The sequence below is a fragment of the Anopheles bellator genome, chromosome 1, assembly GCF_943735745.2.
Source record: "Anopheles bellator chromosome 1, idAnoBellAS_SP24_06.2, whole genome shotgun sequence".
Classification (NCBI taxonomy): domain Eukaryota; kingdom Metazoa; phylum Arthropoda; class Insecta; order Diptera; family Culicidae; genus Anopheles; species Anopheles bellator.
The window spans coordinates 44,062,229-44,204,280 of record NC_071285.1 but is presented as its reverse complement, the minus strand read 5'-3'; the positions used below and the strand labels follow the sequence as shown (position 1 = coordinate 44,204,280).

The 142,052-nt window shown below is 48.2% G+C and overlaps 9 protein-coding genes across 10 annotated transcripts in view; 6 read left to right on the top strand and 3 right to left on the bottom strand.

Moving 5' to 3' along the window:
* LOC131216047 (F-box/LRR-repeat protein fbxl-1-like) overlaps positions 1-1,263 on the bottom strand; it is a 2,310-nt gene extending 1,047 nt beyond the window's left edge. Inside the window, exons 1-2 of the mRNA XM_058210446.1 lie at positions 1,154-1,263; positions 1-1,086 (exon numbers count right to left, since the gene is read on the bottom strand). The exon at positions 1-1,086 is cut by the window's left edge and continues 1,047 nt beyond it. Coding sequence (XP_058066429.1) covers positions 1-1,078 — 1,078 coding nt within the window. The 5' untranslated portion in view covers positions 1,079-1,086; positions 1,154-1,263. The remainder of the gene's footprint in view (positions 1,087-1,153) is intronic.
* A 322-nt stretch (positions 1,264-1,585) lies between these two features.
* LOC131212713 (small integral membrane protein 12-A) lies at positions 1,586-2,198 on the top strand. The gene is made up of 2 exons (XM_058206689.1): positions 1,586-1,872; positions 1,944-2,198. Exons 1-2 carry the CDS (start codon positions 1,743-1,745, stop codon positions 2,078-2,080), a joined length of 267 nt encoding a protein of 88 aa, XP_058062672.1. The 5' UTR covers positions 1,586-1,742; the 3' UTR covers positions 2,081-2,198.
* On the bottom strand, positions 2,164-3,415 carry LOC131212703 (probable RNA 3'-terminal phosphate cyclase-like protein). Its single transcript, XM_058206676.1, has 2 exons — positions 2,606-3,415; positions 2,164-2,541 (listed from the first exon to the last, which is right to left on the bottom strand). The coding sequence occupies exons 1-2, from the start codon at positions 3,413-3,415 to the stop codon at positions 2,200-2,202; spliced, it is 1,152 nt and encodes a 383-aa protein (XP_058062659.1). The 3' UTR covers positions 2,164-2,199.
* A 291-nt stretch (positions 3,416-3,706) lies between these two features.
* Positions 3,707-7,996, top strand: LOC131214869 (transcription initiation factor TFIID subunit 2). Its single transcript, XM_058209198.1, has 7 exons — positions 3,707-3,750; positions 3,840-5,660; positions 5,733-6,356; positions 6,419-6,811; positions 6,872-7,344; positions 7,375-7,655; positions 7,728-7,996. Exons 1-7 carry the CDS (start codon positions 3,707-3,709, stop codon positions 7,941-7,943), a joined length of 3,852 nt encoding a protein of 1,283 aa, XP_058065181.1. The 3' UTR covers positions 7,944-7,996.
* Positions 7,997-30,919: 22,923 nt separating this feature from the next.
* LOC131205634 (cyclin-dependent kinase 14) lies at positions 30,920-107,084 on the top strand. The gene is made up of 10 exons (XM_058197821.1): positions 30,920-31,037; positions 41,982-42,059; positions 71,986-72,180; positions 87,469-87,665; positions 95,424-95,515; positions 101,732-101,906; positions 104,407-104,668; positions 104,738-104,950; positions 105,012-105,191; positions 105,261-107,084. Exons 1-10 carry the CDS (start codon positions 31,007-31,009, stop codon positions 105,335-105,337), a joined length of 1,500 nt encoding a protein of 499 aa, XP_058053804.1. The 5' UTR covers positions 30,920-31,006; the 3' UTR covers positions 105,338-107,084.
* Positions 107,085-110,901: 3,817 nt separating this feature from the next.
* Positions 110,902-120,892, top strand: LOC131216754 (puromycin-sensitive aminopeptidase). 2 transcript variants are annotated; one of them, XM_058211325.1, is made up of 5 exons: positions 110,902-111,023; positions 111,483-111,916; positions 117,383-119,047; positions 119,125-119,402; positions 119,492-120,892. In XM_058211325.1, exons 1-5 carry the CDS (start codon positions 110,939-110,941, stop codon positions 120,045-120,047), a joined length of 3,018 nt encoding a protein of 1,005 aa, XP_058067308.1. In that variant the 5' UTR covers positions 110,902-110,938; the 3' UTR covers positions 120,048-120,892. The 2 variants fall into 2 exon arrangements, with proteins under 2 accessions (XP_058067308.1, XP_058067309.1); XM_058211326.1 differs by lacking the exon at positions 110,902-111,023 and having other exon boundaries at positions 111,318-111,916.
* A 487-nt stretch (positions 120,893-121,379) lies between these two features.
* On the top strand, positions 121,380-122,441 carry LOC131216755 (vacuolar-sorting protein SNF8). Its single transcript, XM_058211328.1, has 3 exons — positions 121,380-121,799; positions 121,866-122,139; positions 122,203-122,441. The coding sequence occupies exons 1-3, from the start codon at positions 121,460-121,462 to the stop codon at positions 122,336-122,338; spliced, it is 750 nt and encodes a 249-aa protein (XP_058067311.1). The 5' UTR covers positions 121,380-121,459; the 3' UTR covers positions 122,339-122,441.
* Positions 122,442-123,213: 772 nt separating this feature from the next.
* On the top strand, positions 123,214-133,476 carry LOC131216753 (GATOR complex protein Iml1). The gene is made up of 12 exons (XM_058211324.1): positions 123,214-123,262; positions 123,352-125,201; positions 125,273-125,480; positions 125,540-125,665; positions 126,919-126,936; positions 128,216-128,663; positions 128,722-128,896; positions 128,968-129,177; positions 129,819-129,893; positions 131,203-131,312; positions 131,599-132,027; positions 132,116-133,476. The coding sequence occupies exons 1-12, from the start codon at positions 123,214-123,216 to the stop codon at positions 133,302-133,304; spliced, it is 4,887 nt and encodes a 1,628-aa protein (XP_058067307.1). The 3' UTR covers positions 133,305-133,476.
* The window catches only part of LOC131215683 (homeotic protein female sterile), a 41,682-nt gene continuing 32,982 nt past the window's right edge, over positions 133,353-142,052 (bottom strand). Inside the window, exons 6-8 of the mRNA XM_058210075.1 lie at positions 140,728-141,203; positions 139,959-140,616; positions 133,353-135,675 (exon numbers count right to left, since the gene is read on the bottom strand). Coding sequence (XP_058066058.1) covers positions 134,144-135,675; positions 139,959-140,616; positions 140,728-141,203 — 2,666 coding nt within the window. The 3' untranslated portion in view covers positions 133,353-134,143. The remainder of the gene's footprint in view (positions 135,676-139,958; positions 140,617-140,727; positions 141,204-142,052) is intronic.

Here is a 142,052-nt window from a genome sequence, read left to right as displayed (position 1 = left end):
GCGAGAAGGTGGCAGCCGACACGTAGAGCTTCTCGAGTGAACCATTCTCGTACGCGCTCAGATCCCTCGAAAACAGATCCTTCTGGTGCGTCGTGTCGGTGATCTTGAGATAGTTTAACTGCGGCAGGTTGATGAGAAAAGCTTGGTGCAGATTGGAGACACGTGCAACGCGCAGCTTGATGCGTTTCATTTGCGGCAGAAAGGCACTGAGGGCGCGCAAAAACTGTTCGTCAGCCGAAAAGAGGTTGTCCAGGTTAAGGTGAACGATGGACGGCTGCAGGCGGGCCAGTTCGAGAATGTCGCGCTCTTTTAGCTCATAGCACGACTTTAGCGATACCTTCCGCAGACGGAGGTGGTCGATTCGCCCGAGCTGCTGCAACAGAACACTTCCGGCCTTGGTGTAGCTGAGGGTGATGGCATCGAGCGTGCTGCGTAGGGCGGACACAAATTCTACCAACTTTTCACCCCAGTGCTCGAAGGAGGAAAAGGTGAGCTTCAGTGCTTTCAGTATGGGGCAGATTTGTTTGAAAGCATGAAAGAACTCGTCATACACGAAGGTGGACCGGAGCGTAAGCGACGTTAATCGTTCCATGCTGAAGTCCAGCGGTACGTGGCCGATGCTGTGGTCATCGAATTTGGTCGATTTTAGCGTAAGAGATCGCAAATTGTTCCGGGTGCAGCGCAATAGGTCGAACAGTGTTTCCGCATTCATTGTGCAGTCGTTGAGAGTGAGCTCCACGACGTTGCCACCGATTGCTCGCCACAATTCCGTAGCCGGACCGATAGTGCACGATTTGAGACACACTTTCTCGAAAATGCTTCGGCTGATGATCAACACCGACCACTGCTCGCAGCCCTCGTGTATCCGACAGTTCCGAAGCGAGAGCACAAAACGGTTCATCAGCGTCCGATTGTTGATGACTATGTCGTACCAGTGCGTGCAAGTTTGCCGCACCGAGGCCAAATCGGGCATTCGCAGGTTCTGGAAGATTGCTATCAGCACCTCTGTGGGGAGTGAGGCGATACTGCTCACAGTGCCAGCACTGCTACTTTCGATGGATTCCTCGTCCATGTCCATCGTACTTCCTGCAAGGGACCAATGCAACCCGTCGGTATTCTGCTCTGCAACGTCCCTTATCCCGGCTTCACTTACCCCCGAGGCTGGGAAAGGAATCTTTGCGAAACGGAAACGAAATCGAAATCAAATTATTCGCACGATTGAATAATGTGAAACAAAGAGACGCAAAAGAACGCAAACCAAGTTGTTTTCCTAGGCTGCTTTTCACCACCCCATCTGTGTTTACGTGTGAGGTTTGCACTACAGGTTGAAGGGTTCAGTTCTCAGTTGCATCAGGAGCAGACCAGGTCCAAACGGTGTCAGTGTGTCAGTTTTTGTGACGATGGTTCTACGCCATCAGTTGCGAAGTATTAGAAAGTACCTAGAAAAGGCATACGATGTAACATTTGTTATCCTTCGACGTGATGTTCCAAACAACGTTCGACTGCTATCAGCTGATTGTCAAAACATGTTTTCATTTCGAAATTCACCACCTTCAACACTTTGGCTGTCAACGCGCACATCGGAATGTCACAAATCTCAGTGCGTAAATGCCGGATCGAAAACAAACCAATTGTCGAAAAACTTTTAGGCAAAACATTCTACGTTAACAAGGCCAGTGTGTGACTAGCCCACTTGCGTGTGTTGATACTTTGTTAAGCGCACGGTATCGAAAAGCATAAAAATGTGGCCATTGATTATGCAATTCCTTCGCTCCAATGCCGCCTACATCACGCTTCCAGTGGCTGCGGTTGTTGGTGTGATTGGATACAACATCGAAAGCCTGCTCTCGGACAAATACACACCGTACAGTCGTAAGTTCATCAGGAATTATCCACAACATTATTTTCTACAATCACTATATAATACGTTAAATGTGTTGCAGCATCTATTCAAGAAAAACGAGCAGAGCGCGTAACCGAAGACGACAAACTGAAAGATGCAACTCACGTGGAAAAGCTGGTGTACAAGGAGAATGTGCTAGGAAGGAATCTGTCCCCATCGTTGCAGAAAGAACCATAAGATCAGCGAGGGCTGTCGAGTACTTAAAAAAACGTTGAACCAAGGCAAACGGTTGTAAATAAAGCACGGGTTGTTGCTTTTAAACAAAAATTATATTGCTTAAATGTAGTCCTGTTCATTCAGTTAACACGTCGGCTAAAATTGTTGTATCCGATGCCAACACACGTCAGCAACACTTTGTTCGAGCCCGAAAGCTCATCACCGGTCGATTCGTCCTCATCGGTTGCGTTCTCTAGCTTGAATGTGATGCCGAAAAACTCGCGCAAATGCTGAAGAAAGTAAATTGTGTACTGCGACAGCGGACCGGTGAGAAACTTGGAAACATCCTTCTGCGACAGCGCCATGTAGAGGACCGCCAGCCACTGAAAGGTAGATTCTACACAACCGCCTCGATAAATCTCATCCAACAGCCGTAGCGCTGCGTCGCGCCCCACATCTTCCGGTATCGATGGGTTGCCTGGCTGTAAGGGAAAGAAAATTTGGGTCAGTTCAGAGCCAATCGTTTTAGTGCACGTGTTTCGGTACCTGATCCATGGTCTTGCAGAGCGCTTCCGCAGAAAAGACAGCACCGTCGGTAGTTTCGGCCATAAGATTGATACCATAACCGGGACTATTACCAGATCGTTTGCCTTTGTGCTGATCGGTGTTGATGTAGACATCGGGTAAAAATTGAAGCATCACGCCTTTGGCGTGATCGACTGCTCGATTAGCCATCGCTGGGCTTACTTTGCAGCAGTAGGCTGTTCCGCGTATCCGCTTAACCATCGCCTGCTTGGTGCATTGGATCGCTTTTATCGACTTGCGAACCGGACAGCGAAACACAATCTCACCGCCGCCATCGGGCATCATGCCACGTTTCAAAATGCTTAGCTCGAGTCCCTCATCGACCAGTAGAAATCGTTTCAATGTTGCCATCGCAGAAGCTTTAATGTGATCCACTGATGGGCTCTCGCGGCTGTTGGTCACTCCGGTTAGCGTGACCGCAAGCGGTTGCTTGCAGAACGGTCCCAGCGCTAGCAGAACATCCAGGTAGTAGCCGATTCCTCGCCCGGGGTCACAATCGTGCTGAAACGTGCCACCGTGCAGCAAGCCGGGTTGATAACGAAACGAACAACCGGTTCGGTCGATTGTGGTGCGCGAACCGTTTGCGACTTTGTCCAGCAACTGCAGCAAGCTCACTTCATAGCCCTGCATACCGGGATTGGCTTCATCCAAGGACCGTATTTCACGCACTTCTATCGGCTTCCCACTCAACGTCGAAAGAAGCAGACGTTGTTTTAGAAAATTGCTCCCTTTGTAAATGAAAACATTGTTTTCCTTTCCACAGCACGACATGATGTTGAGTACGCGAAAAGCACGCGGGATCTGCAGTTGGCTGTGATATTTCTATTCACCACGGGCTGTCAACATTTTCACCACTATGGCTGTGCCCCTCAATGATGCCTCCGCTACTGAGCGAAAACAATCAAAATGAACATCGAAAAAATGTTCATTCTGACAGGTCGATAGTCAATAGATTGCCAAAACAAACACCGCGTCTGTTGAGTGCATAAACGCCGCGTTTAAGAAATACAATGTGAAAATAGTATGCAAAAGAAGGAGTACGTAAATTCACCAAAGTCCAAAATGAAGAAAGAAGCTGAGGAAGTGCTGGCGCGGCCATTTAAATTATAAGTATCCGATGCACAACACACTTTCGTAGTTCCCCGCTACAACCCTTTGCCAGCATTTCATGATACCGTTCCTTTTGCCCTTATACAGCGCATCAAATACTGAGTCTTACCGGTATTAATTTCGAGCAAAAGAGCATCATTGGGTTCGTCGAGCTAACGATCGTACCTACGAGCGCTTGGTTGCCCATCGTCCGGCTAAACTGCCGCCAGTGCCGGATCTACAGAGTGATTCTCAACGATAGCTACGAGTGCGATACGCACTACTTTGATCCATTCCAGGACATTTGCCAGGGCGAAACAAAGAACAAGTCGTTGGAGCATTTTTCACGCTGCCATCTGGATGTGGCACGTAAAACGGATTCCGATCAGAATGGTGGTGAGCTAGTGGTGATCGTACCACCGGAAGCGAAACATTTGATCAGCGAAGGACGTGGGCTTCGGATTGGAATAGAGTTTTCACTGGAAAACCCACTGGGTGGGGTGCACTTTGTCATTCCGGAGGGAGAAGGTACTATGGAGGAACGCGGAGCGCACATGTTCACGTACGGGCACGAGAATTCGTCCCGTATGTGGTTTCCGTGTATCGACAGCTACTCGGAACCGTGCACCTGGAAGCTGGAGTTTACTGTGGACAAAAACATGACCGCCGTCTCATGTGGAGAGCTAGTCGAGACCGTCATGACACCGGATTTGCGCCGCAAAACGTTCCACTACACACTCTCGGTACCGGTTTGTGCTCCGAATATTGCGCTCGCCGTTGGTGCTTTCGAAATTCACGTCGATGCGCACATGCATGAAGTTACGCACTTCTGTCTGCCTCACCTGCTCCCACTGATGCGCAACACTGTCCGCTATCTGCACGAAGCGTTCGAGTTTTACGAGGAGGCCCTCTCGACACGTTACCCCTTCTCGTGCTACAAGCAGGTGTTTGTGGACGAGATCGATAGTGAGTGCAACGCGTACGCCACCATGACGATCCTGTCAACGCATCTGCTGCACTCGATCGCCATCATAGACCAGACCTTTCACTCGCGTAAGCTTATGTCGAAGGCGATCGCGGAACAGTTCTTTGGGTGTTTCATCACGATGGAGAATTGGTCCGACGCGTGGCTAGCTCGTGGTATGGCCGAGTATCTTTGTGGACTCCACTCGAAGAAGTGCTTCGGTAATAATGCGTACCGTGCCTGGATCCGTGACGAGTTGGCGGAAGTTGTTCGTTACGAAGAGCGCTACGGTGGCATCATACTGGACTGTAGTCAACCGCCAGCTCCACCGGCCGTCTCAAGCATTAACAATTCGCCGGCAGCTCCTCTCAAGGCGTACAACGACAATCCGTTCTACTTTCCGATAAAAAACCTTCACACGATGTCCCCGAAGTATATTCTGATGATGCGCAAAAAAGCCCATCTCGTGATACGCATGTTGGAGCATCGTATCGGATTGGAGCTACTGTTACAGGTATTTAACAAGCAGCTAGCACTGGCCTTGAATGCGGCGGGTACGAAGATTGGTGCCGGTCTCTGGGGCCACTTGCTCATCTCGACGAACGTCTTCACGAAGGCAATCTTCACCGTCACGGGAAAAGAAATGGCGGTGTTTATCGATCAGTGGGTGCGCACCGGCGGTCACGCCAAGTTCACCATGACATCCGTGTTCAACTCAAAGCGTAATACAATCGAGCTAGAAATACGACAGGATTGCGTAAATCAGCGGGGCGTCCGCAAATATGTTGGACCGTTGCTGATTCAGTTGCAGGAACTCGACGGTACGTTCAAGCATACGCTGCAAATCGAGAACATTATCGTCAAATCGGACATCACCTGCCATTCGAAGAGCCGGCGTAATAAGAAGAAGAAAATTCCACTCTGCACCGGAGAAGAAGTGGACATGGACCTTACCATAATGGCGTAAGAGTCAATTCTCTTTCTGGTGCGGTAACTTTTGTTCAGAGTCTAAACCATTACTTGTTTTCCTTTCAGGGAATCCCCGGTGCTGTGGATTCGACTAGATCCAGAAATGACACTGCTCCGATCGGTTAACATTGAGCAACCGGATTTTCAGTGGCAATTTCAACTGCGGCACGAGCGTGACGTTACCGCTCAGCTGGATGCAATTCAGGCTCTGGAAAAGTACGCAACACCTCAGGCCCGGCTAGCCCTGACCGATACAATCGAAAACGAGCGGATCTTCTATGAAGTCCGATGTCAGGCCGCACTCTGCCTCACGAAGGTGGCGAACGCGATGGTTACTTCGTGGCAGGGCCCACCAGCTATGCTGACGATTTTTAAGAAGTTTTTCGGCTCGTTCAGTGCACCGCACATCATACGGCAAAATAATTTCACCAACTTTCAGCACTACTTTCTACAGAAAACGATCCCCGTGGCGATGGCTGGTCTGCGGACCGCGCACGGTATCTGTCCCCCAGAAGTGATTCGTTTTCTGCTTGATCTTTTTAAGTACAACGACAACTCAAAGAACCATTACTCGGACAACTACTACCGGGCAGCGCTGGTGGAAGCACTCGGTCATACGATCACCCCGATCATTTCGGTCGTACACCAAGGTCGAGCACTTTCATCGGAGAATCTGTCTGCCGATGCCAAGTATGTTAAACGTGTGCCGTTTAAGTTCGCTATGACACTGAGCAATACGCCTTCTAATCTAGGTTGGTACTCGAAGAGGTCACAAGAATCTTGAACTTGGAGAAACATTTGCCATCGTATAAGTACACGGTATCGATCGCGTGTATAAAGGTTATCCGGAAGCTGCAGAAATGTGGTCATCTGCCGACGAATCCCAAAATATATCGAAGTTACGCCGCGTATGGTCAGTACATCGATGTACGGCTGGCGGCGATGGAGTGTTTGGTCGATTACGTAAAGATCGATGGTCGTTGGGAGGATCTGGTGCATCTGATTAACCTCCTAGAAACGGACCCGGATCCGATGGCTCGTCACCAGCTCGGGCGCTTTTTGATCGATGCATTGCCCTTCGATAAGGCCAACCGGCATCGCCTGGACCGTGAAGAGCTTGCGTTGCGCATTTTCGAGAACATGAAGTACGCCAACTGCCCGCTGCGCCCAATTTATGGTTCTAATCCGCTCTTTTGTCTTTGCAGTAGCAAACTGTCACACGACACAAAACTACGGTGCGATATGATTGATGTGTATTACTCGCTGTACGGCGTCCGAGTGCCACACTGTCTTGCGAACCAGGAGCTGGCAAACATTCTCCGACCGCAAAAGGTAGCCTCAAGTTTTGGTGGTTCGAGCGGTGACCGAGGAGGAAATCGCAAAACAACGAAATCTCCGGTGACGGACGAAATCGAACTTGGGCCTTACTTCGTGGCAAAACGGGAGACCGACTCCGTCAGTCCGGAACCGGCACGAGAGGCAAAAGCTTCGTTTGATTTGATCGAAATCGGAGACACGCAAGTCGTGATACCGACGAGCCCTCCATCGTATGACGAGGACGTTCGCCGAAAGGAGCGCGAGGAAAATGAACGTGTAGCGCGCGAGAACCAAATCATCATCGAAACAATGGAAGCGAGCATCAAGGCGGAAGCAAACGAAGCGGATAAGGCAGCGGACGGTGTTGCTGAGCGAAACAGTTCCGCTGCAGGTCCGGTGAAGGAGGAAGTGATCGACTTAGACGATACGGATACACCGACGAGTGCGATCGAGGGCAGTGGAGGCGACGGAACGGCACCGCCACCGACTAAGAAAATGAAATCGGAATTTTACTCCGATAATTCGATTTCACTCCCCGGAATCAATCCCGGCTCGGGCTCCCAAACGACCGGCCCAACCGGTTTCGAACCGGGAATGTTTGGCACAACTGCCAGCAGCAAAGTAACCGATTCCCCTGGTGACCCAAACAGCTCGAAGAACGATGGCAGCAAGGTAAGCATCAGTTATCAGTTATATTCGGTTCATGGACGCTATGTTAACATTCGAATTTGATGTTTGTTTTAGAAGAAGAAAAAGAAGGACAAGAAAAAACACAGGCACAAGCACAAGCATAAGCACAACAAGGAGAAGGAGCGCGACAAGGATCGTGAGCGGGACAGAAGCAAAGAGAAGGAAAAGAAGGACCCGAACATTGTGCGCGTTACCAGAGAGGACACGCAAGAGACCCTCAGTTCGGCCGACAGTTCGAGTCGCGACAGCAATATTGACTTGACGCTATAATTTTTCCTTCAAATCTATTCATTTTTATTATAATCAATATCAGTAATAAAGTTTTCAAGCCCAAGTTGATTTCAAACTCGACGCGTCGATGATGCCGTAACGTTCGCTGTGACGCGTCGCTTCTTTGGCTGACGTTACGCGTCAAACGGTCGAAATGTAACGCAACTCGTGGAAGGGGAATGTCCCGGTGAAGTGAGAAGAATTCTTTTGTGAGAAAACTGAAAGTGAGTACATTTGTCAAATTGGGTTAGAAAATGTTGTTGTTGGTTGGCAGAAGGAGGTCGTGATTCCGTGCGGAATCCGTGTCCGCATTACAAACGGTCATCATCGCCGAATGCAGAAAAAACAGAACGATTTGCACTCAGAATCAGAGTCATTTCACGGTAAAGTGTTTCGTCCTCGGCCTGTCATTTGCGAGCCGTTAGTTGCCAATATTTTCTACGACGTTGAGTTCGTAGCAAACGCCGGATCCGCTGGATATCTAAAAAGGTTCCATTCTCCATTCTGAGGGATAATAGGGACGTCGGAGTGGCACGTCTCTGTGTGGATTGCGGAACCGCCTGTAATAACTCTGGCGTCAGGTGATCCCGTCGATCAGAGTCGGTTTGCTTGCAGTGTCAGATACTCGTCGCAAAGCCATCCTTTGCATTCGGTGGCCAGTCTCGGTTGGATCTTGAATGTGCTACTTCCGATTAGGTCTTTGGTGGCCTATCATCGCGTGTGTGTTTGTGCGGTCATAGGGCGACAAATCGTGGCCAAGTTCCAGTCTAAAAGTGTCCGAGCGAATCCAACGGAAAAGGAAACGAAACGAGAATTGATGCCCTCTGTGCGTGTGGTTGTGTTTTGCGGCGAGTGCGAGTGAAAGGGGCGCAACCAGTAATCCTTGAGCAGGCCCCGGTGGTGCGAAAGGGAAGTCCGAGGCAGAGAAATAGCAAAGTGCACGCATCCCAGTGCACGGTACGAGAGACAGAGAGCGCGACGAGGCCAGCAAGAGCGACAGGGACGGGGCGAAGGTGAAAAGAAAAACAAAAACACTCACGTGAAGCAACGAGAGGTTGTACGTGTTTTTTTTGGAAGGATGCTGCGAGTGATGCCGTGACAAGTTACGAAAAGAAATCGTCGCAGAGCCACATCATTCAGGCTGCGCGTGTACAGTGGTGCATGTGTGCTTGTGTGTGCACGTGTACATGTGTTTCGAGTGTTTTTGTTTTGCCCACTGCATCGGTGAGTGAGCTGGGCACAGGTGAGCTGTGAGCAAGTGCTGTCAGTGTTACTCACTCCGGGTCATTTCGCCATCCGATAGTCACCATCTGCCCGCTGGAGCGAACCCGTGCTTTATGTGAATCCTTGTTGGCCACAGCGTGAATCACCGTGCCCGGTACCGGCGGGAGGTTCGGAGTCCAGTGCCTGTTGGATGTCGGGTAATTTTCGCGTAGTTCGCCGTTCCGTGTGGCGATCGTAGCGCTGCGCTTCGCGGGTGTCGTTTCGTCACGGTGCACACGGGTGTCACAGTTTTGGCGTGCGTGTTCTTCGCGGCCGTTGCGTAGGTGCTCGTGTGTGTGCATGTGTGTGTCGGAGTGCTTTTAGCAGTGAAAATGTATTGCAACGTAGATAAAAATCAGTCCTCGACCGGCGGTGGCAGTGGTGTGAATTCCGGTGGCGGCAATGGGCTGATGGGTGGAGTGGTGGGCTTAAGCGGCAGCATGGGGGGTGGCAGTACTGGTGGTGGCGGCGGAGGTCTCGTCGTCGGGCTTGGCAGTGGCAACGGAAACACCGTGCCCCCGAATAACACGAAGCATGCTAAAGAAGGTAAGTGACGACGGTTTCAGGTTGATCCCACGATGGCTGATTTCTATGACCCCAACATTTCGGCCTGTTCCGCATCACATTCGATCCGTGGGTGAACCACTTCCGAAATGTTGTCCATTTATTTCATTTCAAGGTTACACCTTTCGGCCCCATACCGTCGCAAGGAACTATTGCACCACGAGACGTCGATGGGCGCCGTCGCCTTGTGGCTTTCCGTTTTTGGAACGTTCACAACGATACAAATGGCATCATTGCAGAAGTAATTTCCAAACCATTTTTGTGTGGTTTATGGTCACAGGATAATTTCGCATTTGCCTCTAAGGAATTAAATGCATTGCAGTGTACCAGCTGATGCTCAATTGCCACACAGCCCACAATCGGAAATCGAAATCGTGTGTATCACACTTTCCTCGCGGCTTATCTCGTACGGCAGCCAACCGATGATAACGGTTTTGCTGTCCTCGCTCTGGTCTGCAAGAGTTGCGAAAGGAATTTTAGCCGCCTCGTTCGGAAGGGATTTGGTAGATTTGAAACGGAAAGATAACACAGCAAAGTGGACAACGAAAATAAGTTGTCATTTGTCGTGCATTGGGAAACTTTCTTTGGTGGTAGAAATATTTGTCGATCCCACAGCGAAATGGGGAAAAATTCTTCAAAGATTGATCACAGGAATTCACGGGAAGTTTTTTCCAGTTGGAGCCATTTCTTGTCTTCTTTTTTAGCGCGATCGCACCGCACCACGTCAAGCTACGGAGGTGGCAACGGAGAAGACAAACAATCCGGCCCACATCCAAGAAACGGGACGACCGATGAAATCTGCAGGCGTCCACAACAGTTTCAGTCATGTGAGCGGCCGGAATCTGGTTTCAGCGGGAATTCTACACGCCGGGACGATCACCAGACGGTATCGCTTCTTGGGTTGCGTGCTCTGTTGCAGTTGACGATCGCACATATTTTATGCTGGTCACTTGAGTTACAGAGTTTCGCTTCGCTTGCACCGGTTCCTTTTGGCGTCTGCTCTCTGTAGTGGCAACAAAAGCTCTGGTCTGGCTCGGATGCATCGCTTTGTTGTTTTTGAAGTTTAATATTTTCTTCGATTTCTTTATAGTTTGTCGTCCATTGAAAAATGTTTCTCATTGTTACGTTTTTGGGATAAATCTTTTCACAGTATTTTTAAACAACTCTTTATGATTAACACAACCGTCTTAAGCGGGAAATATCGGAAGCGGACCAACCATACCCACACAAACCCGAGTGCGATGTGTGGTGTAATGATCTCATGTTCTTGAGCCATGTTTGCAGTTGCTGTGTCGCTGCAGAAACCTGATCTTTCCCAGCCGTGTCCACCTCGGGGCGGGAGACACATAATATGCTCCTCACCGTGTGCGTTTGAGTGTGTTGGCGTGTAACCGCACCGAGGAGGGCCGTAGCAGCATCGAACGAGACTGTGCCAACGGTAGCCAGAATTGAAACGGACCGGAAATTTCTATAATTATTGCCAACCCGAAATTCGCCGGTTTGTCGCCGCTCCTGGGTTGTGGTGCAAATATGTTTGAGAGTTCTCCAATTTCCGTTTTGCTAATTTGTCTGCAGCGAGTCGCGCACGGTACCGATTGGTTATTTAAATTACTTTCCGGATCTGTTCAAAACCCTTTGCTTGTTTTTAAACAAATGTTTTTACTGTGAAAAGTTGCACGTTTTTCTCTCTAACCGGGAAAGTACTGTGCAATCTCACTTGACCTACTTTCCGTTTGAAAGAGAATCGATTCCGTTCTAGTTTCTCTTTTTTATAGTTCCTAACTGTCTCAAACCATTCGCTTTATCTTCTGTGCGATACAAAAGTATCGGCGTGCCGTGTCTGCATTCCGGTGCAGCCATAGTATCTCGCCAGGTTGTTGCTGCAGTCAGTGCAAAGACGGTGAATCAACATCTCTCCATTCGCATGGCGTGGGTTTTGCTGTTATCAAGGTCTACCTTTTTCCTCGTTTTGTTTTAACGTTTGCCTGCGTTCGAAGCAAATCGTGTGCAAACATTCGCAGCCACGAAACAGAGCACGGACAGCAGAGTTTCACACTTTTGTCGGAAAGGAAGTGACACGACTGTGCGACACGATATTGGCTGGCGGCCCGCGATCCGTAAGTGCGCCGCGGAATGTGTTCGTGTTTTATGGGAAACGGATTCATTCATACCGACCCCTAGAGAGAGGGGGAGCGGCAACAACCTACAGCTCACTCGGCCGTTGGAGTGCTTTCAATTTTTTCAATCAATTTATTCTCGCGCCATCAGCTTGGTCAGCGAGAATATTAATGCTGCGTGTGCAGCAGCGGCGGCGTGCTACATGGGAGCCCTTTTTTGATACGTTCGCAAACCGACGGGCACTAGCAAGCGACAGAACTGGCCCGGACGACGGAAATGAAATATAAATAAAAGTGCACGCCACATTTACTCAGCGCACCGGTTAAAGTGCTGTGAAAATGCATCGAGACGCGACCGTTACACATCCGGTAGCCGGATTTCAATGGGCGTTTTCAATGTAGGTTCTTTTGAGAAGCGGAACACTTTGGAGCATAAGAATACGCACATCGTCAATTTGCAGCGAAAGTTGGAGAGCTCTCTTCAGTTGCAGGGCTTAGGGTTGCGTTTTCCACTTTAGTTACGAAGGAAAGCCGTCTTTTTTCCCGGCATGAACACGTGTCCGTATCACGTTTTTGTTGGTTGGTTGGTGGATGGTTGAGAGAATGAACCCAAATGGGTTGCTTGCGGATTTGGGGCGTGTGGCTCGTTCCGTTTTGTTAAGTTTCGTTTCAAGTTGGCCGCTCTGTCGCATTGCTGCAGGCAGGTCGACCAATATGATTTTGATATACCAATATTCACATGCAGTGTTAATCCAACATTTGTATATTTCTTCTTTAAAACAGTTTTTACCAGCTCTCTAGCACCGATTGCTCCGTTTGCTATTGTTTTTTTCTGCATAAGAACGCAACATAAACGAAATGCGAAGCAAATCTTCTAATGGTTGTTTCATGCACTCTTAAACCCCCGATCCTAACGGAGCTCGCACACCGTTTATGCTTCTCTAATTGATTGTAACTGGAGCATTATGACCCCGGCACACCCGGCTCGTGATCGCTATCTGATGCATTCGGCGGAAAATTTGTGCTTCCCGCCGATTGAGTGGATGCATTTTTATGTTTTCTCTCTGCCCGGACCCGGCTGGCAGAGAGAACGGTTGGGCGAGTCTACCAGTATAAAGTCAAGTGGCCCCGATACTTGAGAGGACCGAGCACTGGTAAATGCAGCCACCCGGTTTTAGAGTGAGGCATCGGATAGATTGTGGTTGATTAATTGAAACTAACTGACCGCAAGTCAACCGCAACTGAATGGCTCACTTATGATGAGCGTAGTTCTGCGGCGTGCAGATGAATGACGGTTATGCGTTTGATTGCATCCATATTGGCATGTGTATGTGCGTGTGTGTTACATCCGATTCATGAAAGGATTTTCCGATAGCTGAGGTGATTAATTGATTGATATATCGATTGAATAAATTGCGAGTTACCAGAATATCTCAAGTTGCGCTGCAATCCTCCAGTCGCTTGTTTGATGCACTTCAAGTGAAATGGAGAATAGATGTAAAAATCCATTCGTAAACACAAACAAAACACTTCATCTTGTGGCCGTTCTCCCTCGCAGTCGACACACCGCCGAAACGTGATGCAACTGTTGGCGGTTGTGCATCGATGGCGAAATAATTGAGGAGTGTAATCAATTGCACACCGTATCAATTATCGTTTGCTCAAAGTGTCATGGTGGGCATAATTAAACACTCCCAATTTGCATACCGCACACCACAAGCCCTTTGGGGGCAGCCGTCGCGGGTTCGTAATGGGCTGCCTGATGATGGGTCGGATCGATGGTGCATCAATCGCACTAATGTCTGTCACTGTAGGTCGTCAGTTTTAGTCTTCCAAAAACAAAAAACAACTCACATTACGTCAGGATCCGGAAGATGATCTGTTTGAATTAAAAAATAAGTTTTCATTGGACTTTAAGTGATGGCATCATTGGAAAACATTTTAAATTTTGAACACTAACGCACCGGTACCGGCTAATGTGTGCGTTGGTTGGCGGCATCTAACTGTTAAGTCGTTTCACTAGTCACCTTCAGCACGTCGTTAGCTACGCAAGATTAAGTGTACGGAATTTGTGGCATTTACTGGCCGGCGACTGCCAGCCACTCGGTCAGATCCAAACATAGAAACCCACAGAGAGAGTCCACCGAGCGGACGTTCGATTGCTTTCCAGAGAGTGTATAGGTTTTCGTTTTTGAACAGCCATCAGATTTGAATGTGACATTTCAATAAAAAATATATATAAGTTTTGATTCGCTTTTGTGAAAACCGCGCACCTGTCTTTGAGAAAATTTCTCTCCACAGAAGCTTACTCACCAGTTTTCGGGAAACATTTCACGCGGCAATGACGCGATGCTTCCAAAGAAATGTCCCGACTTCCCCACGGTTTCGCCATCCGCCGCCCCTCGGAGAGGAAGAAAGGAAACCACGGCAGTATTTATAGGTGGCAATGTGTCCACCGGGTTTTCGTACTAATTTTGTGGCAGAATTAACAGCCCGTTTATTTTTGTCGTTCGAAACATTTTCACACATACGCACGCGCGGGCGCGATGCTGGATGTGTGCGCGAGCCAGGCGGTACCACCCATCGGGGGTGGCCACCGGCACCATTGTCAGTGTGTGGAGTAGCACTCAGGAAAATTCGGTGGCTCGGGAAAACAATCCAGGCGCCGATGGGGATGCTCCTCCGGCGGTCGGGAATACTCATTAATCACGCGAGACCACGTGACTGGGATTTAATTTAACTTAATGCAATCTCGCACCGATAAGTGATACTTTTTTAATTAACGAATCGCACGGAAAGGCACTTCTTACTCCGCCGCAGAACCACGGCGGCAGCGTTCGCAAGCGATCTTGGGTTCGGGGCCTCTAATAATAACACCAATCATAGTAGAAAAAAAACCCACAGCCGTACGCTCCACGTGATCACGGAATGACGTCGGTTGGTTGCCTTTTTCCGCTCGTTTTCACTGCGCTCTGGAGAAAATGGTGCTCCAAAATATTCATCTCTCACGTTTCGCGCGGCCGCGGCCCACCGTAAGTGGCCGGTCACGAACACCGAATTCAAGCGGTGGCCGTTTTTTTTTCGTTGCAATTTGTACGCTCGCACCTCCGAGAACGGTATGTGTGGGCTGTTGACGACACTCCCTCTCGATCTGTCAACGATGGCACCGGCGGGGGTTCCTCCGTGCTCCTCCGTTAAAAAAAGTTTTAAATGTCGAGACATTCATCGCGAAATCATTTATCATTATTTACCAATCTACTGTCAACCGCAGGATCTTGGCCCACCGCGGCACGGACGCCCGCGAAGGTACGCTTTCCGGGACTTTGATTTGCGTTCGCTACCCGGTTGGCAACAAAATTTGCAAATTAATCATCGCACACGAGCGCTCGGTCCTCTGCGCTGGGAAGCGAGGATTGGGCCGCGGTGTGATAATCATTGTGGCCAAACGGGCGATTGTTGAGACGAAGTTTACCGATAGGATAACACTAATCCCGCCTTGCTAGTTGTTCTGCTGGAGCGTTAAATGAAGTTCGGTACTTCAACGGGTCGTTTGTGGTTCGTGAAATTAGTTCGGTGTTTGTTTCTGTGATTGCGAACTAATTCGCAAAAGCACTTATTTTTAGTTACTCCAAGGCGCCGGCGATATTTATCTCATTTCGGAGCGATGGATATTTACACGTGGGCATTTGTTACCAAATTAATACTAACGCATACTGCTTCCATTGCATTTGGTTTGTGTACGGTATTCTTTGGAACCACATTCTTATTGGAAAGCTAATTTCACGGAACATAAAGATTTATTGCAGAAAACACGGGTCACCAAAACACTCTTCTTCTAGTCTTAACAAAGTTTTTTTTTCTGCCAAAAAGTATCAATTGATTGCGATGCATTGCGATGTTGATTTGCGATACAGAATTTTGCTGTGATGCTATTGTTCTTAAGTTCAACACAGTTCTACGCATGTTGCAGCTATGCTGGAAAGCGGGCCATCTATTGTCCTTCTCGCTATGCGATGCTGCCAGCCAAGCCAAGCCCTTATTGCCATTTAGATGTTGTACCATCGCGGGACGGCCGCAAGAGCACCCGGCGGCTCCAATAGACCATAAACCAGCCCGTTTCTGCCGAAATCGATTACCGAGCGGTAACCGAGTTTATGGAGCAGATCGGTTGTTCAATCACATTTGCTCCACATTTGCAACTTGACAAAATTGCTGTACTTTAGGCCGCGTTTGAGCATCGGGGTCTCTGGTCGTGGTCTCTGGCGCGTGGAATATAATTTGCGAAGCGTGTATTCAAATGAAGAGTTGAATGAAGAACACATGTTTGTAATTTCTGATTCGGATGCTGGCCCCTATTGGAGAGACGCAATTGAAAATTATTTTGACGTCATCAGATAATGCACGCTTTCGAACCGACTGACGACGATAGACTACGTGAAATTATGATACAATTTCGTAACACTTCGTTTCACGCTTTGTTTAATCAATGCAAAATTTTGGCGCTCAAAATAAAATCGTCCGGTTGAATAATTCACAGTCTCTTCGATTTTATTATAAATCACTTTAGCACAATTTTTACAGTTAGTTAACCATATCAATGTTTACGGCGCATCCCAGTTTGTTCATGAAACATTCACAGGAGTCACTCCGTTGGCCTCCGGCGAATGCGGATCCGTCGTCTATTTTCCGATCCATTTCACTGATCGCGCGCGAGCGCTGCTGCTTCACGAAAGCTCGGTGCGATGAACCAATTTCGGTGCTCTGATGAAGTTTTGAATTGGTTTTAACTTTGATTTTGCCTATCTTCCTGAGCATCGTGGCCCCCAAAAAAGGTGGTTAAAAGAAAGAGGAAAAATGGCTTTCGTAGAAAATGCCCAACACGACGTGACCCCAACATCTCTGTTCCTGCATTCCGGGGCGTGAGAAGCAAAACTTGCTGTAAAGACAAACTTTTCCATTTTGGTCCCTTAAATACCGAAAGCATTGTGCGCTGTTTTCTGTCTGTGTGCACAGTTTTCAAGTTTTGTACATTAAATGCGTGTCCGTAGGACGAGTAAAATGAGTTTACCTTCTATTATGCGATGCAAAATGAAGGTCTTATCTGGTTTCAAATTTTACACCGAAAGTAAACGATAGATAAGATCTAAGTACTTCTACGGAACTATTATAATATGTATAGGTTATTCGAAAGTCGCGGTGCGTGCGGAAAATGGAACTTTAATTTGACGGTGTGCTGTCGAAACCGAGTAACGGAAAGCCTCCCATGACGTCACTGCACGATCCTGAAATTCACATTTTAAGTTTCCTGTCGGAAAGTTCTTGCACTTTCCGGAAGGAGTCTAATTTTGGGCACAAGTACAGAATTTTATTGAAGCGAATCTGGATGGAATTTCTGTCGGTGGCTTCGGACACCCGACGGAGATTGGTAGCGATGTTATCCACCGGGATACGAATCCGCACAGCAAAATTATTTTCACCAACTCAATTATGTCATTAATTAAATTTTTTGTCCTACCGTCGGTCTGTTGCGCCCCAACAACAGAACGCGCTCTAGTCGACATCACGTCGCGAGTGTCCCATTAATGGCGACAAACATAAGCACTTCACGATTTTGGCATAAACATTTTAAATGGTTTTAGTTGCATTTTTACTCACTGCCGCAGCACCGCAAAATGTGTGAAAAACAAACAAACCACTTGAAATTACCACTTAATTAAGAAATGTCTTTATTCTGAACTTTAAGGAACCCAAATGAGATTGGTTGATTGTCGCCAGGAAAGCATTCCTGCGGTGAGTGGGAATCCACCGAGCGATCGTTATTTACGACGACGTAAGTGTACAGAAAACAATCATTTTGTGGGGAAGCGATTTTTCACGGTGACCAGGAAAAGCACCGAACGCGCGGCAACCTCCACGCATAAATCAAACAACCACACGGAGTTCGCCAGGTCGTGTTTATTTTTGAAACATTATTTCACTGTTCGTTTCGACACTCCCAACAGGTTTGGGTGGCCTGGCCTGGGACATACTAATCACTTCGCCAGAACCGCGCTTTGCACTTTCTCTAACGTTACGCGTTACATTCTTGGCCGGGACGATTATCCTCATTAGAAGTGACGTTTCCCAAATTCCCTGAAGAGAATCGAACTTCTTCGCGCCTATGCTACCGATGCTGACGTGGAATGTTTTCTGCTTCCGTGTGATTATGAGTCTCATGTTTGTGTGTTGTTTTCCGTGGAAAACGCCCCACGCATCCCATTGGTAGTCGGTCGGTGCTGTGTTAGAATGGGTTAAAACCATGTGGTCTCTCACCGACGGTGGTGCATCGGATTCAAGTTTTCCGAAACACATGGCGGCCCAGCATCATTTGTCTCGGGAGATGGGAACTGCACCGAACGAAGGAGCTTGTTGTGACGTTGGGAAATTTGTGTTGTTTTCCGAAAAAGAAATGATAGTGAAGTAGAAAATCTTCACTGGCCATTTGGCTTCACTCGTCACCCGACGTATGCACGCTGAAACGGACTCCGAGTGATCAAATACAATCCGCTTCGCCTGCGTGAGTCATGTTTGGCTTTAAAATTAATGGAATGGTCGATCATCTCCTTCATTTCAAATTCTAAAATATCTCAGTGTAGAATAAAAACACATCAATTGTATTGTAAAAATAGTCACATGTATGGTTCGTTTTAAATTCGGCAAACATCATTAATATAACAAAAAAACTCAAGTTATAAAAGTACACTGCCAAGATTTATTATCAAAATAAGGATAACACCCTACAATCCCGGAGCGACTTTTCAGCATTTATAGTTTTATGTTCAGTGCTCCTTCGCTGCACCAGAACCTATCCGTTCTACTCCACGGAAATGGTTCGCTTGGCCCCGATAGGAGCGCAGTACACCCGATGCAAAATTATGTTTGATGTCGCAAAGCGGAAGAAAATGCATCTGTCAGGGGTCTGGTCCGCCGTTTCCTTTCGGGACGCCGCGGTAGAAACATGCACGATTTTTGGTGCCTGTTTTTGCACACAAATTGGACCACCACTGCAGTCCGTCCGTGCGATGTTCATTTGCCCGATTATGTCGTTCGGTTGGTTCTCGCTTTTGAACTTGAGCCGTACCGGAGGACGACGGTGCCCGTTGTTTGGCCAACTTTTCAGGCGATTTTGGAATAGAGCACAGCGAAGTGTGGACTAATGAGAGTGGACATCGTTTGAACGGTTCAGTGGGTTCCTTATTGCTTGTGCGCCAGGCCAGTCTCTTGTGCACGTCTGTCTTTGCGCCTGTACATTTAAAAGAAACAAAGATTTTGTTATACGTACACTATATTAGTGAAGATTTCAACTACTTTAATCATCATTTAAATTTGCGTTAAATGTGCAGTTTGTAATGAAAAATTATTGAAGGCTAAAACCATATAAATTTATTCTTTCCTCGTTTCAGGTAAGCTGATTTTTTATTGTTCTACTGCAACGAATCCTATCGCATTGCTAAGGTATCGTATGATACATTACTTTTTTCTTTCTAACACCAATGGGGAATGGCTTGCGCCAGAAGTGCTTCGTGAAATGCTTTTGGCAATCGAAATTAGTCTCCTCACCTCTTCGGGGAAATTAAGTAAATTTATGCACCTCGCTGCGAGTATTACGTCGACGGTTATGACAGTGTCGTCTGATTAGAAACGTTGTAAAGAGAGTCTTCGACTCTTCGGTGAAGCGTCCGTCCTTATTGCCGAACCAGCAAACCGTCCGCGCATCGTCATAAATTTTCGGCACGCGTTTTCGTAGCGTCGGGTGCCGATGAGGTGTGTAGCATCATCCACGGCGGCTTTGGCTCGGTCGGCCGCGAGAGCATCGCCGGGAACCCTTTTCTTGAGACGACACTCTTTTCAGACGATGAATGCATGGCAGGTGCCGAGAAAAGTTCGCGTAACACCGTCAGGTGGGGCTATTGGGCCAAAAAGATGGGGCATTAGCGAACCCATGTAGCTAATCTTCCTCAAAACGTGCAACGTCATTGGCCTGTTAACGGTTATGATACGATTAGCTGATCGGAGGGACCGTTTGATGTGGCTCGGTTTAGCGCACTTTCGGTGAAAATATGACGCCGTTTGCGTGTTCATCCTACCGAACACCATCGTATTGGGATTTAAAATAAGTGATTGTTGGGCCATTTTCCCATCCAGCCAACATCCTCGTTTGGCTGTCCGATTGGTGCTTCCTTTTGCGTGCTTTAAAACTGACACGCGGCCGCCTGCTCGCAGCGTGTTATAACGAAGCATCTAATTTGGCACTCCGTTTTCCCCCGGGGCCAAAACGGATACTCGGTTGCCGGCCGGTCCGGCTGCTGCAGACTCCGCTTTTTTTAGGGTGGCTTATCCCGAATTATCCAGCCGGAAAAACCGAATCCGAGAAAGTGAAACACAGCATCAACACCACCTCGATGGCCACGTCCGTCTGATGAGCTATGTGCCGAGCACTGTGGAGGAAGTTTATGCTAAAAACCCTCGCTCGCAGCCTGGTTGGGGCCAATGGTTGGTGCTGTGGTTTAAATTGGGCGCTTTCGGGCACATTGGGCGTTGACATGAATATTTTATGGAAATTTGTAATCACATGAATACCAGCGATCAATGTAAATGGTTTGCCTCTTTCGCCGTTATTCGCCCGCTAGTAGTGGCGCTTCGGTCGATCGAGTTTTTTTTTCTGTTTCTCGTACGATTAGCAAAAACCCTCGGTACGGGCTGTGCTCCGTCGCCTGTGGCCTGTGAAATCGCTTGTTTAATCAATTCCGGTGTCCAGCACACGAAATACGGGAGCAATGGCGGCTCCCGAGGGCAGGTTACGGTCCGCAGGAACCCAAATGTGGTGCTCGTCCAGACAGTCGCGTGTGCAAAGCGACAGATGAAGGTAACTAAATTATTTTAACGAACCTCAAAAGGTGGGATGCGAAAGTAAGTGTCCGGCCAAACGATGCTGACCCCGGGCACCGATATGGTACAGGGTGGTGCATCCTTTTCGGCGGAACCCCTTTCAAAAAGAGTGCTCACGGTGCTAACGACCGGTAGGTTCGGCTTTTTGGTCCGAAAAAAGGACTTGAAGAAAATATATCACAGCGTGTGGAACTCCTTTTTGTGCTGCTGCTACCGACTAAGAGGCTGAAAATATGCTGCGGGAGGCAACGGCATCCCAAAACTCTCAAGTCCCGTCCCGAATCTTTCGTTGTAGACATGATGGATTAGGGAATAGGTGGAAATGTTTGAAGCGAGCCCATGACCCTGTGGTAGACAGAGAGTGGCTCCATTGCGGTGTGCCGAAGGAGTTGCCGCTGGGCCGTTACTCATCTCTGGGAACATCATCATATACCGGGTTAGATTGGAAAAGGTTAGTGCTTGGAAAAAGCCAAAAGAAAAAGATTGAATTTATTTCACTCTGATGGAGTGACCGGAGTGTCCTTTCACGCCTGGCGCCTGGCAACGGTCGTTTCGAACGAATTGGGTAGTAAAAAAGTGAACGGTAAGTGCAGCACCGGTGGTACTGCACACACCGCCGTTCCGTGCAAGATGTGCCCCCAAACGTTGTACAAATCTAATAAAAGGTTCAATGGCGGCTGCTCAAGGAGAAAATTATATATTTTCCATCGGCGCCATAAGGAACCGGGGTGTCGCCAGCGGTGCAGCGATATTATTGACCAACGTGCCGAAAGGCGGCGAACGAAACGATCATTTTACGAGCTGCGAAAATGAAGCTCCAATAAACCGTTTCGCGGGCGACGCGACGCTGAGACTGAGTGACAGAAGTTGCCAGGTTTTCGGGTGGGGAATCATTTCTAACACGTGGGGCGTTAAATAAAGCGCAAAAAGTAAGAGTTTTCCCAATGAATTTACAATGAGAAAGTTAAATAGGTACGGTACGGTGACAGGAGACCCCATAAAACGATCAAAAGCAGTTGTGCACCGGCACCGAAATTTAAATTTTCTCCACATCAAACATTTCGGGAACATAGCTAGTCACAGCCGAGTTTTACAATGTAGAGCACTGCTCTGCTGCACGACGAACGCGAAGCGAAGTGGTCGGAAAATGATGCCCGTTTTGCGACACGAACATGCAACGGTGACGCCATCGCGAGCACCATAATTATATCAATCACCAGCGGCAGTGTCTCGGAGCAACCCGCACGCTTATGCGCTCGGAACTAAGTGTATTGTCAAGGCGCCGGCGAACAACAAATTGTGCAACTTGTGTCTAGTTCGTTAGTGCCACTGGAGCCCTCCGGAACGTCATCTGGGCGCCTACAATATTGCGGAGATCTAGAAAGTGTGTGCTGTTCTGGGTTTAGTTTTTCGTCGTTTTTTAGTGCTGTTGCCAGCGTTGCCGTTTGCCTATTGTTATTGTGGACCACACCACCCGATTGATCCCGATCACGTGCCGCTGCCCCAGGCGTGCTGCAGCGGTCTGCCATTTCACCCGACGCGCTCGCTCGCGCATCACGTTTTCACGAGCATCACGAGCGCCACCGATGATAAGTACGTGATGGCGAAAATGGTTCAATAAGTGGCACTATTTGTTCTATGTTTCGTCGTTTTTCTCTCGATGGAAACACCGGACCGGGCCACGGAAAGCCGTCGTGGAGCGAAAATATTATATATCTATATTGAAATTCAATTCGCACCGCTTACAGTGTTGCAATATTCGTGGCGCAGCTAATCAAGAAGCGGTTGCAGAGAGAATGAACGCGAAGGAATCGAGACACCCCCCGGGGCCTCTATTTCTCCCTTGTCAGCTGGGTCCGATCGTTTTTGGCACGGGATCCTTTTTCAAAGGTGTTTAAGTTTCATAAAGCAGAAAAAGGATACGTGAGCTAACAACAGTCCAGACCGATGCTACGCGAAAAGCCACTACCGACGTCTGCCGTTCATTAGGTCGTAATTTTCTCGTTCTGACGACGCATTAGAGTCTCCCCGAGTGATACCGGTAGGCAATCAATTAGTTCGTATCAGCCCGTTACCAGCGAGAGGACCTACATCACAAGCCCGTGGTGGCCGGTGCCGCAAACTTAGCATTTTTATGCGAAATAGCATTAGCGCCGCCAACATTATTAGCGCTGTGGCCCTTTCGCTGTCTCCCCGGTGTTTCAGCTCGGCCATCGGACAGTCAGGGAGAAGGGTACCCATTGTGACGTTCGGTCGCGTCCTGTGTGCCTGTAATGCCTTAATTATTGGAGACATGTCGCTAATTGGATTCGTTTGCACCTCGCCGGCCGTATGAAGTGTGCCGTGATGTGTCAGATCGCTTTCGTTCCGTAGTTTCGCGCTCGCAGATTTGACGTGTGGGATAGCGTTACCCGTTACTATGTTTCGATACGATCAAGACGGAACGGACGAAGAACCGTTGCCACACTCTGTCTTGGACGAAAAGGGCGTGCTAGAGAGCTTTTGCTTTGCTTTGTAGGTCGCACACGATCCGCCCCGGTTGGTGGTGTTTTGAAAGTGTCTGTCGCGTGCAGTAATAACAAGCGCGGCGAAGAGACGAATCCTGCTCGATATTTATTTTCCTGAACCACGAGTTGTTTTGATGAGCGCCAATGAAGCGACCGGTCAAGCGGTGCGCGATGTTCTAAAAATACCGTGGAGGGCATGGAGAAATCGATACCTTGACCGGTGCGCAAGATCGATCTTTCAAAAAAGTTTCTTTTTCCAATTTTATCTTCAGTTAGGGGATGTTCCCCATTCGTCTTTTGCAATATTTGTAGGTTTGCTCCACGGCAATCAAGCATTGATTGGGTCCGAATGGTTGCCGTAAAAATAATTCGTGAAAAAAATTACATAAGCAAAACCTATCCATCGTTTCAAAACCGTGCACCCTAAACAGTTTAATTCCCTAAAGCTGATCTACTAGGCTTAGGTTAATTACCTAATAACCTAAGAAATCTTCAACCGTTTCAATTGTTGTGTAACTGGTTCAATAATTATGCAATCCAAATTTTTCGCATTGGAAAACTCATAAAAGACTGATTATGCATGAGCAACATACCACACAACACTTGCTTACGCTTATTAAACCACCTACCATCGGACCTAGCATTGGTTTAGTATAATGAAATAATCAAAGCCAATTGGCGGCCGCATGTTGGCGTCAAAATCGGCCGTCCCAGCACCAACCTTTGCATGGTCCCGCTGAACATTTTTAATTAAAAAAGCGCATCCTTGCTGCTGTTGTCTGCCTGATCGCTCCTGAGCGGCGCACCACGTGCACCTTTGGAACCGTTCCAATGTCGTGGTCTAGCAGAAAGATGAAAAGTCTGACGGGGTGTCTGCCTTCCTTGACGGTTTTCCGATTGTCACCTGCAGCCGATCATCGGCTGCGGACAGTATCTGGGACCGCGTGAGAGGGGTTTGCAATATGCGTCTTTATTTGCATCTTTCATCGCGCTTCCGCACTCCGAGTGATGGACAAATAAATGGAAGGAGTTTTTGGCATCTTACCCCCGTGGGGACTTGGCTCGCTTTTCTTAGACCTTGGCCAGGAAATCGACTTCCAGCTCTCGGGTCGGCTCCTCAACAATTACGGTCCTGACGAGCGCGCGCGCTTGGCTGCCGATATTTGCGCAAATGGATACCCGATCGATGGCGGTGCGGGGAGCGTGCTGTTGATGCGGACAGACGTTTTGAGCGACGGAATGGGAAATAAAGTCTGCCATGGTGCGGAGCTCAAAAAACGCACGCGCGGTCTGCCGGCGATGATTTGCATGCCGGCCGAGCATCGGTGGTGTGGAATCGGAAATGGTAAATATGTAGTATGTCGCATGCAAATGCGTTCGCGAACCACTCCAGCCAGCGTCAGTCGCAGCGGCCCGGATGACGTCGTCAAAGATAGGTTGTGTCAGGTTTGGCCACCCTCCGGTGGGTGTTGGAATTTTATATTTTTATTTCCCGATGGCCGACGCGCCCTGTTCCGGCCGAAGCACCATGAAATGAAAACGACTTCCGCTGTCGCACACGCCCCGCAGGTTAGTTGAGTGACAAAATGGCCCCGTTTGGGTATTTTTTTTGTGTGAATAGTGTGAAAAATGTAGTTATTTTTCCATCTGCGAATTGCATAAATTTTCGTCGCAGATTTTTGCATTCGATGGCCGCAGTTTTCACTTGGGAAGCTCACTGGGGAAGTGTACGGAAAAGAGTCCTTCGAATCGTCCAGCCGTACCGCCGGTCTGAATTGATGCAAATTTGGTTAACCTAACCCTCGGCACTTGAGCTGCGACGAGCCGCAAGTTGGCAGCATTATCTGGAAAAGTTCATTAGCTCGCCGACGGTCCCACTGGGACCACCCTGTCTGGTGGACCCTTCGGAATCGCAGGACGTAAATTCTGCGTCCAATTCAGTGCAGTAGTCTGTCTTGGCGTGCGTCTTTGATGCAAACCCAACTTGAAGGAGATCGAGCTAAGAAGAGGGAGCAGGTGCTGCCGCAGCGGTTCTGGCAATTTAATATGCAAACAGTATCAGCACCACCCGGGCTAGAGTTCGTGGAGGGACTTTGCTTATTTGCACCGGACTTCTCCATACTTGCAGCTTGATGATGTAAGGGTCACTGTACTAGAAAGAATGCTAACGCAAGCGACTTTAAGACAAGATAAGCATAGCTAGAAGTGGAAGATAACTTTGCAAAAATCGTACTAGACAAATACATGAGTTATGGCTCTACGTTACATTGGTCGATAGTACAAAATTGCGTGCTATAAACATATTTCATTCGGTTCGATTTTTTCTTTCGTGTTCGCCCGGACGACGACGGACGTGTATTGATCGTATGTGTCATGTGCGGCCGGCTTGGGGCATGTGCGGCAACATACGGCAAACAAACAAATTTTCTCATGTTCCAAACGTACGTTTTTATGTACTGCCTATGCCACCGCCCGCGTATACGCCACGCGGTTGTTTCTGTTCTCTGACAGTCGTAAATCGTGTGCCGCGATGCAACATGATAAATGACCCGCGATCGTGTAAAACAAAATAAACCACCGAATAATTTAAACCGCATGTTATGTCGGTTGTATGTGAACACCGAAGAGAACAGCATAATTCATTTTTCGATTACACGGCGGCCGCCGCTACGGGTTCGTTCTACGCACCCGCCGCCCCGGGAAGGAGCGATCGGGTTTTTATTGGGACCACATTTTACACGGCGTACTCAACATTATCGTCATCACTCATTCCTGGCGGCCCCTCTTTTTAGTATACAAGAGCGTAAGAAGGTGACTTCCGCCAAAGACACCCAAGTCCCAGAAGAATGCAAGCGATTGTGCCAAAGTTCTTGCCGCCTCCTATTGGTTGTTCACGTAAGCTCAGGGATGAAGGGGTTTTTTTCTGATTCACCTAGTGAGCAAAAGTGGTCCAAATTGCGCAGCTTTTCGTTTCTTTTCTAACCCGTTATGTTGCCTTAAGTACTGTTGCCAGTTTGATCAGTTCCTGAATTTATTTTGCTAGTGTTTTATTTATACTTTTTAATCAAAAGCAGTTACTAACATATTTTTATGATTGAACTTGAACAACGTGGCAAGAATGTTTCCGATCGGAACCTTTTATTCAGTAATCTGTAACGTAACCGGTTATTGGAATCACTTTTAAGCGATACTCACAACATTGTTAGATTCGAGTGATTCAAATGGATACTCTTTACACCGCGAAACATGCTTGCCACACCCTGCATTACAACTTTTTGAACCTGAATAATATTGTTTGCCATACGGTGGACAGACATTAAACAACCATAATACATTTAATGCTTCCAATTCGCCATAACTCGCCGAACGCGCAGAACTAAGCTCAGCTTGGCTCAGTCACGAGCCGTGTTTTTCGGTTTCATTAAATCAAGTACCGCACGCGTGGACTGTGACAAGTATGGCACACAGCGCAGCAGGTAGGGCCCTCGGAGACACATAATTCTGGCTTAATGGCGAACGGGTTGTGTGTGGTGTGCATAAAAGATCGCGCGTTCCGTATGTGTGTCCGTGGAACGTCCGGCGCAACGAAGGGGGGGTCTATAAACCGGTGCTTTTTTCGCCCAACTTATCAACACCCGTGTGCAGTTAATGAATGGTGATTGACGATGAGTATGTAGTGTTTGTTTTCGTTTTTAAATTTGTGGCTATTTTTAAAACACCGCCCAGAAGGAAGAGGAACCCCATGCCAATGTTCAATGAACGTGACAGCGTGAGCCATGTTTGACAAGCGAAATAATGAGTGATGTAAAAAAATAATCTGCCAAACATAAACAAACGCGCGCGCCCGCACTGCATGGGTGTCAGCTGTGTGATTCTTTGAATTTTTGCCAATTTAATGGGTCTGTAATGGTGGCCTGGGTGAATGTAGGTAGCACTTTTCGCTAATTTATTCGCCCAGCAGCAAGAGCCAGTCTTTGATGTTTGTTGTTACACATGGTGGGTGAACGAGAATGGTCTTAACTTTTGGCCCTTTTTATTTCTTAATTTTTTTAAATCCACTGTTAACTACTAGTTATATAAATATGAACCAAACTTTATTCATTGTGCGCCTTTCTATCCGACAACATTTTCCGACGGTGGTATTGATAACAATCGTCGCATCGTCGCATCCGACAAGACCTGTCAAGAAAACGGTTCAGATTTTCGATTGATATCAACTAACGTATCCCTCGCGTTGACTCTAGACCTGGTTCTTTCATCTATTTCTGCCATTACCATTTTCTCACCACGTTGTTATGTTTTGATTGACACTCGTCTCTTGTTGACAGCCGGTTTTAAATTTGTGTCCAAGAAGTGGATCAAAATATTCAACAAGGTGATTAATCACCACCCATAGTTTGACCGATATATCCTTTACTTGTTCCGCAAACTTAAAATGTAATATTTAAATAATACAGTTAGACAGTGTTATATGGATGTAACAAACTGGTAACAAACTCAATTTGACTGTCAAATGCTAAGACTACTTATTTTTGAATTAGCAAACCATTCCTCCTACGATTGACTTCTAGACACCGGATTGGTCTCCTTTCTCCACCGTTTCCTGGTCTGGGCGACTACATATCGGGACGCGAGGGATGCGCAAACAAAAAGTCAAAAACCCCACAGTCGAATTCCAGCAAACGCGACTCCCCCCGCGGCATATTATGCTACGGCAGGCACCCACTTTCCATAATTCATCACCGTTCGCGTCCTAATTTATGCACATTCAAATCAGTTTTGATGAGCCTCCCTGTGCTCCACCAGGCTAGGGATGCGCTCTACATCCTTCGGCGTTCCATTGTTTTCTACCGGGCATCGGGCGGAGTTCTCGGGTTCTTCTCTATATTTTTTCCCGTCTATCTGTGTGTGCCTGACTAATAGGTCACGCCGGAACGGGAAAGGATTCGACACAGAGAGACAACACAGTACGAAGCGAGAGGACGATTGCGACAGATATCGTTTAGTTACGGTGGGGTATCCCGCCTGTGTCCCCTTGCGACAGACGGCTGATGTAAAGGTTGACGGGAAAATTGTTTTCCCCATGTCGGAACGTCGGACGAGATCCTATCGGATGCGGCATCCCCCGATTGCCGGAGTTCCTCCTTGCTACACAGCGAGAAAAGGTACGCGAAGGACCAACTTGCTCGGCGTACGTCACACGTCCCTAGCTGGCCAGCCGACCGACCTCACCAATACGCGCGCACACCCAACCCTTAACGGCCGAGTGTGACGTCCGTTGACTGGCGGGCGACGACTCCCGGAACAGGAACACAGCGGCGGCGTGTGTTGTGGGGTGTCTGAGTCGCTCTGGGAATCTCGCGTCACGCTCTGTCGTCGTCGAGATGATTCATGCTGTGGCCCGTGTTCCCAGACATCGGCTACGACCACCACAAGCATGATGGCGCCACAATGTGAGAGAGATTGCGAGCGGATTAAACCGCTCTCTTCGAACCAATCTTGCTCCGTGGTTCCCCTAGTGTCGGTGCGTGGGCGAGAGTTAGGCCGCGAAAGCCGAGGACCTACTCGGTTCTCTTGTTGATAACATGTTTCGCTGGGGGATGTGGCATTCTCCAGAAAATGTCAGACACTAAAGCTACTCTCCTCAAAGTAGCAATAAATGTCAGGTAATGGTAACCTTAAAGGCTTGCCGACTGACCACTTTGCCAACAAAGACCCAATCATACCGCGCTTCGGAACGCGGACTCTTACTTTCAAAAGCAGCGTTTCTCTCGCGGTCCGGTTTCGGGCTCTCCGACTCGCTCTCCGGATTCCGCGCGCTAGTATGAGTGTGCTCTCGACGCGCGTCGGCGGACGTGGGCCGAACCGAAACTCGGCTCGCGGGTTCAGTCAGGTCTACACAACGCCGTGTCCCGGTCGACTCAGCCGAGCAGCAGAATCCCTACGAGTGTTCTGCGGTTCAAACGCAGTTTTTAGGTCGTGTCCCTTCTTATCACGAGAAGCTCCTCTGTAGGTCGTGTCCGTCAGTGTGCAGCGCGCGCGCGGAAGCACAGTCCCTGTCCCAGTTCCTCCGGTGATCGCAATCCTTCTGCGTACTTCGGCAATCCTCTAGGCGCCTACCCAGAGCTGGTGGGTGTGATCCTAGTGGAATCCGTCCATCCACCGCATCGCGAAACGCACAAAGTGGGGTCATCTTTTGCGCGGTGTTGTGCGTGTCTCAACAACAAAAAAGACAACAGAATCGGGCACCTGCAAAGCAACAGCGGAGGTGTTTCCAGTTCTCCAGAGCAGCTGCGCGCGGTCGTAGGACCAATCGAGACTAAGGTGTGCAGACGACGCCAGCTACCCACGCGAGCACCCCACCTGTGGTCGTTCCACCAGCGCACAGCTTGTTGAACATTCCGTTAGCGAAAATCGGTCGGTGGCGCCCGGTGGTGGTCCCTTTTCCCTACGTCGTGGTCCACGGCTCGGCGAGGCGTAGCGGACCATGTGTGTGGATCGCCGACGGTGCATTACGTAAACTGGGACACTGTGTGCAAGTGATTAGAAGCGATTGGGTTTAATTAATTGTTAAACCGCTCCAGACCAGACTGAGAGAGAGAGGCGCTGGGTACGCTGAAGTTGTGCAACTCTGAAGCAGAGTGTGCGGAGAACTCACCGAGTACTACATGAAGAAGACTCCAAATAGGACACTCTGCTAAGTACGCTCCCAGATGGGATGGTCGATTCTTCTGGAGGTGTTAACGCTTAGTGTATCTGGCTTCAATTTGGGCGATTTTAGTCACCCTGCCGTGTGCGCGGACCGTGGACTTTGCAGCGGCCCTTCCCCAATCGCTCTATACATCAAAAATTAAACCAACGCCTGGGCTGTCCGTATTTGGTTCCCGGGGAATTGATTGTGTAAAAAAGGCGCGCGCGTTCCCCTCGGCGGTGCCGAGATCAGGGAAATTCTTCGGCACTTCCAAAACGCGGGGTTGCTGCCTGAATGATATCGACATTCCGTGCGCGCGCGCGTGTGTTTGTGCATGTCTAATTCCTCGAGGGGAGTGCTGCAGGGGACCCAGCGCGTAATCTAGGCTGGCGGGGAGAGCTCAGGAAAAAAAACAAACCCGGAAAGCCCAAATCCGTTCGCTGGCTGGCTGGCTGGCTGGTAGGGGTCAGGTCCTTCGGCTCCCGTCCTGTGTGCTGTAATCCTTTGGTGTGCGCGAAAAGGGGTGTGTGGATAAAAGGATCGCTTTCTCCGGGGCGACTCCGGGTTCGCCGTGTCCCGCCGTTATCACATCCCTTCGCCGTGATTTCGTAATATCACCAAACGCGGTCCGCGGTCCCTTCGTAGCAGGGAGGGTTCGAAGGAGGCCGTCGCCGGACGTGAACGTTCTCCGTGTGCGGGGTTCCCCGTAGTGATTGTGTCCCTTTCCGGTTCTGGGTTTTGAGGCATTGTGCGCGTGGGTGTGCTTGGTGCAAGTGCTCCCTATCGTCACTGTGTGTGCGTGGTTGAGGTGAAAAATTTAGAGGTTTTCCCGGCGGCGCGACGGTGCTGTGAGTACGCGGATGACATAGGTGCGTCGCTATAAACGGGGGCCACCACGCAAAACGAAACGAATAAAAAAACGAGCGTCTAGTGAAACATCCGTCATCGACCGACCCCCGGACTGCTGCGTAATCCGCCAGAATTGAGCCGCCTATGTATATCAAGAAGGACTCGAAAAAGGAAGGTACGTCCACCGGGCCCGCGTAGAACACGGTCGTTTCATTTACCAAGCAGTACATTTATTCGTTTCATTCGAATGTCTGGCTGCGGAGATTGCTGTCCCGACAGGGGGGGAAGATAAAGTAACTAACTTCCGTTGTTCTGGAGAATCCCCACAAGGGCAGGGAATGGATTTGTTTACAATTTGTCCACGGATGATGTGCTCCAACGCCGGGTTCAGTCGCCGTATGTCTATCGATCTAACCCAACCAATGCATCGATTGTCTCTGCGTAGCGTTGAATCACCGAGCGACGTCCCGAGATCATGAACGCCATCGATTTGAATCATAACGTCTGGTCGCACGACGGCGATCCATGTTGGGAGCTGGTCTCTGCGGGGACCCAAACCCGGAGCCAATCTCCCTCGTGCACTGCTCTGCTCACTTGACGCGCGGTTACTTACAATAATTGAACTCTCCGCACAAACACATTTCTCTGGCCCAGAGCCAACAGATGTTTGTAATGCGTTTTCCTAGTCCCCGCGTGCACGGCTTTGCTGTGGGTTTTTTCGACCGGCTCCGACGGCTCGACATGATGTTATTTTGAGACAGAAGCGAGAGTGGAAAATCAGGCACGCAGAGACAGGCTTTTTACGGCAGTGAAACATATTTCATACATTTTTGAACATTTGAACACACAGCTAATGTTTGCAAATTGGAATCATATACTACACGATTGTCGTAGTTTCGAAATCACAGGTCTCGAATTTGACATGCCTGCTATTTTAGTAAGTGAATCGCTTAACAATTATGCGGATATCTACCCGATATTACAAACTACAAAGTACGAACTTTATTATAAAAAAAATCCATAAAACCCAAATTTCTCCTGCATTTTATAAAAGTTTATTTTCGTAACTACGAAACAGATGAGCCTGTTTGAATCCGTGGAAAGTGATGGATGATGTTGTCGGGAACCAAACCGTTTCAAACGGATAAGCCTAAGATGTGGTTGACTCTTTCTGCCCTCTGGCTGTTGGCCATCGATTTCCTGATCCGATCCACCGATCCACCTGAAGTCGATCGGCCGCCCAAGAGGAAGCCGCAGCTTAGCCCAGAGGCCCCAGCCTCCATTTTTGCTAATTCAATGCGCGCGCGCATGCTGCTTTATGGGGCCGAAGTCTTCCGGGTTCACGACCGCGCTCGTACGAGATGCTTCCTGTCAGATACGAGTCGGGTCCACCGCGGCTTCCCATAGCCACGGCCGCCCCGGCGCTGCTACAATCGATTAAACGAGATAATTTCCCTCCATTGTATCGCCGCTGCGCCGGGTTTTCGCGCAAATCTCGCGTAACCACTCTTTGCGCGGATGCGAACCGCGAAGAACCGCGCACAGATGGTTCGCGCACGGCCCAGTCGCATGATTCTTCGATGAGTCGACGACACGCGGTAGGAACTCGTGGAAGTGCATCGAAATGAATCCGGCGCTGGCCTAGCGAAGATTCGAAAGGTATGCAAGTCGCCGCTCGGTGTGGACCAAGGCAAACCCCAACCCGCCCGTCGGGTTCTGGGCTCCATTTTCTTCCGCCAGCCCCGGGGCTGAGCACGTCCCATTCGGGGCGTGCATGTATGTGTGTCTGTCCGTTACCCACACCGCGCCCCATCAGTCTCTAGCCCTGAGCGGGTCGTTGAACATTGAACTCAACCTTGCTCACCTTAGGCGGCCACCACCGGCAGCAGCAGCAGGCAACGGAGTAGTTCTTGTCCGCGCGACGTTGCGGCGATTTTTTGTTTATGCCTCTGGGCGGCGTGGTGTGGCCACTTCTTTCGCACCACAAGAAGGGGACTTTTTCACACATGGAAAACACACTCACAAACACCCGGCACGAAGTTTTTCTCTTTAAGACAGTCGTGGGTTTCTTCACACGAGTCACGCCGGGGCCGCGCCGGGTGGTGGCAAAAGCTCATCAGCATAATAAAAACGTTTGTGGGCAGTAAAAAGAGAACGCGCGGTCCGCGCGCGGTCTTCTTCGCGGCTCCAGACCCGGTGGGGGTCCGCAGAGGAAAAAGCGGTAGCGCGCCCGAGGTCGAGAAATGACAGTAAAAGAGCGACTCGCGGCCCCACCGTGGGCGGTGTGCGGTAAGGGGGCGGTACGAATCGCCACCGGTGGCGGGTACCGGAGTTTATGTTTTATTTTCGTCACCCGAACAAGGCAAGGCGTTTGTCTAAACACTTGAAAAAATATGGACCGCAGATCGCTGGTTCGCCAAACGGTGCACCGCGGATTCGCTAGCGGCCGGCCCCCTGTGAGCCGGTGTCAGTTGTTGATGTTTGTAAATTATGCTTTAATCCATTCCATTTTTCATCACCAATTTTGGAGCAACATACAATCGAATATATAGACAACCGAACGTAATTCGAACCAAGGTGACGCATCGAACGCCATCTGTTGAACTGACATTAAAGTGGGTCCGGTTGAAAATACGTGAGGCAAAAACGGACTTGAGGAATAATTTATCCATTTGCTTAGCCTATTCACCTTTAAAAGAACTATGTTTTCGTGGTCCACAAGTTCTAAAATATATATTCAAATTAGGATCATACATCAGATTATGCCTCTAACGCCAAATTATCACCTTTCAAAGTAAGCACATTTCCGAGTAAACGGTTTTCCAATTTCTATAGACTGCGCCTCTGCTACTAATTTTCGATAGTTTCGATAGTAATCGATTTGACAGTTTACGCCAAATTTCGGCAATTTTTTTTCAGAATCAGACAAAATCAGAATTTGAAAATTTACTTACCAGAACGTTCATCCTCAGGGGAAAATATCCTCTGTTTGCATTGTAAAGTACTTTTTAAAAGTAATAGTTTCGCTGCGGGTTGCCAGTGACCATATGCACTCCATGCATGCTCCATCAGTCGATGTACGCGTACGCGTCTCGCTTAGAAAGTGGCCGCTATTTTCCAACTGAGCAGACCCTCATTTTTTGCTTGGGCCAACCGCTTCAATATCCAACGGACCCTTGGTTTTTGCACCAATTTACAACGGGGATCATTATGCGCCCCACTGACGGACAAAAAATGATGACAAATTCAGCCCCTTTTTTGCGCAACCCGACACTCGATTAACGCATCTGCATAAGCACACACAAATAGTGGAAAAACGGGCGAACAGAACGGCAAAACGAAAGCGCATGCCGCGGGGTACCAGAGCGCGGCGATGGCTGCATCTCTTCTCGGTTTCATACCGATAACTACGGAACGATAGTATCCTGGGGGGTGTGGGGGGCGGACTCGGTCCCGTACGGTCCACCATCTTTTTGTGGCTCATATTTATCTAACATTGCTAATTGAACGGCTAATTAATGCTAATCATTTCTCAACGCCATGCAGCAGCAGAGGCAGCGCAGTTATGATCACTCGACAAGAACCGGAGAACGGTCGCGCACGCGTTTACAAGACAGGGCAATTATTTACCAGCTGTGTTAATGAGGCTGTGCGGCAGAGAGGATCGCGACACGATCGGGCGAACGAAATGATCCAACTGCTTAGCCTTCGGTTTTGTGGACTCTCCGTATCCAATAGCTCAGCTGTTTGCCTATTCCCCACGCGTTTGAATTAATAGAAACCGACCAGAAACCGGGGTTCGCGAAACTTGGCACCGTCGTCCATTGATGATTTACGTAATGGATTAGCCGGAGCGTGAAAACGGGAACATCGCCGGGCCGCCCATTCTCCCCCACCGATCTATACTACAATTCCGGGGCCCGTGGTGCGCTTCCGTGTGCACCACACGCCAGCGCGTCTCACTATCTGCCATCTTCGGCGAGTTTCTCTCCGACACCCCTTAGGAGGGGAGGCTCGCCGTGCCACATCTGCTGCTGCTGCTGCGGGTTTGGCCAGTCAGCGTGCGAAGCAGTTGATTAACTTTCCGTTAATTTCGCGTGCATTCGCCGGCTGCGCTCGTTTTTGGCTCTCCTCAGCCGTTCGCCGCCCAATGTCCAGCCCCGGGTTACTGGAGGGAGACTTTTCAAAATCTTTACATCGTGAAGCCCCTGGTTTTTTTTTCTTTTACTGTGGACCTAAGGAAGGCAAGCATTGAAACTGGGTTAGAACCGACACTCTGGATCGAACCGGCGACGATCGGGTGGGTAGTCCAGCGAACCACGGTCAATTACTGAGCTCCGGGCGGCTACTTCATCATCATCATCATCATCATCGTCACTATCAGTGGCAAGACCGAGAAAAGACCTGTTATTATTGGGTCGGTCTTTTGGAGGTTTCTCGTCCAGCGTGTCGGGGCTTCCGAATCTCACGTAATAGGGCTTTCGTGTCAGAGCCCCCTACCGGACATCATCTGCTGTCAACTGGCCGCTAGCTACGTCTTTTCTGATTTCGCTCGTTGCTTGTCTGGCGTATTAGATTTTTGATTTGCAATTTCACTTACAATAGCTCATTATCATCATCATCACCATCATTATTGCTAGAGCCTGCGGCTGCATGTCACGATTCGCTGGATTGCGGTCAAGCCAAGTGGCCCACTTTCCAAAACTTTGAGTACCGGTGATGTGCAAAATCCCTCTCCTGGAGTTGTCATCGGGGGGACCAGGCACATCATCGGTGTGGTCACCGAACGAAATTTGGACCATCAAATCCACCGCACGATGAGCCTAAAAAGCCTGACCCCCTTGAAGTCTAAACTAACGAAACCAAAGGTTGTTTTTGTTTTTCATTTTATTTGCTAAATTCTTGCAAACCATTCTTATGTAGAGAGCGAAAAATGTCCGGTACGGGGACTCCATTGCCATTGCCAATAGAGATTTGGGTGGTCGGCCCCCTCAGAGAGTTAACCACAGTTTGACCTCACAGTCTTTGCATTGCAAACAGGCAACGTACGGCTCGGCCGACACTCTTAAGCTAGGTATAATAATTCCCACTAGGACTAAGCCGCCTGTTCAGGGCCATCCTCCATCGGTATTAGCTGGAAACGGCTCTCGCCGCGATCGTCCGGCATCCGGATTACGCCGACGTGCTGGGTCTCCTGTGCCATACAATCGTCATGGCCGCCGGTGCGCTTCATCAATCGTACGACCGTTTCCTTCGGCTCGCAGACGTAGTACTTCTTCTCGACCAGCACGTAGCCACCGCAGCTACAGCCACCACACTCAGGTTCCGTCGGGTACGTATCATGAATGTTGCGCTTCTTGGGGTTCTGCCCAGCGGAGGACTCCAACTCCACTGCCTCCGGTACATCTTCCGGCCGCGGTGCCAAGCCGTCCACCAGCGATGTCATCTGGGGCGAAGAACTAGAAGCCGCCTGTGCACCTCCATCTTCACTGGTGGCCGGCGCGGTAAACCCAGCGTCCTTTTTGGCGATGCCCTTCGAGGGTGTTTGCTGTTGAAGTAGTGGCAACGGTACGGGCAGCGCCTGCGTTTGTGTCGCTGGAACCCGCTCGGTTTGTGTGGTGGTTAGAAAGGTGATCGCCGGTGACATGGCTGAACCGGATCGTTTCACAATCGTCATCTCTTCCGAACTGTCCAGATCTTGCATCCCGTAGGCGTACGGTGGTGCCGGAGGTAGATCGCGCTGGATAAAGACAGGATTCGTCGGGTTGGCCACAGCCCCATCGTACTGAACTCCGGCAATCTGTAGCAGGCACAGCAGCAACGCTAACCACCCGAGTGGATCTCTCCTCGACCTCCGGTGGACCTGCTGATTGACACTGTTCACCATCGTTTCGGTAACTCGAGCCTGCCGAGCGAGCCCTGCAGTTCCAACAGCGGTCCGGGATGTGTAGCACTTCACTTCAACGTCACTACAACAGTGTCAGTGAACCGACCCCAGGCTCGGATCTTTATATATTGAAGGCTTTCACGATGCGGTAACACCCGGTGCTGCTGATACTGATAGGTGTCTCTAGAACCCTTTCGCACCAACCAACCACATTGACGAGCGTCTCATTCAGCACTGTTTCGGAGCGTCTTGGAAGTCATTTTTTTAACGACAACCTCTTATCGAATTCAGGTCCGGTTCTGGTGCGTGGAGAACGTGTTGTTTTGGGTCCATTCAACCGCCGTTCCACTCGATCCGCGAACGGATGCGCGGACCTTTGCTTCTGTTTTTTAACAGTTCCGACATCCGACCGGTGGTCGGCCCGGCCATTTTGCCGCGTTCGCGACCGACCCGACCTCGCCATTTCGATAGCGAAGATGATATTGTGTGCGGTAAAAACGCTAATCAGTTGACTTGCGTTACGTAAGACTCTCCGTGGCCGCTCGTTGTTCTGGGATCCCGACGGAACGTGAGAAATTGGCCTTTTGCCGCGAAGCAGCGTGGGGTGAGCAGCAGTGCCCCGCGTTGCAGTGGTCACTTTTGTACCAACCGGCAACGACTTCAGGTGCTCGTGCTGTACGCGCTTCTTACTCGCCCGGGGTCCAGTGATATCTCCGACACTGTGTTCCTTTCCAGTTAGTGACACGTCAACCCAGAGGCGGGATGGGTTTACCGGTGAAAACGTGATAATTGAAGTGGCTGTGTACAGAGTTTTCCTTGCCAGACGTTGTGTTGTTGGAGCAATTCTTTGAAAAGTGTGCAAAAGTCGATAGAGTGATAGAGTGATGTGATGATTAGTCCTTTCACGGGTAACGGAAATCATTCTCTTATCGATTGACATTTTACCCTTTCGTTGGTAATGCTATCCTTGAACCTGAGCCCTGAGCTGTGTCCGTCAAGCCACCAACCAACCGGCGGTGCTGGTGACTCACGGCCACTGTTTCTAGTTTATCATGTGGATCCATACCAATCCTGGACAGTAATCGATGGGTGTCGTCTGGTCTAGCTTTACAATGAGTGTACAATTAGTGGTAGATCCAAAGGGCGAACTCTCATCGGTATGTGGCCTGGTGGGGTCACCATCTGCACCGGGTTTCACGCAGGTTGTTTCGTCAATCGTGGGCTGGTTTCATAATGACCGTGGAACAACGTGGTCAGTAATCACGTTTCACCGGTTTTGCGGGCAACGGAATGTGTTGATGGCCGCAGCACATGCCACTGACCAGAGCAGCAGTGCCCAACTCTCCCGGGCGAAGCTTATGATACTCATCAGGCAGTGCAGCAGCTATTGTTCTGTGGGGACACTTCTGTCATTTAGCGCTATGGACTGCAAAACATTCACAACTGTCAGCGCGGTGATAAAAATCTTCCCCAGGCACGGTGCGCGTCTCAGGGCTCTCAGGGCTGATTACTTCAGTTCTCGCTCGCGAAGACAACCGTCTCGTCACCGCCTCTGGGCCATGTTTAATTAAAGGCACTTAACTCTGTAGCGCGCGCACACGGACACGGTGGTCGCCAAGATATGAGTCAAAGCCGCTACTGTCTGGCCATCCCATGAACGCGCCACTCGAGGGACCAATTAAGTTGCGGGAGAGTTACTTCGTTTGCCGTTTTTTTCCCCGCATCTTCTTTGCCATCCCGGATGGTGGCGGTGCGCCATTGCATAAGCAGGGCTCTCCCCCAGCTCTGTCCCCAGAAGCTACTTAAACCGATCTCGGGCGGTTGAATGTCGCGCTAATCGGCCAGGAAGGCGAAATGATAACGAGCGACTCCCGAGAGCGGTGCACTCTCTGTGACGGGATTGATTCCGGGCCGAGAAGCTCCGTGGAGCTGAAAGTACGGAGTGTCCGGGGAGACTGGCTACTTATCATCACCTTCCCTCGAACTGGGGGACTGGGGGACGCTCCCGCCGGGTCCAGTCGGGACGTTGATGAAGACGAAAGACACTTTGCAGATATCGGTACCGGCGCGGGTTCGTTAAGTGGGTTTGACCTAGACCAGACTGTTTGACGTAGTTCGAGTGAGTTCAAGAACGCTGTTGGCGAACCCCGTCGGGCACGTCGGGCCGGATGTTTATACAGCGCACTCGGGGTGTTCGCGCCCCGATTGTACTTGATTGAAGTTTATGAACTTCTTCTGCTGGTGCTAGTGGCTGGCTGGCGCGTAGTTTCTTGCACTGACGAGTTGCCCGATAACGACCCTCGAGACGCTTAAAAAGGCTTCCGGTTGTGTGACGCTATGATTGCGTCCAAACTTTAATGCGGTCGGTCAGCCGTGCAGCAAGCGAGCCCCCTTGGTCCAATCGACGACTAATTAGTGAGCAAAGTGCTACGGCCACCACCGACTCGAGTCCATTAATTCGGTGAACCGATTGTCGGATTTTGTGATTATATTTATGGTCCGAGAAGGAACAGTGTATCGAATTCTGCGTCGACTCCGCTCGGCGCGATCAGCGATTAATGTTGTGATGCGGTGCCGTGCCATTCGATCTGTGATTTCCTCCCACTGCGCTTATGTTGCCGGGGGACCACAATGGCACGCGGAAGGCGACGGAGAGAGAGAGAGAGAAGTAGTGGTTGCTGTCGTCCCAGTGTTGACGATTTTGCGGTGTTCGCGCAAGTCAGTGTTTAGTTTTTGCGCTCCTCGTAAACATGATCGGAGATCAGATGCCGGAAAATATCGCATCGTAAACAAAATCGCGATTCGCCCGGCGTCGTTGTGTACTGTGTGAAGCTATACACCCTGCGGTGCCAGCGGCTAGTTTTTATGCAGAACCTCCGAGGGACCGAACGAGATGGGCACAATAAAATGCTGAAGTTCAATTTAAACGACCTCATTTGTGACGTCTTTATTTGTTTGAATACTTTTACCAGGCACACCGACTTGAAGATTCATCCCTTGGCACTATCGCTCATATGATGGTCAGTGTTTTCTTACACCACACTGTTCATCAAGATTATCATTATAGGTTATTGGGTTACGAATCTATTGGAATCAACAAAGAAGAATCACAGTTTTAAATAAACTCTAATGGATCCCAAACATCGGTAATCGAAAAGCCACAAACCTGTCTCACTGAGGAGAAACTAACTGTTGCAGTCCTGAACTGAGAAGGATTAATGAATTTTATAATAAACTAAATAAGCTTACAATCTTCGTTCCGTCCAACGCTAAATGTTGGAAACTGTTACTGCTATATTTTTTAGAGAATTCTTACTGTTGGATGTGACGAACGATGAACATTGAATGAACATTAAATATTTTAAAGGGAAATTTGATAAACTACTCCGTAGATGCCGCTTGGTTGATATATTCTACTGCGACTGTTCGAAATACGTTCGGCTGCTGACTAACTTTTTGAATATTCCATGGATTGTCATGTTGACGCAATTTGCCTTTTAACTAGGAGATGTTATAAAACATATTATCGTACAGTATAGGGGTTGTAGATTTAAGAGAAGCTTCATCCAGCTTCACAAGAAATGGGCAAAATCAGCAGACACGATCCACAGCTTTTCAGTGAACCTTCAACCCTTTTTTATAATCACAAGCTTCAGTCTGTTTGAAGCTTTGAAAATTCAATTGGGGCACCCTGGAAAAGTTCGCTAGCTTCAGATTCTCTCTTCCTGATTGCATGTGTTCCTTTTTTGTACACATAACCATTTACTAAGGGGCATGAAATTACTTTGTTTGCTCTAGTTCTTCGCGCCATGTTGACGATACGCGCCTCACCAGATGGCTCCACTGCTGACGGTGCTGCTATTCCGGCAGTATTTTTTCATTTCATTTGCAGTTCATTTTCGCTTTCGATGCCATTGGTTGGTGATTCGTTAACCGGCGGCCCCAACTTGTCGATCGCGACGGGTGGTGACGGGCGATAGTGTTTCACACCCGACCGTAAGCAGCTCCCGCAGTGAGCATGACTCTGCCGCCACCGGTGAGCTGTATTTCGAATTCCGAATCCAAATTGCTTCCGTTTCGCTTTTTGCGCTGCCGATCGCGGTTGCGATCGGTTTTAATTCAGTGCCGCCGCCGCGGCAATTATTGCGGATCGCGTAGACGCCGCGGTGACTGCATTAGGCGGCTGCGTGCTCAAAACGTCGGCAAGGTTGCAGTTGAGGTGCGTTTGTTAAGGTGTCGCCATGTCGGTTCCATTGAACCGCGGCAACAAATGGCGCGCGTGTGTTGCGAGTCGCGGATCGGTTTGTGCCGCATAAGTCACTCGTATCGTAAGCATTTTAAGGACGAGCTTGATAGCGACTTAAACCTGCTCTGCTCTTTTGGGGACAAACTTCGAGTTCCGCTTCTAGGTTAATCATTAATTGAATGCTCGATTTGCACGTTGAGCCGGGCTCTGGACTTCTCGGTCGATTTCTTCACCTACCGATTTCAATCGGCGCCTTCGAACACCACTCCCGATTGTGTTTTATTCAGTGTTTGTGTTTTTGAGCTGTTCCGTAACAATTAGCAGCCTTTAATGGCAAACGTGTGCGCGCGGGGTATTTAAAAAACTACCCGTGTATCCACCTTCACACCGGGGACACGCCAGTCGCGCCTGTTGAGTAATTGTTTCTGTCAACAATGAGCGATCGCATTTTGCCGTTGCTGCTTTTTACGGTGCACCGCACGGCGAGGTCGAACCGGGACGGAAAAGGAAGTGCCTTGGTGCAGGGTTGCCATTTTTGTTTGCGTTTTATTTTTGTAAGGAGTGCACGAACTGTGTGAACGGGGTAAACCAGTAGTGAATTTGTTGACGTGTGTACATATTTTTGATTAAAGCTAGTAGTTTGCTTGTGATGTACCGTAAACTTATTTCTTACAGCATTTCTCAACTTTCTTCGGATGTCTGGAGTTATGCTCACAATCAAGTGATTCATTATCCATTACCAAACATTCCAATTGCTCCTACTCATCTTATAATGATATCAATTGTGCAATTATATGTTGTCGGTGTTTTTGTGCGCTATTTCTTATTTCTTTTGGTGAAATTGTATCAATTATGATTGTGCTCAATTTTTCCGCCGTGGGACCAGTGTTGGCAACGTAATCACATCTATTTTCGTTAGTTTCTTCCGTCATTTTAAATAAATTATATTCTAAACGGTTGTGTGTTTCGTTTTTTCCCAACTTTAGGTGTAACCATGCGCGAGAAAAAAGGAGGTGCTTTGCAGAAGATAAAAAAGCGACTATCGCACAGCTTCGGCCGATTATGTAAGTAGTAATATTGGATATACAACATGTAAATTTCCCCATTTTGAGATCTTATATCCTCGAATATCTTTGCTGGAGACTGTCTGGCTTTATTTTGGGATATATTTTGGCGCTTTATTTGCGTCCGAATTGCGCTTTCCACTTGCGTAATCGAGTAATCGGAAAAATAGAATCCATTGCTAGACTTGCCCCAGCAGCCAGTCTCGCGTCTATCGGATTCAAAGTGAATCCTGTACGCCTTACCGGAACTCGTCTTGCGTTCGAATTAGGTAAATTACCAACCGTGCCTGCCATGAAATCATTCAACAGATATGCCCGGCAACGCAACGGAGATGCCCCGAAAACCACCCGCACTATCCCCAAAGTAGATCACCATTGCTACGTTTGGCCCAAGATTTGACTACCCCTTTCCAAACATATGCCACGTACCACGGATGAGACCTTCTGTTCATCTAAACATACGATTGGTTTTTTACGTTTCTTTACGGCGCACGGAAAATTCGATAGAAAAATCTCAGGGGCTCATCATCGTAACATTTACGCACTTCACGACCGACCAAAGTTTACCTTTTTCTGAAATCGACCAAAAGAGAGGGAAATCCGTTCCATAAAATAGCGGTTTTTGACGATTCCAGACGGGGCAGCTCGGTCAAAGCCGCCCCTCTGACTCTTCCCAAGCAGGCTGGGGTGGATTAGCTGGAAAAGTAAAAACTTTCGTAACCCATTCGATTCGAGGCTGGCCGCTCGAAAAAAGCATTTAGAGTGGCGTACACGATGCGGCGGTGCGCAGTTGAATTGAATCAATAAAAGTGTTTATTTATAAAATTGTTCGCCACCTTCCGGGGGGGAGGGTTGCCAACAGCGCTTACCACCTTCCCGGCCGCCCTAACCGCCTTGTAATCCGATCCGTTTCTATGGATTGCCCCACCGGACGGGCACAGTCCGCACTTCCAATCAACCGAAGGGCGGTGGAACACCCGGACCGGACCGCACGTTTGCATAGTGCCAGCGCCCGGGCCGGGGAGAATGGTCGCAATATTGACCAATGGTAAAGGTAAAAGTGGCCAGTTCCGGTATCACGCGGGACAGTTTCGTGTGGAAGCTTGGTGTGGCCAAGGTGCGACTCTAGCAGAGATCTGTTTACGCCAGAGTTTCTTAAACCTGCCGTACGTGCGATTTAGAAATTTGTAGCAGTACATTAGAAATTATGATCGTTATAATTTAAGAAAAATTATTTCTTTTTGTCTTATTCGCTAAGATGTTTTGTAGTCGGAATCCCCAGTTGATGTCAGCAAAAGATCATTTCAGTATTGGACAAACATTATCGCACTATTTGAAATGATTTCAAAATTGCCTCCACAAATTCCTGGCATTTTACGTCAACGGAGAAAATGCTAAATGGAAACCAAACTCGGGAAAACCGGCTGCAAGGTTAAGAACCACTGACTCACCGAGGCCGCCCTCTCTCTGTCGGGGAGGGTATCAATGGTTTGTGGCATGACAGCGAAAAATAGAGTTTAAAATGGGTGCCGGCTTAGTTTACGATCGGTCCTCTCACTTTACGAGAGGTCGAGCTGGTCGGGCGAAGTTCATTTTTTCGCAGTTTACAGCGCTCCCGATAGACTCGCGGGAAATCTGGTTGGGAAACGGTGTTTTGTTATTATCCGTACGCACGTCAGTGGCCGTTTGGTTTTGGGGCCGTCTGTCCGGAAAATGCGTTATTTTTTGCATTTTGGCTTCCGCTTTGGAACATTAGTTCGACCGGTTTCCTCTGGTGCATGATATTCTGATGTGCTTTTTTCCTGTTGCCATCATTTACCGTTTCTCGCACAATCCTTGCCAATGGTTAGACAAATTGCGTCGTATCTTTTAATCCTTTCGCGTAGTATTCACACGGTTGTCGGCTACCCGGCTCTGGTTTGTTTTACGCCCGGTAGCACGGCGTGGCGTTTCGGGCTTAATGCGGAGGACTCAATTAAAAACTTTATTCCAACGCACGGACCGCGTGTCGAATGGCCATCGTGCTCCCGGTAAAAGGCGTATAAAATTAAATTACACGCCGATATGACTTTCTAGCGGCGGCCGATGGGTTGGTTAATGATGATGAAACGATGAGCCTTTTGATGCAACTGCAGCCGGTTTGCCGATAGTTCTGGTTTTTTTCACATTTTACGAACCGCAGCAAAAACGCGCCACCTCGCCGTGATGCGCAATCGCCGAAACTCGTCAATGGAAAATAATTGGAGGCTTTATTTGTTGGCGAGCTCAGTACTTTATCCCTCGGATTAGGTCCTGTAAAATCATTAAAAAAAGTGTTAAAACAAAAGGGGTTTGCTCAATCCAATGGCAGTGCAGCCATGAGATGATGTTTGACTAATATCCGCCCAATAGGATAGTGATGATGAAAGAGTTCATTACCGTACCGTATCCACCTTCGCTTTACATTACCATAACCATATTTTCCGCCCTCTCTGACGGTCGGCCAACACGAAACATTGCGTTTTTTAATGATTCCGAAGCTCATCCTTTACGGTGCTCACTCACTGCCGGATGCGCCACTCCTCACCTGCCGCGCGACACTTTGTTGCAACCCGTGTTTAATCATTATCTGTTCGCAGAGCTTTGCCGGAGTTGGTAAATAACTTTTTAATTAGTTTTGCTGCGCAAGGTATTTTTTGTTTTATTTTGCGATGAGACTGGTAATTTCATTTTCCCGCACGAATTACAGGCGGCGCGCTAGGTGCACCTCAAAACGGGTGGAAAAGCGGAAATCGCAGTCCCCGTCGAGAGAAAGAGAGAGAGGGAGACTGAAGCCCACTCCGGACGCTGTGGGCTCTCTGAGCGTGGTGTTCCGATTCCGTTCCGTGCCCACGCTGGCAAAGTTAGACGTAGCCCACTCGGTGTATCACCTGCCAAGTGGTGGTGGAATAACTCATCCGAGGGAACGGATTTTGACTTGTACGTCGCGCATTTCCAATGTAGAAAGTGAACAAAAACCTTCCCCCCAAACGTTTGTGGCACACCTGCTAAATGCTGCGCATGGCGGGCGCATCATCGTCGAGTGCGTATAGCTCGCCACGACGACGCTGGTCAACGGACGGAGCCTGTCCATAAATCGCTGCTGTGGAGCACCACGCGTAGAGAGCGTGTGCGTCACGCTCATCCGGCGATTGTTGCAATCAAAATGATGGTCTGTGGGATGCATCCGATACCTGACCACCGGAAGGAAATGGGCTCAGCGTAATCCGAGCATAAACTGGCCGGAGATCCCGGTGGGAGATTTTGCGGTTCACAGCAGAGTTCATTCATCAACGTGTGTGTGCATTTAATTTGAATTCCATGGATTTTCGATTAATTTGCGGCCACCAGAAATGGAATGCCAGCTGGAATGGAATGGAATGCCGTTGGGTGGACTATTCTCCCGCCGCCAGGAGATCAATATCCAATCAGAAGGATACTCTAAATTGTCAATACTGCACAATTCATATTACGCTGAGACAAGTGTTTGACTTTTGGGGCCAATTTAATGCTAAGGGCATCCACCAAACAAACAAAGAGAGAAACATTTTGCCATTTGCATATCATTTCCAAGTACAATTTTTATTCGATTGCAACGCTCGCTGTACACGTCCGTCTTTAATAATAACTGAAACTTCTGCTCGGGAACAGGTGATCGATTGACAATGAGCCCGGGATTGGATATTTCCCTACCATTTGTGTGACCTTCTCACGATGCTACCAGCGTTCAACGGGCCAGTGTTTACAAACTACTAAATGGCCATTGCACGTGTGGCACGATTGTGGCCCGCCAGTCGCGCCAGCCGGTGGCAGATTCACCCCGATGGGGGCACGTGTATCGACCGCGTTGCAACGTGCACCGTGCACTTCTGTTGCAAGCCAGTCCTCTCGAAAATTATGCCACCAGCTTGTCGTGCCACAGCTGCTCACCGTTAACACTCGGTTTGCATGCGGTGGAGCTGTGGAGAAGTACCACGTTTCGAAATGTCCACTGCACTGCTGCAAACGCTGGGAAATGATGTGCGCGAAAGTGATAAAAAATATTCAGGAAAACAATTAATTGAAACGAGCTACATCTCTCTTTCCACAGAGAAACGAAAAATTATTTCTAAATTGTTGCCTTTTTCGCTCATATCGACCTCGCGCGTTTCGGCGACCACCGGCTGGAGCGTGAAACTTGTGTAACTTATGTCCCATTTCGTAATCACCAGCATCGCGTTCAAGTGTTTCTCGCGGTTCTCAGTCAAAGCCAAGAAAGTGCGACACCTGCGGCAAAGCAAGCTCTCCTAGTGAAATGTGTTGTTCGCGAAAAGCTGGAACGACGGCTGGGAAACAGCTGCTTGGTCCACTGTGTAGAAAAGGCGATCGATGGAACGTTGAAAATTTGTGGTACACAAAGTGCATACATAACGGTAACATATGGAGATGATTCACGTCACACGTGGCCAGTTTTCTCACCCTCCCCGAATATCGTCGGACTCTAGCAAACGTGCACCTGCACACCAAAGAGCCGGCCAAGTGCATAAAATGTGCAGCATACCATGCACCCCACGTGCCGCAGTCTGTTTGATCTGTGGGCTGTGGAGCGAATCGGGTTGAATTCCCCGCTTTTGGGGATGTAGCTTATACGGGGTCTGTTTCTTTGATGTCCACTCTACTCTGCCAGCCAGCTCAAGGTTGGCAAGTTGGGCGAGTAATTTAATTGTTAACTTTTTATCATAAACCCGCCTCGACTAAGTTAAAATTTCACCGTGCCGAATGAGACGACCATACTTATTATTACTTCAACGCTGGATTAATCAAATGATCAAATTCGTTAGAAAAAATTCGCAAAAATACTACTTTTAAAAAGCAAACACCTCTGTAACATTTGTGGTGCTCAAATAGAATATGTCGAAACACACTTTTAGCATTCATTTTTATGTTTCGCACAACATCGAAGCTCACTCTCAGGATGGGCTGTGCATCGTGAAACGATGATAAGTGCTATTTTCGCCCAAAACGTGCCCCAGAATAGTAATAAGCTCCCCCCCCGGGGGGGGGGAAGACCAAAACGAAGAAGCGCATCCGCCCCGAAATGTGCCTAAAATCGCAAACACCGACGTTGAGCACAGGAAAGCCGAGCAAACACCCACTGCTGCTGACTATACACGGACAGACAAACAATGCAGACAGTTTTGGACGTTGCTGCGAACAGGTTGCCCACACAGTGGCTCCAGTCTCTTGTTGGTAGCCTTGTTCTAGGCCTCCGTCCAGATTCCAGCGCCGGTTCTGAGAATGCCAAAACCGGCGTTCAACCTTTTATTTTCCACTAGGCAATTTTTAAGGTTTCGAGCAAAACATGTTTGTGTGGAGCCTCAAGTTATCCGCAGAACGCTAACATATCCTGGCGGTAGTCCAAAAAACGATGACGCACTGTGTAGACATTTCACCTCCAACGTGAAGCCCCCGCCGTAGCTTTTACGGTAGGTTCCGGAGTTTTTCGCGGAGAACCTGCGTAGTCTGTGACAGGTTTGCTCTTGAATGTAATATCGATGAAGTTTGTTGGTGGGGTTCCTCCGGTGATGATCAACGGTTCTCCGCGAGCTCCGTAAACGTCGAATGTTACCCTTCAAACTGGGGCCACAGTACTCGAGAACCCGCCCTGAAAGCAACCGTATGTGCGTGGATAGAGATCTCCACGAAAGGCCCGGGTGTGTGACATGTTTATTATCCTTGTCGCCGACGAATGAAGACACGTGATGCCGGCCGAGATTGTGGTTTTGGACGGGGCGGATCCACCCTGGGCCGCTCTGATAACGCACCCCGTGAAAACCGGATGCGTTGATTTGCGGTTGTATGCCGAACGTGTGGCTGTGCTTTACGGTAAATTTAACTAATTTAGTCTTCCGTAGTGGAAAAGGATCTACCACAAAGGCTGAGGAGACTCACCTGCAACGCCGGGCCGGGTGGACCTGCCTTCCTGGTTGATATGTGATCGTTATGGATCCCTTCAATCATGGTTCGGTGGTGCAAGTGTTCAATGTTTTAAATTCCGTGACGTTAGCAGGGCGAACTATGGATAAATAATTTAATTGAACGTCAGAAACTTGAACTCGACTTTTCGACAAAGTTTTAGTAACTTAGATAAATGATGTAGTTATTTTATTCCGTTTGTCCAATGTACGTATTTCGTTTTTCGTCATTTAACATATTTCTGTAAGTTCTTTTAAGTTATCTTTCAAATAAATTTTACTTCCATTGATGCAACAAAATATTAAATAATATTTTATACCCTAAAAAGATCCTTTTCTGTCGATGATTTCTTAAGTTTGCATTCAGAATGTTAAAGAATACATTTCACTAACCTTGCAATGCACTGACCGTTTAGCTTCCGATTTTGTTCGTTTATTTATAGTGCATGTCTTTTTTTCTAGTACGCAAACTTGAACTACGCGTTATACTACACCCGATAGTTTGTGTCGTACTCTACACGATTGGCAACGGGCCAGACTCACTAACTTTCCGGCATTTCTGTTTCCCGCAACGTGCACTCACGTATTTATGGCGTTAAATTCTATTACTGCCTGATCAACATATGAAGGCCTCCGGGCGCTCGGGTGGCCCTTGGTTGGAGAATAAAATATTCATAACCACGCGCGCACTCGCATGCATCCTTCCGGTTCCGTGCCAACATCCGGACGAGTACACAGACACGGTGCCACCGTGAGCCGGAAAGCGAGAATGCCTTTGATGTGTGCCTTCAAATTATGCCACATCATAAAATATTGATTGCGAAACACACCGAGTTCAGCATCTCGCGCACGGCCAATGACACGCTTTTAAACTGTTTTTAGTCAATCCAACGAATGGCAGAACGGCTTCATAGTCTCCTTTCTTTGGAGTTTCTTTTCTCTTCAGTGTGGTCGATGAATCGATTGAGCTGGACAGAGAGTTTTCCTACAGCTAAAGCCACCATTCACTGCGCTTAGGAAGGCATCAGCCAATGCAGCATTTTATCGAAAACCTTGCGTACTGTGCAATTGTTAAAAAATTTCATCATATTGTCTAGTAAAACTTTTTCTGTCGGCGAATTCACTCCCACTCACCTGTCATAATTGAATTTGTGACGCGGATAATGATGCAACAGCCAGCGGCCACCGTCAGCCACAAAGCAATTTAAAAATTAATGAAATTTGTCCGTTCAATCGATTCCCAACCAGGTGCCGTTTGGCACACCGAGGTTTTATGCCGGGTCAATTGGGACTGGGCATTGTACTATTTTCGTTTGCTATTTGTCCAACATAATTGCATCAATTTAATAACAGCAACGCGTGCAAACTGTTCACCCTTTGTATTTCCACAATCGATGTTAAAAGGTCGTCATTTGGCTCTTTTTTCTTTGTGTGCTGTAACTTATTGAAACAGTAAAACAACGGCTCATGTTTGAAATGTGTAAAAAATGGTTTGCAATTTGATTTGGCAATTATTTCTAGTTTATAAAAGTGTTGTTCCATCCACTCCTACGGCTGGTTTATGTTGCGCATGCAAATTTCCATGCCGCTGAGCAGAAGGTGCGTACACAGTTTGGAACATGTTGTGAATATTTTATTGCACCCGCGGAATCACTGCGGAGAACCGAGCTCTCCGGTGTAAAAACAGAAACCCTCTCTGGGTCCGGACAAACCGAATCGCCGGCGTTCGTTGGAAGGGTGAATGTCCAACATGCACATTAATGTTGTTGTGCCCGCCTGGAGTTCTTGGGTCGTGTGAGAATCATCAAAAATGGATTGCATTCGCACCGTTCGTCGTTTTTTTTTTGCAAGAAACGCTACTAAAAGTGTGTATGTAAAGTTTGGTAAAACAACCTCAGTCCCTCTTTCCGTACGTGTTGAGCGTAGGTCATTGGCCACTCCGTGGGAGAGTGGGTTGCTTTATGGTTTATCACGCGACATCATTGGAATGCAAAACGGCCATCGGGATGGTCGAGTAAAGTGCACAAACGGATGCGCAATCTTTCATGCAAACGATGAAGCAGCATCAATCACCACCAAACTAACCACCATTGCATTTTATGATGCGCTGCGCACCTGTCGCCAGTTGACATATCGATTATTAATTGATACATGCCCTTAGAGCTGCATATTCATCGAGTGTTGCCAGTTTTTGGTCAAGTGTTCAAACATTTTACTCTTTGCGGAACGTAATAGTTAATTATGCACATAAGTTCGTGAATTACACGTCTGATTCGTGCACTGGAAGAAAAAGGCCGTAATGATGATGGACGGCTCCGAAGGATGGGGACTACGGACTTACGGATTTTCTATCCTGTTTCCATTGAAAAAAGCGCTTGAGAATGATTCTCTATTATTTTTTCCGGTGCACTCAATGAGCATTTGCATTAAATGAAAGTTTTCAAAAGTGCCCCCATTGTCATTCTAGCGGATTGAAGTTTTTCTTTCCCAGTATGGCGTGCGAAAAATACCATTCTCTTCATCGAACATCCGCTGCATCCCGGTCCCGGGGCTACGTTGCGAACAAATTTCGGTTTTAATCACATCAACTTACGCGACCGGAAGTGTGTGGCGTTCGGGACAATCGCGAGAGAAAACATTATCGTGCAGACACCGTGCAAAAGACGGATACGACATCCGGATTTTTGCGTCTCATTCGAGCGCCTTCACCGAGCGTCAATTTCGTTGCGCGCGGCGCTGCTCCGATCGAGGAAAAACTTGCATTTTTTCGTTGGCCGGTGGTCTTCGGAAAAGTTCGAGTTCGCGTGAGCTTGAATTATTCATGACGGTTTGGCAAATGGTGGGTGTGTTTTTTTGTTTTCTTCCGCTCTCTACGGTGAGCGCATCTACTACGATCGTCAAAATGCTTCACATAAAAGCTCCTTTTTTCGTGGCGTGAGCTATACTAGGAGACGCACAACCAGAAGACAGCAAATTTTGTGGTCGTTCGATTTCCGTTTTGTTTTCCCCGCATTTTTCCGGGCGGCAGACAGTGATTGGTAGGTGGGCAGATAGTTTCTGACAAGACTCAACCACGGGCCGCACTTGTCCGTTACGGTTGAGAAGTTTCCGGGCAGTGGGAGCAAGAAGTGGCATGATGATCGCAAGAGGCAGGATCGGAAAAACAGTAGGAATTGTTTTATTGGATTAGTGTTGCTTGATGGGTTTCCATTGTTTTATTTTTGCTACTGGTTCCTTGTGTGCGTGGTTTGAGCAAAATTAATCGTTGTACGTCTGCGTTCTCGAAATTAAATCAGAACACAGACACAATTCGTTTGAATAACATTCTTCGTATCTTTTCTAGTGAAGGATTTGCCGTTTGGTCGATATATCACTGCATATATTTTACTTTCCTTGCGAATCATTATTTGATGAACTTCGCTATGTGTTTAATTTACAATTCCATTGAGTATTTTTAGTACTAAATCCAACATTTGTTGCATCAGTGTATACGCCTGTTAAGTCACTCAAAATTTGCAATTCAGTGCGGTGAAGCTTTTCGCCCTTTTTCGTCAACATTTGCCAGCCATCAATCACTCTCGAATCTCGGCGATCGAAAAATATGCTTTTCGCAGGAGGAGCTGTCAATATTAATTTCCGCTCCATGGAGGGCGATACCCGCAGCCAATCAAACTGTCAGTCGTGGTTTTTTGCTGGTAAGAAGTGTTTTTTGTGATATTTTGTGATACCACGTACCGGGCACAGCACTGTACATTTTGCGCCACCGCCACCGTCACTACCAGCATTATTTGATGTCGATGGTGACACACCAGTGCGGGGTCTTTTTCCCACCGGGCTTGAGTGTGATTTTCGGTCACATTTTATCATCTTCTCGAAACGCTGCGAGCGACGCGGAGAAGAGTAGCTACGAGATAAGTGTGATCATAATGCGATTTTAATGTTGAAAATACTTACAGACAAGCTGTCCAATCTATCGTGCTCAATGACCCGGTGTCAGTTGGAGTTATGCAATTGCAGTGCTCGGTTGCTGCAGTCCCCGGGTGCACTGCAAACAACTTGTTAGAAGACCATATCTACTGACAAGTATGTTTGACGTTCGATCCGCTCACTAAAACGGAACTGGAAGCTTTGAGATATCGCGTCTCAAGTTGAACGTAAAAGTGCCTTTTTTGCGTCAATAGCATTATGTCATATCTTTCCACACTATTCGTTCAAGGGTTTGGGATTTACAATCTATTAAGTGTATCTTTTGAAATGAGCCTTGTATTATTTGCCACCTTCGTTTCGATGTGTTAAATCTATTATAAGAAACTAAAGTTCTTACCTTGATTTCTTTATCGCTATTATTATAATGCTTATGTTTTGATAACTTTAATTTATTTCGCAGTATCTTAAAGCTCCCTTCGTTATTCAACATCTATTATAGCATGTTTTAAATTCAAAATAAATTATACGGTCTGTAAAAAGTTCTTAGCGAAACACTGAAGCACCAGTCTAAGAAATGAAGTCTCACTGTTTTCACCCGAAAAAGAAGACAATATTTTAAATGGTAGTTAGAGTCTACATCCTGCCGAGCATTCGTGTGTCCGCCAAGTGTCTGTTCCCCATGACCCGTTCGCTCTCGTTTGAGCCACTGTTCCATCCGTCCTCAGAGCGGGCGGTTCGGACGGCGAAACGAAAGAACTTTTGTAATTTTCGCAACTGAAAACTCGTCGAGTGACAATTGAAAAGTTTTCACCCAGCCAAGCAGGACCCCGAAGTGCTGCAGGATGCTACCGAAAGAGGAAAAGCCGGAAGGCGACCCATGGTCCACTCCAAAGATGATGCCGCGCGCAATGTCTTATTTTTCGCTACGGAGTCTCTATTGCGTCTGCTTTGTGTGAGACGCACTGATGCTGCTCTTATTGTTTGACGGGATATTGTTTACCGCTCGCTTTGAGAGGAAACGATTGCTACTTTTTGAAGTGAAATAAATTTAATTATTTGCTAAATTGACGAACGCACCAATGTAGGCGAAAAAGTTCGTCCATTTCGCATTCTTGGGAAGGTACCATAGTTCATGCTTTTTCTAGTAAGGTTTCACATTTAGGTGAAAGTGATTCGATTGTGATTTGTAGATTCCCTGCTGTGGTTTATGGGTGCAATCTGCAGGAAACTGTTTTAATAAATAATCTCTTGCAAAGTTATGTTTATGGCACTGATTTTTTATGCTCAGGAGCCACAGGAGAGCACCGTAGACGATGTGATTAGGACCATCGAGCATCGTGTAATAAAGATGTTTCCCAGAAGAGCCTTGGCTTCTTGAATTAAACGCGCGCCGTTCAGGTACACAGCGAAGAAGAGCACCATTTCAGGGCACCTTAAGCAACGGTAATAAACGGTTGCACCAAAGTCGTCTCCTTCAGCGAACGATGATATTTGTGCCGGTGCTTGGGATGAAAAATTTATGCTCACCACACAACACCCTCAACGCGTGTTTCCCAGTTGATGCTTGAGAAGCCGAACCCAAACCCAGCATCATGCGCGCATCATCATCGTCAGCATGCTGCTGCCGAGAGAGAACATTTTCCATGCTGATCTCTGTAGCCACCATTTTTCTGCAACATTTCCCTCTAGCGTTTCCGTCCGGGTCGGCGGAAACCCGAACGCGAAACTGAAAACAATTAACTTCCGCCATCTTGAGTTAATGGTTTCACGCTCATTTTCCTTCGCTGCACTGCCTCCTGCAAACACATGTGCCGATGGCAAATTGCGCGATACGGCCACCGCGGGCGGCGCGCGTAATCAAAAACCGTAATCCGTTTTTCCTGCCTTTTCCGGCGGGATGGTACGTTTCCGGTCGTGTTTTTGGCTAAGGGTCTTCGCGTTCGCTTCGTACTCTTGCAATAATAATACAGCCGACATCATTATTTATCTGCGAGATAAAATCGCTTCCAGCATGGTGTATGCATTGTTTTGTTTTATGGAAAAACGAATGGATTGCTGCATGCTTCTGTTTTGAAGTAACACGTAATGTGGATGGGATTACAATTTAAATTTGCTGTTATCAAACTGAGCTTTAATTTGTTCTCTTCGCCCCTTTGCTGCTTAGAACACTTTTTAATCTTTGCTTAATCCAATGGTAACATTTCCAACGAACTTCTTGGCGTTCTACGGCCGATGGTAGGGAACACTAAATGTGTGCCTGAAAACGCCCAAAATGATTGATGACAGCATATTCTCCTCCTGGGGCCATATTTAATCCTTGGTTTGCTTCATCGCCTCCGTATCAAATGTTATCCTTGCTCCCTTTCGCCATTTTTATGAGAAACATTATATTTCTCATGTCCCGCGTGCTTCTCGGGCTCGACTCGCCGCAGCGTATCCATCGATTGGTGAAAAAGTCATGGTAGTGTCCCTTTTTTCTCCGATCCCCCCCAAGCATGCCCGCTCGTCGTCGTGCATCCTGGGAAAAGTGGGAACATTTTCTTTGTCGCAACCGAATGTGTCACCCCGCTTTCGGTAGCAGCACATTGAAAACATCCAATGAAAATTGTGTAATAAATGGTTTTATCTCTTGTCGTGAAGTCGATGGATTTTCGGGAGCGATGAAACTGGCCAGCGCCAGCAGCGAAAATTGTTAACCAGAAACACCCCGGACTAGCTAGCTTGGGGTGGAAAAGTGGATTTTCCCTCCCGACCTGTGGATGGTTTATGAGCGCCAAGTATTCGGCCAATACACAGCCTCGTGGCCTACGGTGGTTGCCTATCTGAGAGAGGGTAGCAGCGAGAAATTACTGGGCCAGAAGTGGGTCGTTTCGTGAAGATTCCGGGCCTCCTCGCTGCGAAGGCCGAAGGGGCCTGCTGAAGAGATTTTCACTACCCTTCATTAAACGATAATCCTCGCGCATCATGGAGAAGCAATTTTTCTTTCCCGGCCCATGAAGGGGGCTCGCGCCCGCAGCCGTTGCGTTCTGTTTGGCTGGCACCAGCGACTCCTAAGGGGGCGAAATACATCTTTTCATTTCTTGTGCGAAAAGCGGCCGGTGGAGGTGGGGTGTCCCCCCTTACTGCGGTGAGGATTATTGGGAAAATGAAAATGGAAATCGGCTTGCTGCCGTTGCCCGCCGTCGCTGGTGGGGCCGATTTAAATCGATGCCAAAGCCGACCCGTGCTCCGATTCTTTCGGAATGGTGGGGAGTTTTCTTAAGATTGACTGTCAGCGGAGCGTTTAGTGATTGGAGATTCCATCATCGCGGGTTTTTTCAGTTTAGTTTACAACTTTGTTTATTCCTGGGTTCCCTTGGTGTGTTGGACGGTGATTTTCCTCGCGTCCACACGCAAAACCGTTTATCTTGCGCTGCAGCGCGGTGCAAAGCTTACGCGATTTATTATTTTCGACAAATATTTGCCCATTTACGACAAGGATCTGGCGGCGCCGGCAACAGCGGCACACACAGGGGTCGTTTGTGCGCCCTGCACTTGTGTCGTCTGCCTGTCGTTTGTTTTGAAATATGGTTTCTACAAGAATTGTAAATTGGAAATGGAAAGCAGTTGCTATTTATGGCTATCGACACAAATCGATTCGAAGCAGCATTTTTACATTTTGATTGAATAAAATTTGCATTCGAAACATTAGGTTGGGGAAATAGAAAACCATTATTTTTGCGTTTAATTCAAAACTTTATTGAGCTGAGTCAAAAATGCTCGGTTTTGTTAGTTGGTCCGTATCGGCGAAAACGTTATTCCACAAGCAACGTGGTCGAGTTCGTTGTTTGCAGTTTCACTTTACGGTCCTTTTTTAGCAATTTTATGAACGACATTATGGCATCCGGCGAGAAGGGATTAGATACCTTCTGTCACACACCGTAGGAAGAGGAAGATGCAAACGTTTGTCCGGTGGTGATTAGTGTAGGGCATAATTATCATAAAAAAGCCATTTTTCACTCCCCAAAAGCCCGAGCGCTTAGTGGAGGTGTTGAAATGAAACACTTTTCCAGGGTGACCTGCCGGCAGGATCACCATCCAAATTACGTCAGTATTTTTCGGCCCTCCTCGGCGAAAAGCGGACCGAAAAGGCTAAAGGATATTCGGGACCGAGCGAGCGCGCGAAGGCCGTTGGTAGGTGGCTGGGCTGCAATGGATAGCAATGGATTAAAAGTCGCTACGAAAATGTCTTTTGGGCGTATCAAAATACGGGGTAACCTCGTCGTAACGTATCGCACTTCCGGTGGAAGGATCCCCCGAGCCCCGGAGATCGGCCTCCGGCGAAACTGGGAAATGAAAAATGATCCAAATGATCCACGTAACGCATTTATCATGTTTGATTTACTCCATTCTCTGGACAAACTTCTCGGCCACCGCTCGGCCGGTTGTCCAGTTGTTTAATGGTTTCATTTTATCTTGCCAAAGGTTTTATCTCACTTTCCGCGCTCCTCCGGCGGTATCCAGTACGCGTCCGGTCCGACTCCAAACGGAATGTCCTTCAACCTAGCTGCCGAGGAGCGTTTTATCCTTCCGGAGGGCGCATCATGTTGAAATACGGACGGGTTGGCGAATTTGCGTCATGAATCGTGCGCCCTAGGGGTGAACAATATTTGCATTGTCCCACGTTGTTTGTCGTTCTCAAAATAAGAAAGATGTCACCGATGAGCACCTACATAAATATGTGACTTGTAACTAAGATCTTGCCCATTAAAGAGAACACATGTTGAAGTTTATGCACAACTTGAACGCCCTAAGTGAAAATGTATGCCTTGCGTTTTATCATTGCACAAGGTTCTTCCGTTGTTCACCATTTTCGATCATTTTCATAGTAGTAAAGGATTTGTTTAATATTTTAAATAACGTTAGTAAAACGGCCGTAAGCCAGCCAGCGGCAACTTCCTGAAGCGGATCATACCCCCTCATTGCATGGCGTTAAGCGAATGGAGACCGTAAAAGTCTTACAGCGATGCAAAAATCGATACAACCACCCTTAAAGAGGTGGCATCGCTTGATGTTGCTCCTAAAACGTAAAACAGTGACTCCCCATACATGTAGTTCCGAAGATGCTGTGCCGGTTCGTTCGGTAAGATCGAAGAGCATTTGCACGAGGGTTGAAATGTTCTCATCCATTAAAGACACAACCCCCTCGTGCAGCATCGTGTATTGCTCTACATTTGGAGGAAACGACGTTTACCACGGCGCTCGGCCGGGCACCACGAACATTGTGGTGGGAAGTTTTTATTTTTATAACTTGCTGCGAACGACGCCTAATGGGACATCATTTTTGTCTTTGCCAAACACACATGAACCACTTTACAAACGATTTTGGTATGGTTTTTTTTTTCTGGCCTCGCCCACTCCGCGTTCCGCGCCTGGTGAACGATGTTGCACCACATCCGGCGACGAAAGAACTCGGCTCTTTGCGCGGTTCAATACGACTCGGTGGTCGGTTGCGTGGAGGCGAAAGGTTTTCCGTGTATCTGATTGTGCCTCGGGGACACATTTTGGAAAACTAGTGTCCACGGGACGACGAAAAATGGGAAGAAATTTGTTGGAATGTTCAACAAGCGTGCGCCTCTGTTCGATCGCTGCTACTCTTTGTGTAGCATATCCTAGCGTTATGGATGTGTTTCCCGTTCTTCGTTACTAGCAACAACATTAACCTACCGGTTGAATGAAGGGCTGTTACTTTAGATGAATTTCATGTTTATTTCGTTCCGTTTTGGTTAATTTATAGCACCATTTATCGGAAAACGGTGTACATTCTACCAATGATGCCGACATTGTTTTACTCGCACTGCACTCTTCTCTAAGTGCTTAGTCTCGTCGATTCCAGTCATCGAGTCTGTCGAAATCTCTTGGCAAACAGCGTTTGTTTCATTTCCCGTCGACGATTACGAGCGCCGCGTGGTATTTGCATATTTAAACAGCGCCCAGAGATCCTTATCTATTTGCCAACTCCCAATGGTGGTGGTTTCTACGATTCGGAAGTACTTCGATTCATTCGGTTCCGAGTCTGGGGTACTCCCCGCGCACACAAGGGGAAGTTTATATTTTTTCACTTTATGCAGAGCCACAGGCATTTAAGGTAAGCGTGTTTTCCTTTTTCAACGTTCAACGGGCACCGCGAGTATATTATTTACCTTGGGGCGCTTCCAAAGCGTAACACGCCAAAGGGACTGTGGAACTGGGGATGGAAAAAACGGGAACGAAGCTTATCAAAATGTTGTTCCACTATCTAGATCCCAAGACCTAGAACAGCGGTAGCAACCGATGGCAGCAGCATGTTCGTTTGTTTGGTTTTAAAAGGCATAATTATCAGGTAATTAAAATTTTGTTGCCCAGGTCGCTCGCATAATCGGTAAATTCTCTTAGATTTGCCTCTGATGCTGTTGTTTGCCGAGGCTGTATGGGGCGAGGGCCTGGCCAGAGCCGGGTTGTAACCCTTTCAGCATCTTCACAAGAATGGTCTCAAGGGGCTATCGGGAACCAGTGGGGCGGCAAAGAGCAAGGGCATTTAGATTTCGTTGCTTTAAATGAATTGCATTGCTTCTTTCTGAATCTTTTTAATCTGTTAAATCGTTGCAGATCATCTTGTTGTAATTTGTATTGTTTTTAAAATACTCTTACGTTCAATTTCTTTTGGTTATGGACTTTGATAAGTCTGTTATGTGAATGTTTGTGAAATGTTTTACGTCGACTCCTATCTAAGGAAAAACAATAAATCTTAGGACTACATTTGACAATTTTACAAGAAAGTTCGAACTGACTAGAACGTTCGAACTGTGCCCAAATCGCGCCACAAGTACACCCAAACGTCGTTACTGATTTCGAATGTAACAACTCGCCTCAAGCTTTGCCATTTTTTGCTCCCAAATCACTATTACTGTCTCTCGTGTCGCAGCACGGGACGAACGATGCTCCATTTCGAAACGGCAGCATATTGTGTGGCAACAGCTCTGCTTTTGGGGCCACTTTTTGCATGCTCACCATGCTGGGGCTGGTACGAATTTCGTGCTTCAACTCATTCCCATTACGATCCCTTTACGAGCCCACAGCCGCCCGTAACACGTAGCTTGTTGTTTCCAGTGCCCGGCTCGGTTCGTTGTCGGTGTCGTCGTCGTTCTTCATTGGTGAATTTATGCTAAAACCACCTGTATGCCACCCACTGTCGTTGCAGTGCATCCGAGCGTTGTGGGCGGAATGCATAGATCTCGGCGTTGCATAGCGCACAGCGTCCATTTCTCGACCGTTCTCCCCGGTGACGATGCCGCGTTACGGTAGCATGTGGTGTGTAGCATAAATTTGAATGGAATCAATTTACGATCGATACCGCTGCTGCCGCTGCCGCAACGTGCGTGCGTGGGTCGAGAGCCTATCACATTCACCTGCCCGACTCGCGGATTTTATCATCGACATGGCAATTGTGTCGTTTGCTGAAGCATAAACCCTTCAATTCGAAATGGGTGATGCTGCAGCATTGGACCACCGCCAACATTCGTCTCCGAAACCGAAATGATAACTAACGGGTAACGTGCACAGCAGGATGTTGGTGGCCGTCTGTGGGTGTCTAATCCGTTGTAAAATTTATTAGAATTATGTCGCGCAAAATTGATTTATTTCTCGGTCTTGTTCCGGGTTTGCGATCAGCTTGGGTCGCCCCCGGGGGGGGCATTGTTTCGTGGGGCGGATTTTCGATGGATTGTCACATTCACCCTACGGACAGGCGCGGCTTAGTGTGCGCCGTAAAATCCTGACTCCAGGTGGCGAGTAAGCTCAATCCATGGCTAGGAACATTGTTGATTTGGGTGTATTAACGAGGTAACCGGCTGGATACGTGGCGATAGCAGACCACAAGACTGCCCGTAAAATTGAGTTCCACATGAAAGGGCCACAGCACCCTTCCGGAACACTCTGGTGGCTCTGTTGTTGTGGTTGAAATGGAAATTAGCAATTTCCATTGTGGGAGCTGTGGCTAGCCAGCCGGGATATTGCACTACCCTTGGCCCGTTTGCTAGATCCTGCAGAGTATCTGAAACACCGAAACCTGAACGAAAAGAGATGGATTAATGAACCCTCAGTAATTAAACCGTCAAAGAGTTCCGCAACGTCAGATAGTGGACATTTATGGAGTGGATGATGTCATTCGTTGTGAAATGAACTATTAGCAATTGAAAACCGTAAAAAACAAATAAACTTGAATGAAAAAGTTCAATATTTATTTGTAAATAATTGTCAAATTTTAGTAAATAATTTTAGATTTCTGTCAAGAGGTATAAAAAATGCTACTCTCCATAGTTACCTCACTAACAAATAGTTTGTTAGTTTGGCATATTTGACGAAATGTACGGACGAGAAGCCGTTCAGAAAACCAAACAATTTGGTATGACTAAAAAGGCAAAAAAGCTAAACAACTGGAGAAGTTTCCTCCGGGCGAGGTTTGGGTGGTGGCCAATGAAATGCACCGGCAGTCGGAGTAACTTTTAATGGTATTTTGATTGTTCACAATTAACTTTACGATATGCTCGTCCAATTGTGCATCCAACTCCGAAGTGCGACATAAATTTCGCTTTCGCCCTTCAACGGGATGAATCTATTTTTTGTCAAAAAACCTCCAGCACAAGTGTGACCTGAAACGGTTTGGATTACACACATTAAGTGGAAAAGATAACCTCTAAAAAATGATTTGATGGATTATCAAATAATTTCTCCAAATTCGGTGGTTTTCCGTCGCTGGATTAGTAGACACCCTAAGCCCTAATAAAGCAACTTTATTCTTTAAAGCCAATGCAATAAATGCTTAATAAAAACCGAAATAAAGCAATAAATGTTGAAGAATGTGAAGACATGCTGAATCAAAATATTGCAAAAATAAAATCAAACCGTAATGACATATTTTTCTTTAACTTTACATATTTTCCACATGGATTTAGCCTATTTCAACGCCCTTTGACAGCACGGTCCGTCGCGTAGGAGGGCTTGAGTTGTGTTTACGACGTACCCAACCCACCTACCCTATGCCCATTTGGCAGGTGGTTGTGTGCCTACAAGAGTTCATAAGCTCATGGCGGGCCACAAGTTGTTGGAGAAGCCCTCGTTATGAAAACACCCTCGCATATCCGCTCACGCACGTTGAACGTTGCCACGCAGGACAAAAACCAGACCCCGTCACTTCCAGAGACACCCCGCCGTACCAGCCCCGCCGTTCCTCAAGAGGGCTTATGGTGATTTTTCTCCCAAACAGCAGCGAGCGAATGACAATGAGCTCCCGCGCAGAAGAGGCCACTGCTCGGTACAACGATACATTACTTGAGTTCTTATGTTAAATTAGCATAATAGTAATAACCATAACCAGCCGCTAGCTCCTCTTTATCTCCCTCTCTCGGGCCGTTGACAACGTGAGCCTACGGTTTCCTCGAAGAAAGGATTCACGCGACACTTTCCAGCTCCGCTCCGCGGTCGCGTTCGGTTATGTCACAACCGTGACGCACACCGCCGTCTATTGAAAGCCCATCTTATGCAGCAAAGCAAAAAATGCGTCACGCGAAATGTGGTCGGTGTCCTGGCCCCCGTGTTGCCCGCTCCCGGTTTGCCTTGCCGTGTCCTGTCTTCTTCAAGGGAACCACCAGCCGGCCTCTTAATGACTTGTTTTCGTCGCGATGAAAGCGCGACTGTCTTCTTTTTTCTGTCCCACAAAAGCACCCAAGTGGCATTCCTCGTTAAAGCTGTGTGGGGGGCTTTTATTGGCCACTTTTTCCGGTAAAAGAAAACCAACAAAGCGAAACGGCGCGTAAGGTTGGTTGGTTGGTGTTCTGTGAACTTGATTACAGAATTAATGGGGCGTTTTTTCTGCCGTTTGTTGACGGCATGAGGCTCTGCACCCCCGGATGGCCCGTTTCGCGGCAATGGGGCTTACCCAGGAGGACACCCTCGTCTCCACGTGACTGATTAGGGGACGTTTGCTCGGCTCTGCCACTTTGCGAATCTGCGTTGTCTGCAGCAATATCTATTGCTTTTCGCGAACAAATTGATGAACGTTGCTTCCCGTAGCTTAGTTTAATAATTAAGCGCTGGTAATGTGCTATTCTTCAGATAATTTATGCACTTACTAATGAGCCTTTTTTTCGGTGTTCTTTTTCGCTTTTCCAGGTAAGTGATCCTTCCTCAAGAGCCACGGTTGAGGCCGTTACACGCGTGTGTAGAGTAAAGTTCCGGCAAGCGTGAGTAATACACGGAACTTCCAGCTACTTTCCAGGTCCGAAATTAACCTCATGAAAGATAAAATAGATCTACGATGTAGATGAAAGGCAATGTGTCCTTTTTCGACGCTGCCTTCATTCTTGCGCTTAAAGCTGGGCGCTCATCTCGCACCGAAAGACGCTCGGAGGCACCAAACGCTGCTGGAATCACATCAAAAGTCACCGCAAACAGCGATTGTGCAACAAATGGCCGCAGCTGTTCCAGTAAACATTGATTGATCTAATCAAACAATAGCGCTTCAACTAAACGGTTCCCGTTGGCCACCGGCTGGCAGCAACGCATAACTCTTCAGAGCCAAATGTGACTGCGTAACCACGACGGCAAACATCTGTTCGATTGCGGCCTCACATCGACTACATCTCGGAGTGAGCATCGGTCGAGGCCTGTTGCCAAAGTCCTTGCAAATCCTGTGAGATATTACGCCAACGGTTACGCTCACCCACGCAGCAGGGTACAGCAGCACCTACGCCCTGTTGACGAGAATGTTTGCTAACTCTGGGGTCTGGGTTGAAGAATCACTTCGCCTGGGCTAGGCGAGACTTATTACATAATAAATAGGGGATGAAAACGATCTAATGCTTGTTTCGTTCTGGCACGTGCGGGCGGCTCTGGGACAAGTGCAGAGTGCAGTATGACGAAGGATCTTTAGCATACGGTCGCGTGATTGATTGATTAGTTTGCTCCGGATCGATCCCCTTCTACGTTGCACGCCCTTCTGGAGCAATTTTTGTACTTGAACAACATCGCCACCGAGTTGCGCATATTTCTGTCGCCGCAACACCGCAGGCTGCTGTCTCCATGGGGGCGACGTCTGACGGTGACGTTATGATGCGTTTCATCGCTCTGTTAAGAAATCTCACTCCGGGGGTGGTCCGTAACCATAGGGGTCCAGAAAACAGGGTTCAGGGCAGAGGTTTCTGCTGTTCTGACGTAAAAAGGAAAAACTTGGCTCACAGTTTTCATGCTTTTTTTACTATGGAGAGCAGTTAGGGTATGCCCACAAATGATTTGCAACGAGAGTGTGCAGACTTCATTTGCTTTCCAGTGCACTCAATTGATGCGCTATATGTCTGTTGTGCTCCGGCGCCCGCATAAAACTGATAATCGGACTTCACTCTTAATTGGCGTTTTAGGTTGGTGTAGGGCTGTGACTGCAACAGATATTTGTTGGACACTCAACCATTTGATGCTACCCGCATTTCGCTCTTCTTCGATGATTGAGCGATGATTCACGCATTCCTTTGCATCTTCATGTTGATTTGTCGTGCTCTTAAATTGCATCTTAAGCTTGCGTTTAATTGAGAAACCACTCTTAAAGTTCTGTTTGATTGGCAGTCAGTCCTGTCCACCGGCGAAGAAATTCTGACGAAGGTCATGCCAAACGTTCGAAAGACATTTCCTTCGTTGGTTGACAAACCTCTTCGGCCTTCCGGTCTCAAGGACCCGACAAAATGAGCAAAATTAAGCACGCCCCAAAGGCACCAATGCGACGAGTGGCCCTCATAATTAAACGCGACCGGAATATTTGTGGGTTAAATTTAGCGTACCGTGTGCTGTCTATGGAAATACGTGCCCGGAATAGGGAAGCCGGCTCCGTCGGTATGTTTCGATTTTTTCCTTTATTTATATGTATTACCTCTAGTCGATTGGCGATATTTTGTTTGCCAAGTTGCAACCCTCCAATCCGATACAAATATTCAGACAAATAAAGCGTGCACTTCCTGCGTGCGCCGGGTGCTTTGGAGATTAATTCTTACGATTACCTCTGGTAGTTATCGGACGATTGGGCGGCTTCGTCCGATCAATGCAAGGGCGCCGTCGTGTACGTTGGTTCGGTTGCCCCCCAGGCTGCCAGTTGGGACGTGATTAATGAAATGCCGTCGCTAAAAGAAACACTTTCATAAATCATACAGGCAAAGAATGGCCGATCTCGGCCGTCTCCGTTGTCGGACGAAATGGAAAGTAAGAGCTTATGATTACAAAACAGACAGACAGCCATTTAAGCGCATTTTATTTATCACTCTCAGCGAACAGTTACGCCAACGGGCGACCTTCAAAACCCGTGCTCTAGATAGCTACTCGCCGTTAATCGGCACTGATACTCGGCGCACCTTTTTCTGCACTTCTGCGCGTTGAAATGTCGAATTGAATCTTAACGTCATAGCCGGATTCGCCATTCGTTCGCCAAATTATGTTGCGAACTAAGCAAACCGAAGCGAGCACCAAATGAAGCGTAGAAATATGATAAATGCCTTCCCTGTTCGGTTCACCATGGCCCCTAGCGGCCGGAGTACCGAAGTAATCGTAAAGACCAAGTGTCATCAGACGGCACAGGGATTCGGTGGATTCGTCACCGCTGTCGTCTGAGTGATGATGCGGTGAGTTTTCGGTGATGAGCCGCGTTAACCAAACGAATTCCTATGCTAAATTGCGTTTCCATTAGAATCCGTCTGCGACGCCGTTCATCCTGTCGGTCGGTCGGTTGGTTGGTTGGTGAAATTTGCATGCAGCATCACGTGCGCATACGTTGCCTGACGTATGGGAGTGTTTTAATTAAAACCGTTCACACCGCCAAACGTGAAGGATCCTCGGGCAAGTGCACTACTGCTGCCGGCAGACTAAAAATCACTGAGGAATGCCGGCTATCAATAGCGCGAAATCAACGCGCTCGTGAAATGAGAATTCCGTTTGCGGCGTCGTCATCGGGTGTCGTCCTCTGCTGCTACACGCAGCCATGCAATCAGCGGTGCTGTGGCTAGCATTCAGTATTCGGGATGTGAAATGCATTTCGAATGGCACACCTTTCGAATTGGAGGATTAAACCAACTATCGACTTTTAATTGGTGACTGACTTTTCTTTTTATAACGATTGAAAGTGCTGCTAATAGTGCGATCGCAGTGCTTGATAGGAAATTGGTTTTGACAACCACATCATACCTCTTTTCAACAAAAAGCTTATTTAAATATGGCTAGGCATGGCTTATCGCAGTGCTATTAATTTCTTAACGACATATATTTTTGATGCTGCGATTCCATACTTCGGTTAAACTGATGAAGCTGATTATCATATCTGATAATTGATTGTTATCAATCTGATTATCATAAAATTCTCTTGCGCATATTTACCTGTATCGGTTCAGTCCACGTTAATCGGATATTTTTAACCAGCATTATGTGAACGTTTCCGCCCAACGAAGCTGATCACTGTTCAGCAATGAAGAGCAAACGGTAAAAAGTTCTGTATAAAAATAATACCCTCTGGCCCCCCACTAATTTCTTAATCCGCCTTTTTACGCATGGAGAAATACGAGAGAACGCGCGAAATAATTCTTAAAAATGCTTGCCCTTTTTCCAACAACAAACTCAATTCGTTATCGCTTCTTTAATAATTTTCATGGAATAAACGAATAGGCGTAAATAAGTAAACGCCACGTAAAACCGCTTCAACAGGCTCTCTTGGTTCAGCTCGATTGATAATCGTGTGGAAGAGCGAACAGTACGCTTTCAATTAAATCCGATTTAATAAAACTGATGACTGATGATGTTCTCAAAAACTTATTTGTTTTATTCACTTAGAAACCAGTATTGATAAGTAATTTGCTGCCCAACGTCCTAAGCGCCCGGTACGATGGAAAGCTGAACAAATCTAGCCGAACATAACGATTTGCGGCACCAAATCGATTGCATTCAGTTGTTTCACAGTGCCATGATAGCTACACGGTGCTATGATAGGTCTTCTCGCCTTCTCGAACGGACCCTAACACCGTGCCGCACGCGGTGGGTTTTGGTGAAAGTTCATTAACTCGCGCCCTTCACGGATGCACTGTGCGGTGCTCCCTTCCGCACCCGATACGGCGGAACGGAAAATCGGAAAAGCATAAATTCGCTTTTCCAGTGCGGACGCGCGTGAACCCCTAAATGCCGTCGATTGAATCCGATTCCGGTGGCGGAAGGAAGGAGAAAACCCTGCCTCGAACCGGACACGGAACAATGTCGACGTGTGACATAAATAAATTGATTCACAGCAATTAGACTAATTGCAATTAGTTTAATTACTTTTCGCTATTTCGTTACAGCGCGAGCATGCTCCGTTGTAGCAGTGGCTTGTTGTTGTAGCTCGACAGAAAGATGTGTCCATTTGTGTGGCGGATAAATGAGTCAGCGAAAATGGTGCTCAGTCCTGGAAGGGATTTGCTGGAATTGGGATGACACTTTAAACGCCACTTGCGCTTGATTGGACCGCCGCCGCGACGACTTTGAAGTGGATACAGTTGGTTGGTCGTGAGGATGAAGATGTTCAGACTCTGACACTAGCTACTGTTTTGGCATACCATTGTGTAATGTTTCGTTTTTATTAGCACACAATTGCATCATTATTCGTAAAATTCTTTTTTTCCGATTAACTTATTCTCATTTTCAATCAAAACTGATAATTGTTTGTATTAGTTTTTAAAAACATCAGCAAGAATCATTCATCTGTCATCGACGAAAATCACCAAACCATGGCGGAAATCGCATTAAAATTAATGTTGAACAAATAATATTTCACCCACCATTGGGATTCTGTTGTACGCTTTTCCGGCGCTTTTCAGGCGCGACACAACGTGTAAAACACAATCGTGAACCGTAAGGTTCGCGGTGATGGGAATGTATTTGTTTGCCGCCTTTCCACCACTTCGGTTGGCGCCCGTAAACGCCAGTGACAAACTTTTCGATCTTACTGTTTCTCTTGGGCCAGCACTCGAAGAAGCGCTGGTGTGGAGTGGCTGTTGTATTGAGTTTTTCCTTCCCGGAAAACCATTTTCCTCTGGAGAGCGCTCATCACCTCCAAGTAAGACGGTTGGGCGATCCGGCACGGTGGGAAAGTTGCCGAGTCGGTCGTCGTGTAATAACTTTCCCATCTCGTGACTAACAGCAACCGGAGGGTCGCGCGCTACTTCCGTTACCACTAAGTGATCCCCAACAACTTTCGGCCGTTTTGGGGCACTACAGCGGCCGGCGTGGGACGCAGGGGCAGCATCTCCCGGTCACGGTCGTTACGTAGTCAACCATCACCAGCGCACCAAGACCAAGACCGCCGGTACCCCGATCCGTGGTGCGTTGTAATCGGCTGTCTAATGAAGGTTTCCAAAGCTCTCGTCGGGCGGGCACGCAGTCTGGTTGTCTATCATTTGGCTGGGACTTGGATTGGCTGCCAAAAAACTGTCCGCAAACCACAAAAGACCGCCCAATGGTTGCCGCTGATGACAGCCAATGATGGGCTGATGTGACGGGTGGCTTGTGCAGGGTAAGAGGCGTCTCCCGGACCCGTGCGCCGTCCCAGTTGCTGCCAAAAACGTTACGAGTGACTGGTTAATTAAAATACAATCGTTTGACAGCAGTTTGTGAAGTTAATTTTCCGCTTTTCAATTAAATATTTCGCTGGCTCTTGCGCCAAGGCGAATCGGAAGCGAAATTGACAAGTGGTAAAAATGACGACAAAGTAAAACAACAAACTCGTCATCGCCGCCGGCTCGGAAAATGAACAACTGCATTGCGTGATTTATGAAGATGTTTGCAGAGCGTCGTTTGTGGGAGCATCATAGCCAGCGGAGTGTTTCCATTCACACGAAACCACCCGCGCCCGGTTGCTCACAAGATTGCTGTCCGATCGACGGATTTCATCATCTTGGCACTTGCTCGGCACGTTTTGGGGCTGCGAAACGGAAGACGATAGCGTGTGCCCGTTGGCGTGCTCTGTAATGCTGCAGAGCACCCCGAGACCAATGTGGTTTTTATGTTGTGCCTCTTTATTGTGGTCGCTGAGCGAATGAATGATTCTTAAAGCATGATAATCGAACAAACTTTCGATTTGAGAGACGATCGATAAAAAGTCGATTTGAGAGACTTCATAAGTTGTATGATAAGTGTTGCCGTAAGGAGCAAGATGTGTTTCGCCTTTTCCCGAATCGTAAACTGCTCAAGCTGGAGTGCCGCTAGAGGCCAAATTTATCTAGGATCAATCGACAGATTTAAAGCTTTTGGGGTCCTGATAGATTTACAACAACGCTGGCCATTTTCTCCACTTGTTTTCAACGGCTTCACTGTGAAACATTTCGCTGTGGCTGTCGGTGACAAAGTTGAGTAAAGTCTATTATGAGAAACTACCAATACACAGCTCAATTTACAGTAGTACAGTAGTAAGAACCGCACGTGCCGATACTTTCCTTCGCTGTGCGAACCAGGCACACCGGATAAACGGCCCCCTCAAATTAGTGCTGCTCAAGAAACATCAATGGAAAACCGGGCCGGAGTAATTCAATAAAAGTTTACGCTTTGATTTCAGAGTCTAGAATCCCTCGGTCGGTCGACTGCTTCTATTGTTTGACCGTCGAAAGAAGCCACTCAAGCGGTGGCGGAAAGTTATTTACGACGTCCTCTGTGCACGATAAAATCGTCATCTCAGAATTTGATTTTCTCTTCAGGCAACGACCAATCATTGATCTTTGTGAACTTTTGAAACCCTCAGTAGTTTCTTGGGATACTCCGAGGTTAGTACGAGACTTCAAGCGCCAATAGAAAACGCCATAAAACAACAAAGTTAAACTGGGTGGGCCCTATCGGTCCCAGAGACTACCGGCGATTATTAGATCACATTGGTCCAAGCTAATAGAGGTGGATTTTATTGTGTTTGCCAGTCCTCGTTGACCGTGTTGGTCCGATGCCGTTTGCTTTGCGTTTCATAAATCGACGCTTACGTTGGACACCATGCCAACGCTGGTTTAACTCTGCCCCATCAGCCCGTTATGTTTGGGTCACCCTGAACCTTGGCGGATGAACCTGATAGCTCACAGCTATCGCTTTGGCTTGCAGGCAAAACGAGGGCCTTGCACCAATATCAGCCAGCCGAGTTTGTTTGGTCCATGCAAACAGACCATTCATCTGAATAAATTCATATATGCACAGGCAACGCCTTCACCCTTCCTTTACACCGTGGTCTCTGCGTCCCCGAATGGCGTTTTCCAGTGGGTCCCAAGGTTCGCTTGACCGACAAATGGGAGGACACTCGGTGCTGCGGTCGGTGTGGCACATCCTGGCGCTCTTGATATCACTCCCGGGACATATTTACTTTCGCTGGGCGATTATTTTGGTCGGTGTAACACACCGTCACACCCCTGGGCTACGAACGCTGCGGTGTTGTGCCCGTTTCTGCATCATCCGTCCGTATGTTGCCCATCTCGTCTATCGCTTCCGCCAACCTCGATACGCTGCTGCTGGCCGGTTTCTGTGTCAAGGACCAGTGAAGTGTTGAAAATGAACTTCATACACAGAGAACCAGAACCGCTTTTATCACCACACACCGTACCGAACCGGCTAATGGGCGACTTTGGCTAGAATCGGGTTACACTGCCCTGATAAACTTTGTATGTCACTCGCTCTCTCGCTCTCCCGTTTCCTCTGGTGGTTCTCGAAGCACCTGCAGAGCTTCCTGTGCACGGCTTCCAACGCCCACGTGTGTACGGCCGCAACATGGCGTAAATCCATTTAAATTTAAATTTCCATCAACCCAATACAGCCCTACCAAACAGCTGGCAACGTCGGTCGCAAGGGATCTCTCGTCCTCGACGGAAAGGGACATTACCGTACCGGCGCCGGAGTCTGTGGCCACCGGTAGAGGGCATTTGCTGATGACTCGGCAAAGCACACCCGAGTCTCTGGCACCCGTTCGCCGGGGTTGTTAGCCAGTAATTGACCTAGTTTTGGCTTCCGCCTGGTCACGCCCAAGGATTAACCTGACCCGGGGCCCGGAGTTGGGCCAGGCTTTTTGCAGAAGATCATGGACACACGGCACCGCAGATCATGACCGAGGGCGAAATGCTCCCTACGAAGGGCCAATTTATGGGCCTTTGGTCCTGCCATATCATACTGTGATCTGGGGAGTCGAGGACGAGGCCCTCCAATGTTGGCGGGCGTGTTTCTCCGTGTCGGCGGACTAAGACCGTGACCGTTTTTCTCTTCGTCGGATTTTTTTTTCCTGCGATTTCCAATTGGCCCGTGGAGACGATTATTCATTCATGCAGTGCACGGTGAAGGAGAAGCCTGGGCCATGATCCCTGAATGCCAAGCTTTATCTTGCCATTCGCTTTCCACTTGGTGCTTACCTGGAACCCGGTTGGGATCCCTGGGTCCCGTACTGCATGAGACGACAGTTTCGACCTTCGAATCGTAGGGCTTTCCCCGTTCCGGCGCAGATTGCATATTACACGGTGAATTGCAGCTCGTTAGCGGTGGAACTGTTGGCCCGTGGCCTCTTTGGGAGTAAACCGAATCCAACAAACGCTGTGGATCCGATCATGATTGTGACCTTTTCTCAGACTACGCGGAGAGCGTACATAGCAAATATACTGCCGTGAGCCATAACTATCGAGCATTCGCTTAAAACTCGATAAAACATTCCCAAACAAATCTCGAAAAATATTTTTCCCCTTATTTGTCGCCCACAGTAGTACATGTTTTTATACTTTCTGAGTCGCGAAAAATTTATACACTGCGTCTTTTTACATTCGCAAAAATGTGTGCTTCAAGCTTTCTTTTCAACAGCACTCTTAGCTAATCAAGTTTGCTATTCAGAACCCGCTTTTTTACTGTCAAACAAATGGCAGTAGTTCAGAAAAAGGGCACAAAGAAACCTTCTTCACGCATAACGAAGTGATAAACAGAGCGGCGGCCAACGCTACCGCTGGGCGTAAAAATGTTTGGCCCGTTCTCAGCATATAATGCAACGTACCCGTGGGCCACACGGCGGCACTGCGGTGGTACTTACTTTACTGCACCACCGCTCGGAGAGTGTCATTAATCAACGAAACTTCCCGGAGAGCGCGCGGTTCAGTGACGAGCTAAAGAGAGGGCGCAAAGGGCGTGGAAAACCCACGAAAAGTACAATGTGCGCCCCAAGTTTCCTGCCACGGCGTGAGTGTGTACGTGTGGCTCATCTTGTTGGCAGTCGTGAAAACCTCACTGGCTGGCTGGCGGCCATAATGATCAGCATGGGCCGCGTTTTTCGCACACCCTCGGGACACACGCGGCCATGGGGCTGGCGCTCGTGTTTTCTTTTGCTGTGTCTCTGGAAATGTTTTCCCACCACTCGCTAAATGACTAATCATGCACTTTTCGCAATGGCACTTCTTCGCTGTGCGCTGACAAACGGCAGGCAGGACGCGGAACGCAGGAACACAGGGGCCCTCAGGCATTCGTTCGCTAATTTGAGAAGCTTGTTAAAGTATTTTCAACCTCTCGTTCGTTGAAATGATGAAGTGTCTGGCTGCCAACAGCATTTGTTTATGACTTCCCGGAGTGGGCCTTGTTTCCTATTGTCTATTTGACCATTCATCCTTCCATAAGGATCCTTTCATGCACATGCCCTTAAACTAACTCTTATTTCTCTAAGTATCTTGCGGGATGTTGATGAAGAAATTTTATAGAAACTGAAGTGTTTAAACTTGAATAGCATCATTTATTCAACCTTTTAAAGAATCTCACAAATTGTGCTCAGCTCCATGGTGGTTTGAAAGCACGATTGTAAAAATCGTGACTTGTCGTTTGAAGTAATGAAGTGTATTCGTGATTTTCATTTTAGATTAATTATTATTTAAATTAATGGAGTGCGAACGTGACTTTGGTTCATACTTTTTGAGTGATCTGATACCATCTATTATTCTTTCCATTCTCTTCCTTCCACCTGAAAACAGCAATATCGCGCGAGGAAAGCGACGACGGTACGCAGCAAAACAACCATCATCACCTTCCCCATCATCATCACCATCACCATGGACATGGTCACAATCGTGGCGGTAAAGTGCCCTTCAACGGATACACATCCGAGGAGTACCTCGACCGACTGGAACCAAACGGCAACATCCCGGCCGATAAGTCCTACAGCAAACGTAAGTACTGACGCGCCCTGCCACTAAGACAAAGTCACGCAGCGCCACGCCACAGGCGAAGAGCTCGACTTTGCTTGGTGCGCTCCGACTGACAGCTCAGCTGACAGCGCTTTCCGCCGCTCCCAGGTCTCCGTTTAGGTAGGGTTCGCGAAAGCGCCCAAAAAAAGTGTAGAAAAACTTTCACTGTCAGGAATCTGGGATCGGCACTGCTTCCGGTTTGGCTTCGGTGACCCACCCGGGTGCCGGGATTACCGAAGATAATTTCCAAAGACGGTGCCCGTTGCTTCCTTTTTTCTGTGTGTGTGGAAAATAGGAAACTTGTCGCACGTTCGAAATGTTATCTATACATCGTCGTGGGGGCAAACTTCCTCCCCAGTTGGCCCCCTTCTAGAAAATAGCCTGTCACACTAATCTGTTTTCTTGGCTAAACACACTCCTTGGCGATGTCACTGTTTACAAAGCCATTTTTGGGTTCCGTCCCTAACACACAGTGCAACCCCGCGGCAGGCGCGTATCGTGACAGGACATTGTAGAACTTTTTCGTTCCACTCACCACAAAACAAAAACCCTTCGCAGGCTCCAGGGCAAACACCTTTAAATCGGATAACTGTACGTTGTTTCCTTACCGAAAGGAAGTAGGGAAAATGTTTTTCTCCCTTTCTCCACGCGACGAAGAAAGTGAGTGCTAATGGTTTTTACAGCTTTTGGTGTCCATGCCACCATCCTGGGGGTTTGGTCGGCCGGTGCCCGTTAGCCCAACTCCTTGGACTGTCTCCAAGTAAACAATGGACACAATCATTTCCCACATGCAGTAGTAAAACAATGCATTTTTGAAGACTGTCTGTTAAGTGTCTTGAAACATGTTTCTTTGGACTAAATGCTGATGAGGAGAATGATGGGCTATGCTTATGTTTGAGACAATGTTGCGAGACTGCACATGTCTTCGGTTCTGTTATTGATTTTGCTGCACAACAATAATTTCATTGTCATTGTTGTGTATAACAGTTGGGCCCTCTTTACCGCTGTCAACTCAACACAGACGGATAAACAGATGCGAGCGTTATCGATCGAGCGCCGAAGATCGAGTGTGTACCGATCGATCGAGCGCCGAAGGTCGAGTGTTGACCGGGAGAGCGGGTCGACGACCGAGGGAGCGATCGACGCGAAAAGCGAAGCGAAACCGAGCCAGTCGCGATTAGAGATTGGCCAAAGCTAGTAATGTTTTAGCAATCGGCTGAGGAAATAAAGAATTTAAATTTACCAAACCGTGCTGAAAACATTTTGGACCAAGCGATCGCGCTCAACAGTCATAGTTGTCAATGTTGCCCTTCGTTTTCCTGACGTTCGATTGACGGGCAGTGAGATCCGTTTGAATTATTTAGCTGGTTGTTTCGGCTTCTCGGAACCAGATTGAACCAGAATCGATTACCAGTGCGACCTCTGGGATATTTCATTTGCGTTTCATTTGGCGTAATTCTGAAGGACTCTACCCCCGGGCGACGATGTCAATCGATTTTCCCCTAAATGTAATACTGCCGCTGCCGGGACACTGGGTTCGATTTTTCATGTCCACAAAACCTTCGCCGCTCGCTGGCTGTGTGACCGGTGCCAACGAAAGTCATTCGATAGTCGGCCTGTGTTTCGTCCTCTGGCAGGCTCTCAGTCGATAATGGCCAAACGACGACGCCACCATCGCCGTCGTCGCCATCGTCGTGGGTTTGCCTCTTTGCTTTGGATATTTTTATCCGAGCAAATAAATTTATGATTATGGTCCGAGCCACATAACTTTATCGCGCCCCAGTCCGCGACCGTAAACAGCAATCTTCTGGTCACGACACTGCCCGCCCGCCCGGGCTGGTCGTTCGGAGAAGTTTGCCCTGGACTGTCGAGCTAAGAAATATGGCGAAAAAGGGGTGAGAAAGTGCTTCATCCTTGCTTCTTCGGTCGGTCGGTCCTGACAACGGGACGGCGGCCATGACGTAACTGAATCTAATGAAAGCGAATGGGTGACAATATTTCATTCCGATCGGCGTGCCCGATCCGTATGTGTGAGTCACAACAGACCCGCCATCGAGTAAGTAGTGCGGCCCACCAGGGCGTCTAGCAGTCCCGTCATCTGCGGTGTAGGATTTATCCATCGGTTCCTTGCTGTGCTTTGGCTGAAAAGCTTTGAAATTTTGCTTTGCTTCCCAACGAAGAAAACATAACCGAGAACATGCTTGGAGCGCGTGCTGGGTTTAAAGGCTTCCCGCACTTAACAATGTTAATGCGTGACAAAGTGTTTAGAAACGTAAACGAAACGGGTTTAGACAACTGTTCAAAACATAATTAAACAAGCAAAAAAAAATGGTTCAAAGTAAATTAATTACAGTCCGTTTATCGCGATTTTCCCTCGTCGTTAGCAATGTCTCGCCTCGGCGGATCCGGTTCCGTTGCGCAATCGAAGACACGGGTAACGAAAATGGCCGAAAGCAGCGATTCAAATTCGCAAGGTAATACCTTAGTAGAACCTTATTCCCTTTTTCCGGCATCTTTCCATTATTGTCCTTCAACGTTTTAACAGCATTGATAAAGCAGTTAAAAAGTGTCGTTAACCGTTAATGGGTGAATATTAGCATAAAGCGTTTAGTGGTTACTTATTTTTACCTGGCTGGCCCAAACATTTTCACTGCTCCAGTGGCCATCGGGAAACTTCGGTGTTTTGTGTTAAAATTCCCCTGTTTGGGCTCCCATTCGACTCCACTCTCGGTGCGTTACTGACCAAACGTTACATTTCGGTGTCCCAACACAGCTTTTTGAACCAGATTCTATCGTGCCGCGTAGCGTTAAGTTGACTATTGCGTCACTAAATGACCCACCTCTCTAACTTTTATTAGTTTAGTGTTGGGTCTGATACCATCTTGAGGCTCGCATCAGCATAAAACGGCAAGGTGGCCCAGCACCAGGGTATGCTTTTTCTGCGTGCCGATTTACGGTTAGTCGTTTTGGATGGAATTTTATTTATGGCTGTTTTGGAACAACTTTCTACCACGCCGAGCAGAGCCGAACGCTCAGGTTGGCTCGTACTGGCCGTGGACCAGTGGCCGGCTACTCAACAAGTAGACCGCAACCCGCACATTTTTATGGTCCCATTTTCCTTTGATGCCGATCCGCTTGATGCCGAGCTAGGCTAGAGGACAAGCGGAGTCTTCCTGGGCAGAGGACATCTTTTATCGTTTCGCGCGCAAAGTTTGCGCGATACGCTGCGAACCGTAGCGTAGTTGACCTGCGGCCCGGGAATGGAAGAGATTTCACTCAACAACCTTGAAAATCCGTCCTGATTTCGGCACGGTTTTGGGAAGCCACAATCGTGCGTCGGTGTTTTTCGTTCTATGCGGTGTGTAAGGCCAACCATGGCTTCAAACGGAGAGAGAGCGAAGTAGAGAGACATCGAGCGGGTAAGCAGTAAGTCAATGTCTGTTTGTTCCATAAATTTAAATTCATCACTTGGAGGGTTTTACAGCGTCGTGGTACGCCGTGGTCTACAGTCACGTCGCTGATTGATTATGTTTTAGCACAGGGAAAGCAAACCACCGTCGGTTTGGGAAAAAGACTCCTGACGATGGAGGCGCCTGGTTGTTCGAGATAATTGATTGGAACGAATTAGCGACTGTTTTACTTTATCGAAGATTCAAATCTGACTGATTTCTCATTTTCACCTAGTAAAATTTACCCGTATCCTTGCGTTTAGCTATAAACGAAAATCATAATTTAAAATATTATCCTAAAACGCACCCCAATGTTGAACTAACATTCGTAATTTCTTTAGATTAAAAACATATTTACATTCGTCTAATTGTCGCTAATGGACCGTAATCTGTGACGCTGCACTGGGTGATTCGGTTTAATGTTTTGCTCGTTAGCAAATGGTGTCCCGTCAGGGGCCCGTTCCATTAGTTGGCCATTTATTTCAGTTACCGATCGGCCATTAAAACTAACATTCACTTAGTAAATGAGACGCTGCAACTCCGTGTGCCATTATTGCTTATTGCCGCTGCCTGAAGCCGCTTCTGGATTGGAATTTTCTACCAATTCGTTCGTCCTCGTCCAAGAGCATGTCGCGTCGAGGTGGCGGTTTGGCGAGCATCCGCCTGCCCAAAAGTTTGGCCGCCTCCACAAAAGTCGCAGAGTCGCGGATCGGATAAAGTTTTCGCCGAAAAACACGTGCCAGCACGTGTACACTGCCTCCTCCCCATGGGGCCCATCGCGTCGTCTGGCGGGACAGAAAAATGCGCCACTTGCAGCACACTCGGTTGCCTTCTAATCGCATCGAAGGTCGGTTTCGCGAAAAGTTGGCAGAAAAATTCGCCCATTCGTCCCGGGAGCGCCACACGGCCGACCGAAAACTCCTCTCCGGCAATGCGGCAAAGGACACGCAATGGGCAGACTCGTTAAATAGACATTTCTCTTCCGTCTTCGGGGAAAGTGGACGAAATGAGCACAGAATCGGAAAATACCTTCGCGCGCACGGATGACGGCTCGGAGTGTGGCGCAAATTCGAGCACACGATGTTTACTGTCCCCAGTCCACATTCGACGGTGGGCGGCATAAAATCGGTCTAGACTGGTTTTATGTTTTCCGAAGATGTCTTCCATTTTTTCCCCGTCAACAAACGGGCCCATCTTAAGCTTTGTGGAACTTCAGATCGGCATGACAGAGCTCCGAATGTAATTTTCCAGCCGGCATGTAATGAATATCTGAAGCTGTTCGGGACACCATTCGGCGGCTCTCCCGAAGTACCCCATTTGCTCGTGCCTTGCTGAATAAAGGACCGGTTGATAGGGTCCTCTCTAAGGCCAGTGCCCCGTGGCCAGGGATCAAATTTTTCAATTATTTTCCTGCTTTTGCCACTTTTCTTTCTTCGGAACAGTCGCTTCCACAGACCGACACAATCACCTTTTCTGACTTCGTTTCAAGCGCACTTGAGAAGCTAACAAACCGTGTCGTTTGGCTACTAGTCCCTGCTGGTCTCAGCTTTTTGCCCGAAGAAAGTTGTTCCATAAGTAGTAAATAATCTCGCGCAATGCTATGGCCTAGGCGCTTCAGGCTCTCGGGCTCGGAAACATTGTGTAACATCATAAGTCAGTGCGCTGATGGTAAGTTAGTGCGACGGTACTAGGCTTCGGTTCGGCACGACCGTGTTTTGCTTTCATCTGACTGTAAGCGAAAAGTTACACCTTTTCATGTCGCGGGCACGGCGTCTTATGCTAATGGATTTAGCTTCGTCCGACTGCTAAACTTAATAGTCACACTTTCTTGAACGGGCCAACGGGGTAAGATTATATCAGAACTCCTACTCCCGGCTGGTGTCGCAAACTTTATCATTGCTGCTTTGCCAAGTGTTATTTCCCGGCTAGCATAAGGGCTTCAAAATGATGAAGTGCTCGTTTCAATTTTCTATCGTTGCTCTTCTGTTGCTGTTCTGTTGTGTTCCAACAGTTCTAGGCTGTTGTATTAATTAGGAACAACAGTGCCGAGTTAAAGTAGAATACAAAATTCACACAATTCCTATTTTCATTTAATAAGATTAACCCCTCGAAGCTTTATAAAAATATCAGATTTTGAAAATGTCTGTCACTGAAGAATTTCGCGGTATCTATTATTCATCGGATCAATGTTTATTAATACGCATAATGTTTGACACGTAATTTACGAAGAGCCAACAAAACAAGGTCGTGATTGGTTGTGACATGCGAAGCGAACGGCGCAAGTTTTGGGTCCCCGTAAAATATGCTACATCGTTGGTTCCATACATCAGCCACCCAGACGAACGCCCCGTTTTGGCCAATTCCGAATTTGGCACAACACGCGCCACGCCGGTGGAATGAAAATCGAATATTGGCAACCCCGGTGCCGGTGAATCGATTCGCATTGGGCCCAAGGGACATGCATACGCGGGAGGGATATGCCGGGCCGAGGTTTCGGCACGCGTGCGCTCACCTAACCGCTTGAGTGATGGGTTCGGTTTCTCAAATTCAATTTTATAGCAGTAATAGACAAAAGTCTTTTTTCTCATGTCGTGTTGTTAAATCCCCCTTGCATACAGTATTCGGGAAGAGCATCCATTCTATCCCCCGGTCCGTGACTTTACTGAACGGAATTTCGAGCAAGGCAAATACTTCTGCCCAGAAAACACCTTCCGCGCGGGTAAACCTTTGGGCCGTCGAATTTGTGGGTAACTTTCACTGGGGCCCAAGCTCCCACAGGAATCGATCACTCAATTGAATTGATTTCGGATTCCGATGCATGCGGAGGCCAAAGGTGTGTCTGAGTGTGGGGATTCTGCGGGTGTAGTGCTAAGTCGAGCATAATCTAATCAGTGAAATGTTTCCTACTGTACTGGTCCACAATCAAAACGAACCGGAGACAGAACCGGGTTGGGTTATGTATGGGAATGTATTCCCGTGAGAGTTGAATTTGGGGTCGATAAGAAGGCCCCGGAACGCCTTGCCGGGTGCGATTGGGAAGAGTTGCTCTTGAGCCAGGAGCGACATAAGCAAGTTATCTTCCAATTATCGATTTAGTTCGAGCTTTAGTTGATCCCCAACTTATCCCTGGTTTTGGACCACGCAGATCTGGCCAATATTCCGTTTCGCAAACTATAATTCTGTAAATTTTACGCATTCTAGACATTGTTTTAAATTACGCCTTTACGTTTACACATAGCCAACTTTACTGCGGAATTTGATAAATTAAACAAAATATAAAAATTTTCCGGTTACCGATTTTCCGAACTCGCTTGCTACATAGTACGTATCTAATCACGCTCGGTGGGAGCTGCAAGTCATCGGTCATTGACCTGGAAAGATGAGCAGCTTTGGGTCATTACTACTTAGAAGGATAAACGTGTACCGTTGCTTCGTCATTATTGGGCGCCTTCTCGCATCAACCCATCGTTATCGTTTGCTGAATTATAACGGATCAGTGGCCAATGTCGTGTCCGTAACAATGTAGAATTTTAGTTGGATTGCCGGCGGCGGGCTCCGGTCGAACCACATCATCTTGCCTCCCGTGCGCAGGGCTTTGGCTTTATGATGATGTCTCCATCAATTGGCCGAGACGTGATCATGGTTTACCGAACACCGAGCACCATCGTTAGCCACAAGGCAAGAGCGAACCGGTATTGTGAGCCTGCACGAGAGTCTCCTGAGACTTTGAGCGGCCACACCACGTCAGAACGACGTCGATGCTGGCAATGTACGCTCACACACAACTGCGAATTACAATAATATAAATTTTCATTTCTTTCAAATTACCCGGAGGAGCGGCCACTGGTGTACGGTGTGTGCCTAAGCTGTCATAAGCATCGTTAAGATTGAAGCGAACGATACGGATCCAATCGGTTCTCGACAGTTCTCGACCAAGGTAGTGGACGTGACCTCGCACGGTGGCCACAGGACACCGGCGGTCGACTGGGCGCCACCGTCAATCGATTTTCGTGTAACTCAGGGCCCTAATGTCTGGTAATTTTTGGGTGACGTGGCTCTCGGGGTGACCTCTGAGCGGTGGTTGTTAAATTTTATGCTTGTTGAGCTCGGTACGACACTTTTTTCGGCAGCCACCACTATCGCGGACGGCCACTAAAGTCTGTCGGCCGTTCGGTGTCGTGACTCGGTGTAGCTGTTTTAACGGTTCACCATTAGCGTGATGTGACCACCGTACTTTGGAAGATGTTTGGAGTGTAGATAGGCATGCAAATGTGATTACGCGTTTAATAAATTCAGTAACATCGAACTAAACATGTTTTTGGCATTAGGCGCAACAGCAGCGGTCAAGATTGTACACCGGGTGTTGTTGTATTTCGCCGTTTCGGTGTCGAAAATAGCCAGAAGGTCACACCTACCAACCTGCCACAAACGGTTTCCGATTGGGTAATTTGATTGATGGATACCGGGTACTAGCCAATGGCGGAATAATATATTCCAGCGTAGGATTATTAAGCAACTGATTGGTAGAATTGATTACCAACTTTGGCTAGTTGGCCACAATAATAGGTGGCAAATAGGTGCCAGTCAAACATTGGCATGCATGTTTATGATACTGAGCAATAAATTCTCACTGTTCTCGTTCGCTCTTTACTCCTAAAACACTAACCTCCATTTGGTCAGGATACGGGTCCACTGCTCCGGTCGGCCACACCAAACGAAACCGTTTTAGTTCCACTTTTTTCCACAAACACTGAAGCTGAGAAAAAAATCTCTACAGCTCCGAAAAAGCGTATGCAAAGAACCGTACATCAGGCTACTTTACGATCCACATCTTCATTCGAGATGTGCTCGTGCAAAATTAAAACCGGCGCCGCGTCATCCTGGTATAGGTTTTTTTTTTTTACGGCACTGGCAACGGAGATGCACGGCGAAGCAGATTTGCCAACCGACGATGTTCCTCGACGATTGATAAGCGCATTCCATGCTGCTTATCGCGAGTCTTTTGAATTTTATAGATTTTACCCACCAATGCGCAATGAAATAGTCCATGTTAATTGCAGGAAACATACCTTTCCTTTAGAACACAAAAGAGGATGGTTGAAATCTTTTTCTTTCCTTCGCCCGCTCCTGTGCACTTTTCAAGTCAGGCTGACATTTGTGCTCGTTGGCCACCACCGCAGCAGCGGCCCCTATCTTGGTTGGCAATAAAGCAACTCTTTTAGTATCAGCGCACCCGCGGCCACTGGGAAGGAGGAAAAAACGAAAAATGCTCTTGCTCTCTGCACCCGTTAAATCGTCCCGAGACGCAACCGCCCCGGGGCCATAACAACCGCGCGGAAAGCGCATATCGCGCACAGCTTCGTGGCCCTCCGGAGGTTGCTGATGGCTGTGGGGATAACCAGCGGTTGCCTCATTGTGCGCAAAGATTGTTACACACGCATTTGCATAAGCGCGCCCCGCAACCCGATTCGCCTTCCCACCGGAAATGGCCGACCCGGCAAGAGGATGCATTCGACTGAGCGCGCGTAATGGGAAAGGATAACAACTGCAGGCGAAACGAAAAAAGCGGAAAAACGAAACACAGAAACACTATCCAGCGTGCCGCGTCGCGCCTCAGTCAGACGTTTCCGCCACGTTGCTGCTTCCGGTGGTTGGCCCAGATGGCTCTGGGCCAACCGGGTCCCGTACCCGGTGAGGCTACCACGGTTGGTGGTCTGGAGTGCAATAAAGTGTCACAAAATTCGTGCCACGAGACGTTCCACTGACGCCGCCATCGGGAAAGTCTCCGCTAGTGTTATGCAAGCGCGCAAACGGTTCTTTTGCGCGAAGCGTGGATTGTAAAACACACTCCTCCGCACAATGGTGTTGGAAGTGGAGCACTTCGGGCAGGCACATTTTCAAAACAGGAACAAAAACTGTGCTATGGAAACAGCAGGAACAATCGACGCGTCGTAAGAGCACCTACACAGAGTCTGAAAACATTAGTGACCCACTTCTTGACGCAGAGATTCATCTCCGGTGGGCCACCCATTGCCGCCATGGATGAATTTTCCATGCAAATTAGGGGTCGGTGGGCAAACCTTTGGCCCCCCGGCCCGAGTGGTGTGTTTCGAAAAAATTAAATAAATCATGACTCGACGAACGCGTCACTTTGCCGATCTTACCGGAACCTCGGCTTTTCTGAAGCACCGCTGCCTCATATGGTAGCACGTTGGTTTAATACTCGGTTTTTAACTTACTCGTTCGTTTCTTTTCGTTACAAGATGGGAGAGAAAATTCCTCCTGCCCGTGGAAGGTGGCTTCCTGCGGAAAAAGCTCCGGGGTGTGCTGAAACAATTTGTATGAATAAATCATTCTCATTTCCGTTACGAGGCTGGAAAATTTCGCCTTTAACGACGACGCACCCGACCTGCAGTGAGCTTCAACCAGTCATCGTAACGTTATTACGTTTTAGAAGAAAATTTTATGTACGGGAACCCGGGACCCGAACAGAGCGCGTGAGGCCAAGTGGAGCGGAGTCGTTCCTTAAATAGAACAATGCGCTGGGCGCGTATGTGGGCTTCTTTTTTCGGCAAAGGGCGCGATTGTTGAGTTTCCTTTCACTTTGGGGAAGCTTTCGCTGCATGTCCGCCGAGTGGTGGCTTCCAATGTGGCGAACCAGCCAGCTGCTGCTGTCGATGATCCTGGCAGGTGATGGCGGTGGTTGGAAAGGTTGGTGCGAATGTTGGACCAAGTTTGGCCATCTTTTGCGTCATGTTTTAAAGCATTTCTGTTGGTTCTTAGCTGCTCACTAGGGCTAAGATTTGGTTAGCAGAAGAAGCTTACACTTCACGGAGAGATTGTTTTTTTCTGCCAGTCATTTACAAGAAAATGAATATTACAGCAACGATCCTTTTTTTGTGTGATCTTTTTCGGGCTCCTCGGTTCGATTTTAAACAACATCTACCATATCGTAAACTCTTGAAAATGTCGATTAAAATGAAGCAAAAAAGGAGATTGTATTAAACTGAAATTCGGCTTCATTATTCATGAAATTCATTAAACAAACTTTTAACGCCCAGCTTTTCCTGGCTAATTTACTGTACACCGTGGTTCAGCGTTGTTAGAATGGCCGGAAACCATGGACGAAAATTAAAATTCACTCGAGCACATAATTACGTCATGTTTCTGGTTACCCGTGGGAAACGGAACATCGTCGCTGGCCGTCACTTTCATACTACAGGAAGACTTTAAGCCGCCAGCAGTGCAGCCGCGTTTCTGCTCTGCAGGGAGCCAATAGTTTTGGCTCACACGAAATTAAACTACCTTTTTGGGGTGTGTAATCTACCAAATAGTAGCGCAAATTGAGGCACAAAACACCGAGCGAAAAAAACGTCCCTTTCCGTGCACGACGAACGACGAGGATAAGAAGGACTTCGCATGGCGGCAAATCATTCGCCCTTCGTTAGGCAACGCACCGAACTGTGAATCGTGTCTCGCCACTTTGCGGTCCGGTGGCCAATGGCGACGCCAAGGCAACGCCGTAGCCGAAAATTGTTGACGTTTTGCCAAAAAGCAACGAAAAAAAACAGCTACACTCCAAACAGGACTCTGACGTCGTCCATTCTGGGGCTCGGAAAAGGGATTCACTATCGTAGACGACTTTGTCTACTGCATGCTACCGGAGAGCGATTCCTCACATGCCCTCTATGACGGACCCAATGTTCCGGGGCCCTCCGACCGCGAAGTGTGTGCGTCTTGGTGTCCTTGTAGTGGAGGTGACAGGGATCTATTCGATCGTCGTTCACCACCACTCACGGACGGTGGATGAGTGAAATGAGTGAATGGTCAGCCATAGGGAATGCTCTATGGGCCGGAAACGAGCACTTGAACGGCGTCGGTGGGGTGGGGCGAGGCGCGAACCATTGAGAATGACGTGTGAAGATGATAGTCAGCTCATGCAACAGAGGCCAAGCGCCGGACGGACGGACCCGAAATGGAAAAACCACATAACGGCTTCAATCGTCAGACCGTGGCTGGCCGTGGCCCCAAATGTCCGGCCCAGTTTGGCCTCGGGACTCGGTGATGGGTCGCTCGTAGCCGAGGGACCGGAAGGATCATTTCGAATGACCATTACTTTTTACAGCACTTTACGGAACCCCTCACCGCACTCCGACCGGAGTGTGCCTGGCCGGCCGACGGTGGGACACCCTGTCATTAGAGAGAAAGACCGATTGGTTCATCCTGGGATTGGAAGGTTATAAAACAAAACAAAAACACAGCTGGCGAAAGAGCTGATATATCCGGGATCCAATCGTGGTGTGCCGCTGCCCTCGTGCCGTCGGCAAGCGGAGGTGATTTTACGGAATATGTTTTTCTCGGTCGTTTGTTTTTCTAAATTGTGGCATATTTCGCCCCGTTCAGGGGCAGGTGTGCAATATGCGCTGGATTTGATTGGTTTCTGCCCTTTATTTTGGGTGCGAAGAAATTAGTTTTTTGTGTATTTGGACCTTTGTGCTGAAAGGCAGTTCATTAGTAGAGCTTAACTTTTGTGTGATAAAGACAGGTTTACTTGCAATATTTTAATTACTTTAGTTTACCCTTCTATTTCATTTTCTATTGTTTTTCAAGAAATATAACACATGGGTTGTAAGGTCCTAACACATGGATGGCGCTAGTCTATTCGCATTCACCGGTTTTTCAGTAAGAAGTAACCGTCCAAAGAAGACTGTTAAATTTTCATATTATTCTTCTCATAAGTTTGTTATTTTAGCACTTCTCGCAAGTTTACTTATTTTATGTTGGTATGATAGTTTTAAGTTGAGCCAACCGCAGCGAACGATTTACGTTGATTTAAAGGTGAAAAAATGTTTTTTCCCAAAAACAAAACTAAAAAAACCGTTAGAAAGAAAATGCCCTGAAAATGGATTTAAAAATGATCGCCATATGGTAACAGATGCTGCTGTTGGGTGACGCCATGCCTCGTCCAGCGGATGTTTTTCATGGCCCGTGGTAAAATGGTCTGCAAACTTTTAAAATATAACAAAAAAAGGCCCCAATCTTCCAGGCGGTCCAGGGAGCTTTGGTCCTGTTTTTATTGGTATACTTAAAAGAGTCTTTTGCACTCTCCCACCCGGGCGCTACACTTTTATTTCCCGCCGGACACATTCGGGGGCGATTACCGAGAAAAGGCTCACTTCTTTGCCCGGGATAAAACGTTTCGCCACGGTCACGGGCTTTTCGGTCTTGCTTGCTTCCCTGTCCTGCCGCTTTGCCATTTCCTTGAAGACGGAAAAGTAGGTCAATTGGACCAGTTTCTGGCAGCACAATTAATACGCTTCTCCGTCACCGGAAAACAGAGAGCCAATCGAGGAATTTGCCATCCGACGGTTCTTCTTTGCATTTGCAGCTCATTAATTTTGCTGGTGGGAAGCGAGGAATGTCGGGTTCCATTCTCCATCTCGATAGCCAGCCGTTCGATTCTGCTTCCGGCGCACCAGAAGCCGGCCGCGTACACGTGCTAGCTTCTGCAATGGTCCCGGGACGCGGATTTCTATTGAATGGATCGTAATTTAATGTTTGGAACTTCACTTTTGCTCGGGCGCATGGCGGCGGCTTACATCCGTATCGGCTCGATCGGCATTTTATTGAACATTGACATTGAACGTTGTTGCTCCCCGGCAGTTCGCTTTCGCTAACGTCTTCCATCATACTTTGGAAAGCAATAGGATTGCAATATCAATAAAATTATCCCCGGCAAACGATGGCAAATTATTTCTGTCCAACTTCCTGTTAAAAGCAAGAATTACTTCACACGGCACCGCGCGCTTCGTGTACTCCCGGGAAACCATACCAGGCGCTCACGGTCCATTAGGAGGACACCATCGTTGGCCAGCGTTTGCCAGCGTGTTTTGCATAACGGAGCTCGGAAAGTGCCGGGGTGGCATTAAAAATTAATCAATAATCCACAGTAATGGAAATTTATTGAGGATGGGCGAATGGATCCTTTTGCGACACACACTCGGATCGGGAGATATTTGATGCTAAATGGGCAGTAAAATTGATTCCTGTTGAAAGTTTTTTTGTTGTGCGAAAGTTTCGGCTACACCGTCGGGGTTCACTGCCGCGAGGTGGTTCGTGCTGATGCTAAGCTGTGATTTATGGGTTTCGGTGGTTTTCGGTTGGTGCGGTTTATGGTGATTTCCTCAATGCGGGACTCCACTTGAACTTCAACCGTACTGCACCGAAACTTCCCAATCAAAGCTCTTTGGTTGGTTGGTTCGAAACATACCTTTCGTTTCATAATTTCATGGCCCATTTGCAAGTCAATTTATCACTAAGCCGATTTGGGGCGATTGAACTGATACTCTGCCTGAGACAAAATGTTGTTTGCTTATCACATCCCCTCGGGACGGGTGCGTATAATGTCTCTTTGATAGAATGATTGTAAATATGATATCTTGTTATTTGAAAACCGATCCGAAACCGAAAAACATTCTCGAAATCAATTTGAATTGAGCTAAGTCACCAAAAAGGTTGTCTTCGGGCTCAATTTCCCAACATGGGTTTATTTTTCGGCTCCCATCCAATGTTGGTTTCGAATAAGTATTTCCACAGTTCGTATAAAGATGAGCTGTTGCAAGGGCGCAACAAGAAAATTCACTTCCGCAGGGCTCGAAATGGAATTTAGCTCCTATTACAAGCTTCTGGCGGACTCGCGAGTGTCGCACCAGGAAATGTGGGAGCTTTTTGAAACGCCCACCACGAATCCGCGGTAGGTTGATTGAGGGAGGTGTTGGCGATAATCCCGCGTTCTCGTTACCATAACGGCGTGGTGGGGTTGAGGAAGAGACCGTACGCGGGGCATCCTATTTCGTGCTAACGGTAGTTGGAAGTGCAAACAAATTTGGTTAAGCAAGTTTCTTGCGAGATTGTAAGACAAATATTTGAACAGATGGAGTCCTCTCCTTGAGTGAGCCGACAACCGACTCCGGAGGAAACAGTGCTCCTCCGATACATCATATCTGCAGCGACGATATAGAAGAAGCATGCGTCCGTCCCCGTTTTCCACCAATCGGTCATGACGCAATACAGTATAACTTGTAGTTTGGTTAAGTTGGAGACTTGTGTTTAACTACGTGCAATTTGCACAACTCGACAAAGTCCTACCTACCTTCTCGTCCCCGGTGCACGACGCTTCTGCACACAGCAAGTAATTTGTCACATCGCAATCATCGTTATTTCGAGTTGATTACTACCGGAATCCGTTTGAATGCATTGCCACCGACGGAGCGTACATTACACTAACAGCGGTTTGGCAAATGAAAATTGATACTTCAATACTGCATGGCGCAGGCCCCGGGTCCGTCTGAACATACTTCTAGCATACTTTCGATAATTGCTTAAACACGCCAGCGCGCGGTTCTGCACCTCTTTTTAGTTCTGCACCTCTTTTTATGGTTTCACAATCATTCGGATACGTAGAATAAGGATATAAATGAACACATTTTTCTGCCCATTAGCATATACACTGCAAATATGTATCATCCGATCAGCCATTAGCATTAATCAATTGATTAAAAATATGTTAAAAAATGCAAATTAACTCAAAAATATTCCGGTCGGTCAGTCTGGTGGTTTTGCTACTCTGGTAGCAAGGTTTTTTAATTTTACCTGTATTGTATTAAAAATATTGTAGTTTTTGATTTCATAAATCATTTTATTCTTTTAATAAACTTCATAAATGAATTGATAATCAATAGTCATCAGTTTCCAACCATTATTGGTTTCGCTTAGTCACTACAAGGCATCTAATGATGTGTCTCCTTTTTGTCTTTTCCAGATTGGAACAGAGTAGGCGACCACGAGCGGGTCCATCGGCAGCTGTCGGTCTCGTCGGACAGCAAGCTGCTCGACGACGACATTCGGGAGGAAACACGTGTGATAATGCGACCTAAGAAGCCACCTCGGCCCAAGTCCGAAGTGTTCTTGAACAAACACGACCCGCACCCGAGAAGGAAACGGTTTAGCGCATTCGGGGTAAGTCTAATCACCATTTTTCATCGCCGCGTAATAGAGCGTGAAAAAGAGAGAGCCACCCATACCGAATCCAAATATTGTAGTTTGGTTTGAATAGAGGATTGCTTGGCAAAATAAGATAAATGATGACGAAACATGGGGCGTTTTGCAGCTGGATAACAGAACTGCTCCTGGGAAGAGCTGGGGCCGCCTGTCCGGTGGCGGCATAAAAGTTTCTCATTGTTGTTTTTCACTTTTCACAAACCTGTCACTCGTTTACCGGTTAGCTAACCACTGCAGTGGTGTACAATTAATCATGTGTTTTCGCAACTGTAGGCTGAACTTTTCGACAACTGGAGAAATAACAGCCCAACGGGCAGGGGCAGTCCGTCTTTGTCCTGTTAAAACATCCCCTATTGGGATGCAGCTGTGCTGTGGGGACATTTTCGCCCCGATCGGCTTTGGAATTTTGGTCAACCGTAGCACGCAGGGCTGCCAAGGAATAAAAATATATTGTAGCCTCCATTCGAGGGTCATATATTTTTTATATTTTAAAGCACTGGCCATGCCCACCCCGGGCCCTGTTGGAAGGGACGACTGGATGATGGACGAAAAATTATGATGGCGTCCCTTAACTTCGTCCTCTCGACAAAAAAACAAAAAAGGAATGTAGGGGCAGTGAAATGTGATGAAAAATATTTCCCATCCGTTACTCCTATCTTTCATTTGCATGCGCCAGAGAGGCTTCGGGCAGAGCAGCAGCGTTCGTGGGTCTGCAGCTGTCTGTCCGTTTGGAGTGTGATTTTTTATGCTAATGCTGCCGACAGCATAAGAGGGCGGTGGCTTCACAACTTCACCGGTGCAGGCATACGAAGTACGAAAATTCGTTAAAATCTCGTACAACATGGAGCATACATTGTACGCAAAGGGGAAGGCCCCAGCAGTACTAACGCAGACCCTTTCGGCCTGTACAGTACGGGCTGTGTACGCACATAAATATTATGTGTATCAAAAATGCAATTTCACGTAAAGAATATTAATTCCCTCCTCGTCTGAAGAGGACTTTTGCCTTCTTCCTTTTGTGATACAAACTGATTTTTCTTTCGATTTAATGAACGAATCTTTATGTGAAAAGGAAACCATCGTGTGCCCTGCGATGTGCGTGATTTATCCGGCCACATTCTTAGGTCGTCGATCCAAGTGTGGATAATAAATTCTTTCCTACCGTAAGGCATCATTTCTCATCCCTAAGCAGTACAGACATGAAGCTCAAGTAGATTATGTGGTTGGGTTTTGAGTTGGTTTACTAATGTTTGGGATTCTGTTTAGTAACTTGTTTTCTAAACGGTATTTCTATCGAGAACAATCACTCAACGTAGATTGAAGAGTGGCAGAAGTTATGTTGAATAATACAAGCATGGGTTTTGCTTTATGGCGTTTTTTGCATAAAAGTACAGGCAGATCGGCACAAGTTACTGCACTTTCAGTATACCAACCTCGGTTAGACGCTATTGTTGTTTGATTCCCCGCTTCTAAAATGTGAAATGCTTCATAAGATTCACATTCAAAGATGCACATTCAGCTCCATGATGGTTTATATCGCTGGCTCGAGAATACGCCTTCTTTTGCTGCACTCAAAAGACCCACACAGACACTTCACAACGTCACCGTCAAAACAGTCTTGGGCAAGTAAACAGCTCAATCAAGCACAATTGAATTTTTCCTCCTATTTGCAATAAAGCTTTCCTTTTGACGTGCTGATCCGTCCGTGCACGTCAGGGTCTAACTCTGTGGTTTCCCGTACTGTGGTCGGTTAAAAGTTGACGAACTTTCGACAGAGCTCGTTCGTCCCATAGCCGCCGAAGCTCTCGGTGGTACTTTTGGGTTTTCATGTGCTGCTGGCGGAGGCTTACAATCTCTGGCACAATGACGGGTCGCGTTGATCGACACGAACGAATCAACCAACTCAAAGTTGCTTGTCGCGTCGTTATCGTTCAGACGCAATGGATTCCGAAAATGACTTTTTTTTGTCGCTCGCTACTTTTGTAAATGTATAATGTAGACAGCGCCAAACCACTTCAGTTCCATCCATCGATCTGAGGTAAACGTTCCCCGAAACGCTCCGGTAAAGTGAAATGTATTGCTTAGCAGCGTATATGTGAATAGAGCGCAATTTCTGTAAGTATTTTGCAAGGTGGTTTATAAGGAAATCGATAACGTACAATCTATCAGCTTCAACAAGTTTCGTGTGTGCTTACTACGCTTAAGATAATGGTAAACATATTTTCTGACACGTTGCAGTAAAGCATTATTCCCTGTTGTAAGAAATAGAATAGTTTTTCATCGTTTAAAGTACGAAATGTCGTTGAAACGCGTTGTTACCCAGTTAAAAAGAATGTACTAGGTCTACCGAGTATGTATGTATGTATGCACCGAGAATCGGACTTTTTCGGATCGCACACACAAAAAATGTTTATACATTTTTTAGACAAATTTCTATTTTATTCAAAGTATGTGCCATCGCTAGCTATACATTTCTCCTATTTCTCTGCTAAATCATGGATTCCCAGACGAAAGAATTTTTCGAATTTTTAAATAAACTAATTAGTCACCCAATTTCGACTTCCTCGTAAAAAATGAAGTGCTGCTCAGCCATTACGTGTCCCATCGATGAAACATAATGATGTTCGGAAAGAGCTAAGTCTGGTGAATAACGCGGGGAGGCATAGCAGCTCCCATCCAAGAGATATGATAGCATCCTGACACAATTTTGCTTTTTGGGGTCATGGAAGCCTCAGACCAAGGGCCACCGGGCGTCTCCATTTAGATAAGAAAAACGACTTTTTGGTCTTTTTCCGATGGTTTGCAAACCAAAATAATTTTTGTTTCAGCCTAAAATCATTTAACTGATTTCAACACAAGGTACTGATGAATGAATCACTAAACTGGGAAGTCTCAATCGACAGGTACAGTCATCTTTTTAAAAGTCCGATTCTCGGTGCATAGACCTAAATAGAAATGAATGGAGGCGCCTAGTTGTTTATAGCTACAAGTTCATAACTGTTCATATTTCACCTGGAACGTTCCGAAAATTCATCTAAACCACCCCATTCAATAGTCAACTCAACGACACAACGCACATCCAACGGACGATAAAAGTAATTTGCAGTCTTCATAGAAGCTCTTCATGTTATTTGTGCGGAGTTTTGCTGCAAAGTTCTGATCGCGTTCCGCTGATAAATGGAAGTGCTTAGGGCGCCTGGTATTGTCCAACACACAGCGAACCCGTTATGACAGCCAGTTTAATGCTTATAGGAAACTTTGCCCTATGCCCTGCAAGCACCCGGGACGACGGAGGGTACCAATGTCTCAAGCCAGTCGTTTGGTTCAACACTTATCGAAACGGGAAACCCCCCGTCGAATAACGTTTACGGACGGACGCAGAGTAATTTGTGCTTGTATTATGCATAATTTTGCTCGCTCGTTATGCGGACGATGTGAAAACAATAATGAATCTCTGGCCTAAAGCTCTCAGTTTACCGTAAACGATGGGTTGTTCCCGTAAAGCGGCTTCCTTAAAGCGGTGGAAATGCGAATCCTTTTCAATCAAAACACCCTCGGGTGCGTGACGCGCTAGAATAAGGGCGGCCCCTATTGCTAGATTCCATGTTCGTGACCTACTTCACGGGCTCGCAAATGGGCGATATTTCCTTCAGAATTCTCATCAACGGAAATCAGTTCACACATCAAATTCTTCTGTCCAAACGCGGATGGCGGGTCCCGGCGCTGTTCGCATTCGCAGCCTGTGGTTACGGAAATAAGGAAATTAAATTCTTCTTCCGCTGTTCGCAGTTGCAGTTAGAATTTTTCGCATTTTTCTGGTGCAGTACGCTTCTACTCGTTTCCATTGTGATGCTCGATCCGTACAGTCGAACAGTGCTGCAGCCAACAGACATCGTACCGCTAAATGGTGACCTTTTCCGACGACTGCCTTCATCATTTGGCCCTGACGGAAGCTTAAATTCGTTCCCGCTAAATGGACCTTTCTCATTCGAGAGCACGTCGTCGGTTCGGTGCCACCGGGCACACTGTGCTGTCTTTTTGCAATTTGCAGAGACCCCAAATGAAGTTGCTGCACACTGCAATCTGGTGCAGTTGCGGTGCTTCAAACGCGGGGCGTGGCACGAGTCGTGACCGTGATGAGTGCTATTTCGAAATTGCTTTCTGCTGTTCTGCGTGATTGGCCCAAAATGGAGATATTTCTTCTGGTAGCGCTCCCGTTTCTGCCTGATGCTAGTTGTAAGAAATTTTTAATCAAACGCATAATTGAGGGTCGAGTTCTGTTCGTCGTCTCTTGGGATAGCAACAAAATAAGGTGATTCGAAGTTTTGTAAATTCAAACAGTTTAGATAAAAAGTTACATATTTCAACAAATTTAACAGACTGTTTCTATAATCACATAATGCATAAAATATCATGTAACGACACTGCCCCCTGCACTTCAGTGTACCCGTCACTGACCATATCAACGATTTTTTCAATCACTATCCGTCAACCGAAAGCCATTTTCAACAGCTACGAGTGAGAACATTACAGAGCCAGGGCGTGCACGATATTAGCATATTCATTACTGCTTCCATTTCTTTGCTAATAGGCTACCATTATTAGCACCCTAAACACTAAACCCGAAAGCACTTTCCCAAAGCACCACTCGAGTTCGAGTTGCGGACGGCATGAAAATGGAAAAATCATCTCCGAGCGACGGTGTTGCCGGCCATCGAGCCACAAACTGGCCACATTCCTGGATTTTGGGATCTGTTTTTTCTTCCTCTTTGCTCTGGTGGGTTATATCATTTTAGATCGTACGGAAAACTCTATCCGCCACCGTGTGAAAATGGCGTGATCCAGAATGACGCCACTTTACTAGGCAACTCGGGCTCGGGATGATGCCAGCTGTAGTCATATTCCCTCAATTCGCCACCCTTTTTTCCTGTTGGGCTTTTTGACCGGAGCCATAGTGGAAATCATTGTAATGCAAGGAAAATCGACCAAAAGTGTGGTGCCAGTGAGGGTGGGTCCACAAAAGTTAGCCCGGATGGGTTTTGGTTCCTATGCTTGGCCGGAGTAAATAATGGGCGCATAGTGGAGCAAAACAATTTACAGAAACTACTCAAATAACTATACGGTGAAGGATTTCAACTGTTATCGTGAAGCTGTTTTCAACGGCACTTCATAGTCGATTGCCTTTGGCTGTTGCAGAATACAAACAGAGCGAACCTTTATGAGCTTCATTTCGCATAGTTTTAGTTTTGTAAATCTCATGATGCATAAACATAAATATATTTATCTAACATTAAGTTCGTTAAACAATAAAACTCGTGATCATCACCGTCGGCATACAATTTCCTTGAAGAACATTAATACCATCATTTGTCTTCGTTTCGGGCACCGTAATGTAATAAAAGATCTCGCATCGTGATCTTGGTAATTGGACAATTTGGGATACAGAATAATTTTCAATTGACAATGTATTTTCGCCATCGAAATCAATCGCTGTTGTAAATAAAAAAGCATGTTCCCTACGGATATTTTAACGAACCGTCCTTGTTGGGAAAAGTGAGGAAAAAGTTTTTCAATTCACGCCAGTAATGAATGTCTTCTGGTCCAGTTTTGTTCGTTCCTATGTAAGAGATAAATTTTCGATAACGATGAAAGAAATAAATAAGACATCTATCTGTGGACACTTCGGTCGTGCTTCCATCGCAGCGCATGCCAAAGGATTGCAACGACGGCAATTCCGATGCACGAGCTTGTTTTCAACAACTCTGGCGATCCATCCTCTGTCTTTCGAGAGCTCCCCATGGACGCCAAGCGGTGCAATGGTCTGTAGAAAGGAGATGGGTTTTTATTTCTTGCGTTTCTTTGCTGGCGGCAGCGCAGTTCCGTTGGAAAGCTGTGTACTTTCCTGCACTTCAAGCTCGGCGGGGACTGTGACCGCCCTTTTTGTGCACGCAATAAGTTTCGTAAGTTAAATATTTACTGAAAAGACACACACGCGATTGTCACCGAGCACCCTGCACCGGTCGAGTTGTGCCGAGTCGAAGGAAATCCTTTCGGCAGTCGCGCTCTGTACCAAGGATCTCGAAACGTGACGATGCTGTTCCGCTTCCGGACCCAGAATCCTGGTGGGATCAACAAACGAAGTGATCGTGTACCTGAGGTGACGCAGCGACACCAGAAAGTGGCAACGGCAAATTTCGCCACCATCCATTTCCATCGGCCGGGAAACGGGGATGCTGGGGCGCACGGTAAACAGTCGGTGGATAGTGTCCTGCTCCTCCCGAGGCGATGGAAGACCGCACGACCGTTTGTGCATCCCAAGCACATTTCTTCTCGTAAATGCAGCTTTGATGTTTATTTTACATCGTGACATCTCTACCGCGATTCCTCTTTCTATTTTACAATTGCAGACATTCGCACTCTTGGCCAAGGGCCTTCGCTGATAGCTTTGGCTTAAGTGTATCCTTTCACCGAAAGGCTACGTAGAGTGCCGCCGTTCTTTCGGGCACTCTCTGGCTTGGGGTTTTCTCGAGAATTCCTTTCTGCACTGAAAATAGTTTTCCGTCTTTAGGTTTCCTTTTCCTGCGGCTCTCCCTGTTGGGCTGCCACTCGGAAACGGAAGTAATTCTGATGCAACAAAGTAACTGCAGTAGCGGAGCACCGGTTAGGGCAAAAATGGAAAGAACCGTATCGGAATGGTTCAAGAAAAAACCCGCTTTCTTCCCCATCCGGGACGACGGACCCCGTGGGTGCCCTGAGGTGGACGGTGATCTATGGTGGTTCCCGTTGGCGTAACGAACGATTGTTGTGGCAGGAAGGTGAAGAGAATTTATATAAGATCACTGTACACTTAACCTCGCCGTCCGAGTTTTCCTGGTGGAAAATAAAACCGAGACCTGCTGGATACAGAGAAAAAATGGATGAAAACAGCTCCCAACTTTAATTTACGGTATGAGAATGTTTCATGAAAAATATTCAACCGTTTTTGGATTAGGATTCTTGATGGCCACCTTATGGATATATTTAAATAGTTGCAATAAATTTACAACTTATCAGACCTATCCAACGATGAAATTTCCTTTTTTATCGAAAAGGAAGGAAGGAAATAAAGATTACGAAAAACATAAAACTTCTAATTAAAAAAAAAATCTTAAAATTTGATGCGCCGAAACATTCGCGAAATTCGTTTATGGGACTCAAAAATTGTTATCTCATCTATCACAACAGTAACTGCTTCTCTTTTATCATGACGGCATTCAATTTGTTGCGACACTGCGCTCCAAAATCCTTCTTCCGAACTCCGCCGTCGTCTTTGAACCGTTGGCCCGTGAACCGGAACCGTGCACCTGCCAAAGATTGCGAAGGGTTTGCAGAGAAATAAAAATCGATAAAATATTGCCAAATCGGTGAGCCTCGCCGAGAAACGTTAGGCTTTTTATTGTTTGACTCTTCATAAGATACCTAGTTTAAAACAAAGATAACGCTATCAATAAGATGCAAAACTTCGCCTATAATTAGATTTTACCAAACACCAGGCGCCTCCATTATGGCCGTAGCGATGCGCTAAGCCAGGGCGCGCTGTCACATTAATAAGCATTCTTAGCAGCTCGCTTCATCTTCTTGTAAATTTTACTAAACGGCTGTTTACAGATTTTCAATAGTCTTGTACGAAACCATATAAAAATTTAAATTTCTTGTTTTTGCTTCTTCATTTTGCAGGGTGATTCGCCGTTCGGCAAATCAGAAGCTTACATCAAACTAGAGCAACTCGGTGAAGGATCCTACGCAACGGTATTTAAGGGCTATAGCAAGTAAGTATAGCTACAAACTCTACCTCTATCCTTCTCTCTTTCTCTCTCTCGCTGTGTTCTTCAACCTCCGCTGCCCTCCGAAGGTCTAGTGCCAGTTCCGTGCTTTGATTCGATTTAATGGGAAATCAATTTCATCATAAAAACGAGTGTGCCCCCGGAAAGTAAACCCACCATAAGTGCGAGTGCGAGACACGGTCCATTTTGTCCTTCGGTTGTGGCAATAAAGAAAAAAAGGGATCTCCATTTTCACCACACACCACGACAGCGTTCAGTGCGTCGGGCCTACGGCCATCGAGTAGTGAGCACGTATCGCACAGCCTAATCCGGGACAATTTGCCAACGATATTTGTCCACCGGGACATCGGCCGGCCCGGGGGGTCGCGCTACGATGCTGGGCGCACTTGTGTGTCACATACACACACAAAAACAAAACCGCTGGCCAATAAAAAAAAAGCAGGACATCCCTCTGGCCATGGACACCAAACGGTGAAAGTAGCCATAAAGAAATTTAAATTTTATTACATTATTTATGAAAATCGACCTCCATAAAACGGGCAACAATGTAGCGTGATCACCCTTCTCGCGGGTGCGCCGTTGGCCCGGTCGTTCTTTCGTCGTTCTTGTTTGTTTTTTCGCATCGATATTTGTCGAAAACATGTCAATTGAAAGATCTCAGAACCTACGCTTGCCTGTTGGTGGCTGCCATGGTGCGTTTCGCAACGCACGTCAACTCAAACCGAGACAGGTCCGCTAACCGACGACGATAAGGGCACAATTTTTTTTCTGGACTCTTTCCGCCATTTTTCCACAAGAGCACCTCCGACAGAGACGGCCAAAAGTGGGTGTTTTTGTGTACCCGGAAGCCCTGTTTTGATTTACCGTTTTTTGCAGTGTGCTGCCTTCATAATATAGTTAGTGTAGCACATTTTCTGCCCCTTGCGGCTGCTTGTTTATGCTACTCGTTTAATTGTTGGTCGAGTGCGCAAGTTGTCCTGCTAAGGGCAACGTAAATTATGTTCCTACCTTTTATACCTCGCGCAAGCGAAGGAGAAGAAATTTTTCAAATGGAGGAAGCGAAAGAAAAACTTGCCACCATCACATTTTCCACTTCTTAAAAACGCACCGAATACGTATAGTTAATAGTTGGATAATAAGGTAAAAAGTGATTAAAAATGAACAGACGGTCCTTAAGCACCACGCACTAGGTTTCGGATTTCATAGATAAGCCTTTGAAGATTATTGTTGGCTAATCTGTTTTGAGAATTGTAAGGTAGTATTAGTACATTTAACTTGTTCTTTGAAAAAATATTGCAAAATTTGCTTAAATTATTTGGTTTGTAAACCCTTGTGAGTACGATAACTCGTTAAGAGTTTGCACAAACACGTTTTCTAAATAAAAGAACCATTTTATATTCGATCGAATACACAAATCGGGAACCTAAGAATAATGGATGGGAAAGTTTCACCGACACCGAACGATAAACTTCCCACCAGACGAGCAAAGTGCGACGTTCGTCAAATTCCGGTGACGTCCGTCCAATTTTATGGCTGAACTTAGCCTCCGTTTCGTGGGGGTTTGTCCCAATTGTTACCTTCGCACAGCGGCCACGCTGACCTGTTCCATCGCTTGGTGCTTCTTGGCATTTAACTTTTGCTCACCAGAACCTTGCACCGGACCAATGCGATGTGGCCGTGGGTTGACGTAGAAAGTCGAGAACGAGAAAAGCTCCATCCCGAATCGTGCCTGTTCTTTTCGTTGCTCTCTGCGGCTTATCACAATCAGCGACAAGGTGAAGCCCCCAGCACCACCTTAAACTTTTCTGCAACAAAGCCCGTATAATGTTGGAATTGGCTTCTTGTCGCGCGCCCGCGCACCCTTTAGTTTCTCGCGTGCGCCTGTGCCTCTTTTACGGATGATAAAGTTCATTTGTGGTTGAAAGTGATTGAAAATGGAAACTTTTCTGAGAATTTCCCATCAAGACGCCAGTGCGGAGAGCGTGGCATGTTCTTTTTTAGCCTTTTTTTTCCTTTGCTTGGGCATTTAAGCTGGCTATTTTCCGTGATTGGGTTTCGACTTCAGTTCGAAACGTTGGTTTGCTTACGTTTCGTCTTCCTGAGAAATTTTCTTGTTATTTACCATGGCCCTGGAACGTTTAAGATTTAAATCATTTGCTTCAATTTGGTAGTGATCAATAGTTAGATAGTTTAAAATAACTGTTAACAGAATTTATAATCTGATTTGTGTCAAACACACTTCATGGGCACAGAAATCAGCGTTTTGCTTCACTTACCAAATCGTTTAACATGATTAAACCAAGTTTCAGCCAGGGCCACATGTAACGTCGTAAGAATACTCACCCTGACGTTAATGGGGTTCACTGTTTCCTAAATTCTATTTCGCAACGCGAAGAAAATCCTTTTCCCTAACTTTTTATCACTCTGCGCTGTGCGAAAAATCCTTCCCAAAAGGAAGATCACATAACACGTTCGGTCGATGAGATTAATGGCGACGTCTCCTTCGTCGTCGTTCAACCAGAAAGACAATACGACGACGGCGACGAGTTGTATGCTTCTTCCGATGCGATGCTGTAATCATTAGCGGAAAGGACAAATCTTCTTTTCGGCACTCGTTTTTCGTCCGTCTACAATCGGCTCGCACTGCAAGGACCTTTCATCGGAGTAGACTGATTCCTGCCCACGTCGCGCGTACGGAAATTGATAAATGACCCACCATCGTTTTGGTGTGCGTGGATATCGAGACATCATCATTAGGAATGTATCATCGGCCGTTAATTAAGCATTTAAACAAAGGGCACCAGCGAGCTAGCGAGCATTGTTCATTCTTCAAGATATTCCCACCAGACAGCTTATGTCACTAGAATGGACGAAGACAGCGATCGGTGTCCATTACGGCCACCGATAATGGCGATTGTTCGTTCTCCAGAGTTTGGAATCGGTTTGGAGTTTCACAGCTCTACAGGCACCATAAGAAAGGTACCTAACAATGAACCCAGGACACTGGTGGTCCACGAAGTAACGAATCGTCTAGCTCACAGGAAGGGCTCAAATTATTAACTCTGTTTCCTTCGCTACCGGTCCAGGGTCTTGCCATTGCCGCAGGCGAAATTCCAATGGCAGCTCCAAGGCAACATAAGAATCGACGTCCAACCGGCGGCACTTCGGCTGCTGGTTTGGCTTCCAGATTTATGCCGCTAGCCATCGTGTTACGGTTGGTCGATAATGGCTCTGTTGACTCCTCGATTGTGCGGCGGCCTCTCGAAGCAATGCTCCAACGAGGAAAAGACACGTGCGTTGTGACTGCGCCTTAGTTGCGTTTGTTGATGGCCTCAAACGGCGTTCTCTCTCTCTCTCCTTTTCTCTTTCCGTTTTATCTCTGACTTCCGGATGGTGTCTCCTGTTGATTACATCCCTGCCGGGTCAGGTCGACTGGATGCTGCACAAGTTCCGATCGACAAGCTCTTAATCCTTCGGCGATGGTGATGGGCCGACCCCAGGATTAGGCAAGATGTCATAAACATTGGCCGGACCGGTGGCCAACTAGCTTTTGCTGTAGCACACTGAGCACACCGGCAGCCGCCAACCAGCCAGTCCGGGATTGGAAGTGGAAATGAAAGAAAAGTGGAATTAATTCACTTAATCTCAATCGACATCCACCGTCAGGATATCACGTCCTAGCCGAGAGAGAGAGAGAAAGAGAGACAGAGGGCATTACGATTGGTTGTTTGGCCACAATCTTTTTTTCTTCTTCGTCAGCTCCGTCCGCCTTTGGCAACAAAGCGTTTCGTCGTTGTTTCTACCATCAACGCGCCACGGGATGATTATTGGTCGATCGAAGTGGAAATGGGCTCCGAGCTTCTCCCTTCTGCTAACTGGCGCCCGACTCACGTTATTATTTTTATGCGTCTGAGGCGCCAGCGAACGAAGAGCAGATTATGAGATTAAGAAAGTAAATGAGATACATTCCCATCGGCAGGAGGCACCCCATGGGGCCTCGTCCTTGTTCGCTCACCTGTTGAGAAAGTTATCTCTCGTTTGTTATTACGTGTCAATAATAAGCCGAACCCCTGAGGACTCGCCTGAATGGGAAGAAGAATTTTCCCAGCAAAAGCGGTAGTGTTCAGGATAGCATATAATCGGGGAAAAAAACATTCAAATCAATGCTGTATGAGCTCTATTCTGCTTGTCGAACAGTACAACCTCGAAGCAGAAGCATTGGTTAAGTAGAACTGAAAGCAAAAAGGAAAGCACTGCAAAAATATTATGGTTTGTGACTTTATATTGTTTTTCCAATAGATCGCTCCAATATTTTGTTTAAATACAAACTCAAATATTGTTTGATAACTTTATTTGAAAGTATATAATTTCAATTTTTCCATTTATTATTCGTTCCTATTTCATTGACTAGTTCAATACGTTTTTTAAATACTCTGTTTGTTTCTATTAGTTTTCACCAATATACGATTTTGCGCCTCATCATTTATTCTGAACAATAATTTAAACCCAAAACTTTTATCTATCGAAATAATCAACCAAGAAATGTTGGCATCGATCGTGTTGATCAGAATAGGGTTCTGCTTTTCTATCAATTTTCCAAACGCACACGCCCCACACTTATGTTCAACCCCATTTTGATCCGAGCCATTTCACCGAAGGTCGCGTGTCGTTCGCAGACGCCGCACCAAAGTATATTGGGCCTTTCTTTCGATCTTGATTTCGTCTTCCAGCGGTTTTCCGTTTTTTTTTGCAATCGCCGAATCCTTATCGTGGTTTAATCGGAATTTGCAGCATGACCTACTTTCGTCACAATCGTGTCGTCACCGTCCCCAACGGTGTTGCTCTGCTGCATGTGCCACGCTCCAATTCTGACGGACTCCGAGGAAAAGTCAGAAAGTTTCGCATTTTGAACTCCCCAAAGAAGAAAAAACAACCTATGCGCCTCCGGGTTACGGGTTTCGGACTACTCTCTCTGGCTCTGTCTCGCAGATGTTAAAACCAACATGAAGATGCCTCGACGAAACTTTGCCTGCGCCTTTCGTGCCACAACCACAGTGTCTGAACATACTATAATCTCCTTATTTTCTTGCCACCCTCGAGACATGCCATCCAAAATTGTTTGCGTCTTACCAGGCCCAGGCCCTTCCGTGCCGTCGTGAAAATCGATATTTGTTTTTATTTTTTCTCGTTCTTATGATGGCGTTGCTGGTGGATGCTGCTTCTCGTGTTTGTTCCGCTTGTTCCGTGTTTCGTTCGCCCCTCTTGGCGGTTGTGCATCCTTTTTCTTTCGGTTGAATAACTCGGTGGGATCTCGGTGTCGGGGTATGTTTTGGGTTGGGTCCGTCGTATTCTTTGACGTATTTTTTTAAAATTATATTACTGTTTTGGACAACATCCCGTTTTCGTACAAACAAAAGCCGACGCGACAGAGCTTTAAGAATATTTTGAAAGGCGACTTTCCATGTTGCCTATAGAACGAAAGGAAATTGTGGCAATCTGTAACTTCAATATCAACGGCTAAAAAGTGTTCCTAAAATGACCTTGTTTCATACGATTTACTATTCCAAACGGTAGAGGAGTATACAATGCTCTAAACATGTCGATAGTCTGCTCTCAACGATAATGCCATAAGTTGTGAAGATCATAAATGTTTAAACCCTATGCTCTGGTTTGGGGCAACGATTGCCGTTAATGTTTAGTCATTCAGACCAAAGTTATGAAAAATTCAGATCTCAAAAAAGACGGCCCCAGGGTCGAACTCGTCAGTGGCCACATTGTCTGTCGGTTTTGTTCGTTTGCCAGACATTTCTATCATTTTAGTGTCGGTTCAGCATGAATAGAGTTTTCTGCTTCCGCCGGAGCAGAGCGCCGGCAAGTCAGAACACGACGGACAATGCTTTCGATACGGCTCCACCCCACGGAAGCCCCGGAGGCTGCTGGGGATGTGTCGTCATTAATCTCCCCGCCAGCTGCTATCAATCTTGGAACGTTCTAATCGAATTTAGGCCCGGATAAAGGATAAGCGGACTGTGCCACACTCGCATGGCTTTACCTATGGCTGTGGACCCCGGGGGCCAGCAACAGTTCCATCACCGGCGCAACATAACTTATTGTCCGCCACTTCCGACACTAATTCATCTCTCTCGCTCTCTGTACTAAATTGCGATCCGTTTTTTTCGTCTTCTTCCGCTTTCATTTCAGTCTAACGAATCAGGTGGTAGCGTTAAAGGAAATCAGGTTACAGGAAGAGGAGGGCGCTCCGTTCACGGCGATCCGCGAGGCATCCCTGCTGAAGGAACTGAAACATTCGAACATCGTGACCCTGCACGACATCGTGCACACGCGTGAGACGCTGACGTTCGTCTTCGAGTTTGTGGTAAGTATCTGTGACCTGCGCTGCGCTACCTAGCGGACGTGCCCTTTGCGGAAACAGGTGTCCGGCACTGCGTACTGCGTATTCTGTGAGCCGGCCGTGCCCAGTCTGGTTGACTGGTGAAAAACCTTTGCACTTCACCGGCCTCCACTTGTCGGCCTGCGGCGGGAATTATTTGCCCATTTTCCAACCGCGTTAGTGTTTATTTATTGCCGTTTATTAGTTGTTGAAGTCATTCGTTCCCGCATATCTCTCAAGACGCCCCGCCCTGTCAGGAAAGGTCCTACGGTGTGGGATGATTATCAAAGACGAGTGAAACATGCCCGAAGTTTCCGCCACGAGAGACGACGGAGAGAAGCACATTTTATTTATGGCCAGCACCCTTCCAGACGTGGGAGCTTGGAGAGCGGTCTGGCATAGCTCTACGAGACGGCACCGACTGCCGTCTGCCGTCAAAACAACGCAAGAGTTGGCAAACCCTCGATGTCTTCTGGGAGTGAAGCGGTAGCCGGACGTCGGCAAGAGGAATCCGTCATGAATTTCTAAGCAGTTTTCCCCGTCGGTTTGTCGTGCGTAGCTGGGAAACCCATTTGCTCCCGTTCAGTATCAATTTTGCCTCCCTTTGCGGTGTGATTTATTAGCTCCGGGTTAGGTTCGGGCTTTTGTGCCGCGAACGTTCGGGAACGCCACGGGCCACATGCGTTCACCTCCAGTGGCAATGATCACCCTCACGGTCTTAGAGGAGGTACTTTGGGCAATTGTTTGAAGACATTGTTTCATGCGGGCCCAACCGCACCGAAAGAATTACACGAAGTTCGTATTGATGGTTTACATAAATAAACTTCAAAACATACGTTTAGTGCCCATTAGCTGCATAAATGAAGTTTTATTTCTAGGGCTTCGAAGAGTAAAAGTTTTCAATTACCCATATCTATTTATCGACAGTTGAAACCATTCTTTGGGTGAAGGTTTTATATTTTAATCCATTCCATACATCAGATATATTCAATCGGATTACTAGTTCCGGCAAATAAGTATGCTTAATGGAAATTATTCAAATAAACTGGTAACCAAAACGGTGCTACTTGAACAACTCCCATGTTCTTGTTATGTTTGATTGACGAACGGTGTATTAAGCATTAAAATGATAGGTGCTGTGCAGGAATCACTATTTTCCTATTATCAAATTTCTCTGAAAAGCTATTAGTTGAAAACCACCCATGAGACTCGAATGTTCACTATAAGCACGAAGCGAACCGAAGAAACAGCTTCAACTTAGAACTCTTGTGGGTTCTGGAACAGTATGTGCTTCGATTCCCATCAACATGCCCTTTTTAACAAAGCATTACAAGTTTGTGGCAAATTATTGCAACATTTATCACGAGACGCTGCTCGCAAAAGATTTGTTTGTGCTTATTGTGCCAGCAAACCAATCGCTCCTCTTTCCAACCATCCATTATACCATCCACGGCGTGCTCCACGAAGGTTGGTAAGTTAGCCCGCGGATACATCCACATTTCGTGATGCTATACGCGCACAACATGTGCAATAATTCATCGTTGATGCGCTACCAATTCTCTCTCTTTCTCGCTCCCACAACATCGCCCCAGAATCCCTGAGTAAACCGACCAACATCGGGAATGTTTATCACCAAACAAACGGTGGCAAAAGAAACGTACAAAAAACTATGGTATTCCTCCCAGGAGGAACCGCCGGTTGCCGTGTAAAGGTGGGCAAGAAGTACATAAATTACGAGTTCAGCTTCGGTGAACAATTGTGCGAAGCATTCCGGGAAAGAAGATCCCTCCATACAATGCGAAGCAGATACGCTTTCTGCTCCGACTAGGCACCAGCGGCAGGGCTTTAGTCTGCCCAAGAAGAACCTCTGCACTGGGGGAGGCCCAGTTTTGAAAACGATGCTGTAGCCCTATCCCATATATCACGCACCTGTTCCGCTTTCGGCGTATGTATGTGTGCGTACGCTTCCTGTTCTTATTGATTACAACTTCCTGGTTCATTGAGAACATGGTTCTACGTTCGGAACCACGAATCCACTGAACGGGGATCAAATGATACAAAATACCGAACCGAGACCACGGGTTCCGGTGTGCCTTTGTCGTTCAACCTGCCGATAACGTCTACTACAGTCGTGCTCTGCAGTTACGACAATTTATTGAATTAAATTAATAATTAGGCCACGACATACCGTGGCATTCCCCCAGCAGCACAGCAGGCCCTTGGCTTGTCTTTTCGGAGAAGGTGTGGAAGGTGTTTTCGACTTCGATGGCAAGAGTAATTTATGGCATTCTTCCCAACGCCTTCCCCACATTGGCCACATTGGCTCGTTAAAAGCGGACGTAGCCAGAATGATGGCAGAACGGTGATACTGTAATTCGAACGTATTAGCATCCGATTTAATTAGTGCTGTTAATTAGTAGTGTAGTGCGGGAGGACCCACCACCCCGGTAGTCGGATTTTATAAGCCGCTTCCCGTCCTTTGCAGAACACCGACCTGTCGCAGTACATGGAACGACATCCGGGCGGCCTCGACCACCGAAATGTGCGCCTGTTTCTGTTCCAGCTATTGCGGGGGCTCTCCTATTGCCATAAAAGACGCGTGCTGCACCGGGACGTGAAACCGCAGAACCTGCTCATCAGTGAGATGGGCGAACTGAAGCTGGCCGACTTTGGTCTGGCGCGTGCCAAGAGTGTTCCGAGTCATACCTATTCGCACGAGGTCGTCACGCTCTGGTATCGACCCCCGGGTGAGTCCAGACTCGTCGCACCCCACAGCATGTGTTACTATATCCAGCCTCGCATCCATCCCATTTCAGATGTCCTGCTCGGCAGCACCGAATATTCCACCTCGCTCGACATCTGGGGCGTTGGCTGTATATTCGTCGAAATGATCACCGGCATGCCGACGTTCCCCGGGATTCGCGATACCTACGATCAGCTGGACAAGATCTTCAAAATCCTCGGCACACCGACGGAAGAATCGTGGCAAGGGGTAACGCACCTGCCCGGATATAAGCTACAAATGTTGGGTAAGACGACGGCATGCGCGAGAAGGAATCCATCGTTAACTGTGCTTTTGCGCGTTTCTAGGCTTCTTCAAACCCCGGAAGCTAGGGCTAAGTTTTCCTAGGTTGTACGATATTATCGAAGGTGAGACGATGGCCACTTCGTTCCTACAGCTCAATCCGGACAACCGGATAAGTGCGGACGAAGCGCTCCGCCATCCATACTTTGCACCGTTGCCAAAAAAACTCTACGAACTGCCGGATGGTAAGCGAATTGCCGCTAAATGGTGCCTGCCACTAGCATGCATTTTCACCGTTGAACATACCCTTTCAGAATTGTCCATCTTCACCGTGGAAGGTATCTACTTGCAGCCGGAACCGAACCGACACCATGCGCACTCGCGACCATGAGAGTTAAGACAAAGCAAAACTTTAGATGCAATACGTTATTATTGTTAGTAGTTAATGTGATTACCTGCGTTGCTGGTTAGCAGAGGACGCAGAAGATGAATTGCGCTCTATTTTCGCAAACGAGTGCTAGAGTTCCGCCGCCAGCGCATACCCGCCTGATGGGTTCGGTAGCGAACGGGGCAGGATTGTGGCGATGGCAGGAAGTGATAATCGATCGCTCACCTCATCGTTGTGTGGTAGAAAAATTCAGAACAAAAGCAAACAGCCTGGCAAAAATGGTAAATCAAAATCAAAACCGCAGAAACCTTTTTAGCACCATTCCACAGCAGGAGCAGGAGCAAGCAACTGATGAGAGGCGAGCGCCCGCTAACGGTGCGGTTGCAATGACCAAAAACAAACTAGCGAACGAAGCAAAAGTAATCCTCCGGAACCAAAGTGATGCTAAAGTATGTGATCAGTTCATTCATAGGCATGCCGTCACTATCACTCCACCAGCACTGCGATCGCAGCAAAAAGGACATCGTGGTTGGTGGCCGATCGCCACCATCGATCCTTCATATGCTATTCAGTAGGGAACGGGAACGGCGATCCGTTTTCCGGTTGAGCTGAAAAAAATCCCAATTTCAGCAATGCAGAGACAGCAGTTGTCTGCAATCGGTTATGGTTCTTTCCCTTCCGATAGAGTTCTGTAAAGTGAGAACAAGCGTAACTCGGTTTCTTTGAATATGATGATGTACAAACGTTTAGGTTCATTCGATCAATAGTTGCAGCCAGAAACAGCAGGAGCAGCAGCAGCAGCAGCTAAATAATAATAATTAAAGATATTATGTTACGTTAGCAACAGATTTTTACTGACTCTTCAAAGTATTCAAACATGCTCTACAAATACTACACAAATATTCGCTAGCGTTCGTTTTTACGCAGGTTTGTTTTCTATCGCGTTCGGCACGTGATGTGGTACCTAAAGAGTGGTCATATTTGTCTTGAGTCTATCAATTTTCCTCAGTATGTAACATTTTCGTTTGATTTTCTTTAGTATTTTTTAAACAACTGAAAACTTTCTGTTTCCCCCCATGAGTCTGAATTATCAGTAGCAGCACCAGAAGGACGGTGGACAGTGTTACGTTTCGACGCTGCTCTGCGCCACCTCGGGCTGTGAGCTCATCTGTGTGTTTAGTAAGCTGCCCTGCTACTACCATCGCTATTGTTTTCGCGACAAGCTAGCATTGGTTTCAGCAGCAGGGCCTAAAAAAGATATTATGAAAATGCTATACCCCCACACAAAGCATAAAGTGAGAAAGTTGGCCCATGGCACGTTTGAGCGCCACCCGAACACCATCCAGAACCCGCTTGCGCTTCTCCAATTGTATTGCATTTAGTGAGACCACCATTTGTCAAAGCGAAGGGCAAAGGGTGCGGCACAAAGATACTACAACTGTACGATCAGGAGCTTAAACAATAGAGGCGTTTGTCTGGATTAATTTGGTTTTAACTGCTATTCGTTTACGGTGGCCTTTTTATCGATGACGTCCAAGTTGTTCGCCATGTCTTCGTGCTGACTATGCTGATAATGAGTAGTAATTGATTTTGAAACAAGTATTGAGAGGTTAACAATGAGTAGACAATTGGGCCCCCGCCACCTTCCTTATCTTTTATCCGACGGTCTTCAGTTGTAGTTATTGTAAGAAAATGTTTATTACACGTAAGGCGGATTCGAACACTGTGCCCGTTCGAAGTACGATATTCGAGTTAGCAAAAATTATGTGAAACAGAATAAACCATCTGCAAACTATGTAGCTTAAGCTAATTTGTTTTGTTTCTATTTGTATGATTTTTTTCTTTTTTTTCAGAAATAGCTAGTTTTAATTATTTTTCACGATATATTTTATTAAGCTTTAAACTTCAATAGCCGATACCGTATCTTTTAGTCCGCTCAGGGATCATACAGCAACACATGTGCAGTCATTCTTATAGTAAAGTCACCAAATCATGACACGGACCCGTAAACCATAACCGATAATCAAAATATAATAAAAACAAGTGAAATAAAAGTATTTTCATTGACAATGGTGTTCGCATCCGTTGGCGAGGACTTTCAGAAAAAAATCTGCCATCCATCTTTCGCATTCACCACTCCAAAAAAAGGATAAAAAGGAACCACTATTTGATCTTCAGTTAGAAGATAGTCGCAGTCTTGTTTGCTGATCTTTATTTTGTTTTCCACTATGCTCACGAAATAAAAATATAAAACTGTCGCAGAAATGTAGCTGATCTCGAGCCCTGACACCACAATAAACGCAAATCAAAGTACTCGTAGTGAAATACGAAATAATAAAAATACACTCTAAACAGTACTTAAAAAGTAGATAAAATGCAGTAGATTAGAATCAACTTGAAGTAAGAAACCGATTGGCGTGTTGCAAACAACAATTCAAGCAAACAAAATTAGCCTGACGTATGTTAAATTGATCCTAGAAAAGTAAAACGAATGGAATTTCATAAAAAGAAACTATAATAATGTAGAAACATACTTAACTCAAAATTTCTAGAAAAAAAACAGAACGGTCTATAGATGTTGCAAATAGTTCTTTGTTTCGATTGAGCGAATTGCCATAGTTGCTAACCGATTCCCTAAATTTCGTTACTGTGACAAGCTACCATCCCCGGTACTTCTAGTGCACCGATAATTCCTGAAAATCAAGCCACAGTTTTCCCGCCCGGGTAAAGGACGAGCAGTACATTTAGCAAACACAAACAATACACAATAAAAAATCGAGCAACGTAACGCTCGTAGAAGCATAGATAACACCTCACAGTTTTTTTGCAACTACAGTAAGCAAAATGTAGGCATGTTTTAAGTAATAAACGATAGTCAAGCAACGTTAAAGGCTAGAGATAAACGGCATCTGCTGCATGAACATAGAAAGGCACCCTCTAAAATGCAGCTGCAAATAGTGCAACGCAGACTAACGAGAGCGAGAGAGAGTCACGGTGCAGAGTGAAACCGACTTTAGATGTATGAATGTTTGAATTTTTGATAGTTTAATAAGATTGGTTTGGTTCTGAAGTAAATGTGATATTGACGCAAAACACGGGCGGAAACAAAAGAAAAACAAAAAAGGATTAAAGGTACGAGATTATGGATAAGTAATCAAATTAAATCGTAACGAAAATTTGTAAGTATTTACGATACCAGTAATTGAGGTGGCGAGAAGAATAAGTTGTAAGCCAGATTGCCACAATATTCGTAACCACACGATACTGAACAGTTTTTTCGAACGGAACGGAAGAAGTTGCTCTCACGCGTGATGGCATCCAGATGAGTGATCGTGAATTTTCCTAAATCAGGTAAAACATTTGCGTTTATTTTTCGTTATGATCCAACATAATGTTTCCGCAATTCACCGAAAACTCCTTCCAAATGGTGATAATTATTGTAAGAAAACGCAACGCCAGATAAGCTACCGTTCTTTTCTAACACACAAACAGTTGATAGCGCCGATGTTTAGCAGGACAAACAGAGCGAGTCAGTGACTCGTTGTTTCGAGTGATCGTGCGAAAATTTAGTCGGCCAACAAATCATTAAAGCAGTTCGGTTTTGTTTGAGTTTCAAATGTTTTTTTCACATCAGCAGTTACTGAAATATGAATGATATGCAATAAAATTCCGAAATGCTTGGATTTAGATTGCAAAACGATACTTCAGTTTGCCAATGGGAAGCATTAGCGGAATCAAGACAGCTCGTTCAAATCTTGATAGCAAAACTCAGTACGGTATTTGATTTGTTGTTCCTCGAAAGAAGTTGTCACGTTCTATGGAAAACTAGTTATACGAGTAGCTGGAAACATAGCGATTACGTAGCGTTGCAGTTCAGAATACAGATGAAAAATTGAGCAAAACTGTGAACACATGTTAGCTAAAAGCAAACCAAATGTGTTCGCTGGGTTTGCTGTAGCGGAACTAACACAACTTTTCCTATAGCATCACAACCTATTTGCCACTCGTTAGTACTTACTAGCGAAACTGCACTGTAGGGAAGTTATTCGAAAACATTTTCCACTCGCAAATTGAACAATACTGCAGAGAAACGGGGCTGAAAAAAGGTAGACTGTACAACGACATTCAAGGAACTATCCGCATCCGTAGAATTAGATACCAAGCAGTACGATAGACACATTACAATTAGCAAAGAAATATCTGTAGATTGGGAACTCAGTGAAAACTTCCGGTTGAATGTAGTGTCTTGTTGAATTCCTAAAGTGAAATATCGTTTATGAGTCACTTTTTTTCGTGCGCAAGATTATAGCGCATAGAGCAGCACGTTTTTTTCTGAACACCGGCACGCACACATTCACGCTTTCAGGGCCGATTCATGCTTTCAAATGCAAAAAACCGTCCCCAAGATGAATCAACCAATCCCGCGAGCTAATGGTAATAAGGGTTCGTTTATTAGGTTGCGTTACTTTCCTCTACTCTAAGTCATTGAAATTGCCTTATTGTCCATAAGAGCGTGGTGCAACGATGGACCGACCACGATCGGCCGACACTGCAGCCATCTTGCAATGAGTCAGTTTTTAAAGCAGCACCGCAGCACATACAAGTATGCACGTCCCATCCCATAAATTTCGTCCATAGTTTAACAGAAGAGAGAGAGACAGAGGAACAAGATTCTTAAGTAGGGTAACATTACACTAATGCCAAGCGCAAGAAGGATAAATAAAACACACTCTAAACAGAAACAAAACGGATCGTTCAGGACGAAATGTATCGAAGAATCTTGGGTGCCACTGAAGCTGGTAGCTGGCACTACCGTGTAGAACCTTCGCGCAAAGGGAACAGCCAACCAGTTACATGCGTCTAGTTTTTAGCGAGGAATTGGCCAGATTGTTGAACGTACTCTCATTACACGACCCCTCTGAGCCTTTCCGCTGATACGGCCGTTCCCCTCTATTTCTTCTCGAGACAAAGATATTAAACACTAAACAAACCAATCTGATGAAACTTAGGAATAAACGGGGAATGGAAATCAATTGCAATTGAACTGGATCGACGGGGCGGAAAACTTTGAAAGTTTTCCCATATTTTTTGTAAATATCTTTTAATAAACGCGAGAAGAGCGAGCGTGCTAGCGTGAAAGCGGAAACTCGCGCACCGTATTCCGCGAGAGAACGATGCAAAGGAGCACGGAGCCGGAGTGACAGTGGGGCGGAAAAGGAAAAAGGAAACAAAACAGGCAAACATTGTTTATTTATGAAAATTTAAATAAATTATATATTACGACTAAATCCACTTGGGATGCAACTGGGCTCTCTCCTGTTGGAAGATTGCAGGACAAATAATTGAAATAAATTAATACGAGAACAACTCAACCCAACGGCTCTTTATTGACGCGAGATTTTGAATTGTCATCGGTTGCAGCCTTCCATCACAGTCGGCCCAGCAGCAGCTGTTTTTTCGCGCGTGAGTTACCTTTTGACAGCTGCGGTTGTGTTTGCCGGTGCGGTTCGCGTTGTTCGTCCATACCGTGATTGTTTGCACTTCTGTTGTTTCCTGGGCACAATGAAGCAATAGTGTGCCCTCATTAATCTACCACCAGCAGCAATGCAGCAACTCCTGCGCCCAGCTCTACTCAATCCAGCAACAAACACGATTCGTTCGGCAGTTTGCACATCGCGTTTCGGTCTAGGTATGTGAAGGAAGTACGCCTCTAGCTACGCCACCAATAATAGAAGCGGAAATGAAAACCAAAACTATAATATCGGTGCGTAACGTTAATCGCTCGGAAACAGCATCAAAAATGGAATTAAATTCTATGTGATCGTTCCCGTCCTTGCGCAATATATGCTCTTTCGTGCAATCGGCACTCAGCTCGGTAACTCAATTTTTACTCTCTCGCGAGCTCGACTATTCACGGGAGATAGATATTTTCACGCATTTTTCGCGCTCAGACGAATTTTGACAGCGCGTTCGTGCGGTTCTTCGGTCGCCTCCTCTGTTTCGCTCCGGTTCATCTCGCCAGCCCGTCGCGATTCCGTTTCGTTTCGGTGCCAACTTTCATTTTCTGCCTCCGTCCCCGACTAACTGACCACCGCAGTGCAATCGATTACTTTCCTCTTTTTCGCTCCGTCCACACTCCGCGGTCCAGGATTCGCAGCGTCGTCAACTCTGGTGCATCCGAGTGGCTGGACTTCCATCACCACCACTACTGGCACTGCTATCAGCGGTTCTTGCGTGCGTTACTGTCGTCGACGGGTTGTGCCATCGTCATCAGCGTCGTCGTGGAAGTTTGTGCGTGAAAAAAGTACACTCCCGCCGTCCTCGTGGTCCGGTCGGTCCATCGGCTCTGCTAACAGTCGTCAACCCTTCGGTATAGTGTCGGAAGTTCAAAGGGCCCATAGCACCGCCATAACCACCGCCAGCAGTGACGTGTACCAAGCAGGCCAATCCAAAATGAAGTCCTCCAGCAAACCCAAATTTCAACGACTGCCGACCAATGTGTTACCGGAGCACTACGAGCTATCGCTGAAGCCGGACCTGACGGCGCTTACCTTCGAAGGAACCAGCACAGTGCAGCTGAAGGTAGGTCTCTATGCGGGAAGTGGCGTGATCGTACCCAAACCCTTGCCACACACGCACACGTACGCCGGTTCCGTCATACTGAACGACCCGATAAAAAGCGGACGATTCCCTTATCTGTATGTTTAAGCTTCAACTGTGTGGTCGTTGAGATGCGTTAGAATGGGAGCCGAAGTACGATGGACGGACGGGTATTGCAATGGTCCTGACACGGATGCGGAAAGTGTGGTTATCTGGCACCAGACAACAGGACACCTTATTTGCGTACTTCTGATAAGAGGTGTGGTTAGTAGTTGCTGAAGATCTCTCTAAGAATGGCCGCCACTCACACGAAATGATATCAATTAGAATCTCAAATTTAGTGGCAAAAACGTGTTTGCATTGAAAATGTACGCGCATGTTGGGGAACCGTCAATCGGTATTGTTTGGCGTTCGATGAATCAAAAACCAGTTCCGACGAAGCAATCCCCGATTTGTTTCGATTCTGCAGTCTCTGTCCCGTCGCAACGGTACACTGCGGGGGTCAATGGCCCTTGGTCGCGAAATATTCGACGCCAGACACCTGTCAGACACCCTGTAAACAAACGCCCGCCACCCTCTTGCACTTTTCATGACACCAGGACTATGGGGGAGAGGCGCGTTGGTGAAAGCAGCCGGGTAGACGACGACCTGCTGACATTGGCCGTACTCTTGCTTCTGTTCCGTGAACATGATCACAATCCCACGACAGTGAAATTGGAGATCTTCCCGGACGGTGACGGTGGCGTCGATCAGCCCTCGTTGATTCCTGGTTTCCTTTCTCGTCCAATGGTGACCGATGTCCGATTATCCCATTTTTCGCACGGACACCGATTATGCTGATTTTAGAGTACCGCAGCGCTTAGCGCACGGCAATCACTTTCACTTCGCGCTAACCTCGCCATTCTCCGGCAGCTCACTGCAAATAATTTAAATTCTTACGGGCCAGCAAAAACGCGGTGAGGTTGCGGTGCCATCTAGAGCCACAACATTCACCCACCGGCCTCTAAGCATCGGGAAAGGCCACCGGGGATCGGTGCTGTGATATTTTGTTGCACCAATGTGCCCAGGGCCGCCGCCGAGGCTCATTGATGAATGCCGACCTATTGCCACTATGGGCAAGGCTCGTGGGCAGTACGAGGCAAATGATGATCTACCGGGGTCTAGCGAAAACTTTCTCTTACACGAAAAGGACAACTTCCCGTAAGAAAGTTTGTACAAAATAAGGACCACGTTTTGAAAGACTGCCAAAAATCACTGCGTCAACTAAAAACTCTCCAAACCGCCACCGGGTTTTCGGCACCCTAACGGTACCGCTTTGTGAAATAACAAAATCAACATTTTCAAGACGGAAGGCTCAAAAAACATAATTTTTTTTTTGTTCAACTTTTGGACACCGTCTGGTCGCTGCCGCCGCCGTCCACTGCAAAGCGCAAAGAGGATCGACCGATCGCGAAACACCAACACCGTGCGAAACGGTACATGTTTTGGTAAATACAACAACATAACGGTACCGCGCGCCAGGCCATGGCCAGGCCGTGCATTAGCATAGCAAAACAGATGTATGCTCGCGCAGGAACGGGGTGCGTCGAGGGGAGCGGCACACCGCCCAGCGGGGAGTTGCCGTAAGGGGCGACATTTTAACCACCCAGCCGCGGGTCGGTTGTGCAACGTTGCGCGAGTGCGCAGTGTTTTGTTCCACTGGAATTTTGTCTCCCTTTCAGTCGCCCTCAAGCATGTAGCGAGTTTCGTTGCGAAAACTGTGAACCATTGTCACGTACTGGAAGGCGGGTTGCATCGGTGCATTCTTCCTGCCACTCAACGACCGATCCACTCCGTGTTCTGCATGATTGAGTGCCCAGGCGGATGGTGATGAAAAGCGAAGGCACTTCCGGATGGTTGAACGCCCAAAGAGAACCGGAAGTGACAGTGCGGCAAGAAAGTTCCCGGATCGAATTCGTCCGCTATTTAAACTGCTTTAAGCGAATTTCGCAGCACTACAAAGCATTGGTATAATATCGGCAATACCGGAGTGGCGTAATTCCGCCCAAGGCGTTTTCTTTATGTCGGTGCCCTTTTGCCAACAAATCATAAACAACAGATCGTGCCCCGACGGCTTCAACAACCCACGGTCGCCGCTTCAGTTGCCTTTGCGAAAGGACTTTGTGGGAATCAGTTCCACCAACCACCTTCACATGATGCCGTTGTTGGGTTGGATAATTATTCCTGCCTTCTGCCAAGCGGGGTTTTCGAGACTGGTTGGTTCTTTTGAAAGCTGTTTCAGCCGATCTTCGGTTCGGTGTAGCATTGTTTTGATCCATTTAATGTTATGTAAATAAATTAAATTCTTTCTTCAGTACTAATTAATTTAATTATTGAAGTCTTTGTTGAGTTATTCAAAATAATTGGACCGCTCGCAAGTCGTCGACGTAAATCAATTCCCTGATGGCCGGCGACATCTGATCGATAGTTTAATCCATTAATCGCGTACGGCAAACAATGTCACCGTCTCATTTCAATATCCCAACGCCTGCACGCCACAATCGAACCAAGGGTTGTCCCGTCCAAGCGCGTAGAAAATACAGGTTCTTACCAGACCGTGCTATAAGTGGCGATTACTGGTTTCTTGTTAACTGACCGTGTCTTAGGCGGCCCAACCAAACCACACGGATTCTTACAAGCTGCGCTCAAGACCGACCTAAACCGAGAACCGAGCAATCAGCCCACCGTTGACGACTTCCGGGACATTCGTTACGGGCCGTTTTTGGCGCCACCAACGCCACTGCTCGCTGATTAGGAAGAAGGTGTTTTTTTTTTGTTTATTGTTGCTCGGTCGGTTGACCATTTCTTTCTGCTTTCGAAGATACAAACTTTCCGAATAGTTCTATGTTATTAGGAACAAAATTCGAGCCCCATGGGCCCAGTGGCAGCACGCGATAGTGTCTTCCTTTTTTCGGGACAGCATCGATTTCACTGCAGTGGCTCTTTTAAGAAACTCGATGTTCGGTGGTCCTCGGTCCCTCAGCATGCAAACTGGCAGCCTCTGTCCTTGGACGGTTTTTGGGATAAAGATAATCATCTGTTTGAGCTGTAGCAGCCTAACGAGGACGACCGAGTGTCTCCCCACAACTATGACCTCATCATTAGGCGGTCTTCATTAGGACGGAAACAGATACAATTATCGTTTAATATCGATCAACTTTTGAGCTCTACTAGCCACTGTATACTTACCGGAGATGTATAATGGGTTGTATGTATCGGTGTACGTAAACAAGCACCCCAATATCTTATTGCGATTAAAAAACGATCAAGAAGTTTATTATGCAAAATATCTAACACCCGACGACCGAAGGAATTGAAGGAATGTTTGCCTATCGCTGGCCCTCCTTCCACAGTGTTCACTGCGTAACCGTCGATCCTAATTCCTCGCCACGTCCAGAGCATGTCCAGAGCAAAAGCGCGGCAGGAAAAGAGAATGGCCGCATGGCGCAAACATCATAAAACACGATGATTGCGATCGCCGCCGATGCATGCCAGAAGTGGGTTGCCGTTGCATATCTCGGTGCCAATCTCGGCGGGGTGGTGAACCGTTCGCTGATTTCCTGGCCCCTGGGTAGAAGGGACATAGTGTTTGGCCTTTTCGCTTCGAACGGTACATTTCTCGCGGCCAGATCCTATCTGCAACCCTCTGCGAAGAGGGGGCGGCCTCTGGTGGAGTTTCCTTTCTAATAGTTCTTTCACTTTCACCTTCGCGAAGGCGTGCGCCAATGCCAACCGCCAATGCGCGGGGCTCGCTTTTTACCCAAACTCCCAAGCGCAAACGCCAAAGAAACAGGAACTTCTCGCCGACAGCCCGCGCAGTCACGCCGGGGGCCCCTCTCTAAGCCACGGTTCTCGTAAACCGCGCTTCAAACCATGTTCGCGTCTTCTCGCGTATGGCGCTGCTTTTTTCTTTGCGGACTCAACCACCACTCGCTAAATCGGCATGTTTATGACGGGCCTTTAACGTTCCCAACGCACACGAAACGCTAAGCCGCGCGCCGATCGTGAGAAAATTACCTTTTTGGTTGTTTTAGCACTCACCTCTTTCGTTTCTTTTTTTGTTTTCCGTTTAAACTGTTTTTACTTACAAGTCACGGTGTCGTCGGAGATGTGATTTTGCGAATGTTCCCTCACCGGGGAGCCCCTGTGAATGACTATTGTTTTTATGCCAGCGCCTTGACGGGTCAAATTTGCATAACTATTGCGTCCACCACCAACCAAACTTATGTTATTATTATATTCATTGGAATATTGGCCAACAGGGTCGCAAAAAAGGGCTCCAGATGTCGTCGTCGTTTCGAGGAGTTTCGCTGGGTCCGCCATGAATGAATCAAAGCATGATCAAAGGCTTTATATCTTTGCCAAATGTCGCGTCTCCTCGTCCAGCCCGCCAGCCGAAGAAGAACGCAGGGCGGTAAGAGAACGACGCGAGACAACTCTTTACCAATTTCGTGCGAAAATTGCCAGAGGGGGCAGCCCAAACCCCGGAGCATTCGGGTCCAGATCCGCGAAGATGATTCGAAAACAGGTTTGCCTGTTCACCGATCGCTTTGCGTCACCCCGCCCAGACCTCCTTACCGCAAGGTTACCGGAAACGGTTGCTGGTTTGTCGCGTAAAGTATTTGTGCCGAAAAAAAAACTGGCTCACAGATTGTGTACTGCAAACTCCTGAGGAACACAAACTTGCGTGCGGGCCCCCCCCCGTTTAATGTGTTCCTCATTTTTAGAAGCCAGAACTGGCTTGCCAAATAAGGCTTCGAAAATTCCTTAATAAGAGGAAGAGACGAAAAGAGAGAAGTCTCTTAGCCACGATGAATGAAACGAAAGCAAAAGTCTTCGAGAGACGCCACGCCGTGCCGCGTCGTTGCGCGCAACAATGTATTGGCCGCGATCTTGTGTTTGGGTGGGTGAAAAAGTTGGCCTTCGCGATCATACGAGAGGCTTTGACTAATTCTTCTATTCGGGTTGTTTTGGTTAGATTTTATTTATACGATTGTAGAGAAACTTTCGAGATATTTAATCTTAATACTTTGGTGCCCTTTGTATTCTACATAAAAAGCGTCACACCATGGAGTTGTGACCTCCGCCGAGTCCCCCAAAAAATGTTGTTGACGATGTTGACAAATATACAACGTTGTCCCTGGCGAATTTGGATCGTTTTGCTATTTAAAGCGATCTTCGCCCCGTTTTCGTGTAAAATGCGTCTGCCTTTTGGTAGCAGATTTGAGGTCAAAACGGGGTACTCTCTGTACACAGAGAAAAACAGTACTGCTCTTCGTTTTACGATTGTGTTTTTATTGTCCATGTTTTACGGTTAGCACAAAGCAACAGTTTATCACTATAACGGTCACTCCATAACGGTGTTTGGTTGTCAATATTTCGAAAAGTAATAATCTTTTCCGTTTGCAGGTAAACAGCCCGACGAATCGCATTACGCTGAATGCGCTCGACTTGAAGATCCTGAAGGCGACGGTGACGTTCGGTGACGGTTCGCCCGACCCCATCGCGGCGAAGGACATCGAGTTCGATGCGGGCCAGGAGACGGCGTGCTTCGTGTTTCCCGCGGAAATCCCGGCCGGAGCGGCCTCGCTAGCGGTCGAGTTTACCGGGGAGCTGAACGACAAGATGAAGGGGTTCTACCGGAGCAAGTACTTCACGGCGGCCGGCGAAGAACGGTACGCGGGTGTGACGCAGTTCGAGGCGACCGAGGCCCGCCTGTGCTTTCCGTGTTGGGACGAGCCGGCCCTAAAGGCCACGTTCGACATCACGCTCACGGTGCCGCGGGACCGGGTGGCACTCTCGAACATGCCGGTGCGCCAGGAAACCACCTCCGAAGATGGGTCGCTGCGGGTGCTCCACTTCGACCGGACGCCCATCATGTCGACCTATCTGGTGGCGGTAGTGGTCGGTGAATACGATTACGTCGAGGACACGTCGGCTGACGGAGTGCTGGTCCGCGTGTACACGCCGGTCGGGAAGCGCGAACAGGGCCGCTTCGCGCTGGACGTCGCGACGAAGGTGCTGCCGTATTACAAGGACTACTTCAACATTGCGTACCCGCTGCCCAAGATGGATCTGATTGCCATTTCCGACTTTTCCGCCGGTGCGATGGAGAACTGGGGCCTGATCACGTACCGCGAAACGTTCGTGCTGGTAGACCCGGAAAATACGTCGCTCATCCGGAAGCAGTCGATCGCGCTGACGGTTGGGCACGAGATCGCGCACCAGTGGTTCGGCAACCTGGTGACGATGGAATGGTGGACGCACCTGTGGCTGAACGAGGGCTACGCTTCGTTCGTGGAGTTCCTGTGCGTGGATCACCTGTTCCCGGCGTACGACATTTGGACGCAGTTCGTGACCGACATGTACACGCGCGCCCTCGAGCTCGACTGCCTGCGGAACTCGCACCCGATCGAGGTGCCGGTCGGGCACCCGTCCGAGATCGACGAAATCTTCGACGAGATCAGCTACGACAAGGGCGCTAGCGTGATCCGCATGCTGCACCACTACCTGGGAGACGAGGACTTCCGGCGCGGCATGCATATCTACCTGACGCGCCACCAGTACCGCAACACGAGCACCGAGGACCTGTGGAATGCGCTGCAGGAAGCGAGCAGCAAACCGGTCGGGGCCGTCATGTCGACGTGGATCAAGCAGATGGGCTTTCCGGTGGTGCGTGTCCTTTCGTCGCGCCAGCTTGCGGCCACCGACGGGAAGCCGGCGGGCCGCGTGTTGCGCATTGCACAGGAAAAGTTCTGCGCCGACGGGTGTCAGCCGGCCGAGCCGTTCCGCTGGATGATTCCGGTCAACGTGTCGACGGCCAAGGCGGCTAACGCCGTGTCGACGATGCTCGATGGTGATACGGTCGAGATTACGGTTGACGGGGTCGCGGAGGACGATTGGGTGAAGATCAACCCGGGCACCGTCGGCTACTATCGGACGCAGTACCCGGCCGAGATGCTGGAACAGTTCCTTCCGGCCATCAAGGACATGTCGCTGCCACCGCTCGATCGTCTCGGGCTGATCGACGACCTCTTTGCGCTGGTGCAGGCCGGCAAAAGCTCCACCGTCGATGTGAGTTCTCCGAGCGCCCCGATTAAGCTTGGTTAAGATTAACCGTTCTCCATTTTTTTTCCACTGTCCTTCCTCAGGCACTCAAAGTGATCGACGCGTATCGCAACGAAAGCAACTACACCGTCTGGTCGTCGATCACGAACTGTCTGGCAAAGTTGCAGCTCCTGTTGGCTCACACGCCGATCGAGCAGGAGTTTAACGCGTACGGTGTGAGACTGTACCGGCCGGTGGCCGAGAGCCTCGGTTGGGAGGTTAAGGAGGGGGAAAGCCATCTCGACACGCTGCTCCGATCGCTTGTCCTCAGCCGGATGGTGTCGTTCCGGTGTCCGAAAACCGTTGCCGAAGCGAAACGAAGGTAGGCACAGGAGGGCTACCGAATGCCCCAAATTCTCCACGCATCCACTCGAATGGTTCTTTTCATTCTCTCTGTCTCTCGTGGCACAGATTCCAGGAGCACGCGGAGGGCAAGTGCGTTCTGCCGGCCGATCTGCGCAGCTCGTGCTATAAGGCGGTCCTCCAGAACGGCGACCTGGAAACGTACAACGAGATGCTGCGCCTCTACCGGGCGACGGATTTGCACGAGGAAAAGGATCGCATCTCGCGGGCCCTCGGCTCGATCGGCAACGTCGACATCCTGCGCAAGGTGATCGATTTTGCGATGTCGGACGAGGTGCGCGCTCAGGACTCGGTCTTTGTGATCGTGTCGGTGGCGATGAATCCGCGCGGCCGCGACATCAGCTGGGACTACTTCCGGGAGCGCTGGCAGGTGCTGCTCAACCAGTACGAGGGAGGCTTCCTGCTCGCCCGGCTGATCAAATACCTGACGGAGAACTTCTCGACCGAGGAGCGGGCCCAGGAGGTGGAACAGTTCTTCCGCGAGCACGAGTTCGCCGGCACCGAGCGTACCGTGTCGCAATCGATCGAAACGATTCGCCTCAACGCGAACTGGTTGCGGCGCGATCTCGACACCATTACCGCCTACCTGAAGCAACAGCAGTAATCCATCGGCCGCGATGGGTTGCTACAATCGCGATCACCAAAATGCCCCTCAACCGTGTGCCATCGTCTTCAGGAACGGGGTCCAGGGTGGGACAAAATCCGGATCCTAGCCCCGCAGCAGGGGCTGTAGCCAGAGATGCAATCGCCCGGACTCGGCACGGCAAACAGTAATAGGCTCTTGTGTATGTGTGGAAGCGGTGCTTCCCCCGTGTGAATATGCGTTGTGTGCATGCGTGTGTTTAGTGCATTTTCGCACAATGGTTTTCTGTTTTGTTACTTCGTTTGTTATCTTAGAGAATAATTTAGATTGCGTAGTGTAACGGTCGGCGACCGGAACCGATTAAAAGCGCGTACCATTTACAGGCATGTGCAGAAGCGCGCGTTCCTTTTTCTAGTTCGTTTCCCTTTTTGTTGCTTGTTTATTTCGTTTGGCTTTTGCGTTCCAGAAGAAATTGTGTACTGTTTCGTGCCTTTATCGTTACTTTTTCCTTTTCACTGCATTGCATTTAAACCAAAGTACGCACGGTTGATACGCGCTCGTCGAAACAAGAAGAAATGTAGATCGTAAGCTAGGAAGCAGGAACGACAAGATTGGCCCCTTCGTTGCGACAAAACACTGACCGCGATCCTCCTCGGGATTGTTGCCTTTACTCCCTATTTATGTGTGTCCCTGCGTACGAGACGGCACTGATAAGCAACACCAAAAGTACGCAAAATCATAAATACGACGCCTTTGCGCTGCTATGAAAATATACAACCGAGGACAATTATCACATGAAAGCTCCCCGGAAAACGGAAACAAACGCAGTACACCCTAAGTTTGTATTTTAACGAGCAATAAAAATAAGAGCGTCATCAAACTGTGAGCAAACGGAGTTTTACTCGTGAACCACCGAATCCGAAAGCCGCTTCTGGGAATTTGGAAGCGCAGAATCACTTACCAGCCTTATTTTCCATCTCTTTTCGGATAAAAAAGGATCGAATCGGGGGTTTTCGATTCTGCAAACATTTTCCGATTTATTGGCCCAAAATGATGGATAAAATAATCGCATTAATCCGCCAAACTGCCGCGAAACACCGTTTCGAATCGGAAAGCGCGCGGTCGAAAAATGTGCTCCATGCGCGACGCGACCACACGCTTCTTCGCAGCTTGAAAATCTCCCCATCGTAACAGGGTCGCAGGAACTGCCGCCTGTGAACAGGTAGCGCGTTGCTTTACAGCGGCACTTCGTTTCGCGGCGTCTTGTTTACTGCGGCACGCACACGGTTTACAGCGGCCTCCTTTGACAGCTGTTTGTTTATTTGGCGCAGCAATCGTAAACAAACCGTCTTGGGAATTTTTGCGCAGAGTTTCGGAACGGTGCAACTCCGTCGTCGCTTCATTAATCGAATTGTGCAAGCAGATTCGTTACGATGAGAAGACGAGCCGGAGTCGGTGCCATCCAGAAGCAGCGCCTGGAGGCGGAAAAGTACAAAGACAAGGGCACCGAGCTGCAGGAATCGCAGTTCGAGCAGATGGTGAAGCAAATGGACGCCCTGAAGGAAAACCTGGAAGACTTTGCCGCCAAGCATCGGAACGAGATCAAAAAGAATCCCCAGTTCCGGCGCCAGTTTCAGGAGATGTGTGCCGCGATCGGTGTCGATCCGCTGGCGACCGGCAAGGGTTTCTGGAGCGTGCTGGGCATGGGCGATTTCTACTACGAATTGGGCGTGCAGGTTGTCGAGGTTTGCCTGGCCCACAATCACCTGACCGGTACTAGCCTCGTGGAACGTTTCCACCCTGGTCCGCTTCTTCTAATTTGCCATGTCTTTTACGCAGGTGGGTTGATGGAACTGAACGAACTACGGAATCGGCTGGTGGCTGCCCGGGGAAAACGCCAAATTCACCAGGAAATTACGGACGAAGACGTTCTGATGGCAACGAAGAAGCTGAAAATATTCGGCAACGGGTTCACGGTGTACCTGGTCGGCAAGTCACACATGGTACAATCGATTCCGGGCGAGCTGAGTCTGCAGGAAACGGCCGTGCTGAGTGCGGCCTCCAATCAGGGCCAGGGCTACGTTACCGTGTCGTCGCTTGTGAAGGAACTGAAGTAAGCTAACGAGCCGCGTGTAATCCGCGGGAATAATCTGCGAATGATCCTTTGTTGTTCTAGCTGGACGGAAGCACGAGCGCAGCAGGCCATCGAAAAAGTGCTCGGCGAAGGAATGGCGTGGCTGGATGAACAGGGCCACGAAAAATCCTACTGGTTCCCGAGCTTGTTTGCCGGCAGATTGTCCGCGAAAGGATGAAGTTCCGATTCGGTCGCAGCAAAACAAAAGTCGCCGTAGCAATCGCTACCGTCCCTAAGCTTTAAATGTATCTTTACCGTCGCTAAGGTAATAAAATCAACGGATTTCGATTAACTGCATTATTGTTATTGTTACTGTTTAAGAAGCATGATGATTCACAGAATCTCGCCGATTACCAAGGCCGCAGGTCTTTCAGTATCTATCTTGTCCGGTCACAGCGTTGTAGCGACGTAAGAAGGTATGCCACCGGAGTTGTATTCACTTTACAGCGGTTCATCACAGCAAAACGTAAATAAACCAAACGTCATGTGCTTGCTAGAGATCCTATTTACGAGATGCGCGTGCGGGTCCGCTCGTCTCCAACGTATTGTTTTGCTTTTCAGCTGTAGCCGGTGGTGTTGCTTTCTGCACTAACTGAAATTGAATGGAAAAATATTATGCTCTGAAAGGTATTTTCTCAATTGATTTCTATTTGATGAGTGAGAACAAAGTGAACAAACCGGCGAGGGTCACTATAGTTGGAACATCACATGAACGCACAACTGTCAAAGAAGGCAACGGAGGCTAGTCTTATCGTTGTTGATTTTCGTATCGCTGCTGTGCTTCGCTATCGCCATTACGGCGAGAACTTGCACTTTAAAGAGGCGGCATCAAAGTCGCCCCATTCGGAGAGGTAGTCCAGCACCAGAGTGCTACTCGGCATAAATATTTCTTATCATCACGGTCCGACGGTGCGGTCGCTATCACCTTCGTGTTTACCATGCTGACGATCAGAGCATAGCGAAGGATTCGTTTGCACACGGACAGCAGCAGAATTTGATCGGCAGTTCCGGCAAAAGAGGTGTTTCCACAGGAACGCTAGAAACGTCGCCAACATGATGCATAAATTGTTCAAACTGGTTACGCACCAGAAAACATTCAGCAGTGAGTGGTTACCCAACACGGCGCTAGTGGTCGTTGTACACAAAATCAATCAAATCCGCAATTAACCGTATGTGTCATTGTCGTTACAGCCGAAGACTTAGTGCTGAACCCAAAGGAGCATCCCGAGCTGAAGCTTCACGACATAGTCGAGATCTATTTGCCCGAGGACGAGGGCTGTCGGTTGCTGCTGCAGGTCACGTGCCTGAACAAGGACTTCAATTCGCGCGAAACGATCAGCGTCGAGGTGAATGTGGCCACCACGTTCAACTTGAAGGCGTACAGTGATGTGTATCTGCGTGTGGTCGATCCGGCCGATGTGGCCCTTGACTCGGTGGAGATTACGTTCAAGGACCAGTACATTGGCCGATCAGAGATGTGGCGCCTGAAGACGCGCCTCACGCGTACCTGTGTCTATCTGCACAAGAAGATCGAGTACTGCGAAGGCTGTATCCGGTGCCAGGTGTACGAGATGTGGTCACAGGGTGAGCGGGTTGCGTGTGGCGTGATCACCGACGACACGAAGGTTGTGTTCCGTAGCAACACCTCCATGGTGTACCTGTTTCTGCAGATGTCGTCCGAGATGTGGGACTTTGACATCTACGGAGACCTCTACTTCGAGAAAGCGGTGAACGGTTTCTTGGCCGATCTGTACAAAAAGTGGCAAAAGCTGGGCAGCAACCACGAGGTTACGATCGTGCTCTTCTCGCGCACCTTCTACGCCGCCCGAAGCCTGGACGAGTTTCCGGCGCACATGCGGGACTGTCTGCAGATCGACTACCGGGGCCGATTCTACGAGGACTTTTATCGCGTGGCTATCCAGAACGAACGGTGCGACGATTGGAGCACAACCCTCGTACAGCTCCGGAGGCTCTTCACCGGCTACCGGGACGTGGTGCTACGCTACCACGAACGACCCGGCGAGCAAGCAGCGGGCGGAGCGGTGCGCATACCGCCGGCCACCAACTCGACCGCAGCCCAGGGTAACTTCCTGGAGGTGCTCAACATCTCGCTGAATGTCTTTGAGAAGCATTACCTCGACCGGAGCTTCGATCGTACCGGTCAGCTCTCGGTGGTCATTACGCCCGGTGTCGGGGTGTTTGAAGTAGATCGCGAGCTCACCAACATCACCAAGCAACGCATCATCGACAATGGCGTTGGCAGCGATCTGGTGTGCGTCGGCGAACAGCCACTCCACGCCGTGCCGTTGCTCAAGTTCCACAACAAAGACACGCACACGTCGATCGATGACTATTCGATGCCGCACTGGATTAACCTGAGCTTCTACTCCACCAACAAGAAGATTGCCTGCTCGACGTTCGTGCCACGCATCAAACCCCCGCCAGCGATCGGTGGCAGCACGACGGAACCGCAGGATCACCAGGCACTGGCCCTCCCCGGTACCGACGGAAACGCCGCCGGTCGGCTAAGGTTACCGAAAACGCCGGTGGACAAGAAGCACGAGTACATCCACAACTGTCTGTTCGATTACGATGCGTACGACGATCAGATCTTTCAGCTGCCGCCGGCCCACGGTACGAGCTCGTTACAGCGGATGGCACGGACGAAAAAAACGTCCGTCCCGAGTTTGGATGGGTTCGGGACGTACGCGCGGACATGCGAATGGGAACCGGATGCGATCGGGGCCGCTTCGAGGTTGCGTCGAAAGATGTCCGATCCGGACATTCACCACACGTCGAACAGTTTGCTGAACGTGAGTGTTGCTTCGCACAGCAGCTCACCGAACACGAGTGACATCCTTGGGGTACCGAAAGCCACGGGCATGATCGCTGTGAGTGGCGAGAGACGCAGTGGAGCATTCGGTTCTTCCACCGGGCCCGTCGTTCGCACCGGGCGCGCCCTGATCAATCCGTTCGATCCTTCGCACGTCACGATCAAACTAACCTCAAACCGACGCCGTTGGACGCACATCTTCCCCAAGGTACGGCCGCGCCACATGATGGTCATTTTAAAAGCCAATCTAATGAACTCTTTTCCCACCGAATGCTCCAGGGGCCAGAAGGTGTGTTGATCCAACAGCACCACTACCAGGCGGTACCTGCCGCTACGCAGCCAACGAGTTACTTTGTCGATCTCGACTCAAGCAGTGACTACGCGCACACATCCTCGTGCACCTGGGGCCGGGTTCGACACAGCAGCACCACGTCATTCGACAGTCGGCTCAATGAGGACGATTTGAAGTGGATTGCCGAGAACGCGGGTAAGTATTCATCACGGGTAACAACATGCTGGCCCTAACCCGTGGCTTCCCGTTCGCAGGCAATCGGAAAAAGTCAATGCTCTATTCACCCGCCGGTCCCCACGTACCGGTAACGCCATCAAAAAGTCTCACCCTGCTGTGGGGTGCGACCGGGGAGCAGGAGTGGACGCCGGCCCTGACGACAGGTACAGAGCAATACCCGGTTCCGTACTCGCGTGCCAAATTATGGCGCGCCTCCGTGTATTCGCGTTGTGTTCCGATTTTGAATTTCCTAAAAACCAAAGTGATTTACTGTTTTCAGCTTACCACCTCCGATTGTGTTCCCCCTTCCCTTGTTTTGGGCCGTGTCGGTAATCTTCCGGCCAGTCTTCCTTTTTTGTTGATTGCGAACGATACACCACCCATCATTCGGCCATCATTTGATTCCCGCCCATCGATCGACCCCGATCACCATTCTAACTATTGGGAGCTGAACTTTGGATCGGCATTTATCGGCTTCGAACTAAACAAAATTTTTAACCGTTCAGTTTGACGATTTTCAGTCACGATGCACTCCTAACAATAGACGCCGGACACTGTTCAGCGCCTAGTAGTTTGGGCTAATCGTTCTCTTTAACTTGAACTTACCCAATGTCCCGTTGCATTCTTAACACCATTCCTAATCCTTCCATCTACCATCTCCCTAACCACCACCGATCGCGCACACTGATCGTGCGGGTAATAATGGTTTTTGGTTTGCCATCGCAATAACCGTACGATTCGCCATTCACGCCATTTATCTGACTTTCTGTTTTGTTTCAATCTAATTTACATGTTTGCGCTTCCGTGAATTTCTCGTGTCACCATCACACCCATCGCCTTCAACATCATCACACACGCAAACAACAACTAAACCTCACGTCGCACACGCGCCACATCCGATCGATCGAATATGGTTTGGCGAAATGAAAAACACAATCCGTTGCACCGTATCGATGTTCGGGATCGATACTACAATCCTCGTTCCTCTGTGCCTTGCCTCTTTGTTCGGGGGGCGGAATGTTGTTGGATGCTGCATATTCTGTGGGCACACTTGCAAATTGATCTCCACACGCATTCGCACTCTGGCCGGACACGATCGAATTTACCAACCGACCAACCGTATCGATCGTTGCTACCGTACGATTACGATCTTTTATGTCTCTCTTTCTCTCTCTCTCTCTCTTTCTCTTTCTCTACTTCCCTTCGTATGTGTGCTATCTATGTGTTATCTACCTTCTCTGCCCATCAAACATCTTCGTTCCGTCATCCGTGATCCGTGCGCGCACTGACGATGATCCTCGCACGCTCCCGCAACTGTGACGTCATGCTGTGCCTCTTCGTCAAAACAAAACCGGTCGAACCAAAACCGACCACAAAAAAACGATCCACAATCCGCCGAACGGACTTCCCGGATCAGCCGGAAGAGTGATTATAGGTTGGCTACCAATTTTCGTCTTTTATATTCCACTTTTTAAAATTTACTTTTCCCTCACGAAATCTGCACAACTATTAGCTCTATTCTCCGATTTCTTCAAACCCACTATGCAATCCTCCACACACATACACACTCACAGAGTTAATGTTTTTGCACACCCCTGGGACCAACAAACTCCTTTACTGCTAAACTTCCACCGCCACTAGTCTAGTGCTGTACGCCGTTGTTCCCATCCTGTCGGGTTCGGGTTCCCAACGAACGAAATGTCCTCAGTACAGATGTCGACTTAGCGCCCCGTGTCTATAGCTTATGTGTCCCGTTTGGTTAGTGTAGTGCACATCCTCTCTTCTCCTATGTAACCGTTGTCCCAGCTTGAAGCGGTCCCCTGCGTAGTTTGTGTTGTATAGAAACGGTTCACCGATGCTTGCCAAAAAAATGGTCTGTCTTTCTGTTTTCCCTTTTTTGTTCAAATCTGTTTACATTCTATGTTACGTGTTGTGATAATCCGAAGCCCGGTGACTTTCCCATTTCTCGCTGGTTTTGATCTTCTCTCCTGTCGTTGTAGATAGCTTTCTTCCGTTGTGCCCTTTTGCCCGGTTGTGGTTGATTTGATAACATAATCGTGTCACGATTCTATTGTAAATAGAGCTCCCTGATGTTTTGAATGACCCTCCAACGAGCCATGCATCTTGCGATCCTTACGGCTTTCCTCGAAAGTCGGAGTGTGTCGTGTGATTGGTTTAGAGTATTGTATCTTGGCGTGCACTTTGATCCTCTTCGATCGCTTTTTCGCTCTGTAAGTAGGCCGTACGTTGTGCCAAGTCAAATTCTCTGTTGTTTGTGCCGCGCAAAGCTTTTCCTTTCCGATCGCGAACCATTTGATCATGTAATCGGCATTTGATCGTCTCCATCGCGCATTCGTTTGTGTCGATCAGTAGCAATGTGTGATTAGCAGCATGTTTTGCATGATTGTTCAAGTTTACTGAATGGTAGCATGACTCATTGAATGGTATTTAATTTAGGGTAGAAACGTTTAACATTGTAAACTACTACTAACACTGTGATCGTTGATCTGTGAGACAGACTCCTAACACTGGGTGCACAATGTGATGTTTGGTTCGTTTCATAATCCAATGGAATACGTGTTTGGTGCTTTTTGCTTCCTATCCTAATGGCCCCGTAAGAAAGAGCTGCGCAGTGGAACATACTAAATGTCTTAATGTCTGTATTTGCTTGACACGCTCCACAATGTTTGCGTGTGCGCTCCGTGCGCTGGTAGGAGTCGACTGGAAGTCGCTCACGATTCCGGCCTGCCTGCCAATCACGACCGACTACTTCCCGGACAAGCGGTCCCTGCACAACGATTACGTCGTGTCGGACTACACACTGCTGCCGGAGGACTTTAACGCCGACTACGCCCAGAATCGGGCCGTCTACAAGAAGCCCCTCTCGACGGACGAAGTGTTCAAGGAGCTCGTTTCGCAGCGACTCGCGCAGGGCTTTCAACTGATCGTGCTGCCCGATAAAAGTGCCACCAATCCACCGCAGGCACCGTGCTGCGGGGGCCACTTACAACCCGCTTCGTACTTCTCGAGCCCAGCGTCCAGCGTACTGCGAAGGCAACCGCCGCAGGAAGCCACCAAGGAGTATCTGCTCTCGATCGGTCGTATCTTCCATCGTATAACGCTCAGCGGTTCGGCCATCACCGTCACACGCTACCGACCACGGTACTACACTATATGGTTAAAATGAATCGGCACTACAAGTTCATATTTTCTTCACCAGGCACCCGTACCCGCCGATCAACGTTGACTATCGCTATCGGTTCCACGCACCGCAACACGATACGTACGAGGTGAGTGGAGTGAATTTCACCACCGAAAAGCTGGAAAACTTCAACTGGAACTACATGGATCAGTACATCTGTACGCGGGGCGATACCGACTATCCGCTGCATGAGGTAACTAGCCACGTCGCCACTTCGCTCCTATTTTGTACTACCGCCGAACGCCCTCTTAACTACACGTGCAGAACATGAAGTACTGGCGGTATCGGATGTACCTCCTGCCGAAGGATGATCCAGCGATGAAGAAAATACTGGACGGCACGGTGCGCCGATGCGATATCTACCACGAGGACAGCCCGTTTCCACCCGAAAAGCAAATTTGCAACGACTTTGTTCGGTTCGTCGAAGCGCACCTGAACAAGATCAAGAAGATACAGCCGGCCAAAAAGTCTCGGGTAAGTGTGTACGCCGCTGAGGGGTGCCGTCCTTCCCGTGCCAAAGATCCTTGGCCACGATCGTGGTAAAGCCACCGTCGCCGCGATTTAAGCTGCTTACAGCGACGAATGTGTTGTGCTGCGTGTGTGCTGTTTGCTAACGAACGGATCCGGATTGCCAGTCAGTCATCATCAGTAGCCGACCCACGGACCACGGAAGCCGTTTGTGATCGTCTTCTCACATCGTTTGTAGTGTGCTCTAATATCAATGCAGGCAGTATCCCTGTCGATCGTTGTTGCTCCGTAACTAATGCGCTGTACCACGATGCTGCCCTTGTTACTGCTCTCGATAACTCGTTGATAACACACGTCGATCGGCCGCCAACGTAAAGTAACCGAGAAATTGTGCGTTGCTTTCAGGCTTAAATCTTTGTGTGTCCTCCATTCTAAACCGTGTTCGCGATTTAATGTTGCTGTCGTAAGCGAGTTCGATCGGTCGAAAACAGGACCCATATTATGTTCTCTCTACCAAAAAAGCTAGTTTCAGAATTAAGAGCCTTTTTTTTCCTTCTATGTTCATCTGAGAGAGCATTATTTAACACCCGCCGCAGCCGCAGCGCGTGAGTGACACGTTGCTACACAGAGACACACTTATCTTACAGGAAGGCCCACGCCAAACGCACCTCACCCGACGACGCCACAGTACCAGCATCCTGTCGAGGCCACCACCCAGCCAGGTGTGCGAAATATTCAATCTAACCGATTATCCCTGTCCACGTCTAGTCCCCCCCTTAGACCCCGGGATCCCCCCGTTTGTGTTGTTTCGAAAACAAAAGGAAGAGAGCATTATACTTTCGGTGGCAAGCAAAGGTTTAAGGGCCGTAGCACGATCTCTCCATTGTGGTGTTTTTTTGCCCTTTTTTTGGTTCATAAAAAGGAGATCACTTTTTTCGACAAAATCAGCACTATTCGGATGTTGTTCTTTCAAACTTTTGCCTTTGTTTAAGTTTCCAGTTTCATTGCATTATCCGTTTCTATTTTCATCTTTGCTTATCTTCATTCTTTTTTTTTGTTTTGGTTTTGGTTTTTGTTTCATGTTTGTGTTTTTCTACGGATTTTTGCGTTTATTTGTTACTTTCCGGATGATTTGCTTCATAACTTGAAACCTCGTTCAGTCGGAATTGGGACGTTTGGGTGTTGCTTTGCGCGTTTTTGTTTTACGCTTCCATGGGCGGTTATGGTGTCCCGTTCTCTTTCTCGACCCACAATTGCAACCCAAAAACTGGTTCCCCTGTTTAGTTTATAAACTCAATTCTTAACTTACGTGGCAGCTAATGTATTTTGTCTTTTCTTCTCTCCCTTCCATCTGGTCCGTGTTCCGTCGCGTACCCTTCGTTGAACAAATCTAACTCTTTGCGCTCCAACCACAGGTTACAGCACCGCAACCGTTCCGGGAACGGGTCTTCAGCAACCGCCTGCCGGAGAAATCGAGGTTCAGGTTAATGCCGTTTCTTACCCGTTGACTCGCTCTGTTCGTCGGCCCACAAGCGTGGCCGCAGCATTATGTTGGTGTTGGCTTGGTTATTGTTGCTTTGTGGTTATATTTGTTCTGTGTTTGGTTCCTGTGCTTCTGACTAGCAGACCTTCGTTGCTTCGTTTCGTTTCCCCATTAATCCTGCAATTCTTCTGTGTGCATCTCTTTGGTCTGCCGCGAGCTGTCATCGTCATACTATCGATTGCGGAGTGAAATTAAAAATCGGATTCAATTCTCCACACGACACGATGGAGACTCCAAACGAGCGTTTAGTATGGTGATGGCGATCGCGACTATTGCTTTAAGACGCTTAGACACCCCGTACCGTGTGAGGTGCTGGTGGCACATTTGGAAGCTGAGTGTATGCGTACCTGTTCGTTGCACATTCGCAGACGCGTGGTCTGTGAAGCTATGTTTTATGCCGTGTTTTGTTCCCACTTCCGCTTCCCTGGGCCCGTATACTTGGCTTATTGGCATTGCTTTATTTCTAAAACTCCAAATTTCTCTTCCAGCATGGTGGATGGGTTAAAATGTATTATAACGGCACTAGCAATGGTAACCACCACCATCATCACCACACTCCCGAACGCTTTTATTTCCCTAGCACTTTCGTCGGTAACAGGTTAGTGTATTTGGCCACGCGACCCGAGCCAACCCGCGGATCCTTGTCCCGTTCTCCACATCATCCGTTCCCTTCATTGCACACTTCAACTCAATCAGTCGTACGAAAATTAGCTGCATGCACGGCCTACTAGTAGCCAGTTGCTTTGTTGCTTCTTCTACCGTAACAGCGCTTCAGTGATGCCCTCCTCACTAACACCGTGTGTTTCTGTGTGTGCCGCCAATGCTTACTTGATCGGGGCTTTCCTTGGTAACACCACTCTCTTGCCTTTCTGCTAACGCCTCAGCATCCTGTCACGGACCGGTTCGAAGGTGCTGGACAAAAGTGGCAGTGCCATTCAGCAGGGTGGTCCGGGGGTTTCCACTGTGACCGCGGCCGGTCCAGGAACGCCCACCGGGCCTCCACTCACGGTCAGTTCAATCGGCGGCAAAACGACGGTCGACGGAATACCGCTGTCGACGCTCAACTCGGCCACCGAACAGGGACTCCCGGAGGATGCGGATGATTTCGGGGGCGAAAGCACCAAGCTGAAGGCGACCGCTACGTTGCAGGAAATTTTCGATGCCATGCGCCACCCGGAGCATGGCGTCGGGTGCCTGGGGCCGGCCCAGAGTATGCCGTCGTGCACGTTCGTGTCGTACGATGCGATCAACTGGCTCCAGAACCGGATCGAGGGCCCGTGCAATCCGCTGGAGATTCTGGAAGAAATGAGACGGTAAGATATGGCGGTCGCGAGTGCGCAATGGATAGTACCACCTTCAGTTCGTCATGACCCAAGTGTGCTCTCTCTCTCACGCTCTCAGTGGCCGGTTGATTTGTCACGCGTCCGGCGACTTTAACAAACCGGTCGTGCCCGGGTTCTGCCTGTACTACATCGCCAAGCAGTGCAAGGAGTCACCGGAGTACGTGCCGCCGCTCGGGGATTTGGCCGCGTTCGAGAACGAGTGGATGGAGGTGGAGATCCAGCATCCGGATCTGACGAAACCGATCCTGGCGCACGACCGCGGTGTGCCGGGCTTTCTGCGCGAGTCGATCGATCTCGACGAGGACGACACGCTGGTGGTCGATGGCTCGCTGTACAAGCAGACGCACCTCGAGATCGACATCGGCAACAAATCGGACCGCACCGAGTGGGGCCACGCACGGTACCACCAGCGGATGCTGCCGGGCCACGCGTACGAGATCGTCGTCCAGTGGATTACGGCTTCCGGTCCGATCGTGTACGATCTCATCTACGGCTGGTGCCGGAAGGCGCAACCGTGCGGCTTCCAGCTCGTCACCGTCCCGGCGGATCCGCTGGCGGAACCGTTCACCGAAAAGTCGGACCCCCTGCGCGGTCCGATCTTCATCCCGCTCGACACCGAGTGCCTGAAGCAGCACCGCAGCTTCCTGTTCGAGGAGTTCCACAAGGAAACGTGGCCCAAGCGGTTGCTGCTGTTCCAGGAGGAGATCGTCCGGCGGTTCGGCTTCATGCGCTGCACGGTCGAGACGAAGACGGGCTCGAACCAGGTATCGCTCGACTACCAGTACGTACACTGCAGCGGCAACATGTTCCTCCTGGTACCGAACCCGAACCTGGGCCTCCGATCGCGCCAACGGTTAGCATCCGGTGGGAGCAGCATGAAAAAGCCGATCAACTTCATCAACCGCTACTCGGCGTCCTACGAAGCACAGGTGGCGCCGGGCGCTGGCGGTAGTGGTGCGGCCCCCGCTGGCCACGAACCTTCCTACATCACGCGCCACGTCACCGGCAAGGGCAACACGAAGGACGACTGTGACGTGAGCCGACGGATCGGCTTCCTGTGGTCCTGGAACCACATGATACCGAACAAGAAGTGGAAGTCACTGGTGATCGCGCAGACCGACGATCTGTTCCAGCTGAAGATGCTGCGCGACTTCCGCGAGTTCTGCAGCAACACCGACCAGCGGCTGGTCAACTTCTGGGAGTCGTGCTGGGAGCTGAAGGAGAAGGCATCGATCGAACGTACCTGAAACGTCGCTATAGAACTGCCGTTACATTTGTTACCGTTTATTCGTCTTTTTATTGACACAAACTCGGCCACTGTTGGAAAGTGGGAGCGCGAAAACCAAATACACGCCACGCAAATATGTTTAAAAATCACCTTCACGTTCTTTTCCATTCTAACTAAAATCGTCCAGCGGACGGGACGCGTGGCACGGGGCTGTTGGCTACCCCCGGGTATTATTGCTTCATTTCGAATATTAATAAAGGAGGGCTTAAATCTCGAATCTCGTCTCTGAGCTGCCGTGTTGCAGAATTACGAGGGCTACACGCTTGTCACAGTGAGTTATTGCTTAGCTGTCTAAGGCGATCCGCGTTATTAGTTCGTGTTCCCGTTAAGTAGATAGACCTATCGCAAAAGCTCTCTAAATGTCCTACAGCGTCTCTTGCCACCTGAAGTCTACATTATGTTAAAAAAAGTTTCATAAACTTTGGCATATTTAAAGATCTGCTTCCGGTGCGATCACCCCACACTTCGCGATCGCTTCTAATCATTTACTCAGTGCCTCGTTAAATCATCCACCAGCACCGTGGGGCGGTTGGTCCACCGTTTTCCATCTACCGATTATCCGCTTCGGTATTGTTAGCACTCTCTACTCTCACTGGGTGACGCTTACCGAACGCTTAAAAGTCGAATACAAAACTAACATCTTATCAAAGAAATGATCGTCTCACTGTAGGCCTCAGTCGATTGGCGGCGGTGGTGGCGAGTCGAATGAGTCGCTGCTTGGGTCCATCTTGTTCCGGTTTGTACATTTTTGGTTATCTGCTCACCACACCTCGGCCTCGGAAAGCCCTTTAGGACCCCTCACATGGTCGTCTCGGAGTCGGGCGGCGTGTGATAGTTGAGATTGTACGCCGGTGGTCCACTGTTGAGGAACTGCATCGCCCGGACACTCTCCCGCGAAACCGATCGCCGACTGGGTAGTTGTGGTATCGCCATCGGATCGGTCGAGACGGCGGCTGCGATCACCTGGCCACTGGCGACGGCGGGTGCCGGCACCGTTAGGCTGGCGAACACATTCTCTACCACCGTCCCGGCGGCCAACGGCGGTGGTAGCCCTCCTCCCGGCGGGGACCCACTATAACCCCGGTTGGTGATTCCACCGGCGGGACCCCCGACACCGGGAGTCAGCCCGGCCCCGGCCGCCAGATGGTACGAGCTGAGGGGACGCGTTCCGTGAAAGTTGGAGTAGCTCGAGCGTACCGATGGCGGCCGGTTGGGGTTTCCGTTCGTGCCGTAGTCCTCGTTAAGCTCCGGGCTGTGGTTCGCCAGGTTTGCGTTCGAATGCTGGTAGACCGGGTTCGAGAGGCCACCGCCAACGCCACCGTAGAATCCCGTCGATGCTGCCGCGGTCGCTAATGCCTGTTGGGCGGCATGAGCTGACGCCCAGGACGTTTGCTGCTGGAGCAACGGTGATGACGAGTTCATGTTGTAGTAGATCGGGTCGATCGGGCTGGTTCCCTCGGGTGGCGGGAGCGTCGGGGGTGTGTGGATTGGATGGCGATGCGGTGGCAATGGCAGCGGCAGTTGCTGTTGCTGTAGCAGAAGTTGTTGTTGCAGCTGCTGCTGCTGTAGCTGCAGTTGCTGCTGTAGCTGGAGTGGTTGTTGCTGCTGTTGCTGTTGCTGCTGCTGCTGCTGTTGGTGGCCACTGAATGTGTTCAGGTTGTTGCTGGCAACGGTGTTGGCGTCAATCACACCGGAGCTAAAATTGTTAAACTGACCGAGGATGTAATCGTTGTTCAGGGACTTTAGGTTCGACTCGGTCAGGTCCGGGTTTTTGTTGTGCACGAACGGCGGGAACGTCTTCGTGAGAGTCATCGTGCCCGCGTCGTCCATCACCGTGCCGCCGGTGACTCCGCCGTGTCGATGGTGATGAAGGTGGTGGTGGTGGTGCGGTTGAGTCTGCTGCTGCTGCTGCTGTTGTTGCTGGTTGAGTAGCTTTGTGACTGGATTCTGGTGCATCATTTTGCGCCGGGAAGCCCGCGTGCTGCTCCGATGGCGGTGATGGTGGCCGCCACTGCCTGTGGCCGCAGCGCCAGCCGCTGCGAGAGATGCTGCAGCGGCGGCCGCTGCCGCCACCCGGCGGCTACTCTGCCGGATGCTGCTGCCGGCCGTGGCACCCCGTTGCATCACCGATCGGCGCTTGACACGCCGCGGAGTCATCGGTTTCGGGCTCAGCGACGATGGCACCCCGAGCCCGGTGCCGCCCGTAATCAGCTCGTCATCGTCGTACCCGCTGTTCGGGTGCGCCCCACGGATCGTGTCCACCGGGCGGCTGAACTCGACCGAGTAGAGCGACTGGCGGTGCTTGGCGCCCTTCTTGCTACTTCGGCCGGCTGCACACAGCCACACAACACAAACGGTGCCGTGAATCGAAACCAAAAAAACGAAGAAGACGAAGAAAAAACGGAAAAGAAAAGCCAACAACAACCACCGTCCGTGATGAAGTCCGTGAAAAGGATCGAAACGCAGGTGATCGGTGTATTGGACAGAAGACAGAAAAAAAACATCAAAAACAAGAACCGAGCGCCGAACCGCGAACAGGTCGAAAGAGAAGAGAAAGAAAAAAAGGGAAAAGAAAAGTAATGAAACAAACGAAAATTAGTAAAACATATTTGCACGAGACACGGGAAGTTGAAGAGGAGAAAAAACCGATAAAAGGATTTGGAAAAAGTATAATGGATCCTGGGGGGGAAAGAATCAGCAATAGAGAAGAAGCGCGAGAGAAAGGGATCTTGCGCGAAGATCATGCGATTAAAGGGTATCTGAGCACTGAAGAGCAAAGTAGTAGTTAGGTTAACAGGGCTTTCGTTACTGTTTGGTGCTAGTCTCCCGCCGATGCGGCACGAAAGAAGGGTCAGTGAAGCGCAAAAGTTTCAACTGCTGCGCGTTATCAACCCTATCGCAGTCGTTACTGTAAGGACGCCAAATTTACTCTACAAGTACTATCGACTGTGTCTAAATACGAAAACAATACTAAAATAAAATGCACAAGGCTACAACTTTCCTTTCTTCCAACCTTCCAACCTTGGATCAAGGATAAACGGCCTCTGATATTGAAAAAGGAATGAAACTGAAGAATCACAATAAAAATTCCTCCTTCTGCTGCAGAGGACCCTGAAGGAACACTCTAAAATTAGAACCACTTTTGATCACGCCAAGGGAAACCAAATAAACCTGCGCTCATTTCGAATGCAGTGCCTGGCATTATCGCATTATGATTTCATTATTCTCTATCGATCGACCCACCCGCCGTGTGTCCTTCAACGGCCTGTGACGTAACTTGAAATGCACGTGCAGGATGAAAGTATAAAAGACCCGCGCTGCAACGTGCGTGCGTGAGACCCCCGTGAACAGTGGAAACTGGAAACGGACACAGTGAGGTACCTTCACGTCCACGTTTCGCTCGGTCGCAATCTACCGCGAGACTAGCACTTACCCGGAGCAGGGCTCTCCGTGGGTTGATTTTGGTTGGAATGCATGATTTAGTAGAGGAGGGTCCCCGCCGGTCACTGCGTGGGACACACAGGACATGATTGGAAGTAATAAATGGTTGTCGAAATAGATACGTCATTTGTTACAGTTGGGACCGGAACAGCAGTTGGCGGGTGGGAATTGTTACGGGAAGGACACGGCGACTTAAAGCTTACGTGTTACGAGCCGGAAAAAGGCCCACGGCCGCGGAACCAACCGTCTAGGATACTTTGCTAAAGGATAAAGGTAAGAAATGTAAGCAGATCAAAGAAGCACCACAAACACAATAAAACGGACCCTTAAAACGGGGTAATGAAGCACCGCAGACCGAGTTTAGGGCCCCCAATAACGTTGTCCACTAAATAACGTGCATATAAATGGGTCGTGAGAAAGCCGTGTTAGAGAGGATCGCGAAATGAAGTGGTATGTGTCCCGTGTGATGAATGTAGAATACGTTTAACCTCATTGAGACCCACCAACACGACCAGCAGATCTACTACCTTCTATCTACAATAATCTGCCAGCCAAAGCTAAAAACACACGCCGCAGGATAATCGAACATAAATAGGACACTACTGAAAGATAATACTACAAAAGTGACCCCAAATAGCGTTGGGGCTATTCGGGTTTGAAGACATAATTGCCACGCCCTCCTTCAAGGTCCTCCCGCCGAAAGCCAAACCCAGAGTGGCCGTCACAGATTCGATTCTAGATTCGTTATTTATTGTTATACGCTTCGTTTCGCCCTCAAATTCGCGGGGCGTGAAACGGTTGCCCATCCCCGACATACACCGTCGAAAGTCTTGTCTAGTGTTGTTTTGCTAACATAAATAAAATGATATCATTGACAGAAACTCGGATGTTAATGCTAAAGAATCTCAACCGTATTTACCATATTCGGTTTTTAGTGAATCACATTCCCCGTGTGCAGAACGGGGAAAGCTGGACAGAAGGATCTTCAATCCCTGAAAATTCGAAACCCCAGGGGAGGATGATCGCGACCGTCCACAGTAAACTCAAACAACAAAAATCAACCTTCTAACCACACTCTACTCTGCGCGAAAGGGTTTCCTTTTAACCTACACTAAATCCGCTGTTCCCGTCTACTGGTGGCAAGAATTTCCTGGAACTCCACTCGAATTCGATAGCTTAGGAAGAAGAACTACGGACGATGTAACAGTACGGGAGAGGGTATCACTCACTATTCTACGACGCACGGATCAATTAACTCCACAACTACATAACACAGTCGAACGTAACGAACGCTTCGTTTGAGAACAAGATTGGCGTAACCATATACGGTAGTGGGTCGAACTACGAACGATCGATAAAGGGAGAAAAGGACGCGCACGATCGCACGATTCTACTAACGCTTTCTTACAACTAACCTAGCCCGTCTACCAAACACCGGTCCGTTCTCGTCAACGCCAAAACAAAGCTCGCTTCTATGAATTAGTCTGTTTTAAAGTTTTTGCTATTTTCCTATTTTCCTACTACGTCACGCTTCCTCGGCTGCTTATTCGTTTCGTTATATGTACGTAAGGTAAAGATTGTGTAATAAATCGCATACACGCCACGAACAGAAACGGGCTCGTTGTAGTTTGGTTGTAAAGTGTAACGCAATATAGCAAGGAACATTGGCCAGCATCCTCTCTACGCCTACGGAGACGATAACACATTAGATTAAACGTTTGGGACACAGCAAAACTTATCCATCGTCAATGGACTTCTCAATAATGAATTTAAATTAAATTTTACTCCATCTCTTCCTGTACGCCAAGTGTTGCTGTGTCCACGTTACTTTAGAAAACAGAAAAGAATCGCTCGAAAGTCAGTCCCAAAAAAATGATGCCTTTCCAGCACCGCCTATCTTTATGACCGCCACAGTACAGTTGAAGTATTGCCACTGTCACTGATGAGTCTTCTAAACCATCATTCTATAGGAAAGATGACGGCCTCGGCAGTCGTTAGTCTGATCGAAATCGATCCTACCCCCTGAAACGCGGGGACACAGTCCATAAAAATCGCCTCGCCCTCGCCCACTTCCGGACTGGATACTGCACTCCCATTGTTCTCCACTCCGATCGCTCCTCAGCAATGGTCAGCATACCCGAATCGGGAACTCTGCTCGGCTCGTACTCGACCGCCCCAAACCTACGTCCAGTCAATTCCATCTCATTCACTTTTCTTCGCGCACCGAAAAAAGGATGAAACGGATCCGCGGGATTCGCGCCCTCCCCCCTTCCGGGGCCTGGGAAAAGGGACAACTGGCCCCCAGTCGATGAACTGGTTTGAAATTGGATAGCATAAATTGTTGCGACAACGACATTCTCACGCGCACGCAGAACTTCTTCACGGAAGAAATGTGTTCCGCGTGACCCACAGCGCCGTGGTTCTTCGTCGAGCTTCCCGGCTTTCCTATTTCTTCCGCGATGGGCCCCCCAATCCATTGTGCGCGAAGAACACAATAAAAGCCGCGTTTTCGGGCCCTTTGAGCTAGCATCAGAACGCCAACGGGGAATTAAGTGGTGAAGCCTGGCCCCCTTCCGCGAGTGACGCCATAATTCCGGTCTATTCCCGCCCCAGAGAGCGTGGTGGTGCGTCAGCACGATGGGCACGATTCGGTACAGAGGAACAGGGGACCTTCACGCGCCAAGACTTCCTGGCGCCACCGGGGCCGGCGGTGGTTTGATGGCCTAGTTCCCCGGGTGCTCCAGGATGACGTAGTCCGGGTAGACACCGTTGTTGCTGCAGAACGATCGTGGCCGCTGCTGCTGCTGGGGGTGGTGGTGCTGGTGATGCTGGTGGTGATGGGCTCGGTTCGACGACGGTGGCCGCCGGCTCCGGTACGCCAGCCGATCCTGCGACTTGGCCCGGTGCATCACCTGGGGTTGATAGTTGTTGTTGTCGGCCGGTGACGTAGGCGTGGCTGCGGCATAGAACCCGACGGATGGTCTTCCTCCGGCCGGTCCCATCTCGCGGATCTGATCGCACTGGGTCGCCGTGTTCGGCAGCCTCCCGTTACTGCCCGCTCGTCCGACCGGGAAATTCCCCCCGGTGTTATTGTTGTTGTTTTGATGGGCACCGCCGCCGTGATGGTGGTGATGGTTGTTGTTGTTGACACTGTTGGCCACACTAGTAGTACCGTTGAAACCCGGCGTGGCCGAGGCCCCCGCCGCTGGCCCGTGCCCATTGTGGCGGCGGGCGATTCGGTTCAAGTTGGGCGATCGCGTCAGGTACGCATTGGTGGAGGCCGAAGACGTTCCGGGTGAGGCCGCTGCCTCGTGAAGCACCCCCGAGCCGGAGCGCTGAAAGTGCTGAGGTAGTGGCGGTACCGGTGGTGTCGAGTGCACCACCGACGGTGGACCCGGAGACCCGCGGCCTCCCGAGCCACCGACCAGTGAGTTGCGCTTCTGAGCCAGCTGCTGCGCCGACCCACTACGCCGTCCGCCGTCTGCTCCACCGTCCTCTCGGTAGCCCCTGGCCACCGGTGGGCCACCTCCTCCGGGAACTACGCTGTGGAAGGGATTGCTGATACCGAAGTTGGTACTGCGGGGCTGATACGAGGAGGCACTGCGCGGGATGAAGAATGTGTCGTCTTCCGGATCCGGGAGTCCTCCGCGCTGCCCGGACACTAGGTCGGCGTAGCGTAAGATGCTGACGCTGCTACTGTTGCTGGTCTTGCGCAGCGGTCCACCGGCGCAGCCACCGCCGGATGACGCTTTGGTGAAGCTCGCATTCCGGCTCAGGCCCCGGGCGGGCACCATCGGTGGTGGCGGAGACGATTCCGAGCTGTCCTGGTGCTGCAACAGCACCACCCGTGAGCCGCCACTGTTCAGACTGTTGTGGCTGCCGGACCTGAGGCCGGGCCGGGCGGCCGAGACCGGGCCGGGCTGCTGATGGTGGTGGCTGACACTCTGCGGGCTGCTGTTGAGGTTCGTGAACGTGGATGACGGTGAGGATGAGGATGACAGGAGTGTGTTAGTTGTGTTCGAGGGTGAGTGGTTGCTAGTGGCGGTCGTGTGGGTGGTGCGCCCCCCGATCGGTGGTGGACCGTGCCCGTTAAGCTTTGCGAGAAACACCGCGCCACCGACACCCCGAGGGCCTCCGTTGTTAGAGGGATTCGTCGTCGTCGTCGCCGCCGGCGACAAGTGCGCCGCCAGCGGTGGTGGTGACTGGATGGGGTGGTGGTCAGTGAGGTGAGTTTGGCGATCGACCGCACCACCACCACCGTCGGCGGCGGCCATCAGCAGCAGCTTGGCGCTACTGGACGCCGGCTTCAACTGGGTCGAGTTGCCACTGTTGGTGGTCGGTAAACTACTATAGCTCACGTACATGGGATGCACGGCCGTGTGCTGCGGACTCTTCGCATCGCCGCCCATAAAGTCGACTGCGAAATAGACGGACGGTGGAGGGTAGAGTAAAGCGCACAGAATAGAAAGAGAGAGAGAGAGATAGAAAGACAGGAGGAATGAAGGACAAACACACAACACGTGGAAAAACGAATGGGAACGATCAAGGAACAAACAGCGAACAAATGAAATCGAAATGGAAACAAGGCAGACGAGGTGAAGAAATGAACAAAAAACAACGGACAACACAAGCAACATAAAATTAAGAAGAGAGGACACAATTAAAGATAAAAAATTGGAAGAATTAAAGAAAGCAAGAAATGAACAAAGAGAGAAGAAAAGAAAAGAGAGAAAGAAACGGGAAAAGATTTATTCGGGTTCTCTGTGTTGGGCGGTGTTCTGGCAAAAAGAGTTGGTGTATTTGTGATGGTTTTGGGCATTCAATTAAAGTGTCCGTCCTGGGGGCACTGGAGGGACAACACTGGGCAGGATCAATTGTGGCATTGAACGCACCACATTTGGTGCCAGGAAGATGAGAGATGAGATGAGAGTCCTTCCGTGTGTATGTGTTTGTGACTTGTAATGAGAATGTGACAGACTTTGTGAGTCATGTGTGGTCAGTTTGTCGTTTGCATGAACACCTTTCGCATGCTACAGGGCTTTCCTTTCCGCGAGAACAGCCACAGGACAAAGGCGTCAAATGGGTCAAATGGACCCAATGAAAACGGAAAACTTTAATTTAATAATTCAAATCAGGACCTGCAATGCGTAATTGATGATGCTCATAAAACAGAAACATGTCACAATGATGCTTGGCGAGCAGCAATAGCATAGGCCCCGAATGTTCTACCGTATTTTTGCGTCAGTTCTTCTGATAAACCTCGTGA

Coding starts and splice junctions, on each gene's coding strand:
- LOC131216753 (XM_058211324.1), top strand. CDS start 123,214: ATGATGCATAAATTGTTCAAACTGGTTACGCACCAGAAAACATTCAGC. Junction 129,178..129,818: donor AGCCGGCCAAAAAGTCTCGG/GTAAGTGTGTAC, acceptor CTTATCTTACAG/GAAGGCCCACGCCAAACGCA. Junction 131,313..131,598: donor AGCACTTTCGTCGGTAACAG/GTTAGTGTATTT, acceptor CTAACGCCTCAG/CATCCTGTCACGGACCGGTT.
- LOC131216755 (XM_058211328.1), top strand. CDS start 121,460: ATGAGAAGACGAGCCGGAGTCGGTGCCATCCAGAAGCAGCGCCTGGAG. Junction 121,800..121,865: donor GGCCCACAATCACCTGACCG/GTACTAGCCTCG, acceptor TCTTTTACGCAG/GTGGGTTGATGGAACTGAAC. Junction 122,140..122,202: donor TCGCTTGTGAAGGAACTGAA/GTAAGCTAACGA, acceptor TTGTTGTTCTAG/CTGGACGGAAGCACGAGCGC.
- LOC131216754 (XM_058211325.1), top strand. CDS start 110,939: ATGCAGCAACTCCTGCGCCCAGCTCTACTCAATCCAGCAACAAACACG. Junction 111,917..117,382: donor CCAGCACAGTGCAGCTGAAG/GTAGGTCTCTAT, acceptor TTCCGTTTGCAG/GTAAACAGCCCGACGAATCG. Junction 119,403..119,491: donor GTTGCCGAAGCGAAACGAAG/GTAGGCACAGGA, acceptor CTCGTGGCACAG/ATTCCAGGAGCACGCGGAGG.
- LOC131214869 (XM_058209198.1), top strand. CDS start 3,707: ATGAAGAAAGAAGCTGAGGAAGTGCTGGCGCGGCCATTTAAATT. Junction 6,812..6,871: donor CGCATTTTCGAGAACATGAA/GTACGCCAACTG, acceptor TTGTCTTTGCAG/TAGCAAACTGTCACACGACA. Junction 7,656..7,727: donor CGAAGAACGATGGCAGCAAG/GTAAGCATCAGT, acceptor TGTTTGTTTTAG/AAGAAGAAAAAGAAGGACAA.
- LOC131205634 (XM_058197821.1), top strand. CDS start 31,007: ATGTATATCAAGAAGGACTCGAAAAAGGAAG. Junction 31,038..41,981: donor GAAGGACTCGAAAAAGGAAG/GTACGTCCACCG, acceptor TCCCAACTTTAG/GTGTAACCATGCGCGAGAAA. Junction 95,516..101,731: donor GTATTTAAGGGCTATAGCAA/GTAAGTATAGCT, acceptor CTTTCATTTCAG/TCTAACGAATCAGGTGGTAG.
- LOC131212703 (XM_058206676.1), bottom strand. CDS start 3,415: ATGTCGTGCTGTGGAAAGGAAAACAATGTTTTCATTTACAAAGGGAGC. Junction 2,542..2,605: donor TCTGCAAGACCATGGATCAG/GTACCGAAACAC, acceptor TTTCCCTTACAG/CCAGGCAACCCATCGATACC.
- LOC131212713 (XM_058206689.1), top strand. CDS start 1,743: ATGTGGCCATTGATTATGCAATTCCTTCGCTCCAATGCCGCCTACATC. Junction 1,873..1,943: donor CAAATACACACCGTACAGTC/GTAAGTTCATCA, acceptor AATGTGTTGCAG/CATCTATTCAAGAAAAACGA.